The sequence below is a fragment of the Cryptomeria japonica genome, chromosome 5 (assembly GCF_030272615.1).
Source record: "Cryptomeria japonica chromosome 5, Sugi_1.0, whole genome shotgun sequence".
NCBI lineage: Eukaryota > Viridiplantae > Streptophyta > Pinopsida > Cupressales > Cupressaceae > Cryptomeria > Cryptomeria japonica.
This window is the reverse complement of record NC_081409.1, coordinates 539,101,076-539,245,254: the sequence shown is the minus strand read 5'-3', so window position 1 is coordinate 539,245,254 and position 144,179 is coordinate 539,101,076.

The window sequence follows — 144,179 nt, the reverse complement described above, 5'->3', positions numbered from 1 at the left end:
TTGTGAGACCCAAAGACAAGTTGAATGCTAGATGAAAACCTAGAGAAACAACCTAGGAAGCTCAAGAATTCTGAAATTGATTGCTCTTGTTTTCTGGATTGTAAAATTTTTCCAATTTGTGAAGTTGTTGGTTGTGACCAAATTTGAATGTTTGACTATTTTTTGTGACAAGAGGACACAATGTTGATGAGGACTCAATGTTTGCAAGTGTTTAGACTCAAAATGACTCTAAGAAAAGTGTGTTGTTTGATGTAAAAATGTTTTGCATACACTTGAAGACACAAAAGACACAATGTTTTGCTATTTGGTCTTGAATGTTTTGAATATTTAAAATAAGTCAAGCACAATTCTTATGGCTGGCCAAGACAATAGTTGTTGATCCCACATGAGGTTTTACCCTCGAGGCTACGCTATTTAGAGCGGATACTTAGATGCTTGACCTCACTGGCTCCACCCTCGGTACTCACTTCTTGGGTCAGCCAAGCATCAGTCCCCATGAAAACTCCCAGTGGTGAACTTTGTATCTCTACTAAGAATCGTATGTGTGTGGGCCGCTACCAGAGGTCCGACCTCCTACCTTAACAACTAGAAGGATTTTGGCTTCTAGAACAAAAGGTGCTAGTAAGGGCATCCGCTCGTGTGGCCATACATGTGGCACTTTCAGCTCTGTAAATACAGAAGGCTCCCAGCCGGTAGGGGTTATGCCCTACAACTGATCAAATAAATTTGATCAAACGAGTTTATGGGGAGACATAGTGTCGGTATGAACTAATCAGCACACGTTATCCATAGTTTTCACCATGAATACAGTTGTTTATAGTGGTTCAGAAGAGGTGGGTTTTCCTCGCTACCACTTAGGTCATTCTCTTCTCACTAGTAGTCCTAATGACCACACATGAAGACATGCCCTCTAAAGATTAAACAAAAAGAGCCTATTGCTCAAGACACAAAAGACAATGATTCAATTTTAGTGCACCAATTGAAGTGTTTGCTAGTCTATGAAAACAAGGCACACAATAAAAATCCAAAAACCCTTGCCAAGGACCTGCAACAAAGATTTATTAGTAGTTTGGATTGTTTGAAATAATCACCCCTTCCTGCAAGCACACAAGTTAGGTAAATTTTAGATCCAAAAGACTTTATGAAATAGGGGCATTCAACAATGCATTTTTTTGACCAATTCAAAGATCTGATTCATCATAAAAAAAGACCACCTGTAAAATTTCAAGAGATTTCCAAAAATGTAAGAAAATCCAAAATTTTTTTGCTAATTTGCTCCAAAAATTAATTTTTTATGAAAAATCATAAAAAATTCATATAAAATGAAAAATCGATCCCAAAAATCTGAAATTTTTACTGGAGAGTCCTGATGGTCTTCCAAACTTGCATTAAAACATTTCTACAACAAATCCAAGCAGTTTGTGAGATATGAGTAAAATAATGCAAAACCCTAATTTTCAAAGATCCGATTTTTGAGGAATTATTTTGCATCAAAATTAAAATTACAAAGAACATATCCTATTTATAATTCTGAGATATTTCCAAAAATGTAAGAAAATCCAAAATATTCACTAATTTGCTCTCAAAATTAATTTTTTATGAAAACTTATAAAAAACTCATATAAAATGAAAATTTGATCCAAAAACTCTGAAATTTTTAGTGAATCCTTATGATAGTGTTCTTGACCTGCTCAAAAAATTTTATTGCAAAATTCAAAGCCGTTTGTGAGATCTGATCAAAATAAGGGAAAACCCTAATTTTTAAAGATCCAATTATTAGGGAAATATTTTGCATCAAAATTGAAATCACAAAGAACAGATCCTATGTATAATTATGAGATATTTCCAAAAATATAAGAAAATCTAAAAAATTCTCTCATTTGCTCTCAAAATTAATTTTTTATGAAAAATCATAAAAAATTCATAGAAAATGAAAATGTGCTCCAAAAATTCTGAATTTTGGATTGAGATCTCTTGATACTTTCTTCAACCTACAAAAAAATTTTGGTGCAAAATTTACACGCCGTTTGTGAGATATGATCAAATCTCTCCAAGATCTTGATTTTGTGTCCAAAACCCTAGCTGCACAAGATTATTCTCCAAATTGTTTTACAAAACAACAATATAGGGTTAGAAAAATCTGCAAAAAACACAGATCTAACAAAATTACATGTCCCATGGGGCATGCCAAAATGTATATGGTGAAAATGGATAACAATAATAACGATATTGAAAGGCTAAATGAATTCAACCACAAAACCCTAACCTAACAACAACAAAGATCCACCATAACATATGAAGGTTACCTAAGACAATGCAAATCAAATGAAATCACAAAGATTATACCATCACATGTCCAATAGGGTTTGAATCTCCATTCTTCCTATCTCCATTGATCTTGCTTGATATATTTGCTCTCAGATTTTATGTGCACAAGAGCTCAACAAAGAATGGAATGTGGTTGCAAGTAGGATCGCCTATGTTCAAAAGCACAGTGTAGTCAAGTAGTGCATGGGGGGTTTTGATAATGAAGGAAGCATCTCCTTATATAGAAGACACTATATGAAATGAAGGGATAAGATTGAGAGGTGTAAAAGGAGGTCGGCTATGATTAGAGGGTAGGTAAAAGAAATAATAAAATAATGAAAGGGGTAGGTAGTGTATGAATTAAGAGATGAATGACATGTGTCATGGGTAGAAAAGGTTAATGAATTAATTAATTAAATAAATATTTATTTAATTAATAGAAGGAGTGAGATCAATTAAATAAATAAGATATTTATTTAATTTAGGAAAAGGATAATTTAAATAAATAAATGTATTTATTTAAATGAGAAATAAGGCTAGAAGAGGATAAATGAATTAATTAAATAAATAAAGATTTATTTAATTAATAGAAGAATTAAGCTTAGATAATTAAATAAATAAAATATTTATTTAATTAGACTGGACAATTTTAGGTGTCTACACCTATTCTTATGAATAGATGCCTACTTCATTTGAGTAGATGCCTATCCCGGATTGGATAGATGATACCTCCTATCCTGTGTGGACAAATTCCTAACTTGTATAGTTAGATGCCTAACTCGTATGGTTAGATTCCTAGTCCCATATGGATAGATTCCTAACCCATAATGTTAGATGCCTAACTCATATGATTAGATGCCCATCCTGGTTGGATGGATGCCTATGGTATTTGGATAGATGTACCTGAGTATGCAATTGAATCAAACACAATTAAGAATATGTAAGAATAAGAAATCAATATTTTATAGTAAGAAAAAAAACAGTTAAAATTTTTGGGTCAAGTTAAGTGGGTTATTACATAAATGAACATACTCTTCAGACCTAAAACACAATGCATTATTCATCACACGTTTGACTGGGACACCAAACCCAGTAATACTGTTGTCAACAAGAAAGTCCATAACCACTTTACTTGTGGCCTTCCGAGTAGGAATTGCCTCAATCCACTTGGTGAAGTAGTTTGTAGGTACTAGGATCCATCTATGTCCTGCACTTCATGGTTTTCTTATATCCCCTATAAAATCAATTCCCCATTGACAAAAATGAGCCTCTAACAAGACAATCTTAAGGGGCATAGCACTTGAAGACTTCAACTTTCTTGAAAACCTCTGACATGATTCACATTTCTGGACCAACTTATATGTATCAACAAATAAATTAGGCCAATAATATCCTACCCTTAGGATTTTGTGAGCAAAATTTTTGTAGTGTAATGTCCTCCACACACTCCTTTGTGCATTTGTTCCAATACTTTCTTAGCCTGATTTTCATCTAGACAAAGAAATATAATTCTTTCCCTATTCTTCCAAAATAAATCACCATGGACAAAGACATACTTCTATGCTTGCAACTTCAATGTCCTCTTTTTATTATGTGTGAAATGAGATGGAAAATCCCCATTCTTCAAGTAACTAATAATGTCAAAATACCAAAAAAAGATTTCCGAACTACATACCTTACTGTTGATAATATGATCTTCACTGACTTATATTGTTTGTAAATTTTTGGCAATCATCAGTTTGGCCAAGCCCTGCCCTCTAACAAGCTTTGTAATATAAATATCAATATCAAATTCTTTGATTCTATTGATCCATTTATACCTTCTTCCATTTGCCTCTGTTTGCACAAAGACTTCTTTTATTGCAGCATTAGGGACATAAGCAACAATTTGGGATCCTACTAATTAAGGCCGGGAAGCCTGAACAACTTTGACAAGTGCATAGGATTGTTTTTATACCAAGTAATACTTTAGTTCTACTACTTGTAAGGGTTTACTAAAAAATGCAATGGGTTGTTCATACCCTTGTGGATTCTTTTGGAGCAAAACAACAATTGTATGATAAGAGGAAAATAATTTTTTTTGAAAAGGCTTACTGAAATCAAGAGAAATGGGGGCCCCTGCCTCCTTGATTACCATTTTTATTTCTTAAAAAGCCTAAATTGCCTGATCATCCCATGCAACAATATTATTCTTCTTTAGAATATTGAAAATAGGCTTGACAATCTTTGCAAAGTTCACAATGAATCTTCTTACGAAGTTGATCTACCCAAAGAAAGGCTGAATTTCTTTAACTATCTTTGGAATGGGGATTTTGTCTATAGCTTCCACTCTTTTAGGGTCAATCCTTACTCCATCTTTTGATACTATGTGTCCAAGAAGTTTTCCTTCAATCACCCCAAAAGAACATTTCTTTGGGTTAAGAGAAATTTTAAATTCCAAGATCTTGCCAAAAATCCTTTGCAAGTGTAGATAGTGGTCTTCTTCCTTCTTGGAATAAGTAGTTAGGTCATATTGATACACAACCAAAATAGAATCAATTAATCTTGCAATTTATACATCCATAGCTCTTTGAAATGTTTCTCTTTCATTTGTCAATCCAAATGGCATTCTAACATAGACATAGGTCCCCCAAGTGGTGGTGAATGCAGTCTTATATTGCTCTGATTCTTTCACGTTGACCTAATTATAACCTGAAAACCCATCCATCATGGATAGAATCTTACAACCAGTAACCTTCCGTAGCATAGCTTCCATGTTAGGCAGAGGATAGTTGTCTTTTAGTGATGTGATGTTCAAGTTTCTAAAATTCACACACAGTCTAATGTCTCCATTCTTCTTCCTAATAAGGACCAAATTGGAGACCCAAGTTGAATGTCTGATAGGTTTTAAAACTCCCCCTTCCCTTAGTTTAGTGATCTCATTTTGCATTTTAGGGGCTAAAGTTGGGTTTATAGGCATTTGTTTTTTTCTAAAAGGTTTGGCATCTAGTTTCAAGGGGATCTCATGCTAGAAAAGATCTTCCCTATAGGCTTTTCAAGCATCATATGACCAAGAAAAGACATGTGTATACTTCCTTACTGGTTCTATAAGCTTAGATATAATATTAGCACTCATCCTCTTTCCAATATAAACTTTTCTTGGAGATGTGTCATTTCCCAAGTTGATCTCTTCTAACTCCTCATTCTTAGTAGGAGAAGCTTTCATAAGCTTTCAGTCACTTCCATCAAATACCCTTTCTAATGCAGCCAATCCCCTAGGAATCTTATTTGTTTTTAATTGAAAAACCTCATTCCCAAAGACTGTTTGTTTGTCATTTACAAATTAGACTAAGGAGTCACAATAAATTGTTTGAGATTCATAACCATCAATGCATTGTAAGAAGTTTAACAATTCAATATCATCTCTGAAAAACTTGCCAACTTATTATATTATCTAGTACTGATGGCCTAGTTTTTATTTCTATTTCTCATACACCCACTAATGTATCATCAAATTATTTTAAGACCACATTAGCAAGGAAATCTACCATCACATTTTTACTCCTTTCCACCCATTCAATTGAAAAGACATCAAAAAATTATATGGCATCCCAAACAACATTCCTATATTGTTTAAGTCTTTCCTTTTTTGAAGATTATTTGGATCTTATCTGAGATACCCTCAACTTTGAATCCCCAATTTCTTATAACACTTTAATCCCATTCTTCTCAGCTATATTGAGTCCTAAAAGAAAAGCCTCATATTCTGTAATGTTATTAGTACATTCAATGGTCAATAGAAAGGAATATTTGAAAGTCTTGTTACTAGGAGAGATAAATAAGACCCCGCACATGATCCTTCCTCAGAACATGCTCCATAAAAATACATCTTCCATGTAAGCCCTGACGGTTAGACTGTAACTTAAAGTCAATTGCATCAATTTTTTTCATCAATATCTACAGTTGTTCCACTTTAAAACTTTCTATGTCAATATCACAAAAACAAACCATCTCTTCTAGTGGTACATCCTCAATAACTACTTGGGACCTTGGTTCCCTATAGATTTTTACATCTCTTACATCAATAGAAATTGCAGCAAAATAAATATCCAACTACATATGACCTCCCATAGATGCTCCCGATTGTCTTGAAAGAAGCATACCATATTCAGGAGGAATATCTGCCACAATTACATCCATCTTATAAGGGATCTTAGGATATGTATCAAATCTTAACTCTAAGACTTTAATTACTCCAAAGATAGGTATTTTCCTATTATCCATAGCATAGCACCTTCCATATGCAGTGTCAACCCAAAGTCCTAACTGTTTCATGACACCCAAGGGAATTACATTGATTTCTGCCCCTGAATACAACATAAATTTTTGACCAGTTTATTATTGATAAGAAATGTGATATAAAAGGGATCCACTTGAGAAGGGGATCTATCAAGCGTTGTTCCTAAATACACTTTAGGGGTGTTTGCAACTATATTTTGGGTTTCATGAGTTTGGTAGACCTTAGGCACTGTCATACCTTCCCCATTTCCATTGTCAATCCTACTTGTAGCCCAAATAATATTAGCTATCATAGATAAAGCTATATTTATTTCATCTTGGAAATTCATTAGTTCAAGAAATGGTACTGAGATCTTCACTTGATTCAATGGTTGAGCCATATGAAAACTAAGTGTGTTACTCATAATAGGGGTGGAAGACGACTTAAACATTTCTAGTTTCGTTTGCATGTCCTTTTCCTTAAGAACCAATGGAGTAGTGGTAGCTGAGGCAAAATTATCTGTATGCATTCTAGTTTCTTTCTTGGCACCATTTGGAACATCAAACTTGACCCTTTCTTGATGTTGAAGCCCAGTCCTCTTATACCCTTGGACTAACTATTTTGGTTGAGATGATGCTTTAATTGAGAATGTTTAGGATTCTGCAATATCTTAACTCCCTCCCTTTTTACAATGATACCGGATTCTTTTATATTTTTTTCAATATTTAGTGCAACCTTAAAAGCTTCCCTTAAATTAGGGATATTTCTATTCCTTAATTCATATCCGGTTTTAGGATCATAGACACTTACGTATAGATTTTGACATATAGGACCTACACGACTTAAGAGAGGTGGAATCTTTTGAAAATTTTGAGAAACCTTGTATTGAAAGATGTGACAAATTCATTAACCCTTTTTTGAATAGTTATGAATTCATTCAAGACAAAACTAGGGTCAGAGTGATCCCCATACTAGTCCTTAAACAAGTACTTAAACTCTATCCAAGAGCTGATAGAATTATCAGGCAAACTTTTATACCAATCCCTAGCATTATCTACCAAAGATTGCATAAAAAGTTTCATTATCACATCCTCATTTTCCAACTTATAATTATCTATAAAATTTTCAAATGCTCTCAAATGATCCTCTCCTGTCAAAGCATTATTGGCAAAAAATTTGGGGATCTGTAGTCTGACCTCATTGCTAATTGCATTTGGGAATCCAAGAATCCCTTGAAAAGTTATCTATCTATATCTGTCCATTTGTATAGGTTATCTAGCAAATTTATTTTCTCCTTGCTGTTGTTGGTTAAAACCTTGGTTCTATTGATTTTGTGGCTGCCCTTGTTGGAATCATTGTCCCCCTTATACTTGACTTATTTGTTGTTGTACTTGGTGTTGTGAAATAGGAGTCTATTGCCAATTTTTTTTGGCCCACAAATGAGTTATATCCTACATTTTGATGGCCAAAAGGGGGCATACTAGTGTTGGCATTTTTGATGTTTATGTTGTGATTGTCATTGATGGACACACACTTGTATTGAGATCCCCTTTATATGTATGAGCTCATGCTCAACCGGTATTTGTTCCAACCGGTATGTTGTATTCTAGTCTTTAGACTAGTAGTGATTTTGTTGAATGTGTTTCTCGGTTTGAAGCGGCATGTCGACCCCAAGCGGATCGCAGATCATAAGCGGTACAAGGGAGAAAAGCGGCAAAACACATTCGTACCAGTCTTTATTTTTGTCAAACCGGCAACCGGTATTTTGTATGAACCGGTAATACTCTGTGATGAGTTACCAACCGACATTTTGTGATGAGTTACCAATCCATCGATTGTTTGACGGTGCCGACACATTAACGGTGATTCCTGTGTCGTGTTACTAAGTATGTCTAGGTTCATTGAACCTAGGAAATTGTAAAGAAATCCTATTGGACCGACATGAAATCAGATTCCTTTAAAAGGACATCATGTCTAGGGTTTTAGGTTGTTGCAAAAAGGGTTAATGTTGAGCTAGGGTTTAAGGTGGATGTTGAGTTGTTGGATCTTATCTAAGAAGATCGAGTTGTAACTAAGAGAGAGATAGAGAAGACTGAAGTAATGCTGGAATGCATTAGCTGTGAGCAATACTAGATCTAACCAAGCAGTTTGTGCTATTAGATAGATCAAACACTTGTTGATTACTCACATCTTTAACAAGTCAGTAGCCCCTAACCAGGTAGGCCTCAAAGCCTTTGTAAAATCCTCTAACAAGGTGGTTCACACATGTGAATCTAAAATCCTCTAACAAGGTAGTCTTTAGTCGGACTTATCTCCTAATAGAGATTGAGATTCCTAACAGGATCTGTTCTGGTGAAGAACATTGTAAGACCTTAACCAGTCTGGTTTCTATTCTACAGATAGTGACTTGTGAGTTCCATCTCACCATGGTTTCCACGTCAAATATCTTGTGTTATGGTTGTATTGCTTTTGTGGGTGAATGTTTTATTCACATTTTGGTTTGTATGTGTGGTAACCGGTTTGACTGTCAGACTGCTTTACCAGTTTATCTTTAGACTGTGTAAGTGTTTTAGTGCAAAGATTTTTGGCATGCTAATTCACCCCCCCTCTTAGTATTCATCAACTAGTACTTTTTGGCACTTGACTCATGGGAAAAGATGTATTGTATAGGGGTGCAGTGGTGGCTTGTATATTTTGACTTATAGAAAAGGCTAAGCCAGATGTGGAGCCTTGATTGGAATAAGTGAAATGATTGAACACAGTAGCCATCCTTGGGTACTAGCTCTGGTTGAGGTTGTCACAATTGAGGAGGTATAAACTAGTATATTTGAAGGCCCGAGTTGAGTGTTTCCCATACAAGTAGTACTTTGAACCAAGGAAGTGGACATATTAGGAAAAGGTTCACTAGTAATTGTGCTTCCTTTGGGTAACAAAGCCATCGATTGATGAGAAAGGGCTTCCTTTTTCCTCTCAAGCCTAACCCTTTCTACTTGGTCCCTCAAAGCTTGTATTTGTAATTTTAATTCATCATCAATTAATTGGAGGCTTGTACTAGAAGAGGGGCTGGTACTTATGCTTTTCAAGGTAGTAGAGGGTTGAACCATTTGGATTTGATTTTCTATTGAGCTTTGAGATAAAGATGTATGATAGGAAGAATAACTAGGATCTTGAGGTGGAAATATTATTTGAGCACACAGTTTCTGAGGGTGGCTTAGGTCAATACAGGAAGGATCATTGGATTGTTGTAACCATCTTGTCAATTCAAATGACTTAGTAATATTTGGCAAGAGGTTATCTAGAGGTAATGAATTAGAATTCATAGTATCTTAAAAATTTGTAGCTTCTTCAACTCCCATGCTCATCCCTAAAGGGGACATTTGAGTCATACTGCTACTCATGACAACTCCTTGACAATGCTCAACCCTCAGAGTCAAGGAAGACTCTTGATTGGTAAGATTTGGGATACTAGGAGGTGTTGACTGACCTAATTGTCTAGGTACCCAGGCTTGTCTTAGAGTTTCCTAATTCATATTCTTATTTGGCTGGACTTGATCTCTAGTTTTTACTATCCCCTACTTGTAAGACAAATGTTTTTCTCTTGGTCTTTCACTGGTCATCTTAAGAGTTCTCAGAGTATAAAAGGTACACAAAGTTGGCACCCTTGATGTTAGGGATAAAATAATGCAAGCTTCGAACAAAGGGACACAAATCCTATCTCAATCTATATGGACTATGGTACCAAAATTTTTCAAATAGATTGGGGATGAAGCAACTTCTCAATTTCTGCATCAACTGATTTTTCTTTTCATTCCTCCTTTGTTAAAACCACATTAATTCTGCTATATTAGACAAGGGTTCTTTTGTTATCCCAAATAGTGGTACCTAAATGGGAGACTACATATATAAGCTCTTCTTGTATCCAATTTGCAGCAGGCTTTTTGAATGGAAGTTGATTGTTATGTGGTAACACCATTGTGGGAAACCTTGTAAATACTAGTCTTTCTTGTTCAATTTAGTCCCTGATGAGTTGAGACATTAGCATATTTTTATCCCCAGAACTCTTAATTTTTTCTCATATTTGATTTACATGATAGTAATGATTTATCAAAAGTTGACTATATGTATTTCAGATGTTAGCCTGAACCTATTAAAACATGTTTTGCCTTTGCTAGTTTGTTTCTGCAGCCATGTTATTCATTCCTATTGCCATGTGGATTGTCTTAGGAAATATCATGTGTGAAATTAATAGATTTTTGATTAATTAAAATAGATGTGTATGTTCTTGTATGTTCTTTCTTTTGAATTGCAGGAATAAATTGATGCTACTGTGAAGGCTCTCCTGTCACACCAATTGTAGAAAGAGATATTCAAGGAGGAGACTAAAAGATCGAATCAACATAAATGTTGATGAGTGTAAGGAACATCAGAGGAAAAGTAATTGTGCAATTCTTACTGATGTCTTACTTAAGTGGACATTAGTATTGTAAATAGTGCCACGATATGTTATGACTGTGGTTCGGTTTAGATCCACATTATCAGTGACTTAACTCTGGCTATTTCCTTTCTTGATTAAGTTACCTGCCTCTTCTTATCAGCATGATCTGTGTTGTAGGAAGTAGATGTTTTCTTTTAAATAAAGGTCTTTATCTTCTTCCATAGGTTAGATAGAAAAGGGAAGAAGCAGAGCAGAGGATTTTAGAAATAAAGTTATAAGTATTTTGAATTTCTTTTGATTCTGAATCATGTAATGACTTTCGAAGAACAATGAATAAAGATATGTTATTCTAAGTACTTAGAGTTATTTTTGGGAAGGCTAGAAGCACTCATCGAAGGGGGCCCACTTGGAGAGTGTTCCCATGCCTTTGTTAAAATTAGTTTTCTTCTTTAGCTGCAGTAGACGATCGAAGGGGGCCCACTTGGAGAGTGTTCCTGTGCCTTTGTTAAAATTAGTTTTCTTCTTTAGCTGCAGTAGACGTGCTTGCATTGACTATTCTTGCAGCCATTGGAAATAAATCCATTGACTATTCTTGCAGCCAAACCAAAATAGAGTAATTCCTATTTGGCAGCATTGAACTTAGCCAATATTTCTTGAATGAATTTATGTTAATGTAGAAGTTTTCCTGTAGCCTTTCAATAGTTTCAATTCTTGCTTACCTTTTCCACATAGATGTTAGTTGCTGCAGTAATGCAAGGTAGCTATTGCAGGAACTTAGTGCATATATAGTGCATACCCATTTCAAGTATTACGTCCCTGGGTTGACAATCAAATGAACACTAGCTATGGAAATAGTGACTTCACAAAGTGAAGGTCCAAACTTTGGGTTGAAACTTCAACTAGAGTTATTATTCTTATTGCTATGTTGAATAGTCCCCAATAGAGTCATCACTTTGTTGGTGTTCCAATTTATTATTCCAAAAGATCCTCTATGAGAGGCCAACTTCAATTCTTAAGGTCTTGGATCAGTGGGCCAACTGACAAAGTAATGAATAGAGATAAGGAACTAGTCTCCCTCTCTACACTTCAAGCTCTATTAAACCTAGGTGGGTATCCCTTATAGTAGCATCTTTGAAATTATCTCAACTTATGTGATGCTACAACAGATGTGCTCTCGTACTACTATGTGAATAAGAAAATCTCTAAACTTTACAGGATGTGGCCTTCATTCTTATACTAATCTGATCACAATGAGAACTAATTTTCCTACTTGCTCAAAAACATAAAATAAACAAACATAAAGTGGTTATTGTGTTATTTTATCAATCCTTCTCCTTTCCATAGTTAAGTATACATTATCATGATTAGTTCCTTATCCATTGGGCTAGACATTAGATGAACCATTATTACAATATAAAATATGCATAGTCTGCACCATCCTTTGCGTTATATGATTGGTACCTAATATCAGTCATAGAATGAAATGAATTTCATAGTTGCATCTCAATTCTTACTCTCTACATAGATCCTCTTTGAATAAGATTAACAAATTTAATCTCCTACTTTAGAAGAAGCTAAAAATAATTCAAAGTGATCAACAAAGTGAAGAGACATGAACCCAAAACCCTTGATTTCATTGATTCATATAAGACTCTGGATAATAAGAAAAGAGAAACAAGATAAATTAATTGAATTGAATTTTTCAAATGTTTACATTTTGAAAAAGATGTGTACATATCCTTTGCAAATATTTATTGCAAATGGAACATAACACAAAATCACAATATTGCACTCCAGAACATATGGACACTTTTGCATGTGCTATTCACCCTTGGTGAAAAACAATACAAAATCTTCAAGCCATATGAGTTATATTTTTATTGAGGAATAAGAAGAAGAAAAAAAAGGCCTTGAATGTCCTCTTATAGAAAAATTGAGGATGCAACAAGCTTCGGGCCTTTTACAAAATAAAAAATTAGGTAACCGTCAGACAGGAAAAAGACAAAAAACTTTTCATCTTTCTAAGAAAGAGATATTCTTTTATACTCCTCCGTAGGTGGTAGGTGTTAGAGATGATTTGAGATGATTAAGAGTCTTCCTTTTCTTCGTTCAAGATCCCTTTTCATATTGAAAAGTGTAATAATCCTACAAACCTATTGAATACATAGTGATAGAGAGAAACTTATGAGCTCTTTCCAAAGATATGTAATAAATAAGCACGATAGATATAAAAATATTGAGGAAGAAGAAAATACTGGTGATTTAATCAAGAAATACACCATTATCTATCATTTTTAACTAGTAAGAAGAAAGAAATAAACAAGATAATAAAAAAAGTGAGAAAGTGAGAATTTGAAAATTCAAAATTCCAAAATCAGAGAAAGAAGAAAAATGGGGAGGAAAGGATTAGAAATCATCAAATCTGTATTGCTTGAAGTCTTGGAGAGCCTTGAGATGCTGCTGGTAGTTGTTGTCTTCAATTTATGATCTGATCACCTCCATTCTAGTCATACCACTATCAAGCCTTGATAGTGCATCCATGTATGATCCTAATTTCTTGGTGAGCTATGCATCATCTGAAATTATATTAGGAAACATCTGGCTCTAAATTTTTTTGATGTCAACTTTCCATTCTGTCTTGGACCTCAAGACCTCTTCTCCCTCCATTCTGCTTCTCTCTGTCAAATAGAGTAGGCATGTGACTGGTGACTAGGAAATGAAAGCCTTCGAATTCATTATGATTTCTCTATGTATACATCCTATGAACAGTAAAAACTTGCTTGATCACCCCAAATTTGGCCTTGAAGCCCTCCATCATGGCATGCAAGAAACTTGGGAGAGGCTTAATCAATGAAATTTCTAGCATTGCAATTGTTTTGCGTATATGAGAATGAATAGGCCATGAAACATTGCCACTTCAAATGCTCTTGAGAAATCCTTATCAACTCTCTATGTTCATCCCATGCTACATTTGCATGGTCCAAAATCTCATTTATCTTTGATTCCAACAATGATTTTACCATATCTAGCTTTATTCTCCTCCCCATCTACAAAGCATCTTCCTTTAACACATCCTTTTCATTACTTAAACTGACTATTTCCAATCTACCTTGAGATAGATCATTCCTCAATCCTATAACTTCATCAGATTTATGCTCAATTATGCTCAGTGGTGTATGAGTAGGTCTTGCATATAATTGTTCCTGTAGAGTTGTCACTCTTTCTCTTAGAATGGTGACCTCCTTTTCTGTCTTCATGACCACCTTATGAGGAAAATTTGCCACATTTAGATTCAGGCCTATTGCTTCTATGATGGATGTATTAACTACTCTCTTGACTAACAAGCTTCCAAATAACCGATCAACCTCATAGCTCATTCTAGGCCTTCTTGTAACTCTATGAAGGCAAAAAATAATTAAATGATCAAGATGATAATCAAATAGTACTCCTGAAAGTACTTTCTCCCTTTGTGTTGGATCCATTGAATCTAAATCTACATCTTTCCTCTTTCTCATCTCATCAAAGTCAATAGCAGAAGAAATTTCCCATCTTTCCAAAATGAGTACCCCACTCCTTTTCACAATTTTCCTTCTTATCTCAGGATTCATAGCAACAAATTGCAAATTTGTAACTTTTAACACTTCATCTTTCATCCTCAAACTTTGTTCATTGTCCAAATCATCAAAGTTGATACCTCTTCTCCTTTCCATCTTGTTTGTCAAATTTCTTATGATAAAATGCTTGAACTCTCTAGTATTTATAAAATCATTATCACTCATGAACCGTTGACAAGCATTCAATCTAATATTTTCACTAAGATCTCCTCCATGTTTGAATGCATCAAGGGTCCACTCCTTGGGAGGACCTCTAATTATGACACCTTATCTTGTGTCAAATTTGTGAGGAGGTAGATGTTCATCTCCTTGGAATTCAAAACCCCTATTAGATTGAAATGGGATATCGCTTCCTGGGGACATCATATGCAAAGGAGTCACAATGCCTGGGCTCTCTGGTACCTGAGAAAAAGGGCTAACAGAAGATGAGGCAACCATAGGTTTCTTCTTAGTAGCTTTTGTAATCAAAATTTTTGAAGGGGAAGGGTGTGATGACTCGGGTTTAGGAGAAGATGTGGATGGTGGTTATTTAGGACTTAGGGGAGGGGAAGCATGGCCAATGGGGAGCCAATTGATTGAGGATTACTATAAACATCTATGTAGGTAGCAAAAAATGCCCTCATCCTAGCCTCTGGAATTAGTAATGTTTGCCAAGAAGGAGCATAAGAACTATCCTCCCTCCTTCTATTTTCCTTATATTGGATTTTATATCATATCTCCTTTGTTTTCAACACTTCCTCATAGTTTTCTGCATTCCTTATGAGATATTCATCATCTTCCTCATCCCACTAATCTTGTGTCTTGCACTTGCCAAGATTTTTGATAAGCCATTCAGAATCATAGAATCTATATTTGGCTTGAGGAAGTCTATATTTTTAGCATAGAATCAAGGATATCACATGCTTTCCTATTAAAAAAATGATACATCCCAATCCCAACTTGTGATGGGATCATTGATCATTTCTTGTGAAACACCCTACCAAGGACTTATTAGCCTCAACTAATTGATGCATGATTTCTAGGAAGGCCACCCTATCTTGAACAGTGATTGGAAAACACCTAAGAGTGATAGGGCTTCCAAAAATCCTTATAATTGTATGATCCTTAAAGTGGAACCATAATCCCCAATTGTGGGTGATACCTAGTTTAGGCTTAAGGTCTTTGGGCCTGAGAAATTCCTTAGCCCTTTGGCTTAGACCCCACCTAACCTCCTTTTGAAAAATACTTAAAATTTTTCTTACAAAAAGATTTTCAAAGACCAAATAATTTTTCTCATCCATGTGTGAATCCCAAATGTAGGTCCATTCTTGAACTTAGAACTAGTGTCCTCTAGCCATGGTTGTAATTTACAGATTAGGATGCCACACCTTAAGACCTTTATATAGGAATATATGCATTAGGAGAGAGTAATACCTAAAAACTATTGATTTTCCAATTTTGAAATCACATAGGGCATTATGCAGACCCTAAGCTACCAAAGAAGCATAGTCAAAAGGCCTATTGATATCTAAGAAGGCCACCCTATCTTGAATAGTGATTGGAAAACACCTAGGAGTGACAGGGCTACCAACAATCCTTATAATTTTGTGGTCCTTAAAGTAGAACCATGATCCCAAGTTGTGGGTGATACCTAATTTAGGCTTAAGGGTTTTGGGTGTGAGAAATTCCTTAGCCCTTTGGCTTAGGCCCCACCTAACTTTCTTTTGCAAAATACTTAAAAGCTTTCTGAGAAAAAGATTTTCAAAGACTAGATAATTTGACTCATCCATGTGTGAGTCCCAAATGTAGGTCCATTCTTGAACCGAGAGTTGGTCTCCTCTAGCCATGGTTATAATCTGCAGATTAGGATGCCACACCTTAAGACCTTTATATAGGAATATATGCATTAGGAGAGAGTAATACCTGAAAACTATTGATTTTCCAATTTCAAAATCACATAGGGCACTATGCAGAACCCGAGCCACCAAAGAAGTATAATCAAAAGGCCCGTTGATATCCCTGCTTTGGATGTCCATAAAAATCATCAACATCCAATTTGGAATCAGGATCCTCTCATCTACAACACATACCTGAGACAAGGCATGGCATGTGTCTAGGAAATAATTAACAAATAAATCTATGCTGTAAGGGGCAGTTTGTTATGGTGTCAATTTTCTATCATTCCCTTTTATATTTGGAGGCCTAAATGATGCCAATTTTCCTCTATACAAGAGATAATTCTTCTTATATTTTGTATCTAACTCCTATGGAACAGTAGCCTAATCCATGTTAGGGTTGAGCATAAAAACTTTATTGATGAAATCTCTAGTAATCTCTACTAGCCTACCACCTTCACTAGACACAATTTCTCTAGTATCAGGTCTATAATTTGCAACAATCAATTCTGTATTTTCATAGACATTTGGAATGAAAAGCCTTGTCAAATTGAAATTCTAGATATTTGACATTGGGATTCTCTCCTTCTTTGTGTTATACCCTCTTCTCTAGAGGCTGAAACCCCTTGGTGGAATCAAAGCATCATTGATTCTTGCAGAATAGTTAATAATTAACTCATTTGGTCTAAATCCTGGCTTAGACCTCTTTTGTGTCTCCCTTGATCTAGGGAGGTGTATGATTATCTCGTTAGAGAACTTCCTCTTTCCTAAATGAGAAGACTCTACCATTTATAGGGTTAGGGTTTATGCACAAACTCAATGAAATAGAAATTAGAAGCCTTTATATTTCAAGATAAGATTGTGGCACTCAGACAAATATAAACAATCTAGAATTATGTAGAGAATACCAAAAGGCTAAGAGGAATGCAACAAAATACATACAAGAATTACTTCTCAGAAACCCTAATTACAGTAGCAGAGAAATGTAAGACAACTTAGAGCATATACAAAACACAGTAGATGTGAATTAGAGCAAAATCGATGCTAAAATAGCTGAAAGATGTGGATAATAATAGGAAAATTGGACTCATCTACTGTAGACATGTAGGTTGGTGTGATGGCGGGAGAGAGCCATTACATTCCATATTTGAACATTGGGGCCCCAACAACAAACTCCCAGTCAGTCGGTGATGAATCAAAGTTGACATGTTAATGACTTTCTTATAATTTATTTTCCATCACCTTTAGTCATATTGAAAACTATTTGTTTCTTGGTCATCTCCATTACATGGATCACTTATCCAAGTGTTTATTCTTTGATTGTCCTGAGCATCTGCCATCAGCGTTCGTGGGTCCTACATGCCACATCTGTAGCGACGTTGTAGAGTTAACCTCTGAGTGCAAATATTTGTAATCACACAATTGCATGAGTATCTGGTCCATTGATCTTGTTGTAGTTGTTTTTTATTATATCGCAAGTGTATCAGGTTCACCCAGGTGGTGACTCATTTAAGTGTGACCCATTATGCCATGTAAGCTCCAACATAGACCAATCACTGGCACCCAGCTTGGCACTGCAGTGTTATGTCAACTAATGCCATGTGATACTTGTTCATTGGTCCACATATGTTCCTAGTGAGCTCGAGCAATTCCCACCTACCACTTAAGCAGTGGGGTTGTGGAGTTAACTTCAATGAGTAGCTTCTATCAATGGCTCAGCTGTGCAACAATCCAGGCCATTAGATCACTAAAAAGTGATCGATATATCACAAAGATATCAGACCCACTTTTTTTTACATGTCAAAAATCATGAATCTGGATGGAGCTTGTGGGATGTGACCTTTTCAAATGGGACCTAGGTGCCAAGTTGGAAGGGAGGGTTGCAGAGTTAGCATTAACAAGCCAATTGACGTAATTGCACAACCACACACAAATGCAAGTCGTAGATTTGGTCGAAGGTGAGGGACAATTAAACGACAAAATAAAAAGGTTGGACTGGATAGCTAAAACAAGGGGCATGTCATTGGAACAACTAATGGGCTTAAAAGATAACTTAAATCATCAAGAACCAACTGCTGAAGGTCACCACTTAAAAAGAAAAAGAAAAAAATGTAGCAAGGTTTTGATTTAGGCTTCAGGGTTTTTGGCTTAGTATATGAAAAGAACTTAAACCCTAGACCATTCTCAGAGAAAAAACTTCAAAATACATCCCAACACTTCTTGAGCACAATAAAAATTGTTGAAGCACAAGGGGATGTACTTTGTTTAATAAAAAAATTGGAAAATAAATCCTAAATTTATCTTTTTATTTCATCACTTTGAAAAATTGATTGTCGATACCATAAAGCACTAGGAAGAGATGCAATATGGATAATATCAATAGTGTGATTGTTTTTTCTATGTTTTTTCTTTGTACATGTATTATTAAAGGCATCATAATGAGCTTTATTATCATACCAATAGGGTTTTGCTAGCAACAAACCACAACAATCCATGGTGGTCACATCAGAAGTGACTTTATCAATGAATTTGGGACCTAATGCATGTGTGTGTGAAATGAGAGGATGAATGATTATCCTTCAATCCAAGTGAATATGGATGAGGATGTGGATCCATAGACAAATGAATTTTGTGGACAGTGGACTTCACAATCAGGTTTTTCTTTGAGCCATTATTATTATACAAACCATGAAAAAATCATGTTTTAGGTGAGCACAAGTGACAAACAAATTGTCATGTCCCCTTAAAGTAGAATGATGATTCACCAAGGTGACTTTATTAAGTCTACCTTTCAAATCATCATATGTCCTATTATTACAAGAAGTCTCAATGGGAATATTTCTCTTTTCCTCATCATGAGACAATACAATCAGATTCTTCTTCTTCAACTTAAAACATTAGAACTTTTCATGTCCCTTCTTTTTACAATAAGCACAAAATTCAGATTTCTTAGTATCAAATGGAGAATGAAAATAAGAGGAAGGATACAATTTATTATCTTTAGAATTTTTTTGTTGTGGTAGAGAACTTGAAGCTTTTATTGGACCTATACAAAAGTTAAGACCAACATGCATGAGATTGGGCAACCAAATTTTCTTCTACCAATTGCACTTGGTTGAATGCAATATCAAGTGTTTATAGGGTAATATGTTTCAATTCTCTAAACAAATGTTCTTGTAATCAACTCTTGAACCTTAAGATTAGAGAAACACTTGGATCTTTTATTCAAAGTAGCATTCATAGTCGATTGACTTGGTAGATATAATCTGCATTGACAATTGTTGTCCTTGTCACAAGTGAAACCACTTGATGTGTAAATATTTCTCATATTTGGAGGATATAATGTATCCTTTAAAGTGTGACAAGTTGATTCCATGTGGTTATTGGATTCAAAGCATATTGTCATTCAATGATTAAAACCTTAGTGACACTAGAGAGATTCAATTTTGCAAATAGAACTTTATCATCATTAAGGATCTCATCGTAGGAAAACCATGTCTCCATGTCAAGAAGACAACTGTAGAGCACATCAGGATCTCAAGATCCATTGTAGATATTGACCTAACATTTGGTTGTAGGTCATGGCCTTTGGGACCAGAAAGCCGTTGAACTATAATATTATTGACTTTATTAGTCAAGTTTGTTATTACATTGATAAGTTTAACAAATCACTTGACCTAATTAGTAGCCATATTATTGTGAGTGAAATATAATGAAATACATTACACCTTCAACAAGACAAATGGACAAACAATATGGACCAACACTCTACTAAATTTGAGTTTGATGAAAATAATTAAATCAAGAGATCCTCTAGAGTTAAAATGAAACTACTTTAGAGGGATGCTTGGGACACCACTACACACAATTTAACAATTTTTTGGAGTAAAATACCAATTAGATCGCCACATATGGAATTAACACTCTCCCAGGTAAACTTGAGATTTATTTTTTCAATATTTGGGATAGCTATAGTAAACTTTAATAAAATAAAGAATACAAATTATTTATTTTTAATAGAATTATTGTGCAAATAAGAGGAAACCATGTTTTTACACTCAATACCATGTTTTTGCACCAAATATCACATTTTGGGTTTAAAACAACCAACAAAACTGCCTATTTCCTTTTTATTGAGTAGTTAAGACAACATATGAAAACTGCCATAACTTTCTCATATCTCAACAAAATTCAAAACTATTAATTTTTTTGCAAAGATCTAAGGAAGGTTATTCTATATCCACATACCATTTAACAAAATTATTTTTATGTAAAAATCCATTAATGAAATAACAATATGAGTTTTCAAAGAAAAAACACAAAAAATATAAAAGAAATGTGTACTTTTTCAAGAAAACACCTTTAATCGGTTCTTGATGACAAATTATCATGATATGAGTGCAAAAATATTCAAATATTAGTTGCTATTGTTGAGAGCTTTAAAACAAAAAAAATATAGATCAAATGGATTTGAATGATAAGTGCAAACCCTTGGATCAAAGAATGCTCCGATAGCAATTGATACATAAACAAGCAAATAAATGAGCACAAATAGAGGTTCAATTCTATAAATTCAAGAAAATACAATATTCTTTGCAAATAAAGCTATAAATTTGCATTCTCCAATATGTCTCCTATGTGAGGAGAAAATACAATTATGTAGGCATTAAATATGCCATATTTGCATTCTTTGGTATACTTTCCAAACCTTAATGTGAGATGGAAAACAATAACCAAATAGCAAACACAACAACAATATACTAATTTATGTTAAACTCCTAACAACTATAAAACTAACATTAACTTTTTAACTTTTAACTTTTTTTATATAGGATAAGATAACTAATAAAATACTAAAATATTATATTCTATATACCTATGAATATTTAACCTTATAGGTAATTATACCCATGAATCCTCATCACATGTACATAGATACAGACACATGAACATGCACATACACATAAACATACACACACATACACATACACATACACATACACATACACATACACATACACATACACATACACATACACATACACATACACATACACATACACATACACATACACATACACATACACATACACAAATATGAATAACAAGGTCCAAACATATTTGTTGAATTGTATAATTGTCTTGGATCTAATGAAGTGAAATGGTTGATTCATTATTGCATAGACTTCATCTAGTAACAAGTTATGTTGACATATACATGTGTAATTCTTATGTATGCATATTATGTTGTCTTGTTTTATACACGATGCTATGTTCTAATGACAAATCTTGTGTTGATGTCCTTGGAATATTAATGATATTCCATTATCCTCTTATTTATCTTCTTTAAGGAACTTTTCCAAGTATTCTTGCCTTATTTCTAATAATTTGATCTTCATGTGCAATTAATGTGATAAACATTATAAAATCCTTCTTAGACAAGTATATTAATATATATGTAGTTACATATATAGGTTTCACAAGAGAAGCCTCAAAGTGATCAATAAAAATAGAGGGTAAATGATCCTAGGTCTATGCCTACTAGGAAGATTCAAGATCATGTCCATGTTATGACTTGATGTATACATCCCCAATATGACACAATGATCCACTAAAGTATACATCAATTTGTATCTATTGAAAAATGATTTATTTGTTTCTTTACTTAGTTATATAGATAAATGCAAGTTTTCAATGGATAAAATTAACATGTGCATGTTTAAATTCTGAAATGTAAAAGTATTTATTTATTTATATTTTAGCTATAAATGTAGGCGGTTCACCTTACATTCCAATGGATGAATTACTAGAGTATTAGTTTTTATTAGAACATTTTTTGTAAAATATTTAACCCTACCTAAAAACCTCACACTTGAAAATCCCCCACCTCATCTACCCCTCAAACCCCCCAACAAAACCCCCCATCTCCTCCACATGTTAAAGGTCACTTCCAAGAAATTATAAATGAAAAAATAATTTTGTTGCAAGAAAATATTGATTTAATTCAAAATGTTCCTAGTATGCTCCTACATGTAGCATGGTTTGCATATTCAATTCAAACCATTGTTAATTTAGTTAGGTCAATTGATGTGGATGTAGAGAAACTCTATCTTTAAATAGAGGAGAGAAGATAGTTCTATTTAGATGGATTATCGTATACATATTACTAAACAACCATAGCCATATACTTTATTAACCTTCCAAAAATCAGCCTATCTCTCCAAATCAAAATAACAATTAGACGGCATAGGCATCCATAGATTGTAGCACATTTTTAGTAGTGATGGTAGATGATCTTTGACCATCTACCATATACCAATTTTGAGGCACCATTGAATATTTTAGAAATATGGGCCAAGTATGAATTTGGTTTAAAACCCAATTATTTTGACATCTAATCATTCCAATGTGTTGTTGATGACATGAGACAAGATAAGGTATGGGAACATGGAAATCCAAATGGACCCATTTATCTTCACCTATCATCGATCCTTTTTCGCTCAATATTATTGCACCCATTCACTAGTGGGTAGTCATTTTGGTATTAGAAGAATTAAACATGCTCTTAGAAAACATGATAGTTAAAGTCAAATGGTATTAGAAAACTATGAGCTAAAACCACCCAAAGAATGGCACCTGACTTATCTCCAATTCAAGATGCTCTATGATGTGCCAAAACATATACCAACATCTGCAACTCCCATTATCAACTCATTTATGTTTCTAACGTATTTTTCAAGTTTCCCATTTTAGGAGACCCAACTTTCAGTGGCCATAAGTTTTGATTTGGATGTCTGATTAATGAATCGTTTGAAGCATAAATAATATTGTGAAGTTCTCTATCATGCTATAAGTGACTACATTATGACCACTTTTGGGCCCAAAAATGCCTTTTAGGTCTTCAAATTTAACTTTGAAACTTTCAAAAATGAAAACTTTAATATCTTTAAATTTAAACATTATCTTGCAACATAAATTTATCTACATGCTTATTTAGCCAACCTGTAGCTTTAAGAAAAATTAAAACAAATTCTTGCTCAAATTTAAACTTACTAATAGTAAACTTATGTAGATGTAATATTGAGAGACCATTTTCCTAACAATCTCCCACTTTTCAAACACCTTGCAAGAGCATAGAGAGTACCTACAACATAATTTAATTGGCCTCATAGATTATAAACACCATCTGAACCTCTTTGTTCTTACAACCTTAATTAAATAATTTGCAACATTCATTTAAATCTCTACCTTAAACAACTTTACTCTACCATCCATGACTATATCTTTGAAAAAATATTACTAAACATCAATGTGCTTGGTCCTGGCATGAAAAGTTGGGTTCTTAGCTAGGTAGATTGCACTCTCATTATCACAATAAACTATCATTGCACCTTATTTTATTCCGATATTTGAACATAGTCTCTTAAGACAAATGAATTATTTAAAATAAAATAGTCTCTTAAGACAAATGGTTTATTTACAAGAATGAGTAGCTACCATGTGCTCAACTTCAGTAGTGGACAAAGCAATCATAGTCTATAAATTATTCATCCAACTGATTGCATCAACAAATAAAGTAAACACAAAAGAATTGGTGGACCTTCTACTATCAATATCACTTACCTAATATGAAACCACATAACCATGAATATCAAGGGAAACTCATCTCTTATTAACTTATCATTATAACACAAAGAATACTATAAGGTACCCTTCAAATATCTATAGATTATTTTAACTGCATCCCAATGGAATTTGTGTGTGTGAAAAGTGGATAAAGTCTGCAAGCTGTAAGGCACAACACTTCAATTAAGTCATTGCATGCATGGTTAGACATACATAATCATGAATATAAAAAACAATAACAAATCAACCTATTGCCTTCTAAAAGATGCCAGTATAGAGTTGCTCTCAGATTTGCCCAAGCAATACCAATGACTAGACTACACCAAGATGAAGGATTTAATCTATATGAGCACAAGAGTAAGCTAAATGTATGCAAGATTAAGCTAGATGAATGAATATTAAGCTAGATAAAATCAAGAATTCATAATTAAACTAAATATGCAAAAAGATAAACTAAGATGCAATAATCTCAAGCACAATATTTTCAATGACTCCAGAGCAAAAACTGGATAATAACAATAAATCTCTAGGGTGTTTTGAATGAGAGATGAAGGCTGAATTTATAGGGACTCAAAAGAGAGACCAATGGTCAAGATCGATTAACAATTAGCGGTTGAGATTCCTCAAGAACAAGCACAATTTAGGATAATTGAAATAATTGAGAGATCAGATTCAATTAATCTTGAGATGGATTCCAATTATAGTTTGAGTGAATGCATTCAGATTATAAGTTCAAGTTTGCATTGGAGATAAATTTAGTTGATTCCATGCACTTGAGATAAAAATAGGTGATTCCATGCACTTTCCTTTAATTTGTTCAAGATTTTTATTTAGAAAAAGACTTTTCAAAATAACTGAACCTCTTTCCTCAAGAAAAGCTTTAAGTTTTATTTTTAGAGAAAATGATTAATTCAATTTAATTGCTTTTTTGATTTTCAAGTTATCTCAATTTAGAAAAAGAAATATCTTAAGTTTGATTTCTTCTCTCAATTTAATTCTTTTATTTTGTTTTCAATTTAACTCTTTCTTTGATAGATTAATTCCTCTTTTTGTGATAAATCTCTCTTTGTAAATTAATTCCTTTTTTTGTAAATTAATTCCTTTTTTTATGATTAAGTGGTAAATTTATTTATTAATTAAATATGATAGGATATTAAATTAAATAAATAGGATAATTGATCGAAATGATTTACTTGGAATGATTTAATTAATTAATTAAATATTTAATTAATATAGAGTGATTAACTTTCCATCTGACATTAATGATTAAATAATTAATTAATTAGGTGCTCAAGGTTGATTTAATTGCCTTTTGTTAGGACCTTGGTGATGTTGTCGAGATTAGGGGCCCATGGTTTAGGTGACCATTTTTAGGGTATTACAGAATCTACCAAGATTAGACATATATATGGAAATAACTCCCATTTCTTGGTCAATGTTTGGTCAAGTGTAGATCATTGCATACATTAAATTTACAACCACACTTTGGTAAGGTGCTCTTCTCATGTCTATCATCTCTAATGGGGATGCAAGACAATCTAAAGTAGATAAATTCATTCTAACTATAAAAGGAACACATAATGGTCTACAATCTTACATGCTAAGCCTTTGTAAAACTGGATTCACACAGTTAGTCTGGCCTATCCATAGCCTTTTGTTCACTTTATTTCTTCAAATTTCCATCCCAAGAATGTGTTTATCTGCACCAAGATCTTTCAAATAAAATTGAGAAGCAAGATGAGACTTTAGTTATAAAATCATACGTTTCCCTTTACCAATGAATAACATATCATCAACATATAATTAAATGTATAGGAAATGATCACCACTAGATTCATAATAAACATAGTGATCTAATTTAGAATGCTCAAATCTCACTCTCAACACATATGTATCAAATTTGTGGTACCACATCCTAGGATATAGTTTGAGGCCATACAAACATTTCTTTAATTTACAAACCAAATTACTTTTACCTTTTACCACATAATGCTTTGATTGTGTCATATAAATATTATCCTCCAAAACACCATGAAGTAGTTTTCACATCCATTTTCTCAATGTATAAATCATAAGAAGCAACTATAGAAAAGAAAAAATCTAATGGATGTCATTTTTGTAACAAGATAAAATATCTCACCATAATCAACATCCTCAACTTGAGAGTATCCTTTTGCAACCAACCTTATTTATCCTTCTAAATATCTTCATTTGAACCAATCTTTTTGTTAAACACCCATTTGCAACCAATAGGTTTTCATCCAACAAGAAAAGGTGCAAGATCTTATATATCATTCTTTTTCAAAGTTGTCATTTCTTCATCCATAGCAATTTTCTAGGATTTTTTATCATCCATATCTAATGCCTCTTCTTTAGATATAAGTTCATCTATGTTAGTATTCAAAGAAAAAATACATCTCCAATCATCAAGTGAATACCTTTCAAGTGGTTGTCTATGCTATATAGACCTTTCAACAAACTGACTTGGATGTTCTTCCTCCTCTTCTAAAGATTTAGAGCTAGATGATCTTTCCTTAGCTTCTTGTCTATCTAAGAGTCTTGCTCCAACTTTCTTAGGTGTAGGAGAGAATTGAATCACATCTTCATGTTTAGTTTGTTTTGGTTACAATGTAACAAAAGGAGGGCTAGTTTCTCTTAAAAAAGACCTCAAATATATATTACATTTTTTGTAATAGGGTCCTATAGATTGTATCCTTTAACACCATAACTCTACCTAATGAAGATACATTTTATAGCCTTTTTGTTCAACTTCGTTTGCTTCTCTTTTAACACATGTACATATGTCTCACAACCAAAAACTCTGACATGTCTCAATGAAGGCTTATGACTCGATAATGCTCCAATAGGCATTTTATCAACAAGAACTCATGTAGGAGACATGTTAATTAGGTAGAAAGTAGTGGAAATAGATTAAACACAATTTTTTTTTTCTAGACCAACACCACTCAACATACTCCTAGCCTTGTCCATTAGTGTCATATTCATTCCTTTTGCAACTCCATTATTTAGTGGAAAATACAGATTTATCTTCTGTCTATTAATATGATAGTCTTCACAAGATGTTGCAATATGTGCAATATGTTGTCATTTTTATTAGCCTACTATTTTTGTCAACCTATCATATTTGTATAGAGATGGGCTGGTGTAGTTGAAGTGTAATCTCACCAAAATACACTAGAGAAAATAATCCAAAATATACTAACAAATGGAGATAATTTTTATTTAAAAAATATTCATTACTACTATGTTATCATTAACATACATTAAATCCAACACTAACTATTAACAAGATCACATAGTTCAACATGAATATAACCATATAGCTATATTAAGCAAGCGAAATAAAAATATTTAAACATCAACATATCACCAAGTAACTCATGCAAACATAGCCATTCCCTAGGGCATCTCAACGTCACTACTTGACATCATTCTAACCTAACACATATCCATCTAGAACATCATCATAATTCTATTATAAATTAATCATTTACTTTCCATGTAACTAGAATAACGATAACACATATGCATAACTCTATCACATTGCATTTCCTTAAGTTCATTTTAAATTACTAAACAAGTGTTTCTAACTACTCCCACTATCATCTATCATAAATAATCATAGATATATTAAAACATTCATTTAGAAAACTCCTATTTAATCAATGATATTCAAGACAACCATACTATTCTTTCCATCATTCATTCCATAGGATTATAATTCACAATTCCATATCACGAATGCAAATGTAACACAAACACATATATGCTAGCTCATTCTTTTTCCACATAGAATTCATAAAATCACAATACATAAATAATATTCATTACATAAAAGAATGATTAATGATTACTTTTCCTAATCCTCTACATCATGTCCTAGTGCAATTTCATTTACAGTTACATAATGCAAAGATACATAATATCTTTTACATATACAATATATCATGATGTAATGTTTCTTTTTGCAACACATAGAAATCAACTCCATGAGAGTATCCACATAATGAATAATCCAAGAATCCAAACCATGTACACAAGCATCCAATGAAGAACATCCCAATGGAAGAAGGCATTCAACCACCCGACCATGTGGAATCAAATAGGAACCACCCCTTGTGCTAGGAGATGACATAAAGTTCCAACTCACACTCAAAACCTAGACTGACACCTAACAACCAAGGAAATCAACTTGACAACCACATGACAACATCAAGAAACCAAGATCAAACACAATGCATGGCTAAACACGAAGAAACCCTCCAAAGGTGAAATCAATCAAATCGACACTCAAGGAACTAAGACTCGCATGTAGGGGAGAGTGTCATATTATGCTACCAAAGGATATCCTAGAACTCAGTCCCAACATCCATGATACATATGCAAAATCATCTCAACCTTTGAGGAAATCAAGGGAGTTCAATTTATTTGATTACCAAATCTTCCACCTCACACGACTGCACTAGCAATCCAATCATGAGATGGGAATACCCACACATATTTCTTATCTTATTAAGATAACTTACTTCTGCCCAACTCACCTATGATTAATTTATTATGTTATCACTTGATCATTACAAATAACCTCCAATGAGCTATCCAAATGGTCTAGACTCTGACTCCACAACACAAGGAATCCTAGCAGTCTATTCCTCATGACCTTGGCAGACTCATGGAAGCCCACTCTCCCTAACCATGCTCCTAGGACTTAGGATAAAACATACATCCAAATAACATGATACCACATCAAGAAGGCTCACAAATAACATAGAAACAATCATAACAAACTGAGAACAATCCGCCCATGAAAGAGCACAAATATCCATACACATAGAAGAGAGCCTTCACCAAATCATCACAAGGGAGAAGCCAATCGTGAATGCAATCTATAAAAGGAATCAAAACCATATATATACTCTATATTGAGGCATAAAACATCTCACTAGAGTCATATAATCAAAATCTCAACAACGGGGGTGTCTCCCTCTCGCCAGAGCCACAAATCGCCTATGAACATCTCAATAGCAAGGCATGAATCCTCTTACCGGAGCACAAGAAAATTCATGAAGGATTAAAAAAAATCAAAAGAAACTATGATAATGTCAATATATATAGAACATGCCCTGGGATAAATCACAAACCCAACAAGACATTAAGTCGGGCTCAAAACTGACTTTCTAGGATCCCCAGAGCAGACTAGCTCTCTCAAAATGCAGAGAAGCACTCTTGGAATGCAATGTAGTACCCCTAGTAAATGCAATGGTGTTTCTAGACCATTCAATAGAATTTTGGGGTCATTTTGTAGCATTCTGGGGTCATTGGCCATCTCTCTCAGTTTATGACCTAGCTCTCTCAGTTTTGGACTCAACTTTCTGGGTATGCACTCCAGTGCTCCAAGTTTCCAGAATGGAACTCTTGGAATGAAGAATAAAATTATTGGTCCACTTTGTAGCGCCCCTCATATATTTAGTGGCACTTTTGGTCAGAATTCCCAGAAACAAGCAAAAGTGACATTTAGGGAAAAGGAACTTGCACAGGTCTACACAGGGGTCTAAAAGGGGACTCAAAATTGACTTAGAGGGATTGGAAGGTTCAATTTACAATAGGGAAAACCAGATACATCATAAGATACTCACCGTCAAAAGTTGCATAAGAAATTCTATCTTTCACATTGTCTAATTTGAGACATAGAAGACAAAGTAGCAAGGGAGAATGAGAAAGAATACTGCATACCACACATAGAAGCCTGTACAAGAATTGCAAGGTTCAAATGCAACCTTTTCATACACTCAGAAGGGTCTGCACTTTCAAAATTGTAGTCACAATGGGTTGCAAAGATCTCTCGACAACCACATATAGGCATAAACCACCAAATCAACTCTAAAACCAAAAGGAATCTCAAGGGAGACAATACAAAGAATAAACAACTCACTAAATTCAAACCAATATCTTCAAGAATCAAGATTGAATACACAAACATTTGCAGAGAGAAGAATTTCTGGCAATAAAACTCAAAAAATTAAACCATTGAATTTCAAATTCCCCAATCAATTTTTCCTTTTCAATAAACAAGCTAAATTCTGCAAATCTCAATCCCAAATTTCCCCAAATCATTTCAAACAATATCAATCAACAATTTCACAAACACGAAGAATACAATCATTTCAAAAACCAAAAATTCAAAAGAGAAAGTCAAACCGACCTGCAATCACAATCCAAAATTTGTTGAAAATATGAAGTAGGAAATTCCTCAACAATCCAAAGATTCAATCCAATCCTCAAATTGTATCCAAATCCAAAAACCAATTCCAAAAAGTTGTCAGATGTTCAACCCGACAAAAATTGCAGAAAGCCAAATAAATAAAAATTAAACATAAAACTATAGTGTAAGGCCAACCAATTAGAAAATTATATAAACCATATATTATACCTACCCTATACCCAATTCAAGACTATATATGTATATAAATACACATATATATGTATACACAAACACACACACACACACACACACACACAAACACACACACACATATACATACATATACATACATACATATATATATATATATATATATATGTATATGTATATATATATGTATATATATATGTGTGTGTATATATATGTGTATATATACATATGTATACATATATGTATATGTATATGTATATGTATGTATGCGTGTATGTATTTATGTATGTATGTATGTATGTATATATATGCATGTATGTATGTATGTATGCGTGTATGTATTTATGTATGTATGTATGTATGTATGTATATATTATTTACCTACCATTTGCATTGAACCAATAAAATAGGTGGCTAAGTATAATATATTAAATTAAATAAAACATAAAAATCATAATCCCAATAAACACAACAAACAAAGATAGAATCATTTATCCACCCAATAACTAATAATCCACAAATAATAATTCATCACTTACTCATAACAAATAGTTATAAATAAATATAATTAATAAAAGCCATCAAATAAAAATAAAATAAATATAAATCTCATTAAATACCAATTCAATAAAAATTCAATAAATAAAAGTAAATGAACATCAATTAAATAAATAAACAATAAATTAAATCAATTAAATTAAATTAAATAAACAGTAATCAAATATCCAATCAAATCAATAAATAAACCATAGATAATTAAACCCCAATTAGTCCTTAAATCCAATAATTAATTAAATTAAATAACTATAAAAGATAAATATGACATAATCAAATAATCTCACATCACTTAATAAATAACCAGCGACTCTAAACATCTTGCACCAAAGGAAAGGACTCCACCCAATACCCTAACCTCAACTTACGCCGTGGCACAATCGACAAGGTGCACAAGTTAGACCTAGAGTGTGTGAGGGAGACTATGTCATCTCTAACAACTTGCCATTGGGATGAAGACATGCTCAGACCTGTGGGGCCAGGTGGAGTCAATACCTGGTACCTACAAACCTGCATCAAAGACCAACACGACATGTACAATACATATACATCACAATATGACATATCCTTCTTGCAATGAGTGATATGGCATCGTCTCTACTCACGAAGGCAGTCACACAATATAATACAAAAACACCACATAGAATCATCATCATGAAATAGGGTTAGTGTCATCATAAATCAAATAATCCACATGATCAATGATCACATATAAAATCCATGAATCATATAAATCAATCCATCAAGGTGATACTATGTACTAACATCCATAAAAACCATCAAGTAACATATGTCATAAAGCATGTCTAACATCATCAACCATATGAATCTCCAAAACATAATAAGTCATATCGAGTAATCATAAATCCACATAGAGTCCTAGCATCAATGATACCATCTAAGATGGTAGAAGAGTCATATATAGAAATCAAAACATCCACCATAAGCATAAAAAACATAAATAGAGACATAAGTATCGATCAAGATACCATCAATAAGTCTAACTAGGTCTATCTGGAAATCAAAAGAAGAGATGAATCCAGGAGGGGCACTACATAAAGAGGTATAAAAATTGTTTGGGACTAGAATGATTGAGAGAGATGGTGTGACATAAATTAAGACATGGAATAACTATATTTGATTATAGTAAGATAGTTCGGAAGACCGAGCAAATGTAATCATGACATAAGATGATAGTGAGATAGTTTGAAAGTATGGTATGTTGCACCATGGTTAAGTTAGTAGCACATTTTCCATGCCTTAAATGAGAAATACAATTACATAGATTGGTTTCTACATGTTTCAAGGAGTTAGACAAATGTCAATTGAGTCTCTATTCATAGGCATAAACAATACGTCTCCTAAAGACAAAGTCTTTATATTTTGGTATGCATTCCTTCAAATTACAATATTTGGCCTTGTAGTTATAGAGTTAATATTGTTAGTCACAAAGGAGGTTATTTACATATTTTTATGTCATAACATATTCTACAATAAAATCTGGGATTCAATGTTCTCCAAATTGTACTAAAACAAAGTAAAGTGCCTCAAAAGCTTACCAAAATGTTTCATATTCCTCTGGATTGGTTGATATGAGTATGCAGATTTGAGGACATGTTCTATAAGGCTTAAAGGTTAATCCATGCAAGTTTTATATGATTTGGTATATCACAAATTTCAAGTATTGAAGTGGTATAGTAAGCTCAAGATGCTCTATTTTCATTAGTTCAATAGGTTTCTCTTCATGCGCCTACACACACAGATTAGATACTTCATAAAAATCTTGTAGGGATATTGTTCATAGGCCACAATGATCATATATTTATCCACATGGTTTTCTTGGTCTCTTCCTAAGTGGCACAAAGGTGTACAATTAACAATTTCAGTGAAGTTGTTGATGTTGGGCTGACAACCTTGTTTCCTTAATCCTAATCAATTTTTTTTACTTTGGAGGATGTGTTATAATGTTTTTGGGCCTGATTATTATTTGTGTTCATCCACAAAAATTTATACTTCACAATGCATGTGTTTAAGACTATTAGTAGAGTGTTATATGTAGTGTCCCTCCTCAACTTGTCTTTTGTTTGCCTAGCCAATAAGAACAATAACTAGAACTAAATTCTTAACCCAAAGATTGGTCATCCATTTTGAGTAGCTTTAATTTCCATGACATAGTTTCATTTACTTGTCAACCCAGGGATGTATTACTTGAAATGGGTCTGCATTGTATATGCACTAAGTTCCTATGATAGTCATTCTGCACTATTATAGCAACTAAGTCTATCTAAAATAAACAAGCAAAAATATGACAACTGAATGGCTACGAGAAATCTTAACATTAAAAAAATATTATAAATAAATAACTATTAACTAAGTTTAGAGCTAACAAACAGGAATTACTCTATCTGCTTTGGCTGTAGGAACAGTCACAGGATCTGGTTCCAGTGGCTGCAGGAACAATTAGTCGCTAGAATATCTACTGCAACAGAAAGGAAACTTAATATAACAAACACACAATAATGCTCACCAAGTGGGCCCCCTTGGATGAGTGTATCCATACTTCAAAGATGATTCTATATACTCAGAATAACATAGCTTTTATTTATTATTTCCAAAAGTTGATACGATGCATGAGATAAGAGAAATGCTTCTAATTCTAGAAAACGTTGTCTAACCTCTGAGAAGAGGTGCAAGTCTTTATTTATAAGAAAGTTATAACAAACTTCCTACTACTTGATCATGCCCATGAAATTAGGCAGAAACATTTATGATTGCATGGAGAAGAAGTTAATCCACAAAAAATGTGGAACCTAACTAAACCGCAACTGAGAATATAGCATGGTGATGTTTACTAGATTGATGCTTGTTGGAGACAAACATAAATGAATCTGGTATCGCCTCACTATTCCTTTGTTGATTATTTTGCACACCATCTTCTCTATTATTTTAAATGTTTAACCGCCACGAAATATCTCCAATTGCTTTCATGACATTATTCTCCATCTGGCTTAAAACAACTGCTTCTACAATAACTTATTTACTCCTACATTTAAAGGTTAAAACATACAAGAATACATATATATCTATTTCCATTAATCACAACATTTATACATCCACACATGATATTACCTATAATAATCCACATGGCTACAAGAATATTAAGTCAAAACAATACATGGTTCGATGGGTTTAGCTATCATTCAGAATGCACATAGTCAAAATTTAATACATCACATGACTCAAACACTGTCCCAATATGCAACTTAAAACATAGGAAAAACTTATCAGTCATAGAAATAAAAGAGATATTATTTCGGTTCATCATTTGCCCCCCAACTTAATGTCTTGCTTGGCCACATAAGGATAGGTGGCTGAAATATCAAAGGTAGCCAATTATTGTTTTTTGTCCTGCCCAAGTGGATATACTTGGGAGCTCTTTGTGTGGCTACATGATAATTGGGAAATGAATGGGGTTCACCTTGCTTTAGGTCATCTGGGAGACTATTCCAATGCTGAGCCAAACATTCAATTGTATCTTTATTCTCAGTTCTAACCAAATTTTCATACTCCTGAAATACTTCCTCTCTCAATGGTAAAAATTAACTTCTGACATTAGGTCTAGCCAACAACTTTTTCCAGTCATAGTACACATGCTGTGGGTTTTTAGCCTTATCTTTGAGTCATAGTGGGAAATCAAGCTCCAAGTCCCTATGCATTCTATCCTGTATTCCCATACTAATTTCATTATGTATCTAGGACATCAATGCTTTTAACTGAATATCACCAATGTACAACACGCGATTCCATTCATTGTCAGAAGAGATAAAATAATTATGAAAATAAAATTCACATAACAAATTCTTAACAGCTGTAGGAGAGTTTTGGTAAACACTATAAAACTCCTGCAGAGTATTCAAAGAAGGGATAAGATACCTAACAATGTGGTTGAGTTTAAAACATAGATACTGCTCCTTCAAATATAAAGCACAAACTCTCGGTGGAGCCCTACAATGCATTAACTCAGGAACCATGTTTGATATAGTATCTACTTTGGTTTGTAACTCAACAATTTGGTTATCCCTCTTTTCAATTTCTTTCTATTACTTATTAGTTATCCCCTATAGCCTAGCCTTTTCTATCTCCCATTGTCTTTAAAATGTGAGTGCAATGAATAAGCTAGTGAGACTTGAAGGGAGCCTGTGAGTAGTTACCTGAGGGCTCGAGGTCTTATCACCTGATTCTTCAAACTGCTATGCTACTTGGGATAAAATTGATAGGCTTTCGACTTCATGTTCTTCCTACAGCTTACCCTCTTTCTTACTTTTGTGCCCTAATTGTGACGTTTCCAGAGAAATGACTTCACTCACATCTCCTGTTTCTTGAGTTCTTCATTTAACCTGATGACTCCTTCTTAATGGCATTTCTTGAGTCGCTAGAGGAGGTTCTACTATAGGAAAGTTCTCCTTCATCTTTTTCTTTTTAGCTACAGGAGAAACTTGCGCTTCTTGAGGCCATTCTATGGTTTCTTCCCTTGCATCATCTTTTTCTTTTTCTTTACCTTTCCTTTTAGAAGATGTAGCTCCACTTTGAGTTTGAGTGGAGGGCTGCTCAATATTTGGCTCAACTACTATTGCTTCCACATTAGGAAAAGCTTCTTTGGCAATAGGAGGTTTGGCTGCTGCAAAAACCCTAGGAGACGAGGATTATCCCATATTCTCCTCTTGAAATTCTATTTCTTCTACAATAGGAACATCTTCTTCACAAATTGCTCAATATCCTCAAACTCTCCCCATGACATCTGTGAGACATGTCTAAGAGACCGTTCTACCAAAAGTTTGATTAATCTTTTAGGCCCAATATGGAAAGCTAATGTACTGAGAGGGGAGGGGTGAATCAGTACTTCAAAACTTTTCTTCAACAATAACTTTACTATTATGCATAAACTGAATAGTGGAGTAACATAATATAAAGCTAAAACAAATAGATAACAATCATACATGATTCACTCCATAACACATATATTTTGGTTACACAGAAACTCTTGGTTAGAGAGAAAAACTACGGTGTGGATGGCACCCACAACTTCACTACTGCAATAATAAAGGTTGCTCGTTAGAGCTACTTGTTTAGCTATTTCTGATAGCTTATCTTGTTAGGAGTATCAAGATCTGTTAGATCTACCTTGCTAAAGGATTTTACAACACTTAAACTAAATGTTGCACCTGGTTAGAGGCTTTACAATTTATAGACTTGATTAGAGTATTTTACCCTGTTAAAGGTTTCTCTTACAACTTCAAAATATTACAATAAAATCATTACAAATATCTGCAACTTTACATCTGAAATGTTATAGTAGATTCTATGTGCTCAGAATAAGATTACCTTGCTTATAGCATACCTCGGTAACCCATATAGTAACTTGGTAAACCCTTCTGTTTACTTTGTTCTTTGACTATTCTCTAAAATCCTTCTCGGTGACCTCTATGTCTCTGTAATAGTCATAACACTTAGTGCTTTCACATGTCTTGCTTCATATATTTGTATATCTTCTTTTCTGTCATGCTACATGTATATTTCTGATCTTAATCCATGTTGTATAAATAGATATCTTATGTCGGTGATCCATTCATTGCCTTGATCTTACAAACATGTTTTATCGAATGAATAACCATGCAAAATATTTCATTGGTTAGATGACCTCAAAATCATACACAATCTTTAAGTGCAATTTCCAATGTGATAACGGTTAGATGTTCCTTGATCTTGTAACACGTTTCCATATGTATGTCTAGGTTCAATGAATCTGGTAACATGTTTCACTTGGTGTATATCAACTCGGTGTGTCATCTTTTCTTCTCGGTAGACATGGAATGATACTCGGTAGACATCTTGGTGTATACTGCGCTTTGAGACTACTTTCTTCTATAACCGACTGGACTATGCATATCGACTGAATATCTCGGTAGAGATAACCGACTAGAGTATATAGAATAACTTTGAACATAAAACTAATGGAAACTTGATAAGTAGTAACAATCTCCCCTTTTGACATTAGTTGAGATGTTTGACAAAAACTACTTTCAAAGTTATAACTCAATAATCTATATACTTGCAAAATTTGACTATACTAATAGTATATACAATAGTCAATGAAATAGTAAATCCAGATATACTTCCCTTATCGATATACTATACAAAACTCTTGATTTTACATTCTCAGTGATTAATGTTCTATGTGCTGCACTTGTTCTTTGCTTACTATTCTATTTACTACTCGATACTCTGCTCTTGGATACTCTGCTCACTCTGCTCGGTATACTCCCCCTATATAGTACACTCCTTTTGTTTGATACTTTGAATACTATATCACTCCCTTAATACTGTATCACTCCCCCTTTTTGACAAACATCAAGACTTAATTACCATTCAGTCGTGGCAACTGGTCAAAAATGGATTCATACTTGGTTCGTGCTTTGGTGAGAGCGACAGAGAGTGCATCCTTTACACTGTCCATTAAAGAATTCTGCGCTTGAATATCAGCCAATAACGATATTAAGCCATCTAGAGTGCTTCCCTCTAGTGTAGTAGACAAGTATGTGGCTCGGTTGATCTGTTCTTCGATGGATGAAAGATGAGGAAGGAATAATGTCTGAAGTGTCATTATATCCATCCTGATCTTGTGTTCTTCATTTCTGAGGTCTAATTGTTGAGCCATGAGCTGTTGTAGCTTTGTATAGAAACTCTGAACTGAATTTGGCTCTGTGGTCAACTTATTTGAGAGATCGGTGATCTCTTTCTCAATTGCTTTTATTTTATTTTTGATGTCTTTAATGAATAAAGAAAATGTACAGAGTTTCTGAAATAAATAAAGAATGTGCTTGAGTTGAGGAGTCAACTCAACAATAAATTTGACAAGTTTAACTTTGCCAATAGCTATAGCTTTCTGTACCTCTTCTATCATTTTTGCAGTGAGCTCTTTGTCTTTTAGCTTGCTCAAATATTCCGATGCATCTACTCCAGATGTCTCTATCTTTGTTAGGAGTTCATCCAGTTGAATGTGGATGGTTGCATCTGTTGACACTGTAGCTTCAGGTAGCATATCTATTAAGAGTGCTTTTACCTTCTGAAGTACTTTATTTTTCTTTTGAATCGCTATTTGCTTCTCTTGTTCGGCCTTTTCTTTGCATAGTTCATTGAAATCAATGAGTGCTTTCCCCTTTAATTTTGATATGTCTACATTGGGCAACACTATTATTTTTGACAAATCAACTTTGAAACTATGCTTTTTCATCTTCTTTTCTTTACCTTTCACCGATGGAACTAAGACAATGGCTTGTGAGGCTTGATGACCCTCGGTAGGTTGCTCGGTAGAGGCAACACTTTGGTCAGTTTCTTTAGCCTCTGTAGAGTCCTTTGGTGTCTTGGTACTCAGTGTCTTAGTTTCAACATTTTCAATGCTAGAAGGTGCTTGAGATGTTTGTTCTTGAGTAGTACCTTCTCCTACTATAGACTTGTGACCTTCGGTGCCTTGATCCGTATCCTGAGGGGTTTCGGTTGAGACAGGTTGATTGACCGATGGATAAGGCTGAACTTGTTCCAAGACTGATTCACTAGATACAAGTTTTGCATATGCATTGCCTTCTATCATTTCCTATTCCGGTGCCTCTGTATCCATGATATCTTCATCTATTTGAATGTTGTCAGTAGGGTCTCACTCAGTAACATCAGGATCTTTCTCGGTGACATCAATAATTTCAACTGTAGCTTGCTCACCAGCATCCTTGATTTTAAAGATTTCCTGCCACTGTGCTTTTGTCTCATTTTCCACTTCAATATATAGCCCATTCATCAGTTTTAAGGATCTTTGTTTGATGAGAAACTTTGAGTTGTAGGTTGTCAGATGTTCCTTTATTTCAGCTACTGACATGTCAGGAAAGAGATGTACCAGACTTCTTTCTCTGATCTATTTCTCTGAGTCCATTGCATACTTCCACCTATTGTCAATATGTAAATATAATTCATTTGGAAGTGACTTAGATAGTTCCAATGGAGCCAACCAGAATTTTAGAAGTGTGCAGATGACAGCTTCTTCAATTTGTCTCTTTTCATCATTATTCCTGGTTTCATACTTAACATATCTAAATCCTCCAAATCCACCATATTCTTTCAGATTAGCACATAAATTTTCAACACTATGTACTTTTACCTTCTTGCTCTTGACAATCTAAAATTTGCTAGCATCCTCAGATTCGATGTCGCTAGACTCTTTTGCCAAAATGAGTCTTTGAGTAGATTTCTTGTAGGTCTTTGTTATCTTAGGAATAGTAACACTCTTTGCTTTCTTACTCGGTGAAGCTACAAATGCTTTAGTGTTAGGTCGCTTTGCTGGTGGAGTCGGTGAGGCCTTTGATGTGTCTTGTTTCTTTCTTTTCAACACTTTTCCCTTAGGCAATTCGGTGCTCAATGTTATAGCTACCTCTTGGGCTTCAGATTCCTCTTCGGTAATGGCTAAAGTGCCTTTGATAGGTGTGGAGGAAGAGTCTTCTCTGAATTTCTCTGATAATGCCTTTATCATCTTTGTTGCCTTTCTTGTAGCTTTGGGTACTACAATGCTCATTTTTACTTTTTCCTTCACTTCTTCATAGGTTCCATACCTCAGCTCGGTAGCATGTCTTGGCAATGTAAGAAATGCATCAATTTCCTATTGTGTGATGTCAAAATCAATCTCGTAACCCATCAGTGACAAAGATTGAGTTCTCGGTTCCACAACATTCACATAACAATAATCAGTGTCTACTTCAAAACATATGTCAGTTTTGTATTTCTCCACTAGCTGAGGTGGAATTCTATACATGTTATGCATTTTCTCTTGGAACTTACTGAAGTAATCATCCATAATATCATTGAAATTATCACCTAACTTCTTAATGAAGTCATTGATCTGATGGGTGATTGGTCGGTGTAGTTCCCAAACAACTTTACCGACTGATGGAAAGAATTTTTCAAAATAGAAAAACATGCATACAAGTAGTGATCCAAACTTTAGTGTATTAGCCAAGTTGTTCTTCTTCAGCTTCTTGATGGTGTTCAAATTCTCAAATAGGTTTTTTAGCAACATCTCACAAAGATAAATTTTCATTCCCTTTTTCACAATTTTGTATGCTAGGTCTACTACTGCATAGGGTACACTGTTTTCCCTTGCCGATTGGAAGAAGCAGTAACCTATTACTCTAATGGCAAATTTTAGTTCTGCATCAGTGACATTGTTCAATTTCAATCCTCTGCAATCTGATTCTACTTTGGTTAAACTGATCAATTCCTTCTATGATATCATCTTTTGAGCTCGGGCATGATCATAAATAGGGTAACCGATAATCAGATGAATGATTTCCTTGGTAATCTGAAATGGTTGCTCTTCTAGCCACATGAAATCATTGCGAACTCTGCTCAGAACAAACTTGACTTACTGGGGTTTGAACACATAGGGATAGGTTAGGGCTTCAGTTAATCCCTTGATCTTAATGTGCTCATACTTGTTATTCAATTTACCATCTATGCATAATTCATCATAGGTGTCTTTGATTTCAACATGACCTAGTTCTTCAACACGACATTTGGTGAAGAATCTCACATCCTCGACTAGTAAAACTCTATCTGGGATGAGTGAAAATGTGGTTTTGTCATCCAGTTCAGATGCAACTTTGGGAGTCAAAGAGTATTTTAGTGAGGGATTTTCAACATTCTTGACAACAATGGGATCTTGGATCTTAGGTGCCATTTGTAGATTTTAGATAAAAACTAACAAAAGATCCTTAGGGTTTCAGGATTTGAAATGGCAGACGCTTCACACTTAGCAAATAATAGCAACTTGATAAGATCGGTAAACCAACTTAACAATGCGTTGAGATTGATGTAAATACATTGAATTTGATTTGTGGGAGGTTTGATCACCTTTTAATCACTTTGCTCTACTCTCTCAAAAACTTGGTAAGTAAAAATGACCGCGAAAATACTTTAAGTACATAATATGCCTTATCACGCTCCGTGTGGGTTAGGTCAAAAACTTTAAATGTACTCGGTTCCACTAAACTTTCTTCCCCCCTTTTTTTTGCTTTAACCGAGTAACCAAACTTCCTTCATTTACCGACTTGACAGGTTTCCTGTATTCACCGATTTGACAGGTTTCCTGTAAAGTGCTCCAAAAGACTTTGATAGAATTTCAAACTTACTAATACATATTTTACTATGCAGATTTTGAATTAAGTACATAATAAAGTAGGAACTGTTAAGATTTAACCTTGACAGAATGCAGTCCCTTCATACCTTTACCGATTAATTTGGAATAGGTGCACCTAACTCAGTAGGTAAGGTGCTTTCATCAATTGACATAATTTCCTTCTTTTTCCAAATCATCTTTAATTTTTCTTTTATTTCCTCAGTGTCTTTTCTAGGTTGATCTTTGCAATCTCCAGCCAAGTGTCCAACTTTGTGACAATGAAAACATGCCATACCAGGATTTCTCCATGATCTTCGGTTGTTCATTCCAAACCTTATAAAATAGTTGGCACTTATATGTCCATATCTTCCACAACATTCACACCATATCCTTGTATTTTAATCCCATGGTACTACATAATACTGTCGGTAAAGATTTGTGTGAGTTTGGTAACCTCTAGCATTTGCTCGGTGTGCAGACCACATATAGTTCTTTTGCTTAAACCAACACTTCTCAGTACTATGTCCATATTTATTGTAGTTTTTACAAAACCCTTTGAATTTTGCCTTCTGATAATTATTAACAGACTTTGTCCTACATTGATTAGATGTGTGACCATATCTATTGCAGTTGTAACAATAACCATTGGACTTAGTGACATTCGGTTGCTTACCTTTTCTGATTTGGCACATGTTGGCAGTGTGACCTTGATTTCCACAGTAGTTGCAAATATGCTTCTTTCCTTTGATATTATTCTTGATTCCAGCTTGCTTTGATGATTCTCCTCTCTTGGTAGTATGAATTCCCTTCTTGGTAGAGTCTTTTCCTTTATAACCGAGTCCTGCATCTTTGTTGGGTCTTCTTGTATTCAATTTCTCATCCAACATCTTTGATGCTTCATGAATCTTCTTTAGTGTTTCTTTGGATTTCTTCTCTATTTCAAGTTCATTGGTCAACCTTGATACTTCAAGTTTCAATGCTTGATTCTCATCATCTTTCAGATTTGCTTCATGATGTGCATAACCTAGTTGATCTGACAGGTTTTGTTGAATTCTAGTCATCCTTGTGATTTCATCATTCTTATCAGATACTAAGACTTTGAGTTGTTGTTTCTCTCTTTCTAGATCTCTTACTTTATCCTCAGCTGTCCTTAATGCATCTAGATTTTCAGTCATCTGTGTGCTGAAATGTTCATGTTCTCTTCATTGCTTTTAGTTGATCAGCCAGTGCCTTGTTCTTTTCTTTCAATACTCCAATCAATTCTTTAGTTTCTTCAGACATACTATTCTCAGATGATGTCTCAATTTGTTTCACTAACTCTTGAGAGTCCTGCAAATCATCAGATAATCTTCTTCTCACTTTCAGAGATTTTTGCATTTGTCTTTGCATGTCTGCAATCACTTGATTAGCATGATCCATCTCTTCTTGCAGATACACAATCCTCCGAGATTGTTTATAGTCTTCCATTGATAAGATCTTTCTCTTTAGGTAGCTAAACCCTTTTCCAAGATTGAAGCTCTGATACCAATTGTTAGGCCCAATATGGAAAGCTAATGTACTGAGAGGGGAGGGGTGAATCAGTACTTCAAAACTTTTCTTCAACAATAACTTTACTGTTATGCATGAACTGAATAGTGCAGTAACATAATATAAAGCTAAAACAAATAGATAACAATCATACATGATTCACTCCATAACACATATATTTTGGTTACGCAAAAACTCTTGGTTAGAGAGAAAAACTGCAGTGGGGATGGCACCCACAACTTCACTATTGCAACAATAAAGGTTGCTCGGTTAGAGCTACATGTTTAGCTATTTTTGATATCTTACCCTGTTAGGAGTATCAAGATCTGTTAGATCTACCTTGCTAAAGGATTTTACAACACTTAAACTAAATGTTGCACCTAGTTAGAGGCTTTACAATTTATAGACTTGATTAGAGTCTTTTACCATGTTAAAGGTTTCTCTTACAACTTCAAAATATTACAATAAAATCATTACAAATATCTGCAACTTTACATTTGAAATGTTATAGCAGATTCTATGTGCTCAGAATAAGATTACCTTGCTTATAGCATACCTTGGTAACCCATATAGTAACTTGGTAAACCCTTCTATTTACTCTGTTCTTTGACTGTTCTCTGAAATCCTTCTCGGTGACCTCTATGTCTCTGTAACAGTCATAACACTTAGTGCTTTCACATGTCTTGCTTCATATATTTCTATATCTTCCTTTTTGTCATGCTACATGTGTATTTCTAATCTTAATCCATGTTGTATGAATAGATATCTTATGTCAGTGATCCATTCATTGCTTCGATCTTACAAACATGTTTTATCGAATGAATAACCATGTAAAATATTTCATTGGCTAGATGACCTCAAAATCATACACAATCTTTAAGTGCAATTTCCAATGTGATAATGGTTAGATGTTCCTCGATCTTGTAACACATTTCCATATGTATGTACAGGTTCAATGAATCTGGTGACACATTTCACTCGGTTTATATCAACTTAGTGTGTCATCTTTGCTACTCAGTAGACATGGAATGATACTTGGTAGATAGTTCGGTGTATACTATGCTTTGAGACTACTTTCTTCTATAACCGACTAGACTGTGCATACCGACTGAATATCTCGGTAGAGATAACCGACTAGAGTATATAGAATAACATTGAACATAAAACTAATGGCAACTTGATAAGTAGTAACATAATCCATGAGGACTAACTGAATGGTTACTACCCCTCTATGTTTCCTTTGCATTAATAGAGATAAGTGTTGGCATTTGGCATTATAATAGACAAGGGGAGATTGTTGGCATTTCAATAAGGATATTGAGAAGGTTGTTGATGATTATGGATAAAACTGATTAAGGATGTTTACTGTCTTAATTTGGTTATTTTGAGATTGATGTCAAAAAATTGATTTTCTAATTCAGTATGATGTTGCCATATCTTGAGAAGTATGATTTGATGAGTATAAAGATGTCGGTAAAAGACACAAATAGAATATGATGGATAAAGGGAAAAATAAGTTATTCAATGGGCAACTATTACCGAGTTAGACAATGATGAGATCATGATGATTAGATTGTTTTGATATCCTACATATGTTATTGATTGAAAGGTTAATACTCAGAGGTCCATCAGCTGGGTGAGTAAACTCTTCCCTTGCACTTATTGCATCTTTTTCCTTAGGAAATAGTTCTCCATCCTGCGGAAACCTGGTGACTTTGGCTATTCGTTTCTCTGTGGCTATGACCCGTAACCCTTTGACAGAAGCCTCCCCTTCACTGAATGTGCACATAAATTCCTACGCAATATCCTCATTAACATCTATCAATTGTAAAATATAGTCAATCCACCCATAGGTCCAGAAATAGTGTTCACATTGGTTGTCCTGCAGCAAGGTGTCATAAATCACAGGCTCATGACGAATAAGGGTTCTTCCCATGGCTAACTTGACATTAAAAAATAATCACCACAACAAAATGGAAGACTGAAATATCATGCAAAATTGAAAATTCATGCTCTGTAATCTTTTATTTATTCTTCAGTACCTTTCATCAACTATGGTTGCAGGAAAGGTATACTCACTCGTGCTATAGGCTTTCACATTAAAAAATGATGTCAAGAAAATTTAAAACACATCATGGGAAAGGACACATAATTACATAGTCGTAAATAGAACCATAAAACACCCCCCCTCCCCCAACTTAAGATGACATGTGTCCACACATGTGAACAAGGACAAAGGGAAGGGTATGCGGATTATGTGAATCATATCAGGTAATAATCATAATGAAAGAATAATTGCATAATTAAAAGAAAAATAAATGATACACATACCTGCAATCGTACTAATTAATGCTGCAATAAAATGATTAGCTATTCACAATATGAGATGAGGTGACATGAAGTGAATGATATGATAGAAATAGAAATGAAATGAGATGAGGTGGATGAGAAAATTATTAGCGGAGAAGAAAATTTCCATAAAGTATGGAAATGGTTATTATGAATGCATGCATGAGGAATTTTAAGACTCGAGACCAAGAAGGTCCCTTTCAAAGGCTATAGGAACTGTGGCAAGAAGGTTCCCTGCAGAGGCTTCATGAACTGTGGTCTGCACTTGGTTTTCAAACTGTTGCAAGAACTCTTCTTTTGTTGTAGGCTTATGATAAAGGCATAGTCGATGACCATTGGCCAAAAGTTTGAATCTGACTAGATCTATTATTGTCAACCGAATTGCTCCATTTTGAAAAACTTCATCAATCTCATATGGGACCAACCAACGTGTCTCTAGCTTCCCCATTGTATCCTTATATCTGGAATCATATAACAATGCCTAGTCTTTAGATTTAAATTTTCTCTCCTTGATATATTTATCATGCAATTTAGCTCATTGATGTTGAATAATTTCTTTATGATGTACAACCATCTTTCTCAACTCATCTAGAGCATTCAATTGCATGATGCAGTCTTTTTGTGCTTCAGAGAGAGTCATATCCAATTGCAGAGCCGTCCTAAGAGTTTTATGCTCAAACTCAATTGGAATCATGACTGTTTTTCCATAAACCATTTCAAAAGGTGTAAAACTAGTTGTTGTCTTCCACGTTGTTCTGTATGCCCAATGGATTCAGAAAGTCTATTTGACCAATCTTTCTTATGGAGAGTTACCATCTTGGTAAGAATAGCCTCTAAATCCCTATTTGTAACCTCTACATGACCATTTGCCTGAGGATGGTATGGAGTAGACTTCCTGTGTCTGATATTATATTCATTAACTAATGCTGCAATTAATGTGGAAGTAAATTGTGGTCCTTGATTTGAAACAATCTCTCTTGGTACTGCATATCTGGTAAATATTTCCTCGTAGAGAAATTCAGCTACCTTATTATCTCTTGCATGTGTCTTTGCTCTTGCTTCCACCCATTTTGTAACATAATCAGTGCATACTAGAAAATAGGATTTACCATTGGAAGGATGATCAATTGGTCCAACAAAATCCAATCCCCATTTGTCAAATGATGCAACCAATATTTGGGGATACAATGGCATTTGATCATATTTGGTAGGCCTACCCATTCGTTGGTATCTGTCACATTTTTTAGTATATTGAGTTGCATCTTTATACAAAGCTGGCCAATAATATCCTATGTTAAGGATCTTAAGTGTTATTCTTTTAGCAACAAAATGTCCTCCACATGGCTCATCTTGGCATGCATGAAGAATATCATATGTTTCATCCTCTCTAACACACCTTCTTAACACTTGGTCAGGTCCAATATAAAATAAACAATCACTAATCTAGGAGAGATTTAAGGCTTTTCTCAACTAGCAACCTTCTTTCTTTAGGAGAAAAATGAGAAGGCATCTTATTAGCAGCTAAATAATTTGCAATATCAGAATACCAAGGAGTGTGAGCTTTTATCAAGAACAAATGTTCATCTGGGAAGGCATCATTTATAGCTTCAGGATTATCTTGTAATTGAAGCTTAGAAAGATAATCTGCAACTGCATTAGCTTTACCTAGTTTATCAACAACTATAATATTAAATTCCTACATCAATAGTAACCATGGAGCCAATCTTCTTGTAATTGAAGGCTTGTTCATGAGATATCTGATTGTTGTATGAATAGTATGTGCATAGATTTGATATCCTGTGATATAATGCCTAAATTTGTTAAGTGCATATATTACTGCCAACATCTCCTTTTCCATGATAGTATAATTAAGCTTAGGTCCCTACATGTTTTTGCTGATGAAATAAATTGCATTCTCCAAATTGTCCATCTTTTCCCCAAAACTGCTCCTATATCATAATCTGATGCATCTGCATGAATATGAAAAGGAAATGACTATTTCAGACCCTTGAGTACTGGTGCTTGAGTCAAGGCATGTTTGAGCTTCGATAAAGCTTCATGGCTTGCATGAGTCCAATCAAACTCCTCATCTTTAGTCAAAAGATAATATAAAGGTCCTGTAATTTTACTAAAATCCTTAATAAATCTTCTATAATATCTAGCATGACCAAGGAAACTTCAGACAACCTTTTGCTTTGTGGGAACATGAAGGTTTTGAATGACTTCAATTTCGGCTAGGTCAACTTGTATTCCAGTTATAGAAATATGATGACCAAGAATGATGCCTTCCTGCATCATTATAAATCATTTTTCATTGTTCAATGATAAATTGTAATCTTTACACCTCTGTAAAAGTTTCTTTAAATTCTTCAATGCCTCTTCAAATTCTAAACCATAAGTGGTAAAATCATCCATATATATCTCCATGCTATCCTAGGAAATATCTAAAAATATGCTTATCACTACTCTCTGAAAAGTAGCTGGAGCATTGCACAACCCAAAGGGAAGAACAAAATATGCATATGTTCCCCAAGGGCAAGTAAATGTAGTCTTTTCTTGATCCTCGGGAGCAATTTGAATTTGGTTGTAACCACTAAATCCATCCAAGAATGAAAAGTACCGCTTCCCTGCTAAGGAATATAATACTTGATCCACAAATGGTAATGGGAAATGATCCTTCCTAGTTGCCAATTTTAAAGCTCTGTAATCTACACATACCCACCATTTACCTCCTTTCTTTGGAACTATGACTAGAGGCGACACCCACAGACTATTTGATATAGGATAGATAAATCCAACATTTAACAATTTTTGTAGTTCCTCTTTAACTATCTCCCTTAATGCGTGATTAATTCTTCTCTATGGTTTTTTGAGTAGTCTATAGTCTTCTTTGATATAAATACAGTGTGTATAAATCATAGGATCAATTCCTTGCATATCTTTGTAATCCCACGCAAAAGTGTGTTGATGAAATTTGAGCAATTCAACCAGTGTTAGCATTTGAGTTTCTATGAGTTGATTATTGATATTCAAATATTTATTTGGATCAACTTCCACCTTGACAGTAAGATCAACCTAAGCCACCTCAGAAAGATAAGAAGTGCGGACTTCCTGCGGCAACAACATATGCAATATGTCAGTGGCTATAGGAAAATATGGTGATGTAATACTTGATGTTAACTCCTGCGACTGCTGCTCGAGATTATACTGATTTTCTAGGATTTTAGAAAGAACAAAAACATCATCCTGGAGTCGTATGAATGATTCTCTATTAATCATCATAAGATGATTGACATAGTTTATTTCCTCCTCTAGTTATTCCCCCACATTAGGCCAAACAACTTGTTCTTGATCAAGTTGGGGCTAAGCAGGTGAATACAGAGCTAGAGTTTTAGTAGAATTTCCATCAGAAATAGTCATGTCCCCTGATCGACATCCAATATATGCATTGGCTATAGAAAGCCAAGGTCTCCCTAAGATAACCGGATATCCCCCCAATGTAGCCTTAGGAGACAAGATCATAAAATCTGTCAGACATTCCCAGGAGTCTAAAGTAACAACAACATCTTCAATCATACCATTAGGCCAAACTGTGGAACTGTCGGCAAGATGCATGACCATAGGAGTAGGCCTGAGACTGGTTATGTTAAGTTTTTGCATAATTTCTCTTGTCATTACATTGATGGCTACTCCCAAATCTATTAACACATTCTTTATCTGAGTGCCATTGATGACTATTTTTACAATAGGACTACTAGGGTAAAAATATTTAGGAATTGAAACTTTTCCTAGCATAATATCAGCCAGTTGACCCATTACATGCACTATTTGTAAATCCTTTTTCTTCCTACCAGGTTTTCTTAAACATGCCTCTTTAATTGCCTTACCATATATAGGGACATCTTTAATAGCCTGAAATAATGGAATCTTAACACATATGTGTTTCAGCTGATCAATGATATCAAAATTTATATCCTCTTGCTAAGGAATCTCTTCAGCTTACAACCTTTAAGGAAATGGGGGTATTTGTTGACTCTAAGGAATTTGGGTTGCTAGGCTAGATATTTCCTTTTCCTTTTGTATTTCAAGTATAACTAGAGGGTACGAGTTAGGCAAAGTTGTCCCAGATCTAAGGTGCATATCACTTATAGAAAGAGAATGAGTTGGGTATTGATTAGAATCAATTAAATAAACTTGTTGTTGCTACCGAGGTTTGCTATTAGGATTTGGCATGGTTTGAGTGGGAAGATGAGTGGGTTTAGGTGGAATGATATTAGTAGCAGGAGGGGGCATTATTGCCAGTTGTTGAGACTGCTGCTGAGGTTTCTAATAACTAGAAGACTGATTCATCCATTGTTGGCCTCCTCTCCATTGAGGAGTAGGTTGCCAATTCCCTTGGAATGGTTGCCATGGTCCCTATGATTGAGACCAATTTCCTTGTGGCTTCTACCACTGTGGATTTTGATATGCAAAATTTTGCCCTTGGCCTTGAGGATTATGTACCAATTTTGATAATTTCCAAAATTTGGAACATATGGAGGTTGCCATTGATTATTTTGTGCATAAGAATTTCCACTATAACTAGAAAAAGAAATTGGATCAGGAGGCATACCTTGTCTTGGAAAATTTGGCCTTCTTTGAGTAACATAGAAGATTTGTTCATCATCTCCTTGTATTGTCTTGAAATCAGGAACTTCAAGATTTGCAACCATCTTACATCTATAGTCTCTTTTCTTCTGTCTACAATATGGAGAGAATTCTTCAAGCATTGCATCAACTTCCTCATGCTTCTTCTTAGCTTGAAGTGTGTCTAATTGAGTAGCCATATTGTTTATGATATCCTCTTTAAAATCCTTCAAAATGTGACTGAGCTCCATTCACAAAATGCCATTACTGGACGTTGATGAAGACATTCCCGGCTTGAAATGCCTACTCTTCTTAGAAGATCTGGAATACTTCTAACAAATTTGACCAATGTCATTCCATGTTGCTTGGGTTATATCACCACCTCCCATAAGGTCTACAGAATTTGCACATTCATCACCGATTTCCCTCAGAAATATCAACTAAGAGAATCTTCACTTAAAGTACTATGCTTGGAGTTCTTGACACTGAATAAATCTCTCCAAATAATATTCTAGACTCTCATCCTCCCTCTGTGTCATTCTAAAGATATCATCCCCATGATAGCTAGTCCCTCTACAATAATCTTTATATTTCACAAGAAACAACCGTTTCATTTCATCCCATGTAGTGATTGTACTACTCTCTAGACTCATAAACCATCTCAAAGATGATTCTTTTAAAGTGGGAGGAAATATTTTGAGTCTATGGGCATCTATAGAGTAATCGTAACTCCTACAAAGGACATTAAATTCAAACAAGAAAGTATCGGGGTCCTCTGTCACTAGTCCATAAAATTTAGGAAGAGAAGAAGCTGGAATGTTCTTGAGATTAGCATTATCATGCAAATTAGAAATGGGGAACTCAAATGTTGGGTTCACAGGTGGAGGTGGGTTAATCCCATCGGGGGTGGATTTCCTTGCATTGGTCTTTGAGGAGGAATTACTAGACAAGGGTCCTCTTCAAGAGGTTGAAAGAGGAAATGAAGGTTGTTCTTAGAAAGTTCAAATTCAAGTGGGTTCAAATTATATGGGGCTTGGTAAAGTGCATCAAAAGGGTTTACATCTGGTGCTTCATATGGATTGAGTCTTGTATGGTCAGGATGGTTAGGAAGGAATATACCTTGAGCATCTCTTCTTCATCTATGCATGCAGATTCATGAGAATTACTTAAAACAAACTAAGCTATCAAAACCAACTATACAAAAAACATAAAAATTCATAACTATGACTAGTTCTTAGTTTCACCATCCCCGACAATGGCGCCAAAAATGTTTGTCTAGCCAATAAGAACAATAAATAGAATTAAAGTCTTAACCCAAAGATTGGTAATCCATTCTAAATAGTTATCATTTCCATGAGTGAGGTTCTTTGACTTGTCAACCCAGGGACGTATTACTTGAAATGGGTCTGCATTGTATATGCACTAAGTTCCTGTGATAGCCATTCAACACTACTGTAGCAACTAAGTCTATCTTAAATAAACAAGTGAAAATATGACAACTGAATGGCTATAGGAAATCTTAACATTGATAGAAGATTCTAACTAAATAAATGTTAACTAAGTTTAGAACTGACAAACATGAATTAATCTACCTACTTTGGCTATAGGAATAGTCACAGGATCTGGTTCCAGTGACTACAGGAACAATCAGTCACTAGAACATCTACTGCAACAAAAAGGAAACTTAATCTAACAAACACATAGGAATACTCACCAAGTGGGCCCCCTTGGATGAGTGTATCTAGACTTCAAAGATGATTCTATATACTTAGGATAACATAGCTTTTATTCATTATTTCCAAAAGTCGATACAATACATGAGATAAGAGAAATGCTTCTAATTCTAGAAAATGCTGTCTAACCTCTGAGAAGAGGTGTAGGTATCTATTTATAAGAAAGTTATAACAAACTTCCTACTACTTAGATCATGCCCATGAAATTAGGTGGAAACATTTATGACTGCAAGGAGAAGAAGTTAATCCATAGAAAACGTGGAACCTAACTAAACCGCAACCAAGAATATAGCATGGCGGTGTTTACGAGATTGATGCTTGCTGGAGACAAACATAAATGAATCCAATATCACCTCGCTATTCCTTTGCCAATTCTTTTGCACACCATCTTCTCTACTGTTTTAAATGTTTGACCGCCCCAAAATGTCTCCAATTTCTTTCATGACGTGATTCTCCATCTAGCTTAAAACAACCGCTTCTGCAACAACTTATTTACTCCTGCATTTAAAGGTTAAAACATACAAGCATACATATATATCTATTTCTATTAATCACAACATTTATACATCCACACATGATATTACCTATAATAATCCGCATGGCTACAGGAATATTAAGGCAAAACAATACAAGGTTCAATAGGTTTAGCTATCATTCAGAATGCACATAGTCAAACTTTAATACATCACATAACTCAAAAACTATCCCAATATGCAACTTAAAACATAGGAAAAACTTATCAGTCATAGAAATAAAAGAGCTATTATTTTAGCTCATCATCTTTTGTTTGATAGACTTTTCTAGACTCATTTATGATGTGTTGGATTAGGAGCTATGACTCTATTTTATATTTCAGATGTTTATGATGATGCTGGACTTTATGAACATATGCTACTTGATGACCTATGTGGTTGATGATATTTTCTATTTATGATCATACTATATGATGGATATATGTTGATAGATCCTATATGCTTTTCTATGAGGAATAGACTATATTGATTACGGATTTGATGACATTTTGGATATATTAACCCTATTTCATGATTACATGTGATGATTGGCATTATGAGGTGTATATGAATTTTGTGATTGTCTTCGTGATAGAGATGATGTCACATAACTCACTGCAAGCATGATGTGGTGTTGCGATTCTCTATCACTTCCTTGTCTATGATATATTTGTATAAGTTGTATAATGGCTTTGTGGATGCACGAATTGTAGGTACCAGGCATTGACCCCACCTGGCTTCACAGGTTTGAGCATGTCTTTAAATCCCAATGGAAGTTGTCAGAGATGGCATGAGTTCCCTTCATATACTCTAGGCTTAAGATATCTATCTTGGGTTGTCGGTTGTCTTGGCATGATTTGCCATGTTAGTCACTGAGGTGTGGTTCTTGTTGGTTTGTGAGTATGTAGTTGTTTATTTATTTATTTAATTAATTATCGAATTATTCTAGTTTGATTTGATTATTTAATTATTTGGGATTTAGTGTTTATTTATTAATTATTGATTTATTGTTTGTTTGGTATTTATTATTTAAATATTATTTATTCATTTATTTATTGTTTAATGTTGCTTTTATATTTTAGTGTTGATTAGTATTTTATTAATGGCTTTTATTTATTTATTTATACTTTGGTTATTTGTATTTAATTATTTATTTATTTAATTGGCTTTATTTAAATAGACCTTGGTTATTTAATTGGGCATGGTTATTATTAATGCATTGTTAAATAATACTTATAGTGGTATTATTACTATATTACTTTGTTACTTGGTAAATAAGTTTGATTATATTTCCTACCTACCGTTAATCGTTATTGGTTAAATATGTATTGGGAAAATAAATATTATATGAGGTTGGGTAGGTAAGATTTATTGGTTTTTGGATTATTTTCATTGGTCGGTTTTGAGGCTTGGTTTGAATGCAATTCTTTTTATTCGGTGGTCTCTGCATTGTGTCAGGTTACCAATTGGAAGATTTCTTCTGCATTTTGATTTAGAGCTTGAGGATTTTTTCTTTTTGCTTGGATTGTTGGGTGCCTCATCAGATTGTCATTCCATCACTCTTTTGTCCAAGTTGGAGATTTATCCTTGTGCATTTATTTTTCAGAAAGCTTGTTTGCTCCGTGTATGCAGAAAGATTGTTTTCCAGAACTTGAGAAATACATTTATTTTATATATTTTGGGTTATAATTTATTTTATGTGATTTATAATTTATGGTTAAAACTATATTTTGGGGAAAAATTAACTCTTCCTATTAGCTGTGAGTTGCCATGAATGGCCAACACTATGGATTTTGAATTTGGTGTTTTTGGATCTCTGTTTGTCCTTTTCTCTTTTAAATCTGAGTTTGATTTTGTTTGGAGGTTTTTTATTGGTGTTTATGAAATTTGGGAGTGTTGGTTTCTTTCTTTGTGTATATACTTTTCCGGACATTGCTGGAAGCCATCCTTCCGTGTTTGCAATGAGTCCGTGTATGGTTATTTTAATTGGGAATTTTACATCCCATAGTCATTTATGAGTATGGAATTTGTTCTGAGAGTTTTTTGGATTCTTATATTGTTCCTGTGTCTCTACCTGAGACTTGTCTCCCCGAAACCATGATTGTTTTAATTCATGAATTCTTCTAATATAGTCCATGGATTGAAGTTCTGTTTATTTCATCTATTTCCTTAAGTCTGGGCGTCTCTTTTATGTATGATTTTGGGACTTAGTTTATTTTTTGTGATTTTATTTTTGAAGTCATATTTATGGATGTTTCGTGAAGATTTTTCTGAGTTTTCAAATGCACTAGAGTATATATCATATACACTATTTATTTTGTCATACACACCACTTTAAATTTCATATGTGCTTTTCTGTTGATCGTATGTGATATTGTGTTATTCATGTGTTGAATCATTTGTTATATGCTCTATTTCATGTTTCATATGCACTGTCAAAGGTTGTATATGCGTTGCAGAGTAATCATATGCGCTACTCTACGTATCATATGCACTAGTCTATGTAGTTTAGGTTTTTTCTCAGTTTTCCTTATCTGTGATGAATTTTCCATTCTATATTTATACCAGAGGCTTATGTTGAGGTTTTTGATGTTTTCCAGTATTGAAATTTTATCTGATTTGGCTATTTGTTATGGTTTTATGCTCTGATGAGTTGATATGCCTTGCCGTAGAGGTTTGATGCTTCTCCAACATGTTGATAAGTCATGTTGTGAGGTTAAATTTATTGATTTTTCTCCAACGAGTTGATAAGCCTTGCTATTGAGGATCACTTCATGTTTATTGCTTTTGATTCATTATTTTGCATTGAGGCTCTTGATTGATATTGATGGCTATGTTCTCTTATGTGTTGTTATGGATTATTTTGGATGTTTCTTTGAGTCTCCTTGTTGTAATTGTTGTTTTGGGAACATGTTAGGGGGAGTGGGATTTCATGTGATGATCAGGGTTGTGAGAGATATGCTACTAAGAGGTTCCTTGTAAGGATGCTTAGAGTCTAGACTGCCAGGGCACATTGAAAGTTTTCCTTATTGTATAAAAGTGATAATATTAATAATTAATTAGCTAGGTTGGGTAATTAGGATTCATCTAATAAAAAAAATTAATAGTTGTCATCCCCAAGACTTGATCCTAGGCAGGATGTTTTAGGATAAGCTTGGGAAGGCCATTGCGATGGCAAGTCAATTTCCCTTGATTCTCTCATAGGTTGAGATGGCTCCACATGTCTATCAGGATTATGCCTTTCAGGGAAGTGCTTTTATGTTTTGGAGGATATCATGTGATGATACTCCACTCCTACATGTGTCCTTTTTTTGATTTGTGCTTCTATCTTGATTGGTTGGTACACCTCTGGTAGTTTATATTTGTGATTGTCTTGTGATTGATGTATGATTATGCATTGTTGAAGTGCTATAATTGTTGAGTCTCTTTGGTTGTTAGGTATCATCTTAGGTCTAGAGTGTGTGTTGGGACCTTGTGTCATCTCCCAACATGGGGGGTGGTTCCTTTGGTTCCATATGGTCAGGTGGTTGATGCCTTCTTCCATTGGGATGTCTTCATTGGTTTCTTCATGTGTGGATGTGGATTCTTCTTCATTGCATCTCATGGATGATTATTGTAGCTAATGGACATATTTGATATCATGGTAATTTAATGTAAATATCTTGTAAAAGATATATATGAGATTATGTATTTGGAGAGATATGCTCTTGATGTATAGTTCATGTATTTATTATAGTGGATGTTGCCTTAGGACTTGGTATATGATTGTAGAGATAAATATTGAGATGTATTATGCATTTATTCTTGTGAAGAAATAGAATCATGTCATTAGATGGTTATGATGGATTTATCTTGAAATGAAGTGGATTTGTGTTATTGGATGTCTGTATTGGAATTCTTGTTATGGCTAATTGTAATAGTTAGAAAGGAATCTATGGTTAATGGATGAGTTGTAGTACTTAATGTTAAAAGGAATTCATGTAAATGGAATTTTCATAATATAGGAATTACAGTTGGTAAATTATATTGTGCTTATGTAGATGGCATCTATATTAATGTTCATGTTGAAGGATAAGAAGAAAATGTGTTCATGATAGTAAAGAAATGGTTAAGGGAATTAGGAACTTTGGAATTGGTATATAAAATGAACTTAAGGAATATGGATTGTGTTTCATTGAAAGTAAGCATATCATGTTAGTTAGCTGCATATCATGAAAGTTAGGAGTTAAGAGTATTGCATTGGTAATGAATAACTTAAGTGTTGCAATGGAAATGAGTAGATTGTTATTGCTTATGTTAGTTATATAAGTAATGATGTTGAGATATCCTAGGGAGATGATAGTGGTGATATTTTATTCCGCTTGCATAATTAGTTTTATGTGTTTTGATTCATGTTCATAATGATTGAATGATATGTGTTGCATTAAGATGTTATTTAAAAAAAATATCCATTACTATGTTAGTTGCTTTATTTCTCTAGGGTATTTTGGTGGGCATTACATATGTTATCAGAGCCCATGTTCATACACTGGGTACTCTGGTTACATTTGAGCCCATTGTGCATGTTAGTGTTTATCATGGGGTAGCCCCGTGGTTTTATCCCTGCTTGTTTTTGTTCTAGTTGCCCTAGTTTGTTACCTTATAGCTTTCTTTGTGTCTTGCTCAGACAAGATGTCTTCTAGGTGTAGAGGTCATGGTCATGCTGGTCGCATGGGTACTCATTAGAATCCTTGTCTTGAGGTTTCTAAAGAGTCACACCATGAGGAGAAGTAGCAACAACAAAATCATCTTGGAGGTGATGTGATTCTGCAGTTGGTGAACGTGCTTCAGTAGCTTCTTGGTTGCCTAGGATCAAGACATGAGGAGAACCAACAAGAGGAGTCTCACATTAAGAGTGTCAGGAGAGAGACCATTCACATTCTCCTAGGAGGAGAGTAGAGATGGATCAAGAGGTGCTTGCAACTAGTCACATGAGAGATCTAATTAGGTCTCGCCCTCCTACTTTTGAGGTCTTAGGCAGTGGCATGGAGGCAGAGACTTGGCTATTGGACTTGGTTAGGTTTTTTTCTATGCACCCGTGTAGCTGTAACACCAAGGCGAGGTGTGCGATTATTCATCTCATTGATTTTGTGATGACATGGTGGCATACAGAGGAGCAAAAGCTATGTAATGCCCCACCAGAAACCCTAAAGGAAAACAACACAACTAGGCAACTGAAGGGTGAAATATTTTTTTTCTTAAAGATTAAGTGCATTAATTATAACCATAGCACGTTCAATAACACAACAGAAGTCTAACACATAATTTCCTAAGGGTTACCAACAAAGATTAATTCATAGATTATATTAACACCATGGTTAATCCAATTGTCCATTTAATTAGGTAAATTAAATTCTTAAGATTAAAACTACACATACATCTAAATTCCATAATGAAAGGATCAAAGTATTATAATGCATTTATTTATCCATATTTCATTTATACATAAGATCAAAGAAATTGAAATAACATACATTCCACTGACATAATATTACAATATCCATAAATACATGACTTCCAAAAATACCACGAAATCCAAAAGTTACAATATCAAGGTTACATAAAAGTTTGATACAATGACCACAAGGTCTCAACTGAACAATGATCACAAACATGAGCTGGTACATGAACCACGAACCAAGAAACACCAGCAAAGCCTTTCCTCACCTGAAGATACAATCTAGAACATCCAATGGGAAGTGGCACTACCATCCGACCATGTGATTCCAAAACGGAACCACCCCATTGTGCTAGGAGATAGTAGAAAACCCTCAAGCAAGCAAAATAAGACAAGTAGGAAAGAACCACATGACTCTGCAAACATCCATATGACTCAACTCACAAACATTAGTGACTCTAAGGAGAGAGTGTCATTGCATAGCTTACAATGGTTACCATGGTAGGCCTCCATAGGTCCCAACCCCCATCCTGGGTTATCCTGGTAACCTCTCCCAAACCTCCGGCTCCATCTAAGTCTCATGCGGACCCTACCAATTCTTTCCTGAAGACAAGGTGGTAAGTTTGTCATTCCAAGCCTTCTCACAACATTATGAGCCCTGTACTAGCACTCACCTATGCACGAGGTACATTATCTTAATTAATATTTAATCTATCCACCCCCTAATCAATTATTAGGTTATCACTTTTTAACTGACTTTCGAGGGGTTATCCTTCCATCCACTTCGGGCGCGGCCCCCACTTGAAAGCCACTCTCTCTCATAGGACACCAATGGGAAAGGTCTCTCTACAAGAACTCTATGATGAAACAGATAACCATAACTAATCCTGACAAACCACAGGTGAAGGATACACAATCACTAACCCAGGATTGACCATTTGGAACAAAACACACAATGACTCAAATCAACAAGGTTACACAACAACACCTGTCCAAGGAGATATAATAACATATGGCACAATGACAACTCAACTAGAATTATAATTAAATTAAGCTTGACTACAAACACCATTTACACAAGATCCTAATACAGACAATCTTTTCTTTAAACAACCAATAGCATAAATAACTTGCAATTAAAGATTTTCCAGAAAATAAGAAAATACAACTATATTAATACAAATAAATCAATTTTGTCATTTGTCCAATAAGGTTTAAATCAATCATACAAAAATTAATCTCCTAATGTATTTCCAAGCATAAATATAGAATCTAAAATTATATGCTTTTCTGAAAACACCCAAACTCTAAATTAATTATATATATATATATATAATATAATTATATGAATACCTATATATACATCGTATATATATAATATACTTATAATTATATTACAAATATATATGTCAACTCATAAATTAATTTTCACAGTATTAAAATAATACTAAAATATTATAACACCCATAATAAAATAAAAACTTATATATATAAATATATAAATATATAAATAAATACATATATGAAAATATAATAAATTAATAAACAAATAGCTAAATTACATCTCCCTGGCACGAAACCCAAAAGTGCCCATGTCCACAGGGAAAAGTAAAAATAATAATTTCCTGCTACCCTGCATGGTAGCACTGCTACCTTACGGTAGCAGACGCTACTGCCGGTAGTACTACTACCGTACGGTAGCCATACTACCGTCGATAGTGGCTACCAGTGGTATATTTTATTATTATTTAAAAAAAAAATTCACAACTTTAAAACTAGTAAATTATTATTATTTTTTTTAACCAGAAATGATTTCCAAACCAATTTATTTCTAGGGAAATTATTTAATACTTAATTTCTCCAAAATAACATAATAAAATAATTTCCCTTAACTTTTAATAACACATAAATTTAATTAATGATTAAATTTATTTCTATAATAACTAATAAAATTACAGAGATACACAAATATTAAAAAAGGACTGCCATAGCCAAATATCGAAACAAAAATCAAACAAGAGGGAATGATTTCTCTGGTAAATCCCATTCCTCCCAAATCTTGAAATTTCCATGCACAATAAAAATCTTGGCAAAATTTGCCATAATAACTTCTCCCAATTTTCTCAAAATTTAATCTACAAACACCTAGGAAATAACTTCTTTCCATAAACTAGAAATTAACTTCAGGAATGGACTTTAGCCAAGAACAAGAAATAATCATACATGATTTTAGATTTGACAAATCTCTTAACACACACATCATTCAGAAAGATAGAAGAAATAGAAATATTTTCTTTAAAACAAACAATCAAAAAAAGCCACCCAACCTGGTATAGCTTTCCTAGAAGAATTTTGTAGAAGAGAACCAATCCTTCAACAAGCTTCCAAATAAATTTCTCTTCACCTAAATCCCCTAACTTGTTTCCTGTTATCCCCAAAATAAAAGACCTATTCCTCTTTTAAACTAAAATTCTAGGTTGCATATATTTTTCCCAAAACCCTAATATTTAATTTTAGTAATGATATAAATTTTCTTTTCTTTTCTAATTTTCTAACAAAGGATAAGTTTACATGCAATAATTAAATATCATTTTTCTTTCATTTCTTTTCTCATGCAAATTAATTAATTTTCTAAATAAAGAAATTAAAACAATACTTCAATTCTAATTAATTCTTTTATTCATTTATTTATTCTTTTATTTATTTAAAATTCTAGGAAACAATAAATGAAATTAATCTAATTTATTTTTCACTAAAATTTAAATAAAATATATTTCTAATATCATGCAGCTTGCAACTTAATTTAATAACTTCTTTTAATTAATTAAATTTATAATCTCAATGCATACACAATTCAACTATGAGATAACTCCATAAACTTAATTAATTAATTAAATCCACTAAAACACACAAACTGAGCAAACCCCAAGCAAAGACTCAAAAAAAGTCAAACGACAATACACGAAGGCCGAACAAACTGACAGGACAACCAACTGACAACACTCACAAGAGTGTAACTGAGTAAAATAGGGTCAACTACTACCTCCTCCACTTCCATCGGACAATATAAGGCACTCTCAGACCTGTGAAGCCAAGTGGAGATGATACCCCATACCTACCCGGTACTTGTACCTTCAATATCCTGCATCACTGAACCACACATGCATATATATAATATAGAAAACACGACATGCACACCGATGAAGGAGAATCGTGAGGTTCCTTGTCTCACCAGAGTGAGTGAAGGAAAATCGTCCCCTTGCATCCAGTACACTCGTAGACACGCAACATATAATTTCACATTGCATAGATAAAATAAAGTGTCAGTACATAACAATAATCCATAAAATACCATAAATCACAAGTACTGAAATACTGCAAATAAATTATGCATCTCATATCCAGATAAAGCATGAAAAAATGTCATATAAGTCTGAATAACACATCATGGTAATGTATCCGCTGAAAGTAAACAATAATAAAATATGAGACTAATGAGTTCAAATGAGGAGAGGTACTACAAGCTACATTTGGAAATAGCAACAATATCTTGGGAGTTGTTCCTTGAGTGGTTTCGAGCTCGATCTATTTTAGAGAATTGGAGGCAGAGGAAGGTCGATGAGTTCCACGATTTGAGACAACAAAGGATGATAGTGAAATAGTATGAGCGTAGGTTATTTGAGCTCAGGAAGTATGTTGTGATAGTGGATGATGAGCCATTGTTGATTCAACATTTCGTGAGAGGTCTCAGTGATCATATTAGTGGTGAGGTTCAGATGCATGAACCTAAGACTTTGGAGGCAATTATGGAGAAGGCATGGATAGCAGAGGAGAATCTTGCTTTAGTTTCAAGTGGTGCGATAGGTGGAAAAACAATCATTATTCCAATTGTAGGATCTGTTGCGAGAGGTACTCAGCCGTAGTCTTCAGGTGTTGCTAGGAGCTATCCTTCTTCTTTCCGCAGTAGCCAGCGGTTTAAGAGGAGGCATTCTCAAGGTTAGAACTTTTTGTGTGGTGCTATATTTTAGGTCAAAAAGAGTCACAACCTTCAACATGATAGGAGGACTATTCCTCTGCTATCACAGAGTTCTCAACCAACTTCTAGTAGAGGCAGTGTTAAATAATCAAATGCTACTCCAGTGAGTAGAGGATTTGGTAGGAGACATTGCTTTTCATGTGGGCAGCCAGGACACATTGCTACTCATTGCCCTCAATAGATTACTCAGATGTCAGGACATAAGCCAATTGCTTCTAAACCTATAGGTGGAGATGCAGGTAGATCCCATCATGTGTTTGTGACAGTTGAAAACCATCAAGCTGAGCACTAGGCGACAATTATTGAGACCACAGGTGAGATAGGTGGTATCTCTTTCATAATGTTGTTTGATTCAGAGCTTAAGATTCCTTTATTTCTCCTTTTCTAGTAGAGCGATGTAGTCTTGTTGTGGCAAAGAAAGATGATAGGTGGCAAGTAGAGTTAGCTACGGGGTCCAACATGGCAGTGGACTCCCTTGTGCTTGGTTGTTCTTTGCTTTTTGGTGTTTGCCATACCACAATGGATCTTCGTATCTTATCTTTGGGATCTTATGATGTTGTGCATTGCATGGATTGGATTGAGTCTCATCAAGCTCAAATTGATTGTTGAGGTAAGAGAGTTCAGTATGTGGATGATAGTGGGAAGAGTGTGGAGATACTAGGTATTCAGAGACCTATTTCTCTTCACATGATTTCTGCTATGCAGATGAAGAGGAGTGCGCGTAAGGGTTGCCAGTTGTTTGCAGTGAGGGTGAATGATGTGGATGAAGGAGTGAGTTTAGATGATATTCTTTAGCATCATCCCATCCTTTAGGAGTTTTCATATGTTTTTCCTAGAAAGATTCTGGGCATGCCACCAAGTATGATATTGATTTCCAGATTGATTTGGTACCAGGAGATGAACCTATCTCTAAAGCTCCCTATTGGATGACTACTCAGGAGTTGAGTGAATTGAGGTTCCAGTTAGAGGAGTTGCTAGTTAAGGGATTTATTCATCCTAGTGTGTCCCCATGGGATGCACTTGTGTTATTTGTGAAGAAGAAGGATGGATCTCTTCACTTGTGCATCGACTATAGGCAGCTTAATAAGGTGATGGTGAAGAACCAAGATCCTTTATCGAGGATAGATGATTTATTTGATCAGATTAAGGATGCAAAGGTCTTCTCTAAGACAGATCTTAAGTTTGAGTATCACTAGTTGAGGATTCATGAGGTAGATATTCATCACACAACATTCCATATTAGATATGGACACTATGAGTTCACAATGGTACCTTTTGGTCTCACAAATGCACCATTGATTTTCATGAGTTTGATGAATGGTGTTTTCAGGACCTATTTGGATAGATTTGTGCTTGTGTTTCTGGATGATATTTTGGTATATTCAAGATTAGTTGAGGAGCATGACGATCATATGAGACAGATTTTGTAGTGCCTTCGGGAGAATAAGTTGTACACCAATATAGCGAAGTGTAAGTTCTTCCAGTCGGAGGTTCGGTATCTTGGCCATGTGATTTCACGAGAGGGTATTGCAGTTGATCCCTCTAAGATTCAGGTGGTTGTTGATTGGCCAACAACCACTAATGTGGGGTAGGTTTGTATTTTAATGGGTCTTGAAAGATATTATCATAGGTTTATTCAAGATTTCTCTTGGATAGCCCATCCTATCACTTCTCTTTAGAGGAAATTGAAGAATTTTGTTTGGATAGAGCAGTGTGAGACAACATTTTGGATCCTTAAGGAGAATTTGATTAGTGCACCTATTATAGAAGTGCCAGATCCTTTAGGAGATTTCATGGTGTGCACAAATGCTTCTTTGGAGGGTCTTAGAGCATTGTTGATGCAAGATGGCCGTGTGATTGCGTATGAGTCATGTAAACTCAAAGATCATGAGTTGAATTACCCTACTAATGATCTAGAGTTAGTGGTAGTGGTTCATGCTTTGGTCAGATGGAGGAATTTTATTCTTTGGAATTGATTTGAGTTGTATAGTGATCACTACAGTTTGCAGTACATCTTCACGAAGCTGAATTTGAATGCTAGGAAGAGGCGATGAATGGAGTTCTTGTGCGAGTATGATTTTGAGGTAAGATACATCCAGGGTAAGGAGAATGTGGTAGTAGATGCATTGAGCCATAGGAGGCATGCGATTTTGTCTCTTAGTGTGGATTCAAGGAGTCATATCCTCAGTGGCCTTCCTTCAGATGTGTGGTACCAGGAGGTTAGTTCAGAGGTTGCCCTAGGTAGAGCTCTTGAGGGTAGATATGAAAGTTATTTAATTAAGTCAGATGGTCTTCTCAGGCATTTGGGATGTATTTATGTTCCACCTTCAGACAATCTTTGGGATTTGATCATGTCAAAGGCACATCATGTACCTTACTTGACACATCCAGGTGTCAAGAAGATGTACATGGATTTGAGGTAGTTATACTATTGGGCTAGTATGAGGAGAGATATTGCAAATTTTGTATCAAGTTGTTTGGAGTGTCAGGGAGTGAAGACAGAACATCAACATCCAATAGGTTTTTTGCAATTGAATTTGGTTCCAAGATGGAAATGGGATATCATATATATGGAATTTATAGTTGGATTTCCTATGTCTTCTCATCATCATGACTCTATTATGGTCATAGTTGATAGGTTGACCAAGGTGGCACACTTTTCTCCGATTAGATCTTCATATACAACAACAACAATAGCTCAAATTTTCATGGAGGGAGTAGTGAGGTTGCATGGTATACCTCGATGGATTATATCAGATCATGAATCCATTGTTCACATCAACTTTTTGGACTAACCTTCAACATGGTTTAGGGATGTAGTTGAACTTTAGTTTGACATATCATCCCAAGAAAGATGGTCAGATTGAGTAGGTTAATCAGGTTCTAGAGGATATGTTGAAGATGTATGTCATGGATCAATAATATCGTTGGGAAGATTATCTCTATCTAGTGAAGCTTACGTACAATAATGGTTATAATAGCTCTATTGGTATGTCTCCTTTTCAGGCTTTGTATGGTAGACTGTGTTGTACACCCTTGAGTTGGGATCATTTAGAGGACAAAGTGCATATTGGCTCAGAGATGTTGCAGGATATGGAGCAGCAGGTGGTTCACATTAGAGAGTATTTGGTAGTGGCACCGAATAGATAGAAGAAGTATGTAGATGCCCATCAAGTGGACAAGTAGTTCTCTATAGGTGACAAGGTGTTCTTGAGAGTTCACCCATGAAAGTGTTCAATCCATTATGGAAAAGGCTCTAAGTTGGCACCTCTTTTTGTTGGACCTTTTGAGATTTTGGAGAGGATTGGTCCCATGGCTTATCGCCTTGCCTTGCCACCTATCTTGTCCTGCATCCATGATGTGTTTCATGTTTCTACTTTGAGGCTATATCATCCTGATGTGTCACGTGTTTTGGATTGTAATGCATTACAGATATAGGACTGGCAAATTTCTTTGGAGCTCATGTGCATTCTTCAATGTCGAGAGATGCTCCTCAGAGGTCAAAGCATAAAGAAGGTAAGAGTCTAGTGGGATCCAAACGATGATTCTTCAGCTACTTGGGAGGAAGCAGTGTGGATGAGAGAGCTTTACCCCTATTGTTCTCAGGCTTCCATGAGTAAGCCTAGGCAAAGGGGGGGGGGGGGAGGATATAGTGTCCCTCCTCAACTTGTCTTTTGTTTGATAGACTTTTCTAGACTTGTTTATGATGTTTTAGATTAGGACCATGACTCTTTTATATTTCAGATGTTTATAATTATGTTGGACTATATGGACATATGCTACTTGATGACCTATGATGTGGCTGATGATATTTACTATTTATGATCATGCTATATGATGGATATATGTTGATGGTGTTGGCATTTGGCATTATAACAGACAATGGGAGATTCTTGGCATTTCAATAAGGATATTGAGAAGGTTGTTGACGATTATGGATATAACTGATTAAGGATGTTTGCTATCTTAAATATTATTATTTTGTCATTGATGTCAAGAAATTGATTTTGTAATTCAGTATGATGTTGCCATATCTTGAGAAGTATGATTTGAAGAGTATAAAGATGTCGGTAAAAGACATAGAAAGAATATGATGAATAAGGGGATGAATAAGGTATTCAATGGGAAACTATTACCGAGTCAGAAAATGATGAGATCATGATGTTTAGATTGTTTTAACATCATACATATGTTGTAAATTGTAAGGTTAATACTATACTATGTTAGCAAGCAAAGAACCTAGTCGGTAAACCCTAAGGAACCTAGTCGGTAAACCCTAAGGTTATCGCTATCGGTTAATGAAGGCAGAATGTCTACCGAGTGAAGTTTAGTATTTACCGAGTTGTTACCGAGTTGTAACCGAGCTATAACAAAATACATTAAATGGTTACATGTGTTATTTAATGAAGGAAGCTGATGAGCTGGAATTGATTAAATGATTGGTATGCTATGCATGAAGTTTGTTAATGAATATATGGCAAAGGAAAATCGGCATGAAGATCTACAACTTAGATTGAACCACAATACCCTAGCACAAGTTCCAAGAAATGTATGCAAGTTCCAAGGCAGGGTAAAGCACTTTCAGATTGAAGGATACATTGAACCTGGTCAAAGTTTGAAGATCTGATGGCTATGATTGATCATGGGAAATGTGATCAAGGAGATTAAGCCGTTGGTGAATTGTTTATAAATAGGGAACTATTGATAAACAATGTATGCGGGCAAATGTATGCACAGGGATGCTACGTAGTGATTACCGAGCACAGAAGCTTGAAGACCTATTTGAATAACAGAGTATAGAAGCCTAGTAGATGGACAAGATTAGTTCTATGTCTAGATTGTATTGAGCAAATAAGAATTTGCTTTAGCATTTTAGATGTGAAGTTGCAGATAGATTTTTATTACTGTTATTTTGTGAAGTGACAGAAAATATCTTAACCGAGTGGACTTAACAGTCTTATTTGTAAAACCCTCTAGCAAGGTGACATTCTGATTGAGAATTTGAAATCCTTTAACAAGGTCATTTCTAACAAGGTGAAGATCCTAACAGATCTGAAGGAAATCCCTTAACCGGGTCACATCTAGCAATGTGTTTGTAATCTTTAATAGGATTTGCTTTTAACCGAGCATACTCTAGAAGAGTATATTTCTCAGTGGGTCCGAAATCCCACAGTGGTTTTTTCTTATTTGGGTTTCCACGTTAAATCTGGTGTTATGAGGTTTATGATGTTTATATTCTTTTGAGTTTGCATGTTTAGCAGTTTTGGTTATATTACTGAAGTATATGTTACCGAGGTTGAATCTGATGTTTTTATGGAAGATTAAGTTTGTATGATTCACCCCCCCCTCTCATCTTGTTGGCTATTGGATCTGTACTTACATTAAGTATCAGAACTATCATATGGATCCTATATGCTTTGCTAGGAGGAAACTAATATATTGATTATGGATTTGATGACATTTTGGTTATACTAACCCTATTTCATTAATATATGTGATGATTGGAATTATGAGTTGTATGTGTGTTCTATGATTATCTTTGTGATAGGGACGATGTCACATCACTCATTGCAAGCATGATGTGGCATTATGATTCTATATCACTTTCTTGTCTATGATGTATTTGTATATGTTGTATCATGGTTTTGTGGATACAGGAATTGTAGGTACCAGACATTGAATCCACCTGGCTTCATAGGTTTGAGCGTATCTTTAAATCCCAAAGGTAGTTGTCGGAGATGGCATGAGTTCCCTTCATATACTCTAGGCTTAAGATGTCTACCTTGGGTTGTCGGCTGTCTTGGAATGATTCGCCATGTTGGTCAGTGAGGTGTGGTTCTTGATGGTTTGTGAGTATGTAATTATTTATTTATTTAATTGTCGAATTATTCTAGTTTAATTTGATTATGTATTTATTTGGGATTTAGTTTTTATTTATTAATTATTGATTTATTTTTTATTTGGTATTTATTGTTTAAATATTATTTATTCATTTATTTATTGTTTAATGTTGCTTTTATATTTTTGTGGTGATTAATATTTTATTAATGGTTTTTATTTATTTATACTTTGGTTATTTGTATTTAATTATTCATTTATATAATTGGCTTTATTTAAATAGACCTTGGTTATTTAATTGGGCATGGTTAGTATTAATGCATTGGTAAATAATACTTATAGTGTTATTATTACTATATTCTCTTGTTACTTGGTAAATAAGTTTTATTATATTTCCTACCTACCTTTAATCATTATTGGTTAAATATGTATTGGGAAAGTAAAATATTATATGAGGTTGGGTAGGTAAGATTTATTGGTTTTTGGATTATTTTCATTGGTCGGTTTTGAGGCTTGGTTTTGAATGTAAGTCTTTTTATTTGGCGGCCTATGCATTGTGTCGGGTCACCAATTGGAAGATTTCTTCTACATTTTGATTTAGATCTTGAGGATTTTTGCTTGTTGCTTGGATTGTTGGGTGCTTCATCAGATTGTCATTCCATCACTCTATTTCTCCAGGTTGGAGATTTATCCTTGTGCATTTATTTTTCAGAAATCTTGTTTGCATCGTGTATGCAGAAAGATTGTTTTCCAGAACTTGGGAAATACATTTATTTTATATAGTTTGGGTTTTAATTTATTTTATGTGATTTATAATTTATGATTAAAACTATAGTTTGGGGAAAAATAAACTCTTCCTATTGGCTGTGAGTTGCCATGAATGGTCGACACTGTGGATTTTGAATTTGGTGTTGTTGGATCTCTATTTGTCATCTTATCTTTTAAATCTGAGTTTGATTTTGTCTGGAGGTTTTTTATTGGTATTTATGAAATTTAGGAGTGTTGGTTTCTTTCTCTGTGTATTTCCTTTTCCGGACATTGTTGGAAGCCATCCTTCTGTGTTTGCAATGAGTCTGTGCATGGTTATTGTAGTTAGGGATTTTACATCCCATAGTCATTTATGAGTATGGAATTTATTCTAAGAGTTTTTTGGAATCTTATATTGTTCCTATGTCTCTATCTGAGACTTGTCTCCTCGGAACCATGATTATTTTAATTTGTGAATTCTTCTATTATAGTCTATGGATTGAAGTTATTTTTATTTTATTTTATTCCTTAAGTCTGGGCGTCACTTTTATATATGATTTTGGGACTTAGTTTATTTTTTGTGATTTTATTTTTGAAGTCATATTTCTTGTGTGGGGGAAAAAGCAAGACTAGGTTATCATGCCCTAATCCTACCTCTTGTCACACATTACGGAATACGAAAGAGCCTAGAGGTATCACACAATTGGCTACTTCTTTTTGTGAAAGAGAGAGCCACGGGCTACCTATTAGGGTTTCTATTCCTTTGTTGTAATTGAAAGGTAAGATTATGCAAGTCCAATTCCTAACCCTAAAATGTAAGTATGAACTAACAACAAGATTGCAGAATTGAACTTAGACAATGGAAAGCTATAAACACAAGGATAAAACAAGAATGCAAATGCGTACCCGGAGTCAAAATCGGACTGAATATGTTTGGGACGGGGGCGCGGGCGCCACTGTCCTGATTCTGCACCTGAAACTGCACCGAAAACTGCTGTTTTGCACTCTGGAACACTGTCGGAAACTATCGAAAGTGCTATCTGTCCGGAGGACCAGGGTGCCCAGCGCCCCTATCCTGGTAGGACCAAGGCGCCCCACGCCCCTGTCCTGGTGTTCTTCTTTGCAATTTGATGCAGAGTGCTGTCTCGACCTGTTCTCTCTGGATCTGTATCCTGCGGCGTCGTCCGAGTCCCAAAACCTGCACTGATATCTGAAAAAGGGTGTATGGGTGGCTATATAGGGTTTTGCCTTAGTCAAACCCCCGCTTCGGTGATTTCCACCTCCACGAATAGCCAAGTTTTTTTGTAAAATGTATTGTGTGTGCAGACCTAGTGTGTGTGCAAGGTCCTAAAATGCAAGAAAGCAAACTAGAGCAACCTAGAAAGTAAACCCTAATTGCTTGTAAATGATAATGTAAATGCTCTAAATCAAGATGCAAAGTGATCTAAAGCATGAATGAAGGATATATTGAAGCTTTATGCAAAGACACGAAAACAACATGAAATCATACCCAACCCTCAAGGGAGAGGTACAAGCCAATCTTCAGTCGGTAATCTCCTATTGTTCTTCAATGTCTTCCAAGCCCTAAATGGATGAATGGAATTGATAAATGCTTGATAGAGGGATGTTGTAAGATGTTGAAGTCTTCAAAGATCTGCTCTTTCGCTGCATATGAGGTTCCTGGAAACAAAAATCCCCTCCTCTCAAATGAAGAAAGAGAGCTCTTATGTATGAAACCCTAGGTCGCAATTTCGTCTTTTGGCCGACCTAGAAATCGAATATCCCGCCAATTTCTTGGGGTTAAGCTTTATTTTATGATTGGATCGCGCTCCTAAAATTTTGAGAAAAATGTCCGGGACCGTGTGCACTCCGGGCGCCACGGTCCCGACAACTTTTCACCAAATTTTCAGGGCCGTCAGATATGATGATTTTAGAGAGAATCCCGAAGTTACAGGTGATTCCGAGATGTTTTGACCCCCGAAATCAAGCCCCCAAGCTTAGAATAGGGCCTAATTAGGGTATTTGATTAAGTGATGTATTGGAGGAATAAAATGAAAGGGGCACACTTTAATTAAGGGCCCAACTTTATGATGTGGAAAATGATGAAATAGAACCTTTAGACCTAATTAATTTGATTAATTAAGTGCTAAAGGGGAAATGTAATGCAAAATGCAACTGCGCCAAGGCGGGTGCTAAACTAGGTGTTAAATTGTACCGCTTTAGCAAGTGCGTACAATTTATGACGTTACATTTCTATATTTTTCATGAACAGTTTTCTGAGTTTTCAAATGTGCTAGATTATATATCATATGCGCTATTTATATTTATTTTGTCATATGCGGCACTTTAAATTTCATATGCGCTTTTCTGTTGATCGTATGTGCTATTCTTTTATTCATATGCACTAGATAATTTGTTATATGCGCTATTCCATGTTTCATATGCACTATTAGAGGTTGTATATGCACTACAAAGTTAGTCATATGCATTACTATGCATATCATATGTGCTAGTCTATGTAGTTTCAGGAGTTTTCCTAGTTTTTCTTATCTACATGATGAATTTTTTGTTCCGTGTTTGTACCAGAGGCTTATGTTGAGGTTTTTGATGTTTTCCAGCATTGAAATTTTATCCGATTTGTCTATTTGTTATGGTTTTATGCTTCAACGAGTTGATATGCCTTTCCATAGAGGTTTGATGCTTCTCCAACATGTTGATAAGCTGTGTTGTGAGGTTAAATTTATTGCTTTTTCTCTAGTGAGTTGATAAGCCTTGTTGATGCAAAAGCATCCCTGGTTCATAGCAATCTTGCATCAACCAAAAATATTTCCTTTTAGTTTTGCTTTCTGTTTACAGTTTCAACATTTCTTTCTGTGTATTCTGAATTTGGCTCACCGAAACTTGTGGAGTTGGATTTTGCTTGAAGACTTACTTGATCATCTTCCTTATTCCCAAACCGTGGAGCATTTGGATAGTTTTTCGGTGAGTTATCGTTACCGGTTTCCATGATAATTTTCTGTTACCGATTGCTTGGACCTATTTGCATTCGTGATCTACCAGATCCCTTCCCTAGCTTGTGGAGCCCTAAGCATTAATTTTGACATTCCTTGGTCTATGGGCAACCTTTTCCCATGATCTAAACTTCATCTTTTGGATTTTGTAGAGGAATTTCTTTGGTGGAGGTCGACCTTGTTGGTTTTGCATGTTAGGTCTTGTTCTTTGGGTTTTGATCCCTTTTTGGGTTGACCGGATCCCCTTGGATCGTATAAATAATTGTAATAGAGCATTAGAATGTAATGAAGAAGTTAGACTGAGCATAGAAATAGATCTTAAGATTTAAGGTCCTAGTTGTGACTTGTTCTATATTTTGAGCATGCTTTAACAAGCATGTGAGCTAGTTTCTATAACGCAATTGTTACCGATTGGTTGTAATCAATTTTCATGGTATAATTCCATATGTTCTTCATTGTCTCCATCATGTCCTTATGTTTCCATTATGTTTACTCTTGTTGACCAGTCTAGATTGATCTCTTTGAGGCCCCTCCTAGCTGTTGACTGCTTCAAGTGGTATCAGAGAAAGCTTTCATTTTGAAGATTGCGTTGTCCTAAGAATTTTGTTGTAGGGTGGTGAACTATGGATCCGACCTGAAGCTACAGAGGCCTGTTGTAAAGATGGTGCAAAGAGGAACTAGGAATGGTGGAGGCAAGGAATAGCAGCCTGATTGGAATATGTGGATACAACCTAGAGAAGGGGCCGACACATTGAAGATGTAAGTGAAGATGAAGGAGAAGAAGCCCCGACAAAACAGGTAAACCCATTGGTGGTTGATCCAGATCTATGTTTTAAAGCACTTATATGATTCACGCAATATGTATTATCAATTCATCTAAATCCAACTTTCCATCATATTTTGGTGATAGTCAGGTTTAAGAGGGAGTTGTGATTACATTAAATATATAAAGCTGAGGGTTTTGAGTAGGGAGAATTATAAACCTCATTTTACCCCACCAGAATATGATGGAAAGTTGGACTCAGATGAATTGATGGATTGGATCTCGAAGATGGAGAAATATTTTGATTTTGAAAACATTGTAGAAGAAAGGAAGGTAAAATATACCTGTACCTAGTTGAAAGTTCATGCAGAATATTATTAGGAATATGATAAGGGATAGTAAACCTGATGTTTTTCTAATTCAAGAGACCAAAATGATTAGAGAAAAAAATTGAATTTTTGAAGTTTTTGAAAAATGGGAGTATTAGTGGTGGTAGTTCGGAAGGTGCTTCGGGAGGCATAGCTACCATTTGGAACCTTAACAGTGTCAAAGGCCATGTTCTTATTCAAGAAATTTTTTTCTCTTGCATTAGATTTGGGAATTTAAAAGATGGAACATCATGGGTCCTCACCAACATTTATGCACCCAACACCTTGAAATCTAGAAACTCCTTCTGGAAAAAACTTATAGAAATTAGGGACAGCTTCAAGAATCTTAGCTGGCTGGTCATGGGAGACTTTAATACTCCTTTGAGAGGGGAGGAAAAATTTGGTGGAAGCCCCTCTCAGTTGGAAAGTAGGTTGGCCTTATGGACTTAATAAATACACAGGCTCTCAATGATGTGGAGATACAGGGATGCAATTACACATGGACTAATAGGAGAACTGGTAATGATCTTATCCAAGTTTGCCTTGACAGGGATCTTATTTCTGATGACTGGTACATGCATTACTTCTGCTCCCTATTTTCCCACATCTGGGTTGGGTCAGATCATTTTCCCATCACCTTCATTACTGACCCAATTAATAGAAGAAGACATTTTCCTTTCAAATTTGAAAAAATGTGGACTCATCACCCTGATATCACTCGTAATATTTAGAAATGGTGGAGTATCCAAGTTGAGGAAACTACTATGTATAGAGTTGTAAAGAAACTCAAAAGTGTTAAGGACAATATAAGACTCTTGAATAAATCCAGCTTTGGGAACATTTTTGAGGCAAACGGTAAAGTCCAGGATGACCTTAATAAAATACAGGTCCAAATTTAGAAGGATGGTTTCAGTACTGTGTCTATTGCTGAAGAAAATGAGACCCTTAAAAAATACCATGAAATCATTGCTAAAGAGGAAACTTTCTAGAAGCAGAGATCAAGATGCATTTGGCTAAAGGAAGGAGATAGGAATAAAATATTTTTTCATATGTCGATGATCAAACATAAAGTGGCAAATAGGATTACAAAATTGGCAGTGGACAATGGGGAGCTAGTCAACGAGGAAGAGATAAGGAATGAGGCCAAAAGGTACTTTTCGGAACTTCTGAGGAGGGATCATAGGTTGGACGTTGATGCTCAATATTCTTTTCTTCAAAATATTCCTTGTCTCATTGATGAGCAGATGAATGCCTCTCTTTCTTCAATTCCTTTGATCTTGGAAATTAAAAATGTTGTTTTTTCTTTTGATGGTAACAAAGCCCCCGGTCTTGATGGCTTCCCCAAGTTCTTTTTCCAAGAATTCTAGGACATTATCGGGAAAGATGTTTCCAATGGGGTCAAGGATTTTTTGGGGGCTAGAAGACTTTTGAAATAAATTAATGGCACTTTCATTGCACTTATTAACAAAACCCAAGGTGCTGACTCCATGGACAAGTTCAGACCAATCAACTTATGCAATTCTTTTTATATGATTATCTCCAAGGTTCTTACCACCAGAATCTTGACTGTCCTTCCTTCTTTGATTAATCATCAACAAAATGGTTTTGTCTCAGGAAGAAAAATTCTCAACTCCATTATTACTGTCCATGAGAATATTCATTCTCTTGTTAGAGCTAAGAAACAAGGTCTCATCCTCAAGCTTGATCTCTCTAAGGCCTATGACTGGGTTGACTAGTCTTTTCTTGTGAAGTTTCTTGTGGCTTATGGTTTTTCCACCAAATGTGTTGACCTCTTCAGTCAGCTTATTACCTTAGCCTCTTTTGTTGTTCTTGTCAATGGTTCCCCATCCCCCTTCTTCCAAGCGTCTAGGGGACTGAGGTAAGGGGATTCCATTTCCCCTATCCTCTTCATTATTATGGCTGAATGTTTTGGTAGGTATATGGAAAACATGGTAATGCAAGGATATTTTAAGGGACTTCAACCTTCTTCAGCTGATCTTATCTTCTCTCACCAATAGTTTGTGGATGATACCATTGTCATGGGGGAATCAAGTATCTCAGAAGCTAGAATCTTGAAGGACACTCTTTGTAAGTTTGCCTCTGCATCTAGTCAGCTCATTAATTGGGTCAAAAGTGAAGTTTTCTTCATCAACACACTAGAGAGAAGACAACAAAGAATTAGCAGAATCCTGGAATGTCGAATTGCTGATCTTCCTGCCACTTATCTTGGCCTCCCCTTGGGCATTGCACCTCCTAATTCTTTTTGGAGCTCTCTAGTGGACAAATTTCATTAAAAACTAGCTGGTTGGAAAGGAGCCCTTTTAAGTTAGGCTAGAAAGCTTCAACTTCTAAAATATTCTCTTCAAAGCATACCTATCTATGTCCTAAGCCTTTTCAGAATTCTAGTTAAGTATGTTGATGTGATTAAGAAAATTCAAAGAAAATTTCTATGGTCAGGGGTTTAAGATAAGAAAAGAATGTCTCTTATGGCTTGGGATCAGGTATGTAGACCAAAAAGTAAAGGAGGTCTAGGCCTGAGAAGAATCCGGACTCTAAATGAAGCTGTCCTGTCTAAACAGGTTTGGAGAATGTTCCACTCAGATAGTGAATGGTGTAAAATCTGGTGAAGTAAGTACTCTCTTTTGTCCTCCTCTCTTTCCTCTTTTATCAATTCTGAAATCAGTATGAATGAGTCCCATATCTAGAATCATGCCTCTGTATGAATGAGTCCCATATCTGGAATCATGCCTCTAAGTGCAGAGATAGCATTGCTAAAGGGGTTATTTGGAAAGTAGGCAATGGTAGGAAAGTTAAATTTTGGGAAGACCCCTGGCTTTTTGATAAACCTTTAACTGATTTCCTAGAATGGTCCCCTTATTCCTCTTCCTATATTAGAACATTTGGTCCTTTAGTTGAAGGGTATTGGATAGGTAATAAATGGTAGAATATTGAAAGTATCCACCCAAGCCTTATTAAGCTTAAAAACCATATGTCTTCAGCCTGGTTGAATAAAGAGGAAGACTCCCTCATTTGGAAATATGAACCCAAATGTAATATTACTATCTCTTCAATGTATGGTGTTCTCTCCCCCACCCCTCCTGAAAATCCTTTCTGGTCTAAAGCTTGGATAAAGGGTCTGACCCCCAAAATCAACTTTTTCTATTGTACTATTCTTCAAAATAAAATCTTGACCTTAGATAACATCAAGGGTAGAGGATTTGCCTTTCCTAATAGATGTGCTCTGTGTCTTAAGGAGGAAGAGTCCGTGGACCATCTGGCCATCCACTGTTCCTATTCTGCTTCAATTTGGGAGAGATTTCTTAAGAGTTTTTGCATTGATTGGGTGTTTCCTAACACTATCAGTGTGTTGTTCTACTCCTAGAATTACCATTGGTCTAACTCCTTTTTGAGATCTCTGTGGCAGCTATCACTCCCTCACATTCTGTGGGGATTATGGAAAGAAAGAAATAATCATATTTTTAGGGACACTTCTCTTACTCAGGATATTGTGTTCCAGAAAATACAATGGGCGATTGTGGAGAACATTGGGATCATTGGTGGTCCCTTCTTTTCGACCAACTCATTGGAATCTCACATTTTAAGTTCTTGGAGTTTGAAGAATGCTGACAGTTTTGACACTAAGCAAAAAAAAATATTAGAAGCAAGATGGAAAACTCCCCCTCATGGTTGGTCCAAAGTCAATTTCGATGGTGCTGCAAAAGGTAATCCGGGCCCTGCGAGATGTGGAGCTATTCTTAGAGATGATAAAGGTATATGCAAGGAAATGATTGTTGTTCCAATTCGAAGCCAAACAAATCACAAGGCAGAAGCAATGGCAGCACTTCAAGGTATTCTCCTCGCAAAAAGATGGAATTGCCCCTACATATGGATTGAAGGGGACTCTAACAATGTCATCAAATGCCTCAAGGGGACCTCTAAGCCCTCATGGTCTATCAATAACATTATAAAGGCTGCTAGAGACATCATTAACACTTTTGAGAAAATTTACATATCTCATATCTACTGTGAAGCTAATGGTTCTGCTAATTGGGCAACCAATGTGGTGGTCAATCAAGATGAAATGATTACTTGGAAGGGAGAACAAGGCCTCCTAGAGGATGTTAGATTAATAATTTTTAAGGACCGATATAATACTACCCCAAAGATCTCAAATGGACAAAATAATAATGAAACAGATTAAAAGGAGTGCTTCGAGAAATTATAATATTGTTAGCACCATTTATTATAACACTCAATCAATCACTTCCCATGCTTTCTGGGTAAATTTGGTAGCTCTGAGAAAGTCTTTGTCTAAAGCTCTCTACAAGTTTTGACATTCAACTCTGAATAGAGAAAATATGGGGGGAAATAGATGCTACTACAAACCTAGCAATTGCAAGGAGTGGAAGCAAAAGGAGGCGGTCTGGAACATTCTGTAGAAGGGTGGGTTTTCAAAATTTATGGAGAGGCTCCATGGACAGGATGCCACAGTCACTAATTTCTTTTGTAAAAACTGGAGAAAGGGCACTTTGAAGATGGGAGGCTAGTCTGTCATCATAGATGAAGACCTCATTTCTCAGGCCATGGGTCTCCGAAGGGAAGGAAGCAACTACTACAGAGATAGAAAAGTGAGCAAGGAGGCCATTGAAATATATCCTGAAACTGAAAAAGGGAGAAAAAATGCCTAGTGAAGCTAAGTAAAACTTACTATCCTCCTAGGGCTTTTGTTAAGCCATGGAGGGAGGTCCTTTTTGTTATAATGCACTATATTACTTTGGATGGCAGATTCACTAAAGTGTATGGATACCATTTTGTTTTGCTGAATCATTTTAGGCATGACGAGAAAGTTAACATTCCTTATTTTCTATTATGTTCTATGAATGCCACCATTAAGGCCCATAAAGAGAACCCTAAGGGTGAAACTGCCATGCATCAAGGCTTAATGGTTCTAATTTATGACCACCTCAAGGCTAACCAAATAGCCTACCCTCAACCCTCTATTTCTGAGTCTGAGGAGGAAGGGTCAAATTCTATTTTTTCTTTGGATGAGGGTTCTAATAGTGATTCAACAAGCGAGTCTGAGGAGAGTATAGATGACTTGGAAGCTAAAGTAGGTAAGAAGAGGAAACATTTGAATATTAGGCCTTCCTCCTCGAAGAGAAAGAAATCTAAAGGAAAAATTCTCTAGATTAGCTCCTTGGAGCAGGAGGAGGTCTCTAAAGATTCTGAAAAGGAGAAACCCCAGGGTTCACTGAAAAAGAAAACTAAAGTCCACATTCATACCAGAAACAAACAAAAGAGAAAGGAAGAGAATGTGAAGGAGCTAGAGGAACAAAAGTAGGAAAAGATTTCAGGAGCAAACTAGAATTTGGAGGAGGTGACCACTAGGGATGTACATAGGGATGAAGATAAAGCCACTATTGGTGACACCCCAAATAAGGAACAAGACAACTCTGGTAGGATAGATCCCTCCTCAAACCCTCCCTCTGAGGGTATGAAAGGTTTTATGGACACCATGGAATGGTTAATCACCAGTTACAAGAAAGTTGTAGAGGACAACAAGAAGCCTAGTCATAGAATCCAGATTTTGGAAACTATCAGCACTGGCGAAGGGAAGACTATGGCAGATTTTATGAAGGATTTGACCAAAACTGTTGCTAAAGATGAAAATATAAGAGACTCCTTCAACCCCAGATTTGAGCAAATCGAGAAAGACCTGATTGAGAGGAAAGCAAATGCTAATACTATGGATCAAACAATGGTGGAAACTATCAGTAAAGTCAGCAAAATTGAGGAATGTCTCAAAATTATCGCAAAGTAAAGCTTAAACATTCTAAAGGTCTCTGCTGGCAATACCAAAACCCTCATCAACAAATCGGATGAGTAGAAGGACACCCTGGAAATTGACCCTGACACTAAAGGCACAAGAGATATTCAAGGACCTAGAACAAGAACCAGAGGTAAAAAGAAGGAGAAGAAGCCAAATAAGGACCTGGCTGAACTCAAAGCTGTTGCGACCAACTACGACCAGCTGGTGATTAAGGTGGAGGACCTCCTGAAGACTCTATAATTGTGCAGTGTTTTCCTGGTTTCTGTTGTTTTGTTGTTTCTATCTTTTGTTGTCCTTTCTGTTTACTGGCTTTATTTCCAATCATTTTGTAAGCCGTTTTTATATGGTCTGGATACTCTATGATGATTTTTTTTTAATCTCCTATGTTAAAGGTTTCGGGTCCTGAAAACCTATTTTTCTTATTAATTAGAACAATTAATAAATAAATAATCAAATTAAACTATAGTAATAATTCATCAATTAACTTAATCACTAATAAACTATTATAAATCAAACATTAATTAAATTAATAAATTAATTAACAACTACATACTCACAAACCAACAAGAATCACACCTCATTGACTGACATGGTGAATCATGCCACTACAAATAACAACCCATGGTAGACATCTTAAGCCTAGAGTATATGAAGGGAACTCATGCCATCTCCGACAACTTGCCATTGGGATTTAAAGACACACTCGGACTTGTGAAGCCAAGTGGAGTCGATGTCTGGTACTTGTAAATCCTGCATCCACAAAGCCATGATACAACATTTATAATATATTATAGACAAGCACATGACAGAGAATCACAATGATATATCCTGCTCGCAATGAGTGATAAACATCACCTAGAATCATAAACATAGAATAGAGTTAGTATCATCATAAACCATATAGTCCATGTAAAAAATGATCACATATAACCATAAAATAGGGTTAGTATAACCAATTTCCATCAAATCCATCATCACTATAATCCATTCAGAATAGAAAAATATATAAGATCCATCAACATATGTTCATCATATAACATGATCATAAATAACAAATATCATCAACAATATAGGTCATCAAGTAGCATATGTCCATATAATGTCTAGCATCATCCTAAACATCTAAAACATAAGTAGAGTCATAATCATAATCCAAAACATCATAAATGAGTCTAAATAAGTCTATCATGCTTGAAACAAAAGACAAGTGGAGGAGGGACACTATAAATCATAAGTATACCACCACTAACATCAATATGTTCATAATAGTAATCACTAGATCTAACAAAAATCTCTATCTATGTTGATTATCATTTTGATACTTACTTTATTTCTATCTTAAGTGTAGGTTTAGTATCATAATACCTGTGTCACTATGCTAGGGTTAGAGAAATGTTACAATTCTCATCAATAGCATCCCATAGATCTCTATTAATAGATGCTCCATCCTCAGCTTCCATGTCTTAACAAATTTTGCCAATTTTTTTTCCACCTCTATTCTCTTGATGAACTTGTCATCTGAAAATTCCTGCAACAAGATCACAAAGTATCTTTCACACAAGCTCCTAGTACTGAAATATAGATTAGTTCAAAAAACCCATAAACCCACAATTGAAACCAAAGGTGATCAAGCTTTGATACCACTTGAAAGGAAGTTAAGGTAGCAAACCAACTTACAACACAAACCTTGAGAAGAGGGTTATGTTATTTTTTTATATCTTTACAAAAGTTTTACAAACTTAAAATAAATAATCATAAATAACATGCATACTACAACATAGTGATTTATGTGGTTTAAACCCTTTTGAGAGAAAAATCCAACCCTTCAAAAGATGCAAAATATATTATTCATTAATCAATAATAAAAAACAATATACTTATAGAGAAAACTTTTCACAAGATTATGACCATATAGAGATAAAGAGATAACTCAAAAACTATAAGAATCTTACACACAACCTCCATTTCATGCACCTAATATGTAGGAGATTTACTAAATGAAATCGTCAAATGGTATTACAAAACCATGAGCTAAAACTGTTGGCATTATGTGAATTGGTATGAAGACATGATGACATTGTATGTTGTCATTGATGTCAATATGCTGAAGAAGAGAGAATCGGTATGTTACCAAGAACCGGTATATGTGAGAACCGGTATAACATTGTGAAGTAGTGTGTTTGTTCAAGGTGAACTGGCATGTGGATATGGGAACTGGTACATGGAAGCTTTGTATGACTACCAGTTGGTAGTCTCAACTTCATGGTTTCTGGGTGAAGTGCTTCAAGCTTGTGTGACTCAACCGGTGACTTTGTGTGATAAGTTAGCATTTTAACGAAGAATAGATCATGTTGCCACATTAGCCTTGTGCGCATGAAGGATCTTGCATGAAGGAGATTGTTTCTTTCTACCTCAAGAATGTGCAAAGTCTATAAATGATGAAAATGTGTGATGGGTTATCAGCCACCATGAAAGTGGTGGAAAATGAATGATGGAGAACGTCTTGAGATCGGTTCAAGACTGTTGCATTTAATGCAATGTGCTCAATGGTCAGGATTGAACCATTTGAATTGCTTAACCTAATAGGTTTAGGGTTTAGGGTTTATGCTACCGACCTATCTGTTTCCTATAAGGTCATTGTTGTGTTTCTTTCTGAGGTTGTTGGCAAAAGTTGTGTGTGTGTATCCAATTGAAGAGATAGGTGATTCTTGCCAGAACAGAGGAGAGAAGTGATACTTGCAAAGTGTAAGTGTAGAAGGTGAAGAGGAGCTAAAGCGGATCTGCATTGGCATTGAGTGTTGTGACCAGATCATTGTAATGCCTGTTGATTTCTAACCACTTCAACAGTTGGGAAATCCCTTAACAGGGTAGCTTTAACTGACTTACTATAAATCCTTTGACAGGGTGACTCAAAACCATTGAGTTCTTGAAATCCTCTAACAAGGTAACCTTTAATAGGGTTTAACCCTTAACTGGGTATTCTAGCCATCCCTTAACCGGGTGATCCCTAACAGGATCGGTTCCTAACAAAACCTATTGTATCAGTCTTTAACCAGACAAGGCTCCTAACAAAGGACTTATAAAGAGTTCAAAAACAACTTGTGGGTATTCATCCCCACTGTGGTTTTTCCTAGTTGGGTTTCCACGTGAAAAATTTGTGTGTCATGTGTGGTGTTATTCATGTGATGGTTTAAGTGATTTGTGTCTGAAGGTAAATCATGTTGATCTAGCTGTTTATATATTTTTGATGATAGATTACATGTTCATGCACTAGGGTGAAATGGAAATGAAGTATTAGATTGTATGAAAATATAAGTGTCAACCGGTTTATGCTTGTCTCAGTTATTCTGGGTTTTGCCGGTTGTACTCTGTTTAAGACTGGTGTTACTGTTTGTCTGCTAAAGCACAATGTCTGCTGACAAACCAGTTTTAGGAATGCATTTTTGTCTATATTGATTCACCCCACCCTCTCAGTACTAGTTTGGTACTATCCATTCATCATTGAGTTATCAATTGGTATCAGAGCGTCCTCTAGGTCCTTTGTGTTATAAGCTTAACCACTTGAGGAAAAGATCCCAGTCTAATGATGAAGAGGGAAGGTCCAAAGTTCAACATAGATAATTTCAATATATGGAAAGACAGAATGAAGATATACATCAGAAGCATGGGTGCTCACTGGAGCTATGTTGAGAATGCTTATGTTTCCCCTACCGGTACTCTCACCAATGACCAAAAGAGAGAGATGCAGGAGAATGGGAAAGTCATGGAAGCCCTAATTAATAGTTTATCTGACATTGAGTTTATTGATGTCCAAGATAAAGTAAATCCAAAAGAAGTATGGGATACTCTTGAAAATATCTATGGCAGTGATGAGCATGTAAAACAAGCTAAGGAAGAAAGCCTTAGAGGGAAGTTTGAAGACATGGGGATGGTTGAAGGTGAGACCATTCAACAGTATGGAATAAGAATAAAAACTGTTGTCGGAGATATCAAGAGTGTAGGTGGTAAAATGGAAGATTCCATTGTGGTAAGCAAAGTTCTAAGATCCCTATTACCAGTCTATGAAATAAGGGTTGCTGCTATTCAGGAGTTGAGATAAATAGACAAGACTAAGGTATCCCTAGACTCCATCATTGTAAAGTTGACAACCTATGAGCTAAATAGTTTTGATGGAAGTGTTCAAAAGACTGAATAAGCTTTTAAAGCCTCTATTGTACCACCCAGAAAAGGAAAAGAAGCAAGCACCAGTGGTGAACTAAGATAGAGTAGAGAAATGGATGATGAGGAGATTCTGATGGAATTTGAAGCTCTTCTTGCCAGGAAAATTCCTAAAGGAACTGGTAAATACAGAGGTAAGCTCCCTTTGAAATGCTTTTCTTGTATCTAGATAGGACATATTGTTGTAAACTGTCCTAATGGTGACAACAAGGACAAACCGGAAAAGGTTCAAGAAATTCAAAGGAGGAAACTGAAGAAACTATTTTGTGGCAATTGATGAAGGTGTCATAGATGAGGAATCAGAAGATGAAGAAAATGAAGATAATGTGTTTGTTGCTGTCAAGGAAGATGTGTCAGACAAGGAGGCTCTTGTCTCCTACTTTGATAATTCCAATGAGTGGATTATTGACAGTGGCTATTATCACCATATGACTGGTGACCAGAGCAAGTTTCTATCCTTGGAAGAGTATGATGGTGGTGTGGTTCACTTTGGTAATGATGCACCATGTATGGTCAAAGGCAGAGGGCCCATCTCTCTGAATGGAAAGAGTAGTGTTGACAATGTGTATTGGGTTGATGGTCTCAGACACAACCTTCTGAGTGTTGCCCACCTGAATGATAGTGGTGTCACTATAGAATTCAAGAATGGAGTGTGCGGAATCAAAGGAAAGAATGGTGAATTGGTGGCCATCGACATGTAGACCAATGGTAACCTATTTCAGTTGAATGCAAATATTAGTACATGTCTTATGGCCAAGTTTGATGATAGCTAGATATGGCGTAGGAGACTCTGCCATGTAAACTTTGATAACATTGTGAAGGCCAGTAAGATCAAGGCAGTTAGAGGGTTGTTGGTGCTGAGAAAACTAGGAAATACCTTGTGTAGAGAGTGTCAATTGGGGAAAATATCTTCCTCAACCTTTAAAGGTAAACCTTTCACTGCTGACAATTTACTTGATCTTGTGCATACTGATTTGTGTGGTCCTATGAAAACTAGGAGTGTGTAGGGTGATAGGTACTTCATGATTCTCACTGATGACTGCTCAAGAATGATGTGGGTCACATTCTTGAAAGATAAGTTTGAAGCTTTTATAAAGTTTAAAGCTTTCAGAGCATTAGTGGAAAAGGAAAGCGGTAAAAGGATCAAGTGCCTTAGAACTGATCAAGGAGGGGAATTCACTTTTGATGAATTCAACAAGTACCGTGAAGAAGAGGGCATCAAGAGGCAACTGTCTACCCCCGGAACTCCACAGCACAATGGCCTAGCAAAGAGGAATAATCAGACTATGGTTGACGCAGCAAGAACAATGCCGAATCAAGGAAAGGTTGCTCACACCTTTTGGAGAGAAGTGGTGAGCACTGCAGTCGACACAATGAACCAGGTACTCATCAAGAAAGGTAAGGATAAAACTCCTTATGAGTATTGGACCGGTAAGACACCTGTGGTTAGCTACTTTAGAGTGTTTGGTAGCAAATGTTACATCAAGAGGAGCGAACACTAGAGCAAATTTGATGCCAAATGTGATGAGGGAATATTCCTAGGGTATTCCACCAAGAGAAAATCTCTCAAGTGTTTCAATAATAGGACTCAAAGAATTATGGAAAGCATCAATGTGAGAGTTGATGAAACTTCTGAGAAAACTGAGGAAACCGATAGTGAGCAAGCGGTAAATGAACCGGTTGTAACCTTTTGGGAACCGATTGCCAGTCAACCAAGTACCAGTAACAGTGTTCCTACACCGGTAGATGTAGATGCTGATATTGATGGAGATGAGGATGAAGAAGAAAAGCAAGAGGAATCTCTTAAGACCATTCCTCGATATGTCAAGTTGAATCATGATCCTATGCAGATCATAGGAGATAAGGATGCAGGAATCCTTACAAGAAGAAAGGTCAGAGAAAACTCATGTATGATCTCTGAATTTGAGCCTAAATCATTTAAAGAGGCACATAAAGATGAAGACTGGATCAAGGCAATGGAAGAGGAACTTGACCAGATAGCGAGAAATGGTACATGGTCTTTGGTACCTAGACCGGAGCATAAAAATGTCATCGATACCAAGTGGGTTTTCAAAAATAAGCTTAATGAGGATGGCATAATGATTAGAAACAAAGCCAGACTAGTGTGTAAAGGATATGCCCAAGAAGAAGGAGAAGACTATGGAGAAACCTTTGCTCCTATAGCCAGATTGGAAGGAGTTTGTATGCTTCTTGCATATGCAGCTTTAAAAGGATTCAAAGTATATCAAATGGATGTAAAATCTGCATTCCTAAATGGTGTACTTGAAGAGGAGGTGTATATAGATCAAGCAGATGGGTTTGCCCTATCTGAAGATAGTGACATGGTGTGTAGGTTACATAAAGCCTTATATGGTCTAAAGCAGACACCTAGAGCATGGTATGAACTCCTGCACTCCCATCTTGTGAAGATTGGATTTGACAGAACAAGCGAAGATAGCAATATCTACTTGAAATCTGAAGGAGATCAGATCCTGATCTGTGAGGTATTTGTTGATGACATTATCTTTGGTGGAGATGGCAAGATGAGTCATGAGTTTGTAGATGAGATGAAGAAAGAGTTTGAGATGTCACTCATAGGGGAGATTAAGTTCTTCATTGGATTGCAGATTCAGTAGATGAAAGATGGAATCTTTATCACTCAGTCCAAGTATGTCAAAGAGGTGTTGAAGACCTTTGGCATGGAAGATAGCAAACTAGTTGGTACACTAATGGTGACCGGTTGTAAACTATCCAAAGAGGATGACTCAACATTGGTTAATGAGAAGGAATACCGATCAATGATTGGTAAGTTGCATTATGTAGTGCATAGCAGACCAGATATTGCACATGCAGTTGGCATTATTGCAAGGTTCCAGAAAAGTCCAAGAGAATCCCAATTGGTTGCAGTCAAGTCAATTCTTAGGTATCTGAAGGGAACTATTGATTATGGATTGTGGTATCCATATAGCAAGGATTTCAACTTGAAAGTATTCACAGATGCTAATTGGGCAGGTAATGTAGATGACCAGAAGAGCACAACTGGTGGTGCATTCTTTTTTGGTGGTAGACTGGTCTCATGGATGAGTAAGAAGCAGAGTTGTATCTCTTAGTCTACAGTGGAAGCAGAGTATGTTGCAGCTTTCATGAATTGTACTCAGACAATTTGGATGAGGCATGTATTAAATGGCTTCAAAGTTCCTGTATCTAAACTGGTGAGTATATTTTGTGACAATACTAGTGCAATTAACATCTCCAAGAATCCGGTTTTACATTCTAGAACCAAGCACTTTGAGCTTAAGTATCATTTCTCAAGGGAAAAGGTTCAGAACAAAGAGATTGCACTGGACCATGTTTCCAGTAAGGAGCAGTAAGTAGACATATTCACCAAGCCTCTCCCAAAGGCTACAATTATATACTTAAGAGGTGAATTAGGGGTGCTGCCCCTTCAGGAGGTGAAGTAAAGGTATATGCTCTACATCAGTTAGGTATTGCATAGTCAATTTTTTTTTTAGGATTGATGTGTTGAAGGATGCTACTCCTTAGGGGGAGCAGCATAATGGAACAGGGAAGCTTGTGCCTCCACTTTGGCATTGTTTTCAAAGGGGGAGAAGAAGTGAAGTGGAGAAGATATCTGCAGAAATTGGGGGAGAAGATGTGAAGCGGAGAGATATCTTTGTATATTGCCATCAATGCCAAAGGGGGAGATTGTTGGCATTATGTGAATCAGTATGAAGACATGATGACATTGTATGTTTTCATTGATGTCAATATGCTGAAGAAGAGAGAACTGGTATGTTACCAAGAACCGGTATATGTGAGAACCGGTATAACATTGTGAAGCGGTGTGTTTGTTCAAGGTGAACTGACATGTGGATATGGGAACCGGTACATGGAAGCTTTGTATGACTACCAGTTGGTAGTCTCAACTTCAGGGTTTTCGGGTGAAGTGCTTCAAGCCTATGTGACTCAACCGGTGACTTTGTGTGATGAGTTAACATTTTAACGAAGAACAGATCATGTTGCCACGTCAGCCTTGTGTGCGTGAAGGATCTTGCATGAAGGAGATTGTTTCTTTCTACCTCGGGAATGTGCAAAGTCTATAAACAATGAAAACGTGTGATGGGTTATCAGCTGCCATGAAAGCGGTGGAAAATGAACAATGTAGAACATCTTGAGATTCGTTCAAGACTGTTGCATTTAATGCAATGTGCTCAATGGTCAGGATTGAACCATTTGAATTGCTTAACCTAACAGGTTTAGGGTTTAGGGTTTATGCTACCAACCTATCTATTTCCTATAAGGTCATTGTTGTGTTTCTTTCTGAGGTTTTTGGCAAAAGTTGTGTGTGTGTATCCAATTGAAGAGATACGTGATTCTTGCCAGAACACAGGAGAGAAGTGATACTTGCAAAGTGTAAGTGCAGAAGGTGAAGAGGAGCTAAAGCGGATCTGCATTGGCATTGAGTGTTGTTACCAGAACATTGTAATGCTTGTTGATCTCTAACCACTTCAACAGTTGGGAAATCCCTTAACAAGGTAGCTTTAACCGACTTACTGTAAATCCTTTGATAGGGTGACTCAAAACCATTGAGTTCTTGAAATCCTCTAACAAGGTAACCTTTAACAGGGTTTAACCCTTAATTGGGTATACATTGTGAAGCGGTGTGTTTGTTCAAGGTGAACCGGCATGTGGATATAGGAACTAGTACATGGAAGCTTTGTATGACTACCGGTTGGTAGTCTCAACTTCAGGGTTTCTGGTTGAAGTGCTTCAAGCCTATGTGACTCAACTGGTGACTTTGTGTGATGAGTTAGCATTGTAATGAAGAACAGATCATGTTGCCATGTCAGCCTTATGCATGTGAAGGATCTTACATGAAGGAGATTGTTCCTTTCTACCTCGGGAATGTGCGAAGTCTGTAAATGGTGAAAACACATGATGGGTTATCAGCCGCCATGAAAGCGGTGGAAAACGAATGATGGAGAACGTCTTGAGATCGGTTCAAGACTATTGCATTTAATGCAATGTGCTCAATGGTTAGGATTGAACCATTTGAATTTCTTAACCTAATAGGTTTAGGGTTTAGGTTTTATGCTACCGACCTATCTATTTCCTATAAGGTTGTTGCTATGTTTCTTTCTGAGGTTGTTGGTAAAAGTTGTGTGGGTGTATCCAATTGAAGAGATACGTGATTCTTGCCAAACCAGAGGAGAGAAGTGATACCTGCAGAGTGTAAGTCCAGAAGGTGAAGAGGAGCTAAGGCGGATCTGCATTGGCATTGAGTGTTGTTACCAGATCATTGTAATACTTGTTGATCTCTAACCACTTCAACAGTTGGGAAATCCCTTAAAAGGGTAGCTTTAACTAGCTTACTATAAATCCTTTGACAGGGTGACTCAAAACCATTGAGTTCTTGAAATCCTCTAACAAGGTAACCTTTCACAAGGTTTAACCCTTAACTGGGTATTCTAGCCATTCCTTAATCGGATGATCCCTAACAGGATCGGTTCCTAACATAACCTATTGTATCAGTCTTTAACCGGACAAGGCTCCTAACAGAGCGGACTTCTAAAGAGTTCAAAAATAGCTTGTGGGTATTCATCCCCATCATGGTTTTTCCCAGTTGGGTTTCCATGTGAAAAATCAATGTGTCATGTGTGGTGTTATTCATGTGATGGTTTAAGTGATTTGTGTCTGAAGGTAAATCATGTTGATCTAGTTGTTTATATATTTTTGATGATAGATTACCTGCTCATGCACTAGGGTGAAATGGAAATGAAGTATTAGATTGTATGAAAAGATATGTGTCAACCGGTTTATGCTTGTCTCAGTTATTTTGGGTTTTGCCGGTTGTACTATGTTTAAGACCGGTGTTACTATTTGTCTGCCAAAGCACATTGTCTATTGATAAACCATTTTTAGGAATGTGTTTTTGTCTGTACTGATTCACCCCCCCCTCTCAGTACCGGTTTGGTACTATCCGTTCATCATTGAGTTATCAAAAACCACCCAAAAAGTGGCACCCATCTTATCTCCAATCCAAGATGCTCTATGATTTGTCAAAACACACATCAACTTTTGTAGTTTACAACTCATTTATGTGTCTGACACATTTTTAAATTTCCCATTTTAGGAGACCCAAATTTCAAATTCCATAACTTATAATCTTGGTGTCAAATTGATGAACCATTTGAAGCATCAAAAAACTCATGGAGTTCCTTATAGAGCTATAACCTGCTACACTACTTATGACTACTTTTCTAAGGCCCAAAAATGCCTCTAAATACTTCAAATTTCACTTTGAAACTTTAAAAAATGAAACATTAGTATCTTCAAATCTAGACATGATCTTGTAATGAAAGTTTACTAGCACTCTTATTTAGCCAATCTGGAGCTTTGAAAAAAATTCAGACCAATTTGTGCTCAAATGTAAACTTACTATAAAAAGTAACCTTATATAAATGCAAGGTTGAGACACAATTTTCCTAACACTAATTCAACCCAATATTTTAAAGAAAATCATTTCTTTATATGAGTGATATTTAACTAAGTAATGGACAAAGAGACCAAACATTCTCACTTCATCCAACTTATTACACCATTTGTAATGCCTGCCAAAATACCCTAGAGAAATAACCTAAAATCTACTAACAATGGAGATAATTTTTTTTTAAAACATCCATTACTCTAAGTTGTCATCATCATACATCAATGCACCATTATCTATTTGCAATCACATGAATCAACATGTACCTAACCATAAAAATAAATTACACAAGCGGATAATTTCCTTTAAGTATCAACTTATCTCCAAACATACTCTTGCATACATAACCACTCCCAAGGGTATATTAACGTCACTACTTCACATCATATAAACATAACACTTATCTAGTAGATCATAAGCTACAATGCATATAACTAATTACTTTCCATGCAACTAGATTAGCATTAATTCATATGCAAGGTTATAATAATCTAATTATCCTTCAAATAGGATACCATACTACAAAACAATTTGATAGATCGTATTTAATATTATAAACATAATCTAATTATTTAAATATAGTATTTCAATCCTAACATAACGAACATTTATTAGATATGAATCAAGTAATATTACCTCATCTTATTACAAGATCATTGTTCCTATTTCATCACGACCTAATACTTAAGAGTACATAGAAAAAGCACATGGTCTCTATTATTGCATCACATCCTAATAGCTGAATATTACAAGTAACATAAGTATATAATCTTATTTCCTTTTATCATATTACATCATAGATTTTACTTAACCATTCATTCCTCATAAATTCTTAACTACTCAAGTAAAGCTTCAATGCATCTATTCTATTCTTTTCATTATTCATCCTAAGACATAACATAACTCAATTTTCAAAGCATGAATATATATATATATATATATATATATATATTACAACACAAAATCACATGTTTACTCCATTTCACAATCACATAGATTCTATAATCACTTTTTACATATTCCTTCTTCATTTCATTTAGATACCTAGCACAAAGTTGCTTATTCTTTTACTTAGTCAAGTCATCATTGCCTACTATGAAAAGTTCCAAACACACAATATGCCTTATTAGAACATTATACAAATCATTTAACCTTTAGTTTCAATGATCACCTAGGCACTCAAGTATAGATTAATTCTAAACCATTCCATTTTTCTATCATTCATTCTGTAGCGTAACATAATAATATTTGTCATCACATAAATGCAGTACAAATCAAATATATATAAACTATTCCAATCTCATGGTTACTTTAAACTCAAAGCAAATGTCTCTTACAACATGAAATACTCATAGATCTATACCCAATTCTAATATCAAGTCCTATTACAACTTCCTTCTCAAATACATAATAGTACAATATATAAGAATACATCATTTCATCATGATACAATATCTTCCTTTCACGATCATAGAAATCAATTACAAAGTGTAGTCTCATGAAGAATTCCAATCCACGCACACAATACCAAGGAGAGTATCCCAATGGAAGAAGGCAATCAACCACCCCCCCATGCTAGGAGATGAAAACAGTTCCAAATCACACTCGAGACCTAGGCTAACACCTATCAACCAAGGATACAACATGACTCCACAAGGTCCAAACACAAGGATACAATACCAAAGTACAAAAAGTGGCTAAATCAATGCAATCATCCTCCAAAGGCAAATAAATAAAACAAGGCATATGGACAATGGATACATGTGGGGTAGAGTGTCATCACATGCTATCCTCATGTGGCATTCATCTCCACCTTGGAGTAACTCAAGGGAGATTGAGTATACTGCTCCAACGGTCTTCCCAATCTAGGATCCCAAAAACATCTCCTTGGGTCCATCCAATTGGGGCATACAATATCATATTATTTATCTTGATTAGATGTATTCCTAATACCTAACCCTCTAATCAATTATTATTATGTTATCACTTGCAATTATACCATCAACTCTTCATGTGGAATCCTAGGTTTAGACCCCCTTCCTAGAGGTCTAGTACTCACAACCTAGTACCAACACATGCAAGAGCCCACTCACCCATCCATGAACCAAGGCCATAGGGTAAAGATACAAATAAAATGAGAAAATAACACCATCATGAAATCTCAGGAAGATACAATAACCATATCAACAACCAAGCACAAATTGAGCAATAAGGACTCATAAGTCAACTCAAGGAAGGAAACCTTCACAATGCAAAACAAACATAAGCCAATCATGGATACAAATCATAAAAAAGGTCCAAATATCATCAAATCCTCAATAGTGAGGCATAGTACATCCCACTAGAGTCATAAAATCAATCCCTCAACAACAAAGCATTCTCCCTCTCGTCAGAGTGTCAAATTGCATAGGAAACATCTCATTGGTAAGGCATGAACCTTCTTACTGGAGAATATAAAACAACATAAGGGATAAAAAAAATCATAATCAAATCTCAAAATGTCAATACATATTGCACAAGACTCTGGAGCATTCACACCAACCTGAAATGCACTTATACAGGCTAAAAAATGACTTCCAGAGACCCCCGAGATAACTCAACACCCCTAAAACTTAGGATAGAATTCTTGGTAGGTATGGTAATGTTTCTGGTATGTATGGTAGTTTTGTTGGTTAGTATGATGCCATTTTTGGTCTCTAGGGTGGCGTTTTTGGTCAATTTGGTTGAATATGCAAATCAGGACCTCAACTCTCATGGTAAGTTTGACAGAGCATATTGTATGAACTATGACATTCCTGTCATGTATGGTGGCATTATTGGCATGTAGGGTGGCATTTCTGGTGCATCCTATAACATTTCTGGTAAATATGTAGAAAACAACTCAATACTAAGGCATATGGCTTAGGAGGGGTCTCAAAAAGACTCAGGGGTATAAAATGACCCACATACTGCACATAGGTGGTCTAGAACATCTAGAAAACATCAGGAACAACCAACATACTCACTGCATAGTCACTAGCAAAAAGTTGCAAAAGAAAATCCCTCTCCCACTGAGCGTAAATTGAGAAATAGGAGCCAAAACCATAGAGAAGAGAGGAAGGAAAGTAACAATCAACAAGAAGGACTAAATCAAGATAGAAAAGGTCCAAAGACATCTAAGACAAGTAAAAGGAAAGATAAACACTTCCATAGAGTAGCCATAGAGAAACACAACAATCACAATGAAAACAGGAAGCCCAAAACTGCACTTTCCCATTCCAAATTTGCACAACAAACTGCAATCCACTAGGGAAGATTATTTCTACAATAAAATCAAACTCCAAGAGAAAATCAAATTCAAGAATTGCAGACATAGAGAAGACAAACTTTTTTGGAAAGAAAATGCAGAAGTAAGAGCCACCAACCTGCAATTTGCAAAACCAAAATTGAAGAAGAAATTTGAAAATGCCAAGTCTTCCAAAATCCAATTCAAAATCCTCTAGCAATGATCTGTCGGATGATTAACCCGTGCACAGACCAGCAAGCCAAAATAAATAGGAAAACATAAATTGAAGACTATAGCTTTCTCAACCAATAGAAAAAATAAAAAAAACCATATCTTACTTACCATTGCAAAGATAAAAAAATGCACAATATAAATATATATTTCTTACCTACTCAATCAAGCTAACCAATCAAAAACAAAGGTAGGTAAAAATAAATCAAAACTCAATTACTTTAGTATAGATATGACAATTAATTGGGAAATACAAATATTTCCTCATAATTAGAGGGTGGGTAAAAATAATATTATTTATCCATACTTTAATGAATAATTCCCACATAATAATTTATAATTAATTATCATTATTAATATTAACACCAATAAATAAATAAATAAATATATAGAGTAGCTTCATCTTTGTTTTCTTTTTTTTTTTTCCTAATTTTTTTTTGTGTGTGTTTTAATGTTTTAAATCTTTCCAAAATGGAAACTTTTATTTCTCTCTCAAAATTCCATCCTTAGCTAGGGAATCTTCTTGAAATTTCTTTAAATTTCTAAAATTCTTGAATTTTTCAAAAATATTTCTCTGTGTTGAAATTATTTTCCCTTTGAAAATGATTCTAAGTGTTGTAAAATAATTAAAAATATTCAGGTGTCAAATTTTATTTTCCAACACATTCGTTGATTAATCCTTGATTTGATGTGCTAATTTTTGTCAAAATTATTTTTCCTTTAGCCAATTTTCTCTCTTTGTCATGGCAAGTTGATTGTCTTTGTGTCCAAGTCATCGGCAAATTTTTTATCTTGTCTTAGGCATCTTCACATATTCCATTTATGTCTAGGAAAATTAGGACTGTTTGTGTTTATTCATCTTGGCCAATTTATGTTTGAGTGAACTTGAAAAGTGTTTGGACAATTTATTTTGGCAAAATTTTATTTTCTCTTTGAAGTGTGCTTCATTGTCAATGTCTTTCCAAAGAGGGAAGACTTGGATCATCTCTAGCCAAGGGGAGACTTGGAAGTTGCTTAGACATGCTAAGAAGAGGGCGGACTTCAAGTGTATTTCACCTTGCTTCCTTGTCAAAATTGTTATTCCCTTTATCCATTCTTTTCTTCTTCATGGTGAACTTAGTCATATGTATGCTATACTCCACCTAGGTAGACTTGGAGTTTCTCTTGAATTTGTATTTATTTTTCTTTCAATTATGTCTTGTTCTTATCCTCTATCCCTTTGGGCAGATTTTTATTGGTCTTTGCCATCTTCTATCTTGGCTAGGTGGACTTTGTGCTTTATTTGCCAAGGTGAACTTAGACAATCTTTGGCCATAATTTCATCATGCTAGGTGTGTTTGGTGTGGAGCCTGATCAGTCTCCAAGTGGGAGATTGTTGATATGTGGTGACTAATTAGTAAAGTGCTGTACACTCAACACGTATCCTCACCATTTTTTTTGTTGATGAAAACCGACATTGTAATAAAACCCTAAAAAGGCCGACTTTGTTTGTTGCCCTAAAAATGCATGTTATAAGTGGCTAGGATGCTTAAGGCATTGTAAGGTTGATGTACTATTTTGCTGGATAATAAGAAAGATTGGACGACTGTGTATGGTGGACGTAACCCATTCTGGGTGAACCACATTAAATCTCTGTGTTATCTGTGTCCTGCTTTATTCCTTTATCTTTTTGTATTTAAATCTGCATATAATTGTTAGTTCATATTTGCTTCGGATTTGCTAGAAACCCTAACAAGGTGGACTTTGAAGTTATCATGCCTTCCTTGTTTTAATATTTTATTTTCATCTCATGGGTGGAGCTTAGACTTTGTTTTCCCATCTTGCTATGTGCCTAGGCGGACTTTGATGAAGTCTTGCCAACTTGATCTCATCATGTGTATAGGGCACACTTTGGGGGTGTCTAGCCAATTTATGTTTCCTTTAATCTTCCTCCTAGAGGGTAGACTTTAACAATCCCTTTCCACACTAGCATGGGGGACTTTGTTCTTCTTTAGATAGTCCAAGGGTGGACTTCATTTTCCTTGTGCCACCTTCAATGTACTAATGTAGGGCGGACTTCATGTGTCTCATGCCAAGGTTATCTTCACTCTTCCTTGGACAAGGTAGGGTTTGGAGGAGCTTGGACATGTATGCTTGGCTAAGGTAGGGTGGAGGTGGAAGTCTTCATACCATCATCTCTAGGAAAATGTATTTTATTCCTTTGCTAGGTGGACTTCACCTCCCTCTTGCCACACTCAAACTTGAAGATGACAAGCCATGTTTTCTTGGCTTAACCTTAACCATATGTAGGAGTTTTGTTGACTCTCACCATTTCCTTAACTGAAGGTAGGAGTTTAACATGTGTTTGCCAACTTGGTTGTGCATGGGCGGGACTTGAAGAGAGCTTGGACATCCAAGTTGATGTGCCATCTTCCAAGGCGGATTTCAACCTTTGTTTGACATTCTTCCCTTGGACAAATTTTATCTGGACAACCACGTTTTCACACTTTTCAAATTGTCATGTCTATATGTGACCTGCCATGTTCATACCTGGATCATCTCGAACAAAAACCCTAATCTTTCTTTTTGCACTTAAAGACATGATTTTTCAAATCTAAGGATGTGGGCAGTAATCATATGGCTTGAGGAGTGATCTTCTGGAACAAAAACCCTAATTAGGGTTTCCAACTACTTTTTACACTTAGAGACCAAAATTTTCAATTCTAAGAACATGGATAGTAATGATATGGATTGAGGACAAAAATCCTAATCTTAGAAAAAATAAGAAAAAAACATAACCCTGCTTTTGGTACATAGAGGCAAAATTTCTCGAATCTGAAGACATGGGCATTGACCAAATGAAATGTGGAACAAAACCCAGGTTCTATTTTCAAAAAAGTAGAAAAAAGAAAAAAGTGAAAAAAGCAAAAAGAAAGCCAAAAAATGTTGCTTCTCAAAATGTACCAAAAGTGCAAAAAAATCAAACTTTATATTTTTAGAATAAAAGAAAAAAAGCAAAAAAGTAGAAATTCCTAAATGTAGAAAGTTGTCATAAATGACTCAAAGCAATTGCAATCCTCATCCTTCAGACCTTATAAGCACTTTGACAATATTCAAACATGATTTTAAGCATGATCTCTCTATTGGTCTTGGGATGACTTCAAAACTCTAACTCAAAACTCTCAAAGAAAATAGATTTATGAAATTGCAGAGCTAGGACAAAACCCTAAAAAGTGAAAACAAGGGGGTCCCCATCTGCGATGGGGCAATGTGTGAAATAGGTCACAACATCTGGTGACTCCACGTGAGGTGTTAGTCTCAAATTTTGATTTCCCTTCTATACTTCCTATAAGAAATAAATCAACTTTGTATGCATATGAAAAGATCAGGGAAATGCAACTCAAGAGTAACATATAACAAGGTTTTAAGACCTTCTACACTTTGAACCTATCCAAAGTTCAAGTGGGTATACCTTCTGTGAATATCTTCACACTTTAAAATTGAGATCCACAATAAACCAGTGCTAAAAAAACTTGTGGACTTCATCACCTCAATGAAACTAAAACACTAAAGGAAAAACTTGCGTTCATTTTCAGTATTGATCTTCAAGAAAAGATAGGAAGAAATCCTACAATCTGATACCAGTGCTTTATCTGGGCTACATAGTCACCTAAATCAAACAATAATTCTCAAAATAGAACACTCATATACATCTCATCATTTTGGCTTTTATGAATCCCATACATGCCTAACATATATATAGATCCTCTCCCATTCAATTAAAACAATTCATTAGATTCATAGCAACAAACAATAGACTTGCTGACATAAGTAGTTCATGCACATTTAATCCCTCTCCTGAAGAGGAAAGCCAAAAATAACATCTACAAGATTACCTTACAATCCATGTTCATTCGAACAACCCTAGATTATCCAAATGAAACCAGCAAACTAAAGAATGCACACCAGAAGACAAAGGAATTTTAGGCCTAAAACTTTGATTTGTATATTCATATTCATTCCTGAAAATATTACATAACTCAAAGAAATCTCCTTAAAACTAGAAAAAAGGCCCTAAATATATTTTGCCAAAGTTTCTTTACAAAATTCTTGCGATTATTTTCTAATAGTCCTGGTATCCATTTATAACATTATGGATGCATACAAGCTTTGGACAAACCTAAGAAAAGTTTGTTACAAATCGCAATTTTCTCCAAGAAACAGTTACAAGTCCTTTTCAGCATCAACGACCTCTTCAACTTTTTGTCCCACTGCAAAATCTTCTAACTGTTTGGGAACTTCTTTTTGTCCGGCATATTTATCCTTCCATTCCTGGAACACATCATCATATAGCCAAGAGAAGTTGACAATCTTTTTCTTCATTCCTTCCAGCCTTTTCAAGTAACCCTTAACTGCCCAATTTCTATTTCTATGAGACTATAATGTGATTTCACATTTTCAATTTCTTCAATTGTCTTGACAAATAAGGATGTGTCATCAGTGTTAATGATTTCATTAACCCTTTTGGACAAGTTGTGATTGAGCTCTTCTAACCGTGTTTTCTCCTCCTTTATTTGAGTTGGACCAACAAAACCTCCTGGAAACATCTCATACTTGTGATCAGAATATTCTTTTCTATATAGTTGGGCCTTTGTTTTTACACCCACCCTTTCTTTTGAGAGTATATTCATTTCCTTTATGAATTCATTAGTGGACCAGAGATTGTCATTTGCCTCTGCATCTGCATGGGATGAACACATGAGCTCTAACTCCTTACCTCTAGACATCCACTTATTAAAAATTGGTTCCAAGGTGGTTTCATCTTCTCTTAATTCTGTCAAAATATTTAGAATCCTCTTCATAGAAATGTGAATGACAGAGGGCCTAACTGAATCAACAAACTTTAAAATTGTAGCTATTACCTTTTCCTCATATTTTCTTGCAAACAGGGCTTGAGGCTGTTTCAACTTCTCCAACTCATGTTGGACAGTTTCAGTTGACTGGAAACTAGAAGGGATAGGAGAAGGGGGATATTCTATGATAGGACTTCTAGGTGGAAGTCTTGTTGGAGAAGAGGTTATCATAAGAGTGGAGGATTCACCTTGATGGTGCTGACCTGCCAACTGACTTTGAAGTCTAGCAATAATATTGTCTCTATTGGCTACTCCTTCTTTGGCCTCATTGTAAGCCTTTAAGATTGTTTCCAATTTTAATTGGAGATTGGCCTTTTCTTTTGCCTCCTTTTCTACCACTGCTACATTGACCTTTGCAGTTTCCAAGACTGTGCTTGCAACTTCCACTACTCCTATATCTTGGACTCTTTTCACAATCATGCCTCCTAGGAGACTAGAGTTTGATACATCTTTTCTTCTTTTACTTTCATCCTTCTTCAGTGACCACATGACTAAAGCAGCATTATCTTTGCTGAAGGTCACTCCTTCCATGGGTTTAGTTTCCTTTCTAGCTGCTTTAAGTACCAGAGCATCAGATATATCCCACTCAGGGAGGATTAAAACACCAGCTTTTGATACCATCTCTCTTCTCTTTTCAGGGGTAATGGTCTTGAACTCTTCAATCATCTCTTGTTTCACCTCTTCCTCTACATGAGTTACATCTCTGTGAGGCTAGTCACTCTTCCTTTATTCATATTTGGCTTTGAATTGTTCCATGTTCCACTTCCATACAAATTGCATGAAGGTCCCTATTGTAACAAAGTTACTATCAGCCAGGAACTCCTCACTGGCTTGCTTGATAGTAAGGTCTAACTCTTTACCCTTGATCTCACCATCTCTCAAGTTCATTTCAACACTAGGTGGCTCTTTTAGAATCCCCTCTTGTGTCTCATCATATGTGTAGGCAATCTCCCCGAGACTCCCTAACTGTAACAACTGTTCAGCCATCGCCTTCTCATCTCCTATGTGGATAGGGGACTGAGATGGAGAATACTTAGGCTCATTTGTCTGTACTTCCTTTCCTACCCTTTGCCTTTTAGGGGAGTCTTGGATGTCAATTACATCCTCAATTTATCTTTTCCCTCTTGAAGTGGAAGGCTCACCTGTCACTGGCATCATCACACTGTATCTTGATTTCTTGTGCTTTACATAATCACAAGGTGGGATGGTCTTAGTGAAGGCAAGATTAGCTAGAACCAATTTAACCCTGTCAGGATCATTTCTCATTATAGCCTCCCTCTTTTCTTTCAAAGTTTGCATGAGGTCTTCAAAATAAAGAATCAAGAATTTGATTTTCTCCTTAAAGGGATTGAAATTAGAAAGAGGGTCATAACTACTATCAAATTGATGAATGAAGTCAAGAGCCCTTTTATATGCAACCCACTTCTCTTTCCTTAGTTCTTGCTCATCCAAACTAAATTCATTCCTAATTAGATCTTCAGGGAACTGAAATTGGTGAGGCCTACCTTTACAGACTGCTATCTTCCTAAACATGCCATTGAAAAAGTCTTCAGGGTCTGCACATCTTGAAATGGTAGTTGAGAATCTATATGGTTTAACGAATTCCTCAAAATACTTCCAGCCACCTTTAGTGATCACAAAATGATGTGCCATGGTAATAGTTGGGAAAATGGTCCCTTTACCCCTATTTGTCAGTTCTGCCTCTTGTACACCTCCAATTTGCCGTAAGACTTTAGCAATTCCTATCTTTAGTGGGACTTGATAAGGCAATAAATATGGAGTGCCTCTGAAACCATATACTCTGAAAACTATAGAAACAGGGTAAAGATACATATCTCCCCAATTATGAACAATATTAATACCTTCTGCAAACTCCTTGGGCCTGAGGAATTCTAAGAGAGCCTTAGGAATCCTAGGGTTTTCTATGCATAAAATAAATCTAATCTTAGATGCAAAGCATCTGTCAAACTTTAGATAGCTAGCATCCTCTCTATCCCAAGACAAAATAGTACTCCAAAGCTAAACAAGCATCTCTTTCTTATCTTTCACCTTGACCAAATCCATTTCTTCTGCAAAATAATCAGCACCTTTAAACAAAAACATGTGCATTAGAAGAGAATACCATCCAAACAGTCTATCCACCTTACCATTTTTTATCCCTACTAGCCTTGCATGAATTGCATCAGTAACATATGGCACATAATCAAATGTTATTGCCAGAGAGGGGTTTAGAATTTTTGCAATCATCAACATGTAATGGGTTGGCATTTTTTTCTTAGCATCTTCTCCAAAAATCTGACACAATGCCCAATACATACCCTTAGCTCTTAGAGTGAATAGATTCAGGGAAAAGGGTTCCATTGTACTGGGGCCTACAACTGTTAACCCTCCTATTTTAACAAAGAACTCTTTCAATGGGCCACTCCTAAGGTGATCCCTTTGTGCATCATAAACCTGGGCCAGTGATTCAAAATCAATAGGTTCTAACAAATTTGAAGCTTCACTGAGCTTAAACACACTTCTGAATTCATCATCTTTAACTTCAATTAGGGCTAATCCTTTCACATTCCTGATACATCTAGCTATAGGGTCATAATTTTGGGCAATCGGAGTCAACAAATCTACATCCATGAATACACCAGGGACTACAAACTTCCCTACATCCAATTCCCATATGCTATTTAAAGGGGCAAGGGAATGTCTCTGGCCAAAACCAACCTTGAATAATCCTAAACCCGACATCCCTATTTGTGGATCCCTTAACCAATTTCCTTTGTCACATAGGCCATCCCCGATTCTCAGACGAGGGTTCTTTGGTACCAATTCTTTATCCTTGGCCCCAACATTGGTAGACATGGTTAACTGTTCTAGAAAATCATCACAAATATTCCTATCCTGGTAATTTACTTTTTCTGTTAATTCCCTTCTTGGCGCCATCCTGTTAATACACCTATATGAATTGAGATTTGCACAAAAACTCTAATGGAACAATTCACACAGCAATACCGATTCTCAGACTGCAACTAGCAAGGAAGACCCTGAAAAAACCTGGTTATTCGCCTGAAGAAACTCTCTCTGCACCAGCTCTTCTGCAACAAACTTGTCAAAATGGTACCAATATTCAATTGATGTGGACCTTAATATGGCAAGTCGGCATTGAATTGAGAAATTAATCCTGCATGCTTCGGCCCTCACCTCAGAATTGAATTCATAAAAATTGAATTCAAAAATAGTCTCCAACGGACCACAAGTTCTCTGAGTTTTTATTTGTTTTAGTCATTTCACCATTTTGTAGAGACCCAAATCCCCACACTTTTCTTTCATGAAGCAACGATGATTGTTGGATCTTAGGAACTTGCACTACTTTTATTCCTTTCGGTCTTTCTATGTTAGTGACGGGCCCTACCTTCTTTTCACCATTTCGCGAACACTAAACCATGCGCACTTTTACCTCACGAAAAAATGCTGGCCACTAGATCATCATTTACTTGCTCAGTCTTTAACTCCTGCAGTGATTGCTAGTCTTCTTAAGTAACCACGCTTAACCATGACGGCTAATAGTTTTCGCCATTTCACAGAGACTAAACTACAGGCATCTTTGGGTTAAGAAACATCAACAACCATCAGATCGACCACAAGATGAACACCATTTAACATGCTTTAGACCTTCCAAGTGGGCCCTCTAACTCGGAGACCACTCACTTTATTGCATCACCAGTTAACAAATGCCATGTGGTAGTCGACTATTTGCATAGGAAGTTCCACTAAGTTCCATTGTGAAGCTACCATGTGTTCTACTTCACCATTCTCAACATAACTATTGGTTGAAACAAGGTGGGCCCTCAACAACCCTTCAGAGCCACGTGTATTTTACAAATCACTAATTCTTTCCACGGAATAACCCATCTGTCCTACCATGTCAGCCACCGTGTGATTGCCACATCATTTCACTATTTTTTGAACATTAATCTCCACTTGACTTTAGGCTGCGAATCCACGACAACTGTTTGATTAAGTCATACTTAATCGGCCTTTAAAACTTTATGACCTGCCTATCCTTTGGGCCCACCGACCCTTTCACTATTTTGCAAAGCTTAAACCTTAGGCCACTTATCTTTGCGAAGCAGTGACAACCATTGGTTCTCGGCAACTTGCTCATCGGTTACCTTTTCCATGACCACCTCTTCCAGGCCCTCCACCTTTTCGCAACTTTGCGAAAGGGAAACAATGGGTATCTTTAGGCCACGAATCAATGCAAGCCATTGATATTTCCTGAGCTAATCATCCTTTAACCAATTACCTTACTCACCTCTGGGACCCCCCAAGTCTTTCGCTACTTCACAAAGGGTAAATCACATGCGCTTTGGGTTAGCAAATCAATGCGAGCCATTGGATTTAAAACAAGATGCAATCCTTTAATCTAATGGTCAATCCATCTGGTCGGGCCCGCCTAGCCTTTTTGCTATTTCACGAACATTAACTTGCTAGCATCTTTGCCTAGTGAAACAATGACAACCACAAGATTAACAATGAGTTGCATACCATTTAAGGAGCCCACAAACATTAGAACAAGACATAGGCAAAGGCGTAAATTTTGAAAAAAATTGAAGGAACACCTAGGGAAAACCTATGGGGGAACACTTTTAACGATAAACTGACTCTTATTTAAGTGGAAAAAGTAACGTAAAAATAGAACATAAGGGTTTTTCGAACATAGTAAGGGTTAGAAATTCAAAGAACCTTAAACCCTCATCTAACCCAAGAAACTCAGAGGTAACAAGGCCAAGCTAAACACATTTTTGCAGACTTCTAGCCAAACATGGGACAAGAATACCCAATTTTTAAATACTGATATTAGCGGCTCTGACTGGGGATAGTTGATTGCAAGATCAACACAAGAATTCAGAAACACTCTGGAGAATAGACCAAACACAAGCCTAAAAACAACAACAAAAGCAAACCTAAATATGTATAGACAAGGACCTACTGTGCATGGATATTAAGAGAAGTAATGTTTCAGGAATTGTCCATGCAGTGGAAATTCCTGTACCTCATCATTCATATTCTACAAAAAATATGAATCCTTTCTATTAAGATCACAAACCACAGAGGGGCCTATCCATAGTGACTCAATTTTTTTGTGTTTTCCCTTATCTTGTCCTTTCACATTCCATTGAAGAACCACATCACCAATTTGAAACTTTCTCAACAAGGTTCTTTTGTTAAATAGATATTTGGACTGCAATTGGATCTTCAAATTCCTCTTGTGAGCCAAAGTTCTAATATCTTCTACCTCCACCATCTGAATCATCCAGTCTTCCATAGGTTCAGATAACTTCATGTCTTTAACTTGTAGGAACTTATATACTAGAAGAAGATCATTGATTGGCACCCTAGATTATGTGCCATAAACCAATTCAAAAGGTGAAACCCCAATTGCTCTCTTGATAGTAACCATGTCAGCCCATAGAGCTAATTTTAACTTTTGGTCCCAAGACCTTTTATTTTCCTCCAGGATTTTCTTAATAATGTTCAAGAGGATCTTATTACTTGATTCAGCTTGCCCATTACCCTAAGGATGATAGGGGGAAGAGTAGGACATAACTATTCCATGGCTGGTGCAAAATTCAACGAACTCTTCTGACCTGAAGCTCATGGCATTATCCATCACTAGTTTTACAGGGACTCTGAATCTGGTTATGACATTATCCATCAAGAAGTCAATAACAACCTTACTTGTGGCTCTCCTAGTGGGTATAGCTTCAATCCACTTGGTAAAATAATCAGTAGCTACTATAATCCACCTATGACCTCTTCCTGATTTCTCAATGATTTCTCCAATAAAATCAATGCCCCATTGAACAAAAGGGGCTTCCACTGTGACTGGGCTGAGGGGTAAAGCTCCCTCATACTTCAATTTTGATGAAAACTTCTGGCATGGGTCACATCTCCGGACATGTTCATGGGCATCTTTAAAAAAAGTAGGCCAATAATATCTTGTCCGAACTATCTTACCAGTAGTTGTCTTGGCAGAGTAGTGACCTCCACACACTCCAGCATGCATTTCAGTTAACACTCTTTTAGCCTGGGATTTATCCAAACACATTAGCAACGCCCCATCTCTATTCCGCCAAAACATATCACCCTGAATGAGGACATACTTTTGTGATTTCAATTTCAATGTTCTTCTCTAGTTATGGGTCATCCCTTCTGAAAATGTTGCATCTCTTAAAAAATGTACTATCTCTAAGTACCATGGCTGTGTCTCAATACTGGTGACCAGGATGTTCTCAACTTCAACATTATTCACTTCTGTCATGCTCTGTGAATTGTACCTATACCTGCAAACACAATGCACTCAATAAATCATTATAAGCAATGGTTAGTAAATTGAAACAATGAAAGAAAAAACCATAGCTAATCGACTTATTGCCTCCTAGTAAATGCGAGTATGAATTTTGCTCTCAGATCTTAGTATGCAAATTCCAGTGACTTGACTACACTTAGATGGAGGATTTGAATGCTAAAAATGCATGATCTAGCAAGAATAGCATGATTAAGCTATATGAATTCATGATTATCCTAGCATGATTAAGCTAAGAGTTAAGCTGAAATGAGCATGATAACATTGCTAAAACTGATAAACTATAAGCTAGATGCCTATAGTAACAATGCATAAGATGAAATCAAATTGGGACCCATATTGCTCCAAAATGAGGTCTATTTATAGGATTTCCCAAGGCTAGGGGTGAGTTGGCATGACTCAACGGTTGAGATTGATCTGAATATATCAATGGTTAAATTGGAGGAGGTTGGCAAAGGGAGTTGGATTAAAGGGAACATCTGTCATCTCTATGGTGACAAGTGTCAAGAGGCTTCTAGAAGAGGTAGGATGAAAGGGAACACTTAGTGACAAGTGTCACAAAGGTTCTAGAAGATGTTGGATGAAAGGGGACATGGTGGTAGGTAGAATGGGTTAGGTTTAGGAATGGTTAGGTTTAGGAGTGGTAGAAGTTAGGAGAATTTGAATTTAAAAATTCAAATATTAGGAAAAGGATAATTAATCTCAACAATTCATGAATGATTTGTTTTAATTAATTAGGGGATTTAGAAGAAATGATTTTGATGGAGGGAATTAATTAATTTGAATTAATTAATTAAAGGGGTGAAATGAAATGAACCTATTTAATAAATCCTTAGATTTATTAATAAGTAGATGAAAGGGAGATTTAATCAAATTTCTTAGTGAATTCACTTAAATTGGGAAGGAGAGATTAATTAAATAATTGCTTATTTAATTAATTATCTTTAGACTATTTTTAGGTGTATACAAATTCAACATCAAGAAGTTTTGATTCAGCCAATAGCTTAGAAAGGCCTAAATCTCTCACCAATTTAGTGATCTTAATCTCTAAATCAAACTCCTAGATTCTGGTTATCCATCTGCATCTTTTACCAGTGACCTTAGACTGGGATAGAATATCTTTGATAGCCGCATGTGGGACATAAGAAATTACTCATGCATTTACAAGATATGGCCTAAAAGCTTTAATAGCCTTGACCAAAGCATATGCTTGCATCTCCATAATTTCATACTTTAACTTTGTAGCCTGTAAAGATTTGCTGCAAAAAGCTATAGGATGTTCATATCCTTCATTATCATTTTGTAAAAGAACTGCAACCACTGTGTGATATGAAGCAAAAGAAAACAGAGAGAAAGGTTTACTGTAGTCAGGGGATTTCAACACTGTTGCCTCCTGAATAGCGCTTTTGATTTCATCAAAAGCCTTTGAAGCTTCTTCATCCCAGCAAAACTTTGTATCATTCTTAAGTAGTTTAACAATGGGCTTGACTATCTCTGCAAAATTTGCAATAAATCTTCTAACAAAATTTACTTTTCCCAAGAAAGATTGGATACCTTTAACACTCTTTGGCTCAGGTACATTTTTATGGCTTCAATTCTTTCAGGGTCTATTCTAACCCCTTCTTTAGAGACAATATGTCCTAACAGCTTCCCTTTGGTGATAGCAAAATGACATTTTTTTGGATTTAAAGATACACCAAATTCCAGAGCTTTACTGAAAACCTGTTCTAATTTTCCACAGTGGTCATCCGCCCTTTTGGAGAAACATGTAAAATCATCTTGATATACGACCATGATAATATTGATGAATTCCTTGAAAGCTACATCCATTGCCCTTTGAAAGTTAGCTCCAGCATTTTTCAAACCAAAAGGCATTCTGACATACATGTATGTTCCCCAAGGGGTGGTGAAAGTAGTTTTGAATTGTTCAGATTCTTTTACTAACACCTAGTTATAACCTGAGAACCCATCCATCATAGACAATAGGTCACAACCAGTTACTCTTTGCAACATTGCTTCCATATTAGGAGAAGAGTAATTATCTTTCAAGGAAGCAACATTTAGGTTCCTAAAATCAACACAGAGTCTTATGTCCCCATTCTTCTTTCTAACCGGGACCAAATTTGAGACCCATGATGAATGCCTTATAGGCTTAATGATTCCCCCTTCCCTTAACTTGGTTAATTCTTGCTGCATTTTAGATTCCAACAGGGGGTTGATAGGTCTTTGTTTTTGTCTAAAAGGCTTAGCATCCAGAAGAAAAGGGACTTCATGCTAAAATAGATCCTATCTATACACCTTCAGATATTCATAAGACCAAGCAAAGACATGCTTATATTTCTTTAATAAATTTATAAGGTTTACTCTAACATGAGGAGGCAAATTTTTTCCAATATACACCAACTTAGGGGATGATTCTATCCCCAAGTTTACTTCCTCTAGTTCATCTAACTTAGTGGTTGATTGCTGGTGCGGATGACTGTCACTGTAACTAAACATACCTTCCAGTTCTACCAACCCTTTAGGTATTTCATTAGTTTCTAACTGAACTAGGTTGTTTCCAAACACAGTTTCTCTATTTTCAACCACTTCCACCAAGGCATTGCAATCATTTTTTTGTCCATCATAGTCATCAATGCATTGTATAAACCTGAGAATATCTTCATCATCAGCAAACACTTGCCAGTTATATACATTGTAAGGAATGGCAGGCCTAGCTTTTATCTCAACTATGGATATACTGGTTAGTGTTGCATCATCATTCTTTAATGCAACATTTGCTAGGAAATAAGCCATGATATTCTTAGATCTTTCTATCCAATTTATAGAGAATGCACTAAAATGCTCAATCACATCCCATATTGCATGCTTGTATCTTTTTAGTCTATCATTCTTATATGAATACTTAGCTCTAACTTGAGAAACAACCAATTTTGAGTCTCCTAACACTTTTAACAACTGAATGCCATGCCTTTTTGCAACTTCAAGTCCCAATAACAAGGCTTCATATTCAGCAGTGTTATTTGTACACTGAAAGGATAACAGAAAGGAATATTTGAAGGTTATACCTGTAGGGGACACAAAAATCACTCCTGCTCCAGATCCTTGTTTAGAGAAAGCTCCATCAAAATACATGTGCCATAAATCATACTATTGAGATTCCAATTCAGTCACAATAGAGTTAGTATTCTTCAATCGAGGTCAAATTGGTTGTAATCTAAAATTGTCAAGATCCACATCAATCATACAGTTGAGCATACTAGGATCTACTTTCTCAATTACCCTAGGAGAACGTGGTTCTCTATACAATTTGACTTGGTTTCCATTAATTGGGATAGTAGCATATGACAGATCCAATTGAACATTTCCACCTACTGCTGTAGCCCACTGTCTAGATAACAACATGCCATAATGAGGTTTAGTGTCAGTTACAATGCCATCCATCTTGTATGTTGCTTCAGGGAATGCTACTATTTTTACCTCAACATCTTTTATTGTACCTATCACTATCACTTCTCTGTTATCCATAGCATAACACTTCCCATACACTATACTTACTGAGAATCCTAATTCTTTTATGAGACCATAAGCATTACATTTGCAGCTGCACCAGAATCTATCATACAGTTTTTAATTAACCGGTTATTCACTAACAAAGTAACATAAAAAAGATCAACCTATGAAGGCTCTTGTGTAATAGTTGTTCCAACATATACCTCTGGGGTTTGCAACTCATGATCCTTTTCACCTTTCATTGAACCTGAAGGTAAAGTTGTGCTATTGTCAGATATCTTAGAAAATAAAGATAAAGCAGCTTCTCTATGTTCCTTTATTTTCAATAACTCTATCAATGGGACAGTGGCCTTCATCTGGGTAAGAGCCCGAGTCATATCAAATGTGGAATTAATAGTCAACTTGGTATTAGCCTTAACTTTCTTTGTCTTAGGCTGACTTGCCTTCTTTATTGTAGCAATTCCTTGTATATCACTAGTAGCCTTATTATCCATAGCTTTGGCCGTATCCTTTAATTGGTCATTCCCCTTTTGACTATCTTGGGGCAAGGTAGCTTTACTTTCTACTTTCTTCTAGGATATCTCTTTTATAAACATTGAACTAGGTTCACCTTGATCTCCATCCTTCTTAGTACTTCTCAAATTGTAGTTGTGCTTGACTTTGGCTATGGCAACCTTAGTGAGATTTCTTACTTCTTCATCATTGGGTCTTCTGAGATGAACTTCTTCATCTTCAATTGTTACCACATTCAAATTGGGATGCCAATCAAGTGACAACTATCCTTGGTAAGAACTTTTACTATTTAGCACATCACATTCACTAAGTTCACTTTGTAATGACTCATTATTACTTTCTATGATAGTTTCAAACATATTTATATTAGGCTCAACCTCTTGTCTCATGGATTCTTCAAGGGATTGAGCTACAACACATTGATGAGGAGAATGTGGTCCATCACAAGCTATGCACCAGGAGTATTCTCCATATTATGAACATTTCCTCCTTTTAAAGGATCTGGGGTGTCTTGGTTCTGAGTATTTTTTGGCTTCTCATTTTGAGGTTTGCCATCCTTCCAAGTAGTGTTGTAAGGCATATCATGCAACCTAGGAGACCTGTCTTGCCAATTGTAATGAGGCTTATCATTTTTACTTGCCTTGGTAGTAAGATCCTTCATAGAAGTCACTAATTTCTCTATTTTGTCTTCTTCTTTAACAACTTTATTAGGTTGTTGTTTTGATTCTTGCCATAGCCTACCATCAGTTCTTCTCCCTACTTTCCCAGATGCTTTCCTATTACTCTCCACATTGATGGCAATTCTAAATGCATCTCTCAAACTATGCGGATTTTTATCCCTTAGAATATAGGCCATTTTTGAATCAAAGGCATTGTAATAAGTATTCAGACACAAATTATCATCTAACCTCATTACCTGATATAGCCTATGCATTGCTTTCTGAAATTTGGCATTAAAATCTGTGACAATTTCATTGTCAGACTTTCTGATATTGTTGAACTCATTGAGCATGAAGCTCACATTTGTCTTGTCACCATACTGTTCTTGAAAGCAATTTTTAAAGTCTTCACAAGATCCAATGCTATTCATAGGGAGACCTCTATACCAGTCCCTTGCATCATCTACTATGGACTGCACAAATAATTTCATGATGACATCTTTGTCTATTATTTCATAATCAATAATCAAGTCACCAAAATATTTTAAGTGCTCTTCTGCACTGATTGCATTGTTGCCAACAAATTTGTGAAGTCTATCCCTTAATTCTGTAGGAACATGGTTGGGGTACCCTGGGATTCCATCAAAGAAGAGCTGTCTGTATAACTCCAAGTTAATAGGTCTTCTCTAGAATTGATTAGCAGTAAGATTATTTCCCATGTTCATTCTTACACTAGGGCCATGACTTGGTTATTAACAGGGGCTATATTAACTAGGACAGTACTCATAGGCAAGGCTAAATAAATTTTGACTGGAGGGAGTGAAGCTTGCTGAGGAACAGGTTTATTTAGGTCTGCTGAGGGAAAACTTATAGGAGGAGCTTTTAGATAGTTAATTTTTCTTTTAACTTCTTGATTGGATGCTTCTAATTCAACCTTTTCCAACTCCATTTGTAAATATTCTTTCTCTTTCCTCATCCTCTCCATCTCCCTTTCATGTGCAGATAGCATGTGAGAGATCTCCGCTGTAGTCTTAGATCTAGACCCACCTTCCTTACACTTCTGCTTCCCCTTATCTACATTATTTCTAATAGGTTGTGGGTCACTAACCACTTCCCTATTTGATTGCACCATAGATTTGTATGGAGGGTTGGTCTTGGGAACTAGAATTTCTCTGATGACTGGACCTTCATCCTCACTCTTGGCTTTCTCTTGGGTAAATAACTCAAGATCAGCTATTTGTCTTAAAAGCCTGTCTCTCTCCATCAAATTTGCTTTTACCTCTCTTTCTTTATTTGCTTCCTTTTGTGTTCTTAAGGAAATTAAATGATGGATTCATCTATTCAAGACTTCAATTTCTTGGGATAACTTATCTTCATCAAGGAATATTTCTTCAAAGTCTAACATATTGACTTGGTCAATATCAATTAAACTGATGTTTCCATCAATTGTCATAGGTATAGAATCTCTCTTAATGTTTGAACTATTTATGTCCTTCCCAGAAAAACTAGCATGGGAAATCCCCTGATTTAAAACTTGAACATCTTCAATATTCCCAAACAAAATAGAATGGAAACCTAAAATATCATGCTCAGATTCGGGGGAAGAAGAATTTGAATTTGCATAGATGGGTCTCTCAGATGACTTACCCATATTGATGCTCTTTTGTACCCAAGCATCATTAGATGGCTCATGTACAACTGATCTTCCTGCCTCTCCGTGACTGTTCAAGTAATCCCTCTTGCAATGTCTCATGAGGATGCTTCTTCATGAAAGACCTGGTGTTCCTTCCTCTTTGCATTATGCTTGTTTTCTTAAAAGAGTTTCACTTATTTAAAAGGACTGGTTATACTTGTCAGAGTCACCACCCACAAAGACCATATGAAAAAATAAAACAAGCTTTAAACAAAATACTTGCCAATTTTTTAAAACAAAAAAATCACGAAGATTTTCAAAGAGACAGATAACACAAATTAGAGATTAGGCAATTTTTCACAACACAGATATCCGAACAACTTCTGAATTAATTCAGGCACCAATCTGCAACATAGATACACACTATGACTCTCCCCAGCAGAGTCACCACTTTTGTTAGTCTCAAATTTTGATTTCCCTTCTATCCTTCCTGTATGAAATAAATCAACTCTGTCTACATATGAAATGATCAGGGAAATGGAACTCAAGAGTAACATATAACAAGTTTTTGAGACCTTCTACACTTTGAACTTATCCAAAGTTCAGGTGGGTATACCTTCTGTGAATATCTTCACACTTTAAAACTGAGATCCACAGTAAACCAGTGCTAAAAAAACCTGTGGACTTCATCACCTCAATGAAACTGAAACACTAAAGGAAAAAATCGCATTCATTTTTAGTATTGATCTTCAAGAAAAGATAGGAAGAAATCCTACAATCTGATACCAGTGCCTTATCTGGGCTACAGAGTCACCTAAATCAAACAATAATTCTCAAAATGGAACACTCATATACATCTCATCATTTTGGCTTTAATTAATCCCATACATGCCTAACATATATATAGATCCTCTCACATTCAATTAAAACAATTCATCAGATTCATAGTAACAAACAATAGACTTGCTGATAGAAGTATTTCATGCACATTTAATCCCTCTCCTGAAGAGAAAAGCCAAAAATAACATCTACAAGATTGCCTTACAATCCATGTTCATTCAAACAACCCTCGATTATCCAAATGAAACCAGCAAACTAAAGAATGCACACCAAAAGACAAAGGAATTTTAGGCCTAAAACTTTGATCTGTATATTCATATTCATTCCTAAAAATATTACATAACTCAGAGCAATCTCCTTAAAACTAGAAAAAGGTCCTAAATATATTTTGCCAGAGTTTGTTTACAAAATTCTTGTGATTCATTCCTAATAGTCCTAGTATCCATTATAACATTATGGATGCATACAAGCTTCAGACAAACCTAAGAAAAGTTTGTTACAAATCGCAATTTTCTCCAAGAAACAGTTACAAGTCCTTTTCGGCATCAACGACTCTTCAACTTCTTGTCCTACTGCAACATCTTCTAACTGTTTGGGAAATTCTTCTTTTTGTCTGGCATATTTATCCTTCCATTCTTGGAACACGTCATCATTCAGCCAAGAGAAGTTGACAATCTTTTTCTTCATTCCTTCCAACCTTTTCCAAGTAACCCTTAATTGCCCAATTTCTATTTGTATGAAACTATAATGTGATTTCACCTTTCCAATTTCTTCAATTGTCTTGACAAGTAAGGATGTGTCATTAGTGTTAATTATTTCAATAAATTTTTTTGACAAGTTGTGATCCAGCTCTTCTAACCATGTTTTCTCCTCCTTTAACTGAGTTGGACCAACAAAACCTCTTGGAAACATCTCATACTTGTGATTAGAATATTCTTTTCTATATAGTTGGGCCTTTCTTTTTACACCTGCCCTTTCTTTCGAGAGTATATTCATTTCCTTTATGAATTCATTAGTGGACCAGAGATTGTCATTTGCCTCTGCATTTGCATGGGATGAACACATGAGCTCTAACTCCTTACCTCTAAATATCCACTTATTAAAAATTGGTTCCAAGGTGGTTTCATCTTCTCTCAATTCTATCAAAATATTCAGAATCCTCTTCATAGAAATATGAACGACAGAGGGCCTAACTGAATCAACAAACTTCAAAATTGTAGCTTTTACCTTTTCCTCATATTTGCTTGCAAACAGGGCTTGAGCCTATTTCAACTTCTCCAACTCATGTTGGACAGATTTAGTTGACTAGAAACAAGAAGGGATAGGAGAAGGGGGATATTCTATGATAGGACTTGTGGGTGGAAGTCTTGTTGGAGAAGAGGTTATCATAAGAGTGGAGGATTCACCTTGATGGTGTTGACCTGCGAACTGACTTTGAAGTCTAGCAATAATACTGTCTTTGTTGGCTACTCCTTCTTTGGCCTCATTGTAAGCCTTTAAGATTGTTTCCAATTTTAATTGGAGATTGGCCTTTTCTTTTTCCTCCTTTTCTACCACTGCTACATTGACCTTTGCAGTTTCCAAGGTTGTGCTTGAGACTTCCACCACTCCTGTATCTTGGTCTCTTTTCACAATCATGCCTCCTAGGAGACTAGAGTCTGATACATCTTTTATTCTTTTACTTTCATCCTCCTTCAGTGACCACATGAGTAAAGTAGTATTATCTCTGCTAAAGGTCACTCCTTCCATGGGTTTAGTTCCCTTTCTGACTACTTCAAGTACTAAAGCATCAGCTATATCCCACTCAGGGAGGATTAAAACACCAGCTTTTGATACCATCTCTCTTCCCTTTTCAGGGGTAATGGTTTTGAACTCTTCAATCATCTCTTGTTTCACCTCTTCCTCTACCTAAGTTACATCTCCGTGAGGCTACTCACTCTTCCTTTGTTCATATTTTTCTTTGAATTTTTCCATGTTCTACTTCCATACAAACTACATGAAGGCCCCTATTGTAACAAAGTTACTATCAGCCAGGAACTCCTCACTGGATTGCTTGAAAGTAAGGTCTAACTCTTTTCCCTTGAGCTCACCATCTGTCAAGTTCATTTCAGCACTAGGTGGCTCTTCTGGTATCCCCTCTTGTGTCTCATCATATGTGTAGGCAATCTCCCCGAGACTCCCTAACTGTAACAACTATTCAGCCACCGCTCGCTCATCTCCTATGTGGATAGGGGACTGAGATGGAGAATACAAAGGCTCATTTGTTTGCACTTCCTTTCCAACCCATTGCCTTTTAGGGGAGTCTTGGATGTCAATGACATCCTCAATTGCTCTTTTCCCTCTTCAAGTGGAAGGCTCACCTATCACTAGCATCATCACATTGTATCTTTATTTCTTGTGCATTACATAATCACTAGGTGGGATAGCCTTAGCAAAGGAAGGATTAGCTAGAACCAATTTAAACCTGTTAGGATCATTTTTCATTATAGCCTCCCTCTTTTCTTTCAATGTTTGCATGAGGTCTTCAAAATAAAGAATCAAGAATTTGTTTTTCTCCTCAAAGGGATTGAAACTAGAAAGAGGGTCATAACTACTATCAAATTGATGAATGAAGTCAAGAGCCCTTTTATATGAAACCCACTTCTCTTTCCTCAGTTCTTGCTCATCCAAACTAAATTCATTCCTAATTAGATCTTCAGGGAACTAAAATTGGTGAGGCCTACCTTTACAAACTGCTCTCTTCCTAAACATGTCGTTGAAAAAGTCTTCAGGGTCTGCACATCTTGAAACAACAGTTGACAATCTATATGGTTCAAGGAATTCTTCTAAATACTTCCAACCACCTTTAGTGATCACAAAATGATGTGCCATGGTAATAGTTGGGAAAATGGTCCCTTTACCCCTATTTGTCAGTTCTGCCTCTTGTACACCTCCAATTTGCCTTAAGACGTCAGCAATTCCTATCTTCAGTGGGACTTGATAAGGCAATAAATATGGAGTGCCTTTGAAACCATATACTCTGAAAACTGTAGAAACATGGTATAGATACATATCTCCCCAATTATGAACAATCTTAATACCTTCTGCAAACTCCTTGGGCTTGAGGAATTCCAAGAGAGCCTTAGGAATCCTAGGGTTTTCTGTGGACAAAAGAAATCTAATCTTAGATGCAAAGCATCTGTCAAACTTTAGATAGCTAGCATCCTCTCTATCCCAAGACAAAACAATACTCGAAAGCTGAACAAGCATCTCTTCCTTATATTTCACCTTGACCAAATCCATTTCTTTTGCAAAGTAATGAGCACCTTTGAACAAAAACATGTGCATTAGGAGAGAATACCATCCAAACGGTCTGTCCACCTTACCATTTTTTATCCCTACTAGCCCTGCATGAATTGCATCAGTAAGGTATGGTGCATAATCAAATGTTATTGCCAGAGAGGGGTTTAGAATTTGTGCAATCGTTGGGATGTAATGGGTTGGCATGTTTTTCTCAGCATCTTCTCCAAAAATCTGACACAATGCCCAATACATACCCTTAGCTCTCAGAGTAAACAAATTCAAGGAAAAGGGTTCCATTGTACTGGGGCCTACAATTGTTAACGCTCCTATTTTAACAAAGAACTATTTCAATGGGCCACTCCTAAGGTGATCCCTTTGTGCATTATAAACCTGGTCCAGTGATTCAAAATCAATAGGTTCTAACAAATTTGAAGCTTCACTGAGCTTAAACACACTTCTGAATTCATCATCTTTAATTTCAATCAAGGCTAATCCTTTCACATTCCTGATACATTTAGCTATAGGGTCATAATTTTGGTCAATCAGAGTCAACAAATCTACATCCATGAATACACCAAGGACGACAAGCTTCGCTACATGTAATTCCCATATGCTATTTAAAGGGGCAAAGGAATGTCTCTAACCAAAACCAACCTTGAATAATCCTAAACCTGACATCCCTATTTGTGGATCCATTAACCAATTGCCTTTGTCATATAGGCCATCCCCGATTCTTAGATGAGGGTTCTTTGGCACCAATTCTTTAGCCTTGGCCCCGACATTGGTAGACATGGTTAGCTATTCCAAAAAATCATCACAAATATTCCTATCCTGGTAATTTACTTTTCCTGCTAATTCCCTTCTTGGCGCCATCCCATTAATACAACTATATCAATTGAGATTTGCACAAAAACTCTAATGGAACAATTCACACAACAATATCAATTCTCAGACTGCAATTAGCAAGGAAAACACAAAAAAAACCTGGTTATTCGCCTGAAGAAACTCAGTTTGCACCAACTCCTCTGCAACAAATTTGTCGAAATAGTACCAATATTCAATTGACATGGACCTTAATACTGCAAGTTGGCATTGAATTGAGAAATTAATCCTGCATGCTTTGGCCATCACCTCAGAATTGTATTCGTAAAAAATGAATTCAAAAATAGGCTCCAACGGACCACAAATTCTTTGAGTTTTTCTCTATTTTAGTTGTTTTGCCATTTCGCAGAGACTAAAACCCCCACACTTTTCTTTCGCGAAGCAATGACGATCGTTGGATCTCGGGAACCTGCACTGCTTTTACTCCTTGTGGTCTTTTTGTGTTAGTGACGGGCCCTACCTTCTTTTCACCATTTCATGAACACTAAACCATGCACACTTTTACCTCATGAAAGAATGCCGACCACTAGATCATCATTTACTTGCTTGGTCTTTACTTGCTGCAATGACCGCTATTCTTCTTAACTAACTGTGCTTAACCATGATGGCTAACGGTTTTTGCCATTTCACAGAGATTAAAATGTAGGCATCTTTGGATTACGAAACAATGACAACCGTTGGATTGACCATGAGATGAACACCATTTAACACACTTTAGACCTTCTAAGTGGGCCCTCTAACTCGGAGACCACTCACTTTATTGCATCACCGGTTAACAAACACCATGTGGCAGTTGGCTATTTGCACAGGAAGTTCCACCGGGTTCCATTCTGAAGCTGCCACGTGTTCTACTTCACCATTCTCAACATAACTACCGGTTGAAACAAGGTGGCCCCTCAATGACCCTTCAGAGCCACGTGTATTTGACAAGTCACTAATTCTTTCCATGGAATAACCCATCTATCCTACCATGTCAGCCGTCGTGTAATTGCCACATCATTTTGCTATTTTGTGAACATTAATCTCCGCTTGACTTTAGGTTGGGAATCCACGACAATCATCTGATTAAGTCATACTTAATCGGCCTTTAAAACTTTATGACCTGCCTATCCTTTGGGCCCACCGACCCTTTCTCTATTTTGTAGAGCTTAAACCTTAGGCCACTTATCTTCGCAAAGCAGTGAAAACCATTGGATCTCGGTAACTTGTTCATCGGTTACCTTTGCCATGACCACCTCTGCTGGGCCCTCCACCTTTTCACAACTTTGCAAAAGGTAAACAACGAGTATCTTTAGACCGTGAATCAACGCAAGCCGCTGATCTTTCCTGAGCTGATCATTCTTTAAGCAATTACCTTACTCGCCTTTGGGACCCACCAAGTCTTTTGCTTCTTCGCAAAGGGTAAATCATGTGCACTTTGGGTTAGCGAATCAATGCAAGCTGGTGGATTTAAAACAAGATTCAGTCCTTTAATTTGACGGTCAATCCATCTGGTTGGGCCTGCCTAGCCTTTTTGCTACTTCATGAACATTAACTTGCTAGCATCTTTTCCTAGTGAAACAACGACAACTGCAAGATTAACAATGAGTTGCATACCATTTAAGGAGCCTGACAAATATTAGAACAAGACATAGGCAAAGGCGTAAATTTTAAAAAAAATTGAAAGACCGCCTAGGGAAAACCTATGGGAGAACACTTTTAACGATAAGCCGACCCTTCTTTAAGTGGCAAAGTAACACAGAAATAAAACATAAGGGTTTTTTGAACATAGAAAGGGTTAGAAATTTGAAGAACCTTAAACCCTCATCTGACCCAAGAAACTCAGAGGTAACAAGGCCAAGCTAAACACATTTTTGCAGACTTCTAGCCAAACATGGGACAAGAATACCCAATTTTTAAATACTAATAACATGAGGAATGTTCCTAAACATTCCGAAGATAGAATCCATTTGAAATCTAAAATATTTGATTAATTAATACTAAATTACCCGCTCGCTAAGAAGGGTACTCAAAAAGTAAGAGGAATCCTAACTGTATCGAGATCTTTCCTCCTTCAGTTACAAGTGTGTGCATATGCATTCATTTTTGTCTCTTAAGACCAATTTGGCTCTTTGGTTCCATGATGACAAACTCTGTAGTTGTGTGTGTGTTTCATCTTAACTCCAAAAGCATCCTTGGATAGAGCCTTGCTGCTAGTGAGTGCCCATAGCCTCGACAAGGTTATCTCTATAATCTCACAAAAACTTCTCTACTTCTGGTGATTTAATTTGTTTTTGATACCGAGGGTACACCTATAGATATTTTCGCACACCCAAATCCAAGTGTTCTGATTTTTCATTTTTTTCTCTTTTTTTTTCATTCATTTTTATATTTTTTTCCTTTCCACATATTTCCACACCTTGGCTCACAAGCAATGAAGCTCGTATAGGCTTGAGTATTATAGTGGCATTGAAGTAAGACTTTTGGTGATTTTATTTTTTTGTAATCTACATGACTTCACTTGGGAGACCATACTAACTTAGAGAATTAATTTAAGTGTAAAAGATATAATAATTGAAAGACTTGATGTCAAGATACAATAGATGATTCCCTTTCTATTCAAGTACTAATCTTAACTTTAAGATACTTTAGAAACAATTAATCTCCAATTCCAAGATTCTCCACAAATATTTATCTAAGGAATATCCTAGGACATAATGTAGTAGTGTACACTAGAAGTGTGCGCGTAACGAACATCATCCTTCTCATAAATGGGAATCCCTCTTATTCAAAACTAAACTAAGAAAACAAAAGAAAACTAAACACACTAAGCAAGAAAACTAATCTAAGAAAACAACTAAACTAACAAAGAAAAACAACTAAACTAACAAAGAAAAATAAATAAACTAAAACAAACAAAAAATCAAAAGAAACTATTCTAACTATGTACAGACAAGTTCGTTCAAAGGACTCAAGGTTTGAAATAGTGTTTCAGCAATTGCCCATTGACGGGAAATGGGATGTCTTCTCCTATTGGGGTTTTCAACTTGAAAGCACTTTCCCCAAGTAACTTAGAAATCTGGTAGGTTCGTGTCGATAGGTTGTCAAATCTATCATGATCCCCTCTCTTCTTGTGAGCTTTGTCTCAATAGAGGACTAAATTGGAGATTCTGAAAGCTTTTGTTGTGGCATGTCTATCAAACCATCATTTGACAACCCCTTGATGTTTTGTAAAATTTTCAAGAGCTTGATCTCTTTGTTCTTCTAGTAATAATAGTTGTGAAAGGCGGATTTAAACTCTTTCTTCCAGGTCCAAATACTCTTGCATAAATTTCAGTGTTGGGATCCTTAGCTAGATTGGGAAAATAGGGTCTTGTTCATAGACTAAGTGATAAGGAGAAGTACACAAAAATTTCTTTTCTCTTGATCTGTTTGCCCATAGAGAAAATCTAAGATGAGTATACCAATCTCATGAATTCTTCTCGAGTAACTTTTTGATGACATTGAGCAAATTCTTGTTCGTGAACTGTACCAAACCATTACCCTGGGGGTAATAATTTGATGAAAACTTCAGCATCATCCCATAGTCAAATACCCAATTGGAAAATTTCAAGGAAGTGAATGCAAAACCATTATCACATACTAAAGCATTAGGACATCCAAATCTGGTGATAACATGTTCTTCTAAAAATTTGATTACTGCATTTGTCGTGTGATTCTTCAATGCTTGTTCTTAAGACCATCTGGTGCAATAGTCGGTTGTAGTCAAAATATACTTATGTTGTGCTGATGAGGGTGGGTTTATGTTGCCAATAAAATCAAGTCCCCAGATTGCAAATGGTTTCACTTCCATGATAGGTTGTAGTGGCATAGCAAGATTCTTTTCACGGGTTGCAATAATTTGGCAAGTGTGACAAGTCTTGACATATTCATATGCATCTTTGAAAATAGAAGGCCAATATTATCCTACCCTCAAAATTTGGTATGTTGTTTCCTGACTTCCTCCATGTCCTGCACCGAATTTGGAGTGAAAATGTTCCATGATTCTTTTTGCTTCATCATTTCTCACACATCTCAAGTAGATCCCTTCATGATTCTTTCTATAGAGCACTGATCCCTGAAGCATGTAACATTGACATTTAAGCCCGAAAGGTTGCTTCTGTGCAGGGTTCATCAGTTTAGGATAAGTGTGATTTAACAAATATGAGATGATGTCATGGAACTATTCCCCTAGAGAGGTATCAGTTAAAACATACATTTCTTGCACAAGGTTAGGTCCTTCAATAGCCATAGTCTATGTTAGAGCTTGTCCTTAGATTAGCTTCATTGGTTGTAATTCAGTATCATACTCTTGGATAATGGTGATCCACTTTCCTCTTCTCTCTCCTAGCTCATTTTGCACCAGGAGTGTTTTGACAACTACATTGGAAACGATGGCAAAAACTTTACTTCTCAAGAAATAATATCTAAACTTATTGACAACCTTTACCAATGCATAGGCCTATTTTTCAATATTGGGGCATCTCAAATCTACATCTTTAAGGGATGATCTCATGAAAGCTATGGAATTTTCATCTTTCTCTTCTGTTCAATGGGTAAGTATTGCAACACATGAGTTCTCTGATGCAAAAGAATACAAGTAAAATGGTTTTGTGTAGTCTGGGCTAACCAAGACAGGAGCATCAACTATAGCTTGATTGGTTTATTCAAAGGATTTCTTGCTAGTGATGTCCATTCCATCTTAGCATCCTTTTTCAACATTTCATTCAAAGGTTTTACTATCTCAACAAAGCCTATGATAAATTTTCTAACAAAATTGATCTTTCCAAAGAAAGATCTCAACTCTTTTTGACTAGTAGGCAAACTAATTATTGAGATGGCTTCTACACACTTAGGATCAATCAGGAATCCTTTCTCTATGATTAGGTGTCCCAATAACTTTCCCTCGGTGCCCCTGAATATACACTTCTTTGGATTTAGGAAATCCCATACCTTTGGCATCTCACAAATACCTTCCTCAAATCTTCTACATGGTCCTCTCTCTTCTTTGAGAACACTATTAGATCATCCATGTAAATGATTATGAATTTTCCAATTAGGTCTTTGAAGGTGATATCCATGGACCTCTAAAATGTGGCCCCTACATTTATCAGCCCAAAGGGCATTATTTTATAGGCAAAGGTATCTCATTTTTTAGCAAATTTTGTTTTTAATCTATCTTCATATTCAACTAACACTTGATTGTATCCGAAATATCCGTCCAAGAAGGACATCATCTAGGATCCATTAACGATTTGTAAGACCTCATCAAGTGATGGTAAAGGATAATTATCCTTATTTGAGGCTCAATTCAAAATTTGAAAATCAACACATAATCTAATTTCTCCATTTTTCTTTCAAACTAGAACCAAATTGGCGACCCATGTTGAGTGGCATGCTGGGAATATAAACCCTACTGATAATAGTTTTTTAACCTCCTGTTGGATAAGGGGTTCTAGTATTAGGTTAATTGGCCTCTGGTGTTGTTTGAATGGCTTACTTCCTGGCTTGAGAGGAATTGTATGTGTAATGATGTAAGTGTCACAAGTCTTGAAATATTCATAACTCTAGGCTATGAGATCAAAAAACTTTCTCATGTTCTGGATTATACCAACTCTATCTTCTGGTGTACAAGTTTTGCCTATGCATACATTCTTGATCTCATCTTCAGTTTCCAAATTTATCTTTTTGTATTTGTCCCCTTCAATCTTTTTTTTCTTTGCCCCATTGATCTGATCTTTATCAAATGTTCTTTCCAACTGTATCATTTCTCTTGGAATAATATTTGTCTTTAAATTCAAAACTCCATCATCAACAAATTAAGCTTCTTCTATTCCTTCATCTCTATCAATTATATGTATTGTGAAGACATTTGAGCATGTTAAGAACTCATGGATATGGTCATCATCATTGAACACTTGAAAATTTGTAACATTGTCAGGAATTGATGGTATTGGTGATAACTCTACTAAAAATTGGCTTATGTTGTTCATGGCAAGCGACTCCAAAGAACTAGTTGCCTATGCCAAATAATTTGCCATTTGATTGTCTGGCTAGTTCATATGTTGAATGTTGAAAGCATCAAATCTCTCGATAAGGTCCCACACTCTATTGTGGTAACAAATCAATATCTTCTCATGACAAATGTATTGTTTTCTTACTTGTTTTACAACCACTTCTTAATCTCCAAAAGCTCATAAAATTTTGGCTCCTTTATTTAGGGATAACAATAATCCATGAACCAATGATTCATATTATGTGACATTATTTGTGCAGGGAAATTCTAGCCTGTGAACCTCAAGGTATATTTCTTCTTGTGGACTAGTTAATTCAAAACCAGCTCTAGCTTCTTTCTTTTATCTAGATCCATCAAACCTTAAGGTCCAAACCTATTCTATTGATTGAAAGGGTGATTGAGCTATGTATTAGTGGTGTTGTGATCATATCCACTTTGTAATTGGTTTACTTCAACACTTTCAACGTTTTTAACTTTACCTCCCTAGGAATCTTGTTCCTGAGAATCTTGTTTTTGAGAATCTTGTTTTTGATCCTTTTCCTTATTCTCAAATTTATTTTCTTCTTCAATTTCATCAGGATCTTCAAATTGTTGAAGCTTCCGATGAGCTTATTTTATGGCTTTATGGCACATTTTGCATGTGAATTCTGAATGGGACATGTCATGGATGCGACACTAATTGGTCAACAACATCTCATGAATTCCGTTGTTCAATTCTACTTTTTGGCGTACACTTTTCCAAATGAAGTCCTTGAAGCTTTCAAATAGCCTTTCGTCTTTGTTTTTATCATCTTGTGAGACTATTATTGTTGGTTTTGACTCTTAGGTGCATGTAACACTAAGATTTATTCCACCTTAGGTTTATAGGAACCTAAATTTGTTTCAAGAAATAAGATTTCATTGTTTTCTCCATATTTCGTAATCATCAGTTTGAGTCTCAACGTACTGTCAATATTTATCTAGTTTGGGACTCCTTTGCATGGTAGCCACATATGAGAAAATTCTATTGAGATGTATCCATTCAGCCTCCTTGATCAATCTCTACTTAAAAGAATACCATAGCCATCAGGGATATTGATGACATAAATGTCAATACAACTTTGCACTCTAGGATCGACTGCTAGCTGCATGTGGATATTATTTAATTCTCCTACTACAAGGACTTTTGTTTTGTATAATTGGGTGACTTTCTTATTGGTTCGTGTAGGTATCACTCCCAATTTTTCACACATATCGAAAGGAATCACATTGCTAGAAGAACCACAATATACTAAACAATTATGTACAAGCTTCGTGAATTTCTTATTGATTGTAAGAATGAAGTGGGCTTGTCTTTTCCTTGATAAACGATCACTGGATGTTGTACTTGATCATTAACATCTTGATTCTTTCCTTCTTGTCTCATTTGGACAGGTTCTTGCTTCTGTGAAGTTTGTGGGAGTTCATTTGTCAAAATCTCTCCTTCTTGGAATATATCTATGTCCTCAAGAACTTCTTCTAGCGTGATATCATCTTATTTTAGATTTACTGACGATATTTGGGTCATTCCTACCAAATTAGGAGGTTGTTGTTCTAGTCAACATTTCTTGTATGTCTTGAATAACATTTGTATTTGTCGAAGCATTGGGTACATTTCTACTTGGCATGTTTTTTGAAGTTCTCCTTGGGGAAACACCTTCAGTTAGACTATTTAGGAACGTTCCTTGGATCTCTGGAATTTTCATCAACTCGAAAAAGGGTGAGCTGACCTTTATCTTCTTAAATTCTTCTAGTACGTATGAACTTAGTCTCTTCAATTCTTCTTTGGAATTATCTTGTGTATGTTCTTGTGACTATCCAACCTAAGGGGTTGTTTGTCGCCTTTGTTCAACTGGCAGTACAGTAGCTTGTCTCATCCCATTTTCTTGGATATTTTGCTGATGATATTTAGGTGAATCTCTTGGAAGAGACAACACATTGGTAGCATTTGAATTTGGTGGGGTTTAAAAATTATTTGGAGGAATGGATGTGATTAAAGGTTCATTTTGGAAAACATTCCTCTGATACACCTTGAGTGGGTTTTCAGATGTCTTCTGAAATGCCTAAACTTCTCTAGTTCCTTCCACTAACATGTTGTTATTCAATGGGGGAAAACTATAACCATTAATTATAGCTGGTTGGTCTGGTGGAACTTGAGTTTCTTATCCAACTTGGTATTGTGGCGACTTCATTGGGTCATTTGCAGATGTAGGTGGGAATCTTTGATTAGGTTGATATGGCACATATTCTTTGACATTCTCAAGAACAAGGGATTTGTCATATCTTGGTGTAGGGACCAACTCATATCCCATTATTGGAGGATCCTCTGTATTTCTTTTCTCATTTTTAAAAATATGTGTTTCTATTTGAAACTCACGACAATTCAATTTGGAATGTTGATCGATGTTGTGTAGTCTACACCATCCTGATAATGTTACTTCAGCCAGAAATACTTTGTCTATGGGGTGATTGTCAACGGCAAGCTGATTATCTAAGGGAAACAACACGGTAGCTTTGTTAGGCTTGATACTGTTGTTAGGTCTGATACCATTGTTAGGTTGGTATTCCATGTTTTCTTTTGAAATCGTTGATTTTTATTTTAGAATACTTGATTATTCTCTTGATAATTTTGATTGTCTCTCTGGTAATTCTGATTATATCTTTGGTATCCAGAAGAACTTTGACCATGGTAATTTCCTTGATTTGACTAATAATTCCTTTGTATACTTTATATTTGATTATTTTTATTTCTCAAATATGTGACCTCATTTGACAATTTCCTGACTTGGTCGATTAATTCTTTCATTTCATCCTTCTCTTCTTGAGTTAAGACTGAGCTAGTTTCTTTTTGAAGATATACTTGTTGTGGTGGTAGTGCTTAAGAAATGGGCCCTCCCAAGTGAAGAACAAATTGATTATTTGGTATAGGAATTGGATTCATCACAGGAGTATACTGAGCCAAATTTTGATTGATATCTTGAATTTAATTTTGGGCAGCAGGACATCCCAAATAATTGAGTGGCCCTTAAGTAGTACCTACTCCAAGATCATTGCTAGTTGTAACTATTATAGTGTATGCTAATTTTAGATTTGTTGGGACCAGATTCTTTGACTTTACAAACATAGTGGTAAGACGGTCTGAGGTTGCATAATATACTCGTAGTGTTGTAACATTTTCCAAGTTGCAAGGATCTCACAACCTTGTGTAGCTCTTGTGGAATTTTTTGTTTAATGTGTTGATTAGTTCATGTGGTTGTCTCTTTACTTCCACAAATTGTCTATACAAATTTTTTGGAGAAATGTGTGCCCTAAATTTCTCTAAGAAAGCATTCTTCATTTCTTGCCAATTATGGATAGAGTCGGTCAATAGATGGATATTACCAATTTGAGGCTTCTTCATCAAAAGTATATGGGAACAATCTGCAAGAAACATCTTCTTCTTAGACATCTCTATTCTAGAGGAGATCTTCAAAAAATTTAATATGTTCATCCGTAGTGCGGCTTAGGTCACCACTACAAAACTTGGAACAAAATTGTTCTAGGTTTTTTAGCATGTTATGGTAAATATTAAAGGACATAGGCGATGCATTTGTTGGACACCATGCCATTGGAATATTTTCTTGATGTACTCTTGCTTCAATTCATTGAGCAACTGGTGGCAAGGAGGCTGGTGGTGATACTACTTGAACTGGTGTCACTTTTATTGGAGATGTGTGAACTTCTAGGACATGAGTTTCTAGCACTGGGATTTATTGGGTATCTCTTGGAATTGAAACATCTAAGGAGGTTTTTTTAAACAAACTTGAAATATGGAACAAACTGGAACTATCTTCTTCAACAGGTATCTCTTCTCTTGATGAACCCACTTCTTCACTTGCTGCAATTGTTCTTTTCCTTTGATTGATTTGGGTAGAAGATTCTAAACCTATAATTTTTTTGGATGAACTCGGAGCTGATCTTAGGACTCTTTGGAACTTACCTAGTGAAGGGGAATTTGTGTGATCCAACGTGACTTTTCTCAACCTTGTCGAGGTGGTGTGGGAGAAGGTTGAGGAGTTGGTTCAATGGCCTATGGTGGTAGTAGACGTTGTCCTCTTTGTATTTTAGCATCAATACAATCAACAATTTCTTCTTCTTCCTCAAGAATAAAGTACATTCAATGCCAATCAATATAATTTCTTTTTATTTCCCATGTTAGAGTGTACAATTCTGTGATGACATTTTCTTTGTCATTGGTGAGAGTCAAATCTAGTTGCACTACTGGCTCAGGATATCTAGTTGGTTCAGGAGGAGTGATTGGTAGTCCCATTTTTCATCATTTCTCTGACTAAGTGACTAATTTCAAGGAAAATCACCATATATCTCTATGAATATTCTGTTGTAGGGCCAAGAATATTTGTTCCTTCAAATCTTTTTTTATTTCTCCTTCAATTTTTTGACCTTTCTCTTCTTCTTCGGCAATAATGTGGCTTGCTTGTCTGAATTGAACGTGGTATATCTTTGACTTCCAAAAAAGCGAACGTAATTGGCTGATAATGTTTGTTTGGTGTAGTCATGGTTCTGATTGCTCAAAAGGTATGTCAAAAGGACACTCATGCGGTAACACCATACTGCTTCATGCCTACTTTTTCAACTTATGAATAACAATTAATTGTAGAATCTCCATGCCCACATTCTAGCGCCAATTTATGTTGCATTTGGAAAAAGTTCTAGATAGCTCTTGGTATGATCTCAAGTTGATAATGATCATTCCCTCCTTCTAGCACCAATTTATGTTGGTGTACTTTTTATCATATACCAAACATTAGAATAAAATATCCAAGGATACTCTATCCTCTCCTCAACAAAATCATTACTTGTGCCAAGATTGCGAGAAAGACCACAAGGTGACTCCAAGGTCTATATGTGCGAATGAGTGACTTTATGTGGACAACTTCTTAGGTAGTGTATGCTGAAATACAAGGGGGACTTACGCTAGACAACTAGTATCATTCACAAGGTGGACTTAGGCAAATTTTTCAATAAATTCTCTTTGTTTTTGGATTTTCTGATTTGGGATTTCAAAAAAGATTTAAAAAAGGATAAGGGTTTAGGAATTCTATGCTACTTCAAAGCTATTCCTATGAACTCAAGAGATAGTAAAGACTAGGTGAAACCAGTAATGACACTTTGTTTCGCCACACTTGGACAACTACGCAAAGCGGGTGCAATCTTCTAGGGTCGTGCTTAAGATTTTCACACCTATGAATAATACCAACTGTAGTCACATAAATCTGTCCACTTAATTAAATGAATACTTAGTATTTATTTGATTATTTAACCATCAATTAATAATTAATTAAATTAATATTTAATTAATTCATCTTAACCCTATTCTCCTATTAATTAAATAAATTATTCAATTTATTTGATTTAATTCACTTAACCAAATTCAGACCATTAATTAAATAAATAAATCATATTTATTTAATTAAATCTTCTCTCACATTTAAATAAATTAACATTTATTTAAAATCACCTTTATCCTCTACCCACTTGCATTTTCCTACAAATGCAAGTTGCACAATTATTTTAAATAAATAATTTATTTAAATCACCTTTATCCTCCACCCACTTGTATTTTCCTACAAAAGCAAGTTGCACAACTATTTTAAATAAATTATTTATTTAAAATCCTATTTATCCTCACCCACTTGAAACCTTTAATGGTTTCCCTTAAAGTATTCAAACTTGATGGCTTTAAAGTCTTCAAACTTGATGGCTTCCTTCTATAGTCTTCTTAAAGACTTTAATGGTTTTCCTTAAAGTCTTCAAGCCTTTAATGGTTTCCCTCAAAGTCTTCAAGCATTTTAATGCTTTATCTTCATTTTCTCATTTAAATAAATTAATATTTATTTAAATATTTATCCAAATTCAACTTACACCATTTAATTGAAATAAATGATTTTATTTTAATTGAAAATACCAAAATTTCTCCCACTTGCATTTTCCTACAAAATCCACTTGTATGCCTAAACCCCTTCTAGATTCTTCTAAACCCTTCCTAATTAGCCTAAATCCATCCCTTAAATATTGTCACATTCCTAAGCAAATTGGAGTCACTTCTCAAAGACTCCAAAGTCTTTGAAAAGCAATTAATGCTTTGTGTGTTCAACAAATTAACCCTCAAAGTCTTGGATAACCTTTGAAAGCATCCAACCTTCAACCACTAAATGGCTCAAAGTCTTTGATAACCATTGAAGGCTTTCAACCTTCAACCACTTAATCCCCAAAGTCTCCAATAACCATTAATGGTTACCTCAAACCCTCCCACATGGTTAAAACATTTGTTTTGACTCAACCTCTACCCAACCCAAAGGTCTCATCAGGCCATTAATGCTTTGACCATGATTATCTCTTAAACATTTGCACAAAGGTTTATCCTTGGATTAACTCTTAATCCAGTGGGTAATCTTAATTTAGACTTGACCCTTGCCTTCTAGATAACCATGAGGTCTTCTCAGGCCTTTAATGCCTCCAACCTCTTCTCTCAACCCAATCCTATGTTGAAACTTGTCACCATTTTATTGGTGCCAATTGTGCACATGGATCCCCAACTTTCAATCCTAACCCTTGTTAAGATTGCTCAATCTTAACCCTTCATTTCCCTATTTCTTCTATAAATAGAACCCTTCTCCTCAAGCAAAAGGAGAAGCATTTAGAGTATTGTTGTTATACTGGCATTAGCATAGAGCTTTTTCATAGCATCACTATCTACTCTTGCATAGTATTTGCTTATCATATTCAACCATCTTGAATCTCCATATGGCATCCATGGCTAGTGCTAAAAGCTGAGAGCTACACTCATTTGGGACTTGGAGAGGAGAGGAACAAGGGAGGAGCAACTATGAGCATCTTGATTAGCTATTTCATTCTATGTTTATATGCTTTCTATTTCATGCTTAATATCTCTCTTGATATGCTTGTTTAGGATAATCTTTTGTTGCTAACACTAACGTTTGTTTCTTGTGCTCTTGTGTGTGTTGCCATCAAACAGATTTTCTAATCCTTTTTGCAGAGCATCACCAACAATTGAACAATATTACTCAAAGTAGAAGTTAAGCATCCACATCAAAATCTCAGGCCAACTTTACACATTGAATGAAAATCATCCATCCAACAAAAGTATGAGCAAAATTTCACCAATCTAAAATATAAATACTTCATTCATCTAACAACTTCAAAGTAATTTACTTAAAGAAAATCTATCTAAGTGTTGAAGAAAATATGCAACCTTGCAACCACTTGATAATAATAATACTTAAAAACAATACTGATAATGAAATTTTTATTATCCAAGTAGCTCTAAGCAACAATTTCACAAATCTCTCCACACTTTATGAAATGAGAGAATGAGTTTATATAGATTTTCTAAAAACAAACAAAAGGTAGAGATCAATGGTTGAGATTAAGACAACCTAACCCTAATTAGAGATTCCCAAAATAAAATCAATATCCATTGCACGCAAGACAAATGGAACAAGGTGCTATTTTTTTAGGATTGTACCCCCTTCTCCTGTTGAGAGGCATAAAGTTTAATGAAGTTAGACACAATCTGATCAACCTCTTCCATCGTGACATGTGGTAGCACGTTGACTCTAAATTATAATCCTTCCAAATCATCTACACATACAACAAAAGTGATTTATGAATCTAATTCCTATTTTTGGAAAGCATCTCTAATGGACAAGAGGTTTGATGCCTTAGCAAGATTCTACTTCAGAACTGGTCTAGTAGAGAAGATTTCTTGTGTCTTGTCCTTCAAGTTTCCTAACTTCGTATACTTCTCTCAGATAGTTTCATTTCGAAGTACCTCTGCAACTACAAGGTAAACCTTGTCCTAAATTTCTTTTATCTTCTCTTTAGCTCTATCAACATCTGCATTCACTTTCTCTAAGACTTCACTACATGCAAACAATGTCTAGTGCCAACTATTGAAGTCATATGTAGCTCCTTCTTCAATTATATTTCCATCAATTAGTCCTTGCTTTGAAATTGTTTTCAATTCTCTAAGGCATGGAATAATTATTGCTTGGATGTCTTGAAGGTCGGCCCATTCTTCTATCATGCTTGCAATCCTAGAGAGTAAAGAGGAGGTTTTTTATATATTAGTGCTAATCTTTACACAAATGTGGCTGCCTCATTACTTGTGCTTTCCATCCATGCCTTGGTCTCTGTAGCTATTACTGCTTCTTCCTCAGAACTTTTGACTGTTTCTTATGGATTCAGGAGTGGAGGAACTTCTATATTGGCTTGGTTAAGTGGCTTAGTCAAATGTTGAATGTACTCCCTTAGGCGCTCAAATTCTTTCTTATATTCCTTCTTATTTTCTACTTCCTTGTCCACTCTTGCCTTCATGGAAGCAAATGAATTATCCAAGTCTTCAACTTCTTTCTTCTTGGTAGTTGGTCCTAAACTGATTATGGTGACTTTGTACTCATGGGGACCAATATCTCCATCTACCTTGTCCACTTTTTGCACAATAGTTTGCACTATCTTGCAGCTGGCTTCATCTCTATGAATGGTGGAAAACCTTTTGGTTGGCTTCTTTGTGTCAACCTATTCTAATCTGACCAAGAAATCTACCATATCAGATTACTCTTCTCGAACTTCTATTTCTTGTGTTTTTATTTTCAATCTTTCCTTTAACCAATCAGGAACAATTGTTTTCTCAATGCCTTCCAATTCTTGATTTCCTTTTTCACACATGATATCTCGAATGATGAAAATCATTCCTTCTTGAAATTCACCTTCCTCAACATCCATTTCATTGTCTTATTCCAATACTTATGTGCTAGTAGGAGATGGAGGCTCTTCATCTTCTTGATGGATCAACTCTATGTTTTCTTCATGAACTGGGGATGGAATTTCCATCTCTACCAATGACTTATTAATGGCCAATATATCATTTATGTTTTCTAATGTGATAAAACAAGATAGCTCTAGCCTTTGTTTCTTCTGAGCAAGTCCTTCATTCACAACTGCCTTCCCTTTATTTTTATCACTTTCAATTGGTCTAACACTTTGAGTTGCTTCCTCATTTGAAGAATATCCTTTTGCTTCACCCATCATGTCATAAGTCAAGATTATATTTCTCCATCTTAATATATAAAATTGTTGATCAACCCACCACCTGGAATATTTCATAATTGGCCACATCAAAGTGGTCAAGTTTGCATGCTCTGGTTTTGGCCATTTGATAGGAGAAATAAGTGAATACACATCAGAGCTAGGTTGAGTATATTCTGCATTATCTTCCAGTTGATCTGATACAAGGAAAGGTTCAGTCATTTTGATCAAGCTTACTAGTAGTTTAGAATATAGTCTTTTCCTGATGTCAAATTCATCTGTAGCATTTGCCAAAAAATCCTCTATGTCCACTCTATTTATGAATCTTTCTCCATTCACTGATCCAATATTGTTGTGAGGATCATAGTTAACTTTGGACCTGTAGAATATAAAGGGATACCACTGCATCTCTAGCCTGGCACTTTCAGCTGCCTGTTCTATTGGACAAGACTCCTCCATATCTCCAATAAAGAATGGAAAGGTAATTGTTGCCTTTTGCCTTATTATTTTGAAGCTTTGATATGTTTCAAGTTATCTGAGAGATTCAAGTAGGACCATCCTATTGGTTGGATAGATTGGAAGTCGATAAAGACGACCGTTAAAACCTTGAACTCTTATGTATGCAAATTTTAGAAATTGGATAAACCAAGATTCATACTTGTTGATTAAACTTTTGGCTTCAGGAGATAACCTCTAGTGAGTTCCTCCTTGTAATGTCCTTGTGATGTACATCAGAATTGCATCATTCACTCACTTGAAGTGGGTTTTCTCCTTAAGTTGTAGCCGAGGATAATAGTCGTAAGACTTGAATTCATTTTCTCCATTGCCAACTATGCCTCTGCAGATTAGTCTAGAATATCTAAAATTTCTGGCCAATGAGTAGATAATGTAGGAGATCATATAGAATGACTTTGTCTTCTCCATATTTATGAATGGCTAACTCTAAGAGATTAGATAAACCCTTCCATCAGGAGCAATGATCTCTCTTGATTGTACATTGTAATAAATAGAACACTTGACTATCAACTTAGCACACTCCTTAGCCAAAGGAAATCCAACTGCCTGGAGGATGCCATTTCTTATCATCTGGCAAGCAATGGGTATCAGGAGGTGTCCATCATTCCTGTACATTCTCTTTTTGAATTATTCCATATCTACATGTCCAAGGTCAGTGTCTGTGACATTTTTCCATTTAGATTTGATCTTGGATTTTGGCTGCACTCACTTATTGACGAACTTCATTGGTACTTTTCTAGAAGGTGTTTCTTTAGTGGTCATCAACCTGCAAAACACATGAAAATTCAATATTTTATCTAAGGTTTTAATTCTGATTTTTATCCTTTTTCTTGGAATTTTCACTTTCAGCCTGTTAAAAGGTTAAATTTATATGAAAAAGAAGACTGGAAGTGAAGAATTTAGTCAAGAAATTGATAAAATTTGAGAGAAATAAGACAAGATAATAGAAAAATTTAGTCAATTTCAGATTTTTGGTCTTATAAATTGATCTTTGTGACTAAAATTCACCTTCAATTTTGAAAATTTGTCTTAAAATTAGAAAAAAAAGAACTTAATTTCTTGACTTCCAATACTTGGAAGATTTTTACTTCTTCAAAATTCCTCTTCAAAAACTATCTTTCACAAAAATATGAGAGAAAACTTCTTCTCGATTGGTCTCCAAATTTCCAACCTAAATAATGAATTTTGAAAGTGATTGGTTGAAAATATATAGAGTAGCTTCATCTTTGTTTTTGTTTTCTTTTTCTAATTTTTATTATTTTTTTATGTTTAATGTTTTAAATCTTTCCAAAATGGAAAGTTTTATTTCTCTCTCAAAATTCCATCCTTAGCTAAGGAATCTTGTAGAACTTTCTTTCATTTTCCAAAATTCTTGAATTTTTTGAAAATATTTCTAAGTGTTGAAACTATTTTCCCTTTGAAAATGATTCTAAGTGTTGTAAAATAATTAAAAATATTCACATGTCAAATTTTATTTTCCAACCCATTTGTTGATTGACCCTTGATTTCATGTGCTAATTTTTGTCAAAATTATTTTTCCTTTAGCCAATTTTCTTTCTTCGTCATGGCGAGTTGATTGTCTTTGTGTTCAAGTCATTAGCAAATTTTTATCTTGTCTTAGGCATCTTCACATATTCTATTTATGCCTAGGCAAATTTGGACTGTCTATGTTTATTCATCTTGGCCAATTTATGTTTGAGTGAACTTGCAAAGTGTTTGGACAATTTATTTTGGCAAAATTTTATTTTCTCTTTGAAGTGTGCTTCATTGTCAATGTCTTGCCAGAGAGGGTAAACTTGGATCATGTCTAGCGAAGGGCGGACTTGGAAGTTGCTTACACATGATGAGAAGAGGGGGAACTTCAAGTGTATTTCACCTTGATTCCTTGTCAAACTTGTTATTCCTCTCATCCATTCTTTTCTTCTTCATGGTGAACTTGGCCATATGTATGCTATACTCTACCTAGTCAAACTTGGAGTTGCTCTAGATTTTTTTTTTCTTTCAATTATGTCTTATTCTTATCCTCTATCCCTTTGGATGGAGTTTTCTTGGTCTTTTCCATCTTCTATCTTGGCTAGGCGGACTTTCTTCTTTATTTACCAAGGCAAACTTAAACAATCTTTGGCCACAATCTCATCATGCTAGGTAGACTTGGAGAGCCTTTAGACATGGGCAGAATTTGAAGTTATCATACCATCCTTGTTTTAATATTTTCTTTTCATCTCATGGGAGGAGTTTAGACTTTGTTTGCCCATCTTCCTATGTGCCTAGGCAGACTTTGATGAAGTCTTGCCAACTTGATCTTATCATGTGTATAGGGTAGACTTTGGGGGTGTCTAGCCAATTTATGTTTCCTTTAATCTTCCTCCTAGAGGGCAGACTTTAACAATCCCTTTCCTCACTAGCATGGGCAGACTTTGTGCTTCTTTAGACAGTCTAAGGGTGGACTTCATCTTCCTTGTGCTACCTTCCATGTAATAATGTAGGGCGTAATTCATGCGTCTCATGCCAAGGCAAACTTCACATTTCCTTGGACAAGGAAGGGTTTGGAGGATCTTGGACATATATTCTTGGCCAAGGTAGGGCACAGTTGGAAGTCTTCATGCTATCATGTCTAGGAAATTTTTCTTTATTCCTTTGCTACATGGAATTCACCTCCCTCTTTCGACACTCAAACTTGAAGATGACAAGCCATGTTAGCTTCGCTTAACCTTAACCATATGTAGGATTTTTCTTGACTCTCACCATGAGCTCCTTAACTGAAGGTAGGAGTTTACCATGTGTCTACCAACTTGTTTGTGCATGGGTAGACTTGAAAAGAGCTTGGGCATCCAAGTTGATGTGCCATCTTCCAAGGCGGATTTCAACCTTTGTCTTCCATTCTTCCCTTGGGTGAATTTTATCTAGACAACCATGTTTTCGCACTTATTCAAACTATCATGTCCATCTCTGACCTGCCATGTTCATACCTAGATCATCTAGAATAAAAACCCTAATCTTGCTTTTCGCACATAAAGACATAATTTTTCAAATTTGAGGACATGGGCACTGATCATATGGCTTGAGGAATGATCTTCTAGAAAAAAATAATAATTAGGGTTTCTAGCTTCTTTTACACTTAGAGACCAAAATTTTCAATTCTGAGAACATGGGCAGTAATGATATGGACTGAAGACCAAAACCCTAATCACAAAAAAGAAGTTAAAAAAAATATCCTTGATTTTTTGTACATAGAGGTAAAATTTCTCGAATTTGAAGACATGGGCATTGGCCAAATGACATGAGGAACAAAACCTAGGTTCTACTTTCAAAAAAGAAAAAAAAAAGAAAAAAAGAAAGAAAAAAGCAAGCCAACAAAAGTTGCTTCCTGGAATGTGCCCAAAGTGCCAAAAAATCAAACTTTCTATTTTTAGTATAAAAGCAAAAAAGAAAAAATTCTTAAAAATAGATAGTTGTTAGAAATGACTCAAAGAAATTGCTATCCTCGTCGTTTAGACCTTCTAAGAACTTTGATAATATTCAAACATGATTATGAGCATGATCTCTCTATTTGGCGCAAGATGACTTCAAAACTCTCAAAGAAAATGGATTTATGAAATTGTAAAGCTAGGACAAAACCCTAAAAAGCAAAAATAAGGGGTCCCTATCTGCGATGGGGTGATGTGTGAAATAGTTCACAACAAGTTCCAATCGAGTATCAAGAGCACACTGACAACAATTGTGTTAGTCTCCATAATCATATCAATCTACTATCCTGATAACATGAAACTAAATCATAATACAAATATGGCATTCATCATCTCATAACTAGCATATGCAGAATCAAAATCATACTATATGCTCTATCATGCATCAAATCAGGGCAATAGGTCTATCCTTGAGTGTAACAATAAAGTAAATATTTGTCCACAAGGTAACATATCAAGATCAATTCCACATCCAACATAAACATAAATGGTCTAATAGGAGAGGGGCATCACATGCCTTTACCTCAAGATATTGAAATCCATCTTAAAATTAGGGCTCCTTGTTCATTCATATTGATTCTTAGGAGGCTTTCGACAAACTACCCTAGCTATACATCACAACAAAGTGCATAAGGTATGTCGATTCCTCAAGAAACTATTTGACATTGAGCATGTCAATGACATGCTATAAATTGACAAATTCATGGTTGAAGTTGTTGTAGCACATCTCTAAGATGTCTTAGTGTAATCTATGTGTTCACTATTCACTCTTCACTCGGGCCCCTAGGTAATATCCTAAATATTATTTCCAAAAAATATATATATTTATAGTTTACCAGTAAAATTATAGTTTTTAATACATTGATAATTCATTAGTTAAATTATTTTATTTGTTTTATATTGAAGCATAATTCATCAAGTTAAACTTTATAGTTTTGTAAATTTAAAATTATTCACTTGTAAAATTATTTTTTTGGTTTATATTAAATGTTTGGTTTACCAAAAAAAATATTTAATATTTTTAAAGAAAGATAAATATTCACGAACATTTTCTATTGATTTGGCCAATTTCAAGAAATTCACCAAGCAAATTTATATTACATTTCTACGTAAAACAAAAAAAATACCAATAAAATTAAATATTATTTCTTGAGTAAAAGAGGAATTAAGGAAATAAAATTAAATGTTATTTCTAGCTAATTGAATATTTAAAAAAAATATTATTTAATTATAGAGGACCAAAAGATGAATTAAGGAAATAATTAAATTATTTAATCAATATTTGAGGTAAAATGATAAATTAATTAAATAATAAAAAAATATTTAATTAATAGAGGAAAAGGATAATGACTTAATTAAGTAATAAAATTATTTAATTAATAGAGGAAATGTTATCTTAATGGAATAACTAAAAAATATTTAATTAATATGGAAAAGCGAGGGTGGTAACATGACAAGATGAAAATGCATAGCCATTTTTAGATGTATACAAGTAATATAGGCTTAAAACACATAAAATATTAAAAAAGCTTAAAGAAGAGAGAGTATATCATAGCAAGGAAGATTAACCATCTTTATATAAAGTAATTTTCAATGTAAGATTTAAAAGTATAATGATTGACCTCTAAGCTCTCTCCTAAAGCTTTGTTCACATGACAATTGACTCTTTTCTATGATTGTTGGGTGGGGTTTTCATGTATAGAAGTGTCCCATTTTGTGCCCCAAATGTCACATGGATTTTAATAGTAGTTTTTTGTTCTTTATCAACTCTTTGAAATAATATCATATTATTGGAATAATAAATTGACACAATGTTAAGCTTACATCAATGTTAAAAGTTTCCAATAGAGACAATCAATTTAAGTGGAAAATAAAATGGTATGCATTCAACCAAACATAAAAAAATTGTAAAAATTAAAAATTCTATGATTTCATTTTTTCTTATATGGATAAAATAGGTTTTGAAGGGAGACAAAATAAGATATCTATAAAAAAGCCAAGAAATTAGGCTACTATGAAACAACATCCAAGCTATCACACTCCAAAAAAAAAAATAAGAAGATTTAAAAAGGACCTTAAACCTTAAACACATATGCAACCAAGTTGCCACCACAACAAATAAGGATGAGCTTCTACACAACCTCTATCCATTTCCTAATGCTTTGAGCACCCTTAACTTGGGTTTGGGAGGAATAAGCATATTAAGGAAGACCTCCCTTCCTTTGAACAATATTCTATGAAATACCTGTTGGCATATGTGTAGAGTATGTTGACATGATGATATTGTGTTGTCATTGATGTCAATATGTTGAAGAGTGAATCGGTAATATGCTGAAGAGTGAACCGGTAATATGTTGAAGATGAATCGGTTTATTGAAGATTAAGCAACTGGCAAAGTGAACCGGTATAATGTTGTAAACCGGCATATGTGCAAAAGGTGAAGTGGTACGTTTGTCCAAGTGAACCAGTATATGGAATGTTCTCTATCAAGGTTTAACATGGTATGACTACCGGTTGGTAGTTCCAGCCTCAGGGTTTCCGGTTGAAGTGTTTCGAGCCTGTGTAATTAAACTGATGGCATTGTGTGACGAGTTAGCATTGTAATGGAGATTGGATCATGTTGCCACGTCGGCCTCATATGTGTGAAGGATCTTTCATGAAGGGGATTGATCCTATCTACCTCAGGAATGTGTGAAGTCCTTGCAAATGGTGAAGAACGCGTGATGGGTTATTGCCTCCAAGAAGCGGTGAAGAACGAACAATGGAGAATGTCTTGAGATCTATTCAAGACCACTGTATTCAAATGCAAAGTGTTCAATCATCAGGATTGAACCGACTGAATTGCTAAACCTAAATGTTCAGGGTTTAGGGTTTATGCTACCAACCTATCTATTTACTATAAGGTCAATGTTGTGTTTGATGTTGAGGTTGCTGGAAAATGTTCTGTGTGTATCTAAGTGCAGAGATACGTGATTCTTGCCAGACCAAATAAGAGAATTGATATCTGCAAAGTGTGTGTGCAGAAGGAAGGAAGTAAACCGGGTCTGCATTGGCATTGAGTGCTATTACCAGATCATTGTAATACCTATTGATCTCTAATCACTTCAATGGTTGGAAAATCCCTTAACAAGGCACCTTTAACCAACTTGCTATAAATCCTTTAATAGGGTGACTCAGAGCCATTGAGTTCATAAAATCCTCTAACAAGGTAACCCTTAACAGGGTTTAACCCTTAACCGAGTATCTATCCATCCCTTAACCGGGTGATCCCTAATAGGATCGGTTCCTAACAAAACCTGTTGTAACAGTCTTTAACTAGACTAGGCTCCTAACAAAGCGGACTTCTAAAGAGTTCAAAAACAGCTTGTGGGTATTCATCCCCACTGTGGTTTTTCCTAGTTGGGTTTCCATGTGAAAATTATGTGTGTCATGTGTGATGCCTCTTTCATGTGATGTTTTGTTATTTCCTGTTTAGTGGTGAATCATGTTGATTTAACAAATTATTGTATCTCAGAATGATAGAATATTTGTTTATGCATAAGGATAAAGTGGAAATGAGGAAGTAGGTTGTATGGAAAGCTAAGTGTTTCTGGTTTATGTCTTTTATAGTCTCATTATGTTTAACCGGTAGTAATTTGGTTTAGACCGGTACTTGTGTTTGTCTGTCAAGTGCACTGTTTGCAGTCAAACCGGTTCAGGAAAAGTTTTTATGTCTGTACTGATTAACCCCCCCCTCTCAGTACCAATTCGGTACTCATTGTTCATCATTGAGTTATCAATTGGTATTAGAGCTTCCTCCAGGTCCTCTGTGTTGAAAGCTTAACTGCTTGAGGGAAAGATCCTATTGTAATGATGAAGAGGGAAGGTCCAAAGTTCAACAGAGATAACTTTAAAATATGGAAGGACAGAATGAAGATATACATCAAAAGCATGGGTGCTCAACATTGGAGCTATGTTGAGAAAGTTTATGTTATCCCTACCGGTACTCTCACCAATGACCAAAAGAGAGAGATTCAAGAGAATGGGCAAGTCATGGAAGCCCTAATTAGTAGGTTATCTGACATTGAGTTTATTGATGTTCAGGACAAAGAGAATCCCAAAGATGTATGGGATACTCTTGAGAATATCTATGGTGGTGATGAGCATGTGAAACAAGCTAAGGAAGAAAGCCTTAGAGGAAAGTTTGAAGACATGTAGATGGTTAAAGGAGAGACCATTCAACAATATGGAATAAGAATCAAAACTATTGTTGGAGATATCAAGAGTGTAGGTGGTAAAATGGAAGATGCCATTGTTGTTAGTAAAGTTTGGAGATCCTTATTACCAATCTATGCAATAAGGGTTGCTGCTATTCAGGAGTTGAGGTCAATAGACAAGACTAAGGTATCCCTAGACTCCATCATTACAAAGTTGACAGCCTATGAGCTAAATATTTTTGATGGCAGTGTTCAGAAGATTGAATCAACCTTTAGAGCATCTATTGCACCATCTAGAAAAGGCAAAGAAGCTAGTACCAATGGTGAACCAAGAAAGAGCAGAGAAATGGATGATGAGGAGATCTTGATAGAATTTGAAGCTCTTCTTGCCAAGATACTTCCTAAGGGAACTGGTAAATATAGAGGCAAGCTTCCTTTGAAATGGTTCTCTTGTAATGTGATAGGACACATTGCTGTAAACTGTCCTAATGGTGATAGTAAGGACAAACTGGAAAAGTTCAAGAAGTTCAAAGGAGGAAACTGGAGAAACTGTTTTGTAGTAGTTGATGAAGGTGTCACTGATGAGGAATCAGAAGATGAAGAAAATGAAGATATTGTGTTTGTAGCAGTCAAGGAAGATGTGTCAGACAAGAAGGCTCTTGTCTCCCACTTTGATAATTCCAATGAGTGGATTATTGACAGTGGCTATTCTCACCATATGACTGGTGACCAGAGTAAGTTTCTATCTTTAGAAGAGTATGATGGTGGTGTGTTTCATTTTGGTAATGATGCACCATGTATGGTAAAAGGCAGAGGGTCCATCTCTCTGAATGGAAGAAGTAGTGCTAACAATGTGTATTGGGTAGAAGGTCTAAGGCACAATCTTTTGAGTGTTGCTCAACTGAATAATAATGGACTCACTCCGAAATTCAAATATGGAGTATGCAAAATCAAAGGAAAGAGTGGTGAATTGATGGCTACTGGTATGCAGACCAAAGGTAACCTATTTCAGCTAAATGCTAATGTTAGTACATATCTTATGGCTAAGTTTGAGGACAGCTAGATATGGCATAGGAGACTCTGCCATGTAAACTTTGACAATATTGTTAAGGCCAGTAAGATCAAGGCAGTTAGAGGATTGCCTATGTTGAGCAAACCGGAAAATCCTTTGTGCAAAGAGTGTCAACTGAGGAAAATGTCTTCCTCAACCTTCAAAGGTAAATCCTTCACAGTAGACAATTTACTTGATCTTGTGCATACTGATTTGTGTGGTCCTATGAAAACTAGGAGTGTGTGGGGAGATAGGTATTTTATGATTCTTACAGATGATTTCTCAAGAATGATGTGAGTCACATTCCTGAAGGACAAGTCTAAAGCCTTTGGAAAGTTCAAATCTTTCAGAGCACTAGTAGAGAAGGAAAGCGGTAGAAGAATCAAATACCTTAGAACTAATCAAGGAGGAGAATTCACTTCTGGTGAATTCAACAAATATTGTGAAGAGAATGGCATCAAGAGGCAACTGTCTGCCCCCCGGACTCCACAGTAGAATGGCTTAGTAGAGAGGAACAACTGGACTATGGTTGAAGTGGCTAGAACTATGTTGATCCAAGGAAAGGTTGCTCACACCTTTTGGAGAGAAGCGGTGAGCACTACAATTTACACAATAAACCGGGTACTCATCAAGAAAGGAAAGGATAAGACTCCTTATGAGTATTGGACTGGTAAGACACCAGTGGTAAGCTACTTCAGAGTGTTTGGTAGTAAATGTTATATCAAGAGGAGTGAACATCAGAGCAAGTTTGATGCTAAATGTGATGAGGGAATATTCCTAGGGAATTCCACAAAGAGCAAATCTCTCAAATGTTTCAACAATAGGACTTAGAAAATTGTTGAAAGCATAAATGTTAGGGTTGATGAAAACTTTGAGAAACTTGAGGAAACTGGCAGAGAGCATTTAGAAGATGAACCAGTAGTAACCTTCTAGGAACCGGTTGCAAATCAACCCAGTACTAGTAATTGTGCTCCTACACCGATGGATGCTAATGCTAATGAAGATGAGGATGAAGAATAAAAGCAAGAGGAATCTATTAAGAATATACCTAGGTATGTAAAACTCAATCATGATCCAAAGCAGATCATAGGAGACAAAGATGTAGGAATTCTTACAAGAAGAAAGGTCAGAGAGAACTTATGTATGATCTCTGAATTTGAGCCTAAATCATTCAAAGAGGCACATAAAGATGAAGACTGGATCAAGGCAATGGAAGAGGAACTTGATCAGATAGAAAAGAATGGTACATGGTCTTTGGTACCCAGACCAGAGCATAAAAATGTCATTGGAACCAAATGGGTCTTCAGAAATAAACTGAATGAGGATGGCATAGTGGTAAGGAACAAAGCCATACTAGTATGTAAAGGATATGCCCAAGAAGAAGGAGAAGACTATGGAGAAACCTTTGCTCTAGTAGCAAGATTGGAAGGAGTTCGTATGCTTCTTGCATATGCAGCTTTTAAAGGATTCAAGGTATACCAAATGGATGTAAAATCTACATTTCTAAATTTAATACTTGAAGAAGAGGTATATATAGAGCAACCAGATGGGTTTTCCCTATCAGAAGACAGTAACATGGTGTGTAGGCTACAAAAAGCCTTGTATGGACTGAAGTAGGCACCTAGAACATGGCATGAATGCTTGCACTCCCATCTTGTAAAGATTGGATTTGAAAGAACAAGTGAAGATAGCAATATCTACTTGAAATCAGAAGAGATCAGATTCTGATCTGTGAAGTATTTGTTGATGACATTATCTTTGGTGGAGATGACAAGATGAGTCATGACTTTGCAGATGAGATGAAGAAGGAATTTGAGATGTCACTCATAGGGGAGATTAAGTTCTTCATTGGACTGCAGATTCAGGAAATGAAAGATGGAATCTTTATTACTCAGTCCGAGTATGTCAAAGAGGTGTTGAAGACCTTTGGCATGAAAGACAACAAACCAGTTGGTACACCAATGGTGACCGGTTGTAAACTATCATTAGAGGATGACTCAACATTGGTAAATGAGAAGGAATACCGATCAATGATTGGTAAGTTACATTATGTAGTGCATAGTAGACTAGACATTGCACATGCAATGGGTATTACTGCTTGGTTTCAGAAAAGCCCAAGAGAATCCCACTAGGTAGCATTCAAGCAGATCCTTAGATATCTAAAGGGAACTATTGACTATGGATTATGCTATCCATACAATGATGATTTCAACCTGAAAGTGTTCACAAATGTTGATTGGTCTGGTAATGTGGATGACCGGAAGAGCTCAACCAGTGGTGTATTCTTTCTTGGTGGTAGACTAGTCTCATGGATGAGTAAAAAGAAGAGTTGTATCTCTCAGTCTACAACAGAAGTAGAGTATTTTGCATCTTTTATGAACTGCACCTAGACTATTTGGATGAAGCATGTATTGAATGGTTTCAAAGTTCCTGTATTTGAAACCGGTAAGTATATTTTGTGACAATACAAGTGCAATTAACATCTCCAAGAATCCGGTTTTACATGCTAGAACCAAACACTTTGAACTCAAGTATCATTTCTTGAGGGAAAAGGTTCAGAACAAAGAGTTGGTATTAGAACATGTTTCCAGTAAGGAGCAGTTAGCAGACATATTCACCAAGCCTCTACTAAAGGCTACTTTTACCAATCTAAGAGGTAAATTAAAGGTTTGTGCTCCACATTAGTCAGATCTTACTTTGCTATATCTTTTCAGGATTGATGTGTTGAAGGATGCTACTCCTTAGGGGGAGTAGCATAGTGGAATAGGGAAGCTCATGCCTCCACTTTGGCATTGTTGTCAAAGGGGGAGAAGATGTGAAGCAAAGAAGATATTTGCAGTATTAAGGAGAAGATGTGATGCAGAAAGAGAGATATCTTTGTATATTGCCATCAATGCCAAAGGGGGAGATTGTTGGCATATGTGTAGAGTATGTTGACATGATGATATTGTGTTATCATTGATGTCAATATGCTGAAGAGTGAACCGGTAATATGCTGAAGGGTGAATCGGTAATATGTTGAAGATGGACCGTTTTATTTAAGATTAAGCAACTAGCAAAGTGAACTGGTATAATGTTGTGAACCGGTATATGTGCAAAAGGTGAAGCGGTACATTTGTCCAAGTGAATCGGTATATGGAATGTTCTCTATCAAGGCTTAATATGGTATGACTACCGGTTGGTAGTTCCAGCCTCAGGGTTTTCGGTTGAAGTATTTCGAGCCTATGTGATTCAACTGATAGCATTGTGTGATGAGTTAGAATTGTAATGGAGATCAGATTGTGTTGCCACATCAGCCTCATGTGTGTGAAGGATCTTGCATGAAGGGGATTGATCTTGTCTACCTTGGGAATGTGTGAAGTCCCTGCAAACGGTGAAGAATGCATGATGGGTTATTACCTCCAAGAAGAAGTGAAGAATGAACGATGGAGAATGTCTTGAGATCTATTCAAGACCGTTGTATTCAAATGCAAAGTGTTCAATGGTTAGGATTGAACTAACTGAATTGCTAAACCTAAATGTTTAGGGTTTAGGGTTTATGCTACCGACCTATCTGTTTCCTATAGGTTCAATATTGTGTTTGATGTTGAGGTTGTTAGCAAATGTTGTGTGTGTATCTAAGTCCAGAGATACATACTTCTTGCTAGACCAAATAAGAGAATTGATACCTGCAAAGTGTGTGTGCAGAAGGAAGGAACTAAACCAAGTTTGCATTGGCATTGAGTGCTATTAAAAGATCATTGTAATACCCGTTGATCTCTAATCACTTCAACAGTTGGAAAATCCCTTAACAGGGTAGCTTTAACCAGCTTGCTATAAATCCTTTAACAGGGTGACTCAAAGCCATTAAGTTCATAAAATATTCTAACAAGGTAACCCTTAACAGGGTTTAACCCTTAACCAGGTATTCTAGCCATCCCTTAACCGGGTGATCCCTAACATGATCGGTTCCTAACAGAATCTGTTGTAATAGTCTTTAACCAAACTAGGCTCCTAATAGAGTGGACTTCTAAAGAGTTCAAAAATAGCTTGTGGGTATTCATCCCCACCGTGGTTTTTCCTAGTTGGGTTTCCACGTGAAAATTATGTGTGTCATGTGTGATGCCTCTTTCATGTTATGTTTTGTTATTTCCTGTTTAGTGGTGAATCATGTTGATTTAGAAAATTATTGTATCCTAGCATGATAGAATATATTTTTATGCATAAGGATAAAGTGGAAATGAGGAAGTAGGTTGTATGGAAAGCTAAGTGTTGCCAGTTTATGTCTTTTATAGTCTCATTATGTTTAACCGATAGTAATCTATTTTAGACCGGTACTTGTGTTTGTTTGTCAAGTGCATTGTTTGCAGTCAAACCGGTTCAGGAAAAGTTTTTATGTCTATATAGATTCACCCCCTCCTCAGTACCGGTTTAGGAAAAGTTTTTGTCTCAGTACCGATTCGCCCCCCGTCTCAGTACCGATTCGGTACTCACTGTTCATCATTGAGTTATCAATACCATCCTCCAAAGACTTAGAGAGAGGAGAGGGGAGGGCTAGCCTCTACTACTCCCAAATGTGTTGAGAAAGGATCTATATGTTTTACAAAAGTATCCAATAAAGCATTATTTGTAGATTAAACCCTCAACATAGAAGGATCTTGCAATATCCCCATTTTTACATTAATATTGTTATATAATATTTTGGTCATTTTTTGAGTATTTAAGATAAGATTCTCAGTATGCTTAGGAGAAATTCAAAATTTTGAAGGATGCAGGTGTTCAACCCAACAATAAGAATAATAACTCTAGTTGAAGCCTCAACCCGAAGTTTGGACATTCATTTGGTAAAGTCACTATTTTCATAGCTAGTGTTCATTTGATTGTCAACCGAGGGACGTAATACTTGAAATGGGTCTGCACTATATATGCACTAAGT